This window comes from Sminthopsis crassicaudata, chromosome 2, assembly GCF_048593235.1.
Source record: "Sminthopsis crassicaudata isolate SCR6 chromosome 2, ASM4859323v1, whole genome shotgun sequence".
Lineage (NCBI taxonomy): Eukaryota > Metazoa > Chordata > Mammalia > Dasyuromorphia > Dasyuridae > Sminthopsis > Sminthopsis crassicaudata.
This window is the reverse complement of record NC_133618.1, coordinates 527,153,307-527,275,202: the sequence shown is the minus strand read 5'-3', so window position 1 is coordinate 527,275,202 and position 121,896 is coordinate 527,153,307. Positions and strand designations below refer to the sequence as shown.

At 35.1% G+C, this 121,896-nt stretch overlaps 2 protein-coding genes across 5 annotated transcripts; both read left to right on the top strand.

Annotated features, from left to right (window-relative positions):
- Positions 1–343: 343 nt before the first annotated feature.
- On the top strand, positions 344–73,285 carry RAB27A (RAB27A, member RAS oncogene family). Of its 4 annotated transcripts, none has more exons than XM_074294562.1 (7): positions 354–546; positions 42,664–42,714; positions 57,520–57,694; positions 59,942–60,027; positions 62,113–62,216; positions 66,375–66,498; positions 70,515–73,285. In XM_074294562.1, exons 3-7 carry the CDS (start codon positions 57,542–57,544, stop codon positions 70,711–70,713), a joined length of 666 nt encoding a protein of 221 aa, XP_074150663.1. In that variant the 5' UTR covers positions 354–546; positions 42,664–42,714; positions 57,520–57,541; the 3' UTR covers positions 70,714–73,285. The 4 variants fall into 4 exon arrangements, with proteins under 4 accessions (XP_074150667.1, XP_074150663.1, XP_074150665.1 ...); XM_074294564.1 differs by lacking the exon at positions 354–546 and adding an exon at positions 23,346–23,483; XM_074294566.1 differs by lacking the exon at positions 42,664–42,714 and having other exon boundaries at positions 344–546.
- Positions 73,286–80,178: 6,893 nt separating this feature from the next.
- On the top strand, positions 80,179–90,898 carry RSL24D1 (ribosomal L24 domain containing 1). Its single transcript, XM_074294554.1, has 6 exons — positions 80,179–80,329; positions 82,479–82,592; positions 86,384–86,456; positions 88,213–88,276; positions 89,425–89,510; positions 90,265–90,898. Exons 1-6 carry the CDS (start codon positions 80,249–80,251, stop codon positions 90,336–90,338), a joined length of 492 nt encoding a protein of 163 aa, XP_074150655.1. The 5' UTR covers positions 80,179–80,248; the 3' UTR covers positions 90,339–90,898.
- Positions 90,899–121,896: the final 30,998 nt, after the last annotated feature.

Here is a 121,896-nt window from a genome sequence, read left to right as displayed (position 1 = left end):
AAAAATCTCTTGTCCCAGCTGGTAGAAACCTCACACCATTTACTCTGGACAGCAAGACCAGGAAGATCTTCCTCTGTGGGCGACAGGAAATAGGCAGTAAAGCTGAGGAACACTCGGGGTTCCCCTCTTCCCACCGGTCCACCCACCTATCTCCAAGTGAGTTCTACCCAGTTGCGAAGGCTTTTCCCCGTGTGGCATTAGGCAGCAGGTGCAGGGCCCTTCCCAGCCCTAGTTCGGGGTTCATCCATCCCGCCTTCCTCAGTAGGGAGAGAGCAGAGGACGCCAAAGCCTCCTAACTTCCCACGTGGGCACAAGGGCCGAAGACCTGGGTGGGGAAGTATCCAGCGGGTGAGGAGGAGGAAGAGGGAGGTGTAGGAAAGAAAAAAGGACCCGCCCCCACCTCTCAGCTCCTTTACGGGAAGTGATGTGGGGCCGGACGGAACATACCCGCGAGGGACCCAAAAAAGGGCAGGCAGCAGCGTGGACGCTGAGCGTATTGAGCGTGGACCTGCGGCTGTTGCAGGGACGGCGGGACATTGTAGACAGGTAAGGGCAAGGCAGAGACCTCAGTCGGTCCTCTATGGATTAGATCCGCCCTGGGTGTGGGGGCTGGGGTGTAGTTGTCTGGGTGAGAGAAGCAATGATGAGCATCTTGCTCGTGTTTTTCTAGGGAGGCGAATCACCTTTTTCATGGGAAGTTCCGGACCTTGGGGGTTAACGGAACAGGACCCGCGAGTGTTTCGCCTTGAGTTGGGGAGATCAGACAAGGAGGGGAATGGAAGTGGGCACAGGTGCCCCACTTCACCCCTAGAGCACCTGCCCTGGAGCTTTCTTTGGCTGATCCTGGAGGAAAACTTGCTTTGGAGAGCTTTAAATCTTCGGGGCAGCTCCTCAGAGATGACATGACACTTAGTTAAGGGAGGCGATCTGGGGCTGACCAGAAGACAGAAGTCTAAGGGATGGATTCCAGATTGAGAAAACTGGTTGGTTTGAGTGGGGGACTTGTTTGATAAAGGAAAACTGTAGGACAGATTTTAAGATTCACCTTGGGTTTTGTATCCAGATGTTGGAGAGAGACTATCTCTTGGAGAAAGGGAACTTAGAAATATAGAAAGGAAGGAGAGAGGAAAGCCCTGAAGCTGTTTTTTTATATACATTTTGCTTTGCATTTTGTCCTTTACAACCTGTAGAGCCCTGTTGGTAGAGTTTGGCCCTAGCAAGCGCAGGGATGTCATTCTTTAAGCCAACTTCCCTACAACTGGGTTTATTTAGACGTTGACTTTCAGGTTGTGTAGATGTCTGGAGTCAATTATTAAGACTAAGCCCTTTCTCTGAGTGCGTGCCTGTGTATCTTTCAGAGTGTCACATTCCTCCTTTCTCTGTTTGACTTGGAGGAGGAAGTTGGTAGTGGGGTCTAAGCCCTTTGGTGTTTCATAACCTGCTCAATGGTCATTCTTCCCATTATAATTTTCTTCACATGCTGTTCTATTCTGAGCATCTAGGGTAAAAGGTGCTTTTCATGGTGAATGAAATAGTCTTTGTAAAGAAGAATTAGATAAGAAATATTAAGCTATTCTTACCAGGTAGCAAGGTACATGGGGAAAAATCATATTTGGAATCAGGTGACTTGAACTCCAGTCCCAACTTCCAAAACCATTTTGTGCTTTGGACCTTGAGTTTCTTCCTCTTAAAGGGTTACAAGATTTTTATTGATTAACTTACAAGGTTCTTTTGAGAAAAGCACCTTATAAATACTAAGGGGAAATGTTTTTTCTTACATTGCCCCTTTTTAAAAATCCCCTCAATAAATTTAAGTTACTTTAAGGCAATGTCTATTCAATCTAAATATTATCTTATCTTTCCCAGAAATATAATAGTGATTTGGCTTAACAAATCTTTATTTGCTGAGTTAAAGTGAGTTTTCTCCATTGATCTACCATTGTTTTTGTTCCTGGGCATACTGGGAAACTTTGGGTTCTACAACTTGTATCTTCCAAAACAAAATTCATCTCTGAAAATATACCACTAGAACCAAAAGGAATTCTGCCTGTGGTTAGAAATTAAGAACCATAGTCAATATTTAATAGTCAGAACATCAGCTTATAAACAATGAGATGACCTTAGTATAAAGATTAGGCTGTTACTCATATTTTACTATACATCAGCTTACAGGGCATTTCTTATTTTAATGAGAACAAACATCAGAATTTTGTGACTCAGAAAACTTATAATGGGTACAAGGGAGAATTATAAGATAGGGAAATACAGAGATAACTGAGTTGCTTAAAAAAAAAAATCCCAACTCTTTTGTGAACTGAGCAATCATCCACACAAGCATTTCTATAGACAAAGAAAAAAGTTTTGTCTATTTTTTTTAAAAGGATGACACATACAGTCACCAGTACTACCTACTTTCTTGATTTTCTACTAAGATCTCTACAGAAGGAAGGAGAAGATAGGGAAGGTGTTCATTTTCTGAAGGGGTGGAGTTTGCTCTGAGAGTGAATAAAGATGTGCTCTCTTCTAGAATGAACAAGTTGGGCAGGGCAGTGCAGGCCAGAGCAGAAGAGGGTTAAATAGCTCTGTTTACTTCTATGATGCATCCTTCTGTGTGTTCCTTGAACACTGTGGAAGGAAAGATTAAATCTACTCTTTATTGCCCATTTTCTCCATTTTCTACTCAACTGCCATGAATCTTCTTGAAACTTCAGTTTTTAGTTTCTACTCAGGTTTCTGAAATCAAGTTTCTTTTGTAGTGCATTAAACACATTCATTTCCTTTGAATCTATAGTACTTTCTGTTTTTGGGATTTGTGTTTTTTATTTAACTCCTCTTTGTGGTTTCACCTTATCAAGAAAGATAGATCATGTGTAGACTCACAGCAGGAATAGGAAGCCTTGCCCCCATCCTTAATATAATGTGTTCTTTTTATTTATAATTAAAGAGACATTTTCATAGATTTGGTACAATAATACAGAAGACTACAACTTAACACAATATTTTAAGATTTGGCACAGCTAGGTGGAGCAATGGATAGGTGCCCAACCTGAATTCAGGAAGACCAGAGTGGGTCTAAACTTGGCCTCAGGAACTGAACTGTTAGCCTCATGTTTCTCATCTGTAAAATGATCTGGAAAAGGAAGTGGCAAAAAGCACTCCAAGATCTTTTGCCAATAAAGCCCTAAATGGAGTCACAGACTGAAAAATGAATGAACAAATTTAAAATTGAGGCTCTAAGCAAAAATCTCTTTATGACTTTTTAAAGCAAATTTCTTACACAGGACTCTTTCTTTTCATGTTCTTTGCCCCATTATCCCAGGGCTGTATGGTCAGAACTGATGTCTTTGCTTTTTGGTTGAGGATGTTTGGGATTTATCTGTGGTCTGGAATCCTTTAAGCTTTACAATGCCTTGATTCAGTATCTCCATGAGTCCAGGCTTTCTCATCTTACATGACTCATGTCTATGTTCTCCTATAGATCTTCTGATCTTCCCAGTGTACTGAAGGCCTTATTTTGGGTCTGTCCAGTATGCAAATGTCAGTGTAGCTCAGGCTATCTGTCACTCTTGCTGCATGTCATATTCCTGTTATACTTTGCACATAGTAGGGAGTTTAATAAATATTTGATGCATTGAATTGCAGTTATTTTGGGTAAAGATGAGCAGAAAAACCCTGAAAAAAGGCATATATATGTAAACATAGATTTATAATAATAGAGGCAAATTTTGAAAGCATTAAGTGCTCTATTTTTTGTTTGTTTTTTGCTTCCTAGTCTCTCTGTGGTGACTAATATTGGTTGTAGAAGACTCAAAAGACCACATCAACTTCATTTTTCTTTCTGATGAAGGTTTTAGAAATTATGTTCTATAGAATGAGTTAAATGGATATATATACATGTATATATATGTATATATATATATATATATAAAACAGAGAAACATATATAGTATAATTGTCACTCATTTTGTGATAACAGTATTAATTAATAACTCATATTTGGTACTGTTGAACAAAAAGCTTTTCTTCACCATTACCCTAAGAGGTGGATAGTGTAAATATTATTATACCCATTTTCCAGTTAAGAAAACTGAAGCTTAAGAAAGATTGCTCAGGATCATACAACAGGGAAGTATTATTCTAATCTCTCCTGACTACAAGTCATTCTGGCATCCTAAAACAGCAGGCCCTTGAAATTGGCTCCAACTCTATTATACATGTATGAAAGTCATTGATCAGAGAGATGATCAAAGACTGACCATGGCACAGTCTATTTTGATAAATATATATATTCCTTGTTTAAGGAAGAAATGAAACTTCCTGTATGTCCCAACTAAGCCAGCCCAGATACTCTTCTCTGTTCCTAACATTTGATCTCATATATGCTTTTGCCCAGGCTGTTTCCTGGACCCGAAAGGCTCCCCTTTAGAAGACCTTCAAGAATTACTTCAGTTGCTGCCTACTTTTTGAGCTATTTTCAGATTTCCTTTCCTTCCTCCCCAACATGTTAGTGCTTTCTTCTCACCTCCCAAATGAATTTGCATTTAGATATCTAGTTTTGAAGCAGTAAGATGTGGGTTCAAGTACTGCTTCTGAACACATCCTGGCTATGTAACAGGACAAAACAATTGACCCCTTGGTACTCTAGGCTCTAGCTTCCTAAACTGTAGGTTGCAACTCCATATAGTGTCTTGTAATCGAATATATAGGTTGCAAAATTGTCAGTATATTATATTATACTATATATAATGTTATCAGTATTATCAGAAAAAATTTGATACCTATTTTGTAGATTGGGGTCATGTAAAAATTTATCTGTGTATATATTGTTCTTTCCTATCTTTTAGCACCTCTAAATGCAATTTTCTTGAAGTTAAGCACTATTCAGCTTTTGTTCTTATGTTCTTAGCATCTAACATTACTGGTCACATAGTAGATGTATAATAAATGCCTGTTGAAAGGACATGCATGTTACTATATTGCAGTGCTAACCTAATAGCACTTATAGTATTGTAAAATACATGCCAAGGATTCCAATAGAGGTTTTTAACCTTCTATGTGTCATGAATGCCTTTGGCAGCCTAGTGAATTTTATGAATCCTTTTTCAGAATTTTTATATGTGTAAAATAAAATACATTAGGAATACTAGTAAAGCAGATGACAAAGATGTAATTTTCTTCTTCCTATCCAAGTTCATAGATACCCTGAAATCTATCCTTAGATCCCTTCCATGAACTCCAGATTAATAATCCCTTCTCTATAGGCCCTCCTATCAAATAGCAATCAAAGGAGCACTCAGAAGGCATATGTGACTCTTCAGAGATTCAGGTTTTGGTAATACACCTTTTTATTATGGATACACTTGTTAGCCTAAGTATGAAGAAAAACATGGCACTTAAAACTTCTGCAGGTAGATGTGGTGTTGTCCTTCAGAGACTCATTCACATTTTTGTTAGCTGTGCTTATTGAGAAAGAGAACCTTGAAAACTAATGACATGTTCTCTTAGTTCCTTGTTAATCAGGCTGCGGTATTTCAGAGACTGTGATCTTGTTTTTCATAGCTTTGTTGATAAATTCATATACAACCTAACCAGCTGCTAGGTCAAAGCGTTATAATAAAAAGTGGTTGCTTAGAGACCAAAAAAAATCTCATTGGTCTGATTTACTGCAGTTTGTCTACCAGGTCCTGGAAACAACAGTTCTGTCATTTGGGTAGATGTCTCATTAGTTGTGACTGATTAGACATAGTTATACAGTCACCCCCTATATCTTTTAAGAAAAAAGAAATGAAACTGATTGGATTAAAAATTATCATAGGTTATATTTTGGGGGCTATCATTTTTAATAGCTCTTTTGACTTTATCGACTTTATCTGGAGAGTGGTGAACTAGATATATGGTAATAAATTATTCATTAAAATTTTGATATGGCCAGTTATTCATTTTCTAGGTTGAATTTATGATGATAGTTATAGAGTGTATATGTGTGTGCATGCAGGCAGTTGATTTGTATAATGTGGGTCAGTATCTCTTAGAAATGAATCTGGCAGCCCCCAGAGAACCAGGGAACAATTCTTTGGGGAATAATGCCTTTCTAAGCTGGTTTAAAAGCTAAATCAGGGTTTCTTTACCTTTTTTTGTGTTGTGCATCTTTTTCACAATTTAATGAAGCCTATGGAACCCCTTCTCAGAATGTTTTTAAATGCATAAAATCAAATACATAGAATTACAAAAGAAATAACCATATGTAAATACAATTATCAAAATATTAAAAAAAAAACCAACAACCAAGTTCATAAGGCTTTTATTCTCCTTCATGGACTTTGAGAAATAGTGACATTTTCCTCCCTGTTCCTCATTCATCTCTCTAGTTTGGATATTTTCTCTGCTCTTTTCCATGCTTCTCCTTTTCCATCCTCTGGGTTCCCTGGCTTCTTTCACTTCCTAACTAATATCCCATTTCACATGGGAGCCTTTCCTGAGCCCCTTTCATGCCAGTGCTTTTCTCCTGTTGATTATCTCCCATTTATCCTGTGTATATCTTTGTACATAGTTGTATTCCTTTTCTCTCCCCTATTAGAATATAAGCACATATAAGAATATATGAGGGGAAGGAACTGACTTTTTTCTTCCTTTTGTATTCCTGACACTTAACACAGTGCTTGGCACATAGTAGGGGCTTAATACGTGTTTTTTGACCTACAGAAACCTGGTTAAGAATATCTGTCCTAGCAGAGGTCCCAAACATGGCAGCCTTATGCCTGGCATGCAAAGGATCTCTGCCCACTGGAACACTGTTTCTGGTGCCCTCTTATCTCTATCTTCACCTTTTACTTATTAGACTTTAACCTTACTTCCAAACCCCAAAATAAACCTCTTTTATCAATCTAAGAATATCTGTCCTAAATGGTCATGCAAACAAGATGTCCAAGTCAGTAGCAGTGTAGTAGTGTACAAGATTCAGGTGGAGTAATATGCCATCACTTGATAAAATATAGTCCTTGATTTCTTTTTTTTTTTTTTTTTTTTGTTCTGGATGTTGTAGCCTTCATTCCTCACAAAGGAGTTAAATAAGTCAAATACTATTTAATTACATACAAAGCATATCATATATTAGAGTAGTTCCTAATACTAGTTTCTAGGCTAATAGCTTTGAGAAGGTATTCAAAGTTATAGGATCACAGACTCATTCATAGATGTAGGACTGAAAGGGAAGTAATAAATGGATTAGCATTTGAATATCTATCTATCTATCTATCTATCTAGGGACAGCTAGATGCAGTAGTGGATAGAGCACCAGCTCTGAAGTCAGGAGGACCTAAGTTCAAATCTGGCCTTAGACACTTAATACTTTTTAGCTGTGTGACTCTGGACAAGTCACTTGTCCAACTGCCTCAGCAAAAATAAAAATAAATAAATAAAATATATGTATATACACACACATATACATACATACATACAAACATATACATGTCTGGCATTGTGCCAAGGGTTTTGAAAATGCATTTTATAGATGAGGAAAAGGGAAGTTAAATGACTTGACCATGATCACATAGCTCATAAGTGCTTAAGATCACATTTGAATTCAGATTTTCCTGACTTTATCTACTCTGCTACCTATCAGCCTCAGAAGCCATGTAATTCAAAACCAACATTTTACAGGTAATGAATGATTTGACTACAGGTAGCAGTAAATATCAGACACAAGATTTGAATCTACTTCCTCTATTCCAGAGTCAGGTCTATTTCCACTGTACTGTACTTCTTTCGGGTCAGAAAGAAGTGGAAATGGGGTACTTAAGGTTTCTTGTTCAGGCTGTCACTGACCTTGGAGGTCCCTTAAAATGAGATTAAAGTATATTAATTATTGGCTGCAAGGACACAGAATTTTTATAATTATATATAATAAGGTTATATAATAACTTTTAATAGGGATTCTCCAACATGGATTCAAATGCCCATAATTATAAAGCAAAAGAGCTCACAGGAGAAAGTTTCAGGACAAAAGAACACCAGTAGACTTGTTTTTAGATGAAAAATTTTGTCAGGAAGCCCAAAATTAGGAAATGAAGAAAAAAGAAAAAAAATTGAGAGAAGACCTGGAAGCAAGAAATGGAGGACTATATAAAAACGAATGATGGGGAATAGATGGGGTTATGGGCATTTGTGAGTATCCTTGCATGGAGAAATGAACAGAATCAACTTGATTTGGGAGATACCTTTATACTGAATAGTATATATTTATATTGAAGTTATACCTAGTTTGGAAATCTATGAAATAGATTCTTGGGAGTTTGTATCTTGGAGCCTATGCAAATCTATTTCCAAGATATTATGGTAGATTTGTTTGTTGCTCACTGAAAACATATTGAAAAAAAGTGAGAAATTTCTCCCTGTGCATTGAAAGCTGAAATCCCTATCTTGGGATGAATTTTCCCTGGGAATTTTCTATCCAGTGTACCATTTAGGGGATGTAAGAGATGATATTGCTTTGTGAATGGTCACTCTACTTCTTAATTTCCTTTTATTTACTTTATGTCTTGATTAAATCTGTTTGCTATTAGTTTTTTTTCTTAAATTTCCTGATTAGCATGGTCTATAAATAGAGCATTACTTTTCTGATGGTTTAGCAGATGATTTGTGAAATTAATTTCCCCAAACAGCAAACCAGGGAACAGTTACAGCCAATGTTCCCAGTTTTTTTTGGTTCTTATGCTATTTGTGATATTAAACACTGATGACTTGAACTATAACAGTGTACAAGAAAGAAGTATTAGGCTGTATAACAGAATGTCTCATATTTCTCAAGTGAGGTTTCCAACCAAGATAAGTTTGATAAGGTAAACTGTGTTTTTCATGCCACAGACATCCCTGACACAAGTTAACTTAAGGAAATGGTAATACATTTGTTCATTTACCCTATAACTTCCTGTTAAACTGAAATCTCTCTTCGAAAAAAAACAAACCCCAACAACTTCTGAATCGTGAGCCTATTTTGACATCTGGATAAGGAAATTGTATATGGTGTAGTCCGAAATTTGCTGATCTACACTGCCAAACTGTTGGCAATCCAATTTGTTAAGAAGGGTATATTCTAAGATCTTTCTTTCAGATATTGTTTCACTAAGAAACAACCTTTCAGAAATATCTTGGAAAGTGAAACTATATAGAATGAATTATAATGCATCAAAGCAGCAGAAAAGAGAAAAAGTAAATATTTCATCTAACTCTTTTATTCTCAGTAATGCAAAACATAAATACAATTTATTTCATAACCAGTTGTTCATTTATAGATAAGTTGCTCATTTTTAAGATCATAATATTTAAAGCTATAATGAAGTTTATAATGGACCATCTAATCTAATTTTGTTTTCATAATAATATCTAGCATTTATTTACCTATGACTTTAAGGTTTTTAAAGGACATAGTTTATCTCATTTGAACTTCTCAACAAACTCTGTGAGATGAAAGCTTTTATTTTTATCCCTATTTTATAGATGAAGAAATTGAAGCTTTTGTTTTTTTGTTTGATTCAGTTGTGACCAATTCTTTGTGACTCCATTTGGGTTTTTCTTGGCAAAGATACTGGAGTGGTTTGCCATTTCCTTCTCCAGCTCATTTTACAGATAAGGAAACTGAGACAAATGTGATTAAGTAGGTTGCCCAGAGTCATACGTCTATTAAGTGTCTGAGGTCAGATTGGAACTCTGGAATATGGTCTTCCTGACTCTATGTCTGATTCTCTATGCACTATGACGCCATTTTGTAATGTATCTTGTATCATATCTGGGTATGGGTACAATACCACGCAATGTGGTGTACTGCATAAAGAGATAGGATGGGAATCAGGAGGCCTTGGATTCTGGTCCCACTTCTGATACATATTGTTTCTATAGAAATGTGGCCACCAAACTATACAGTGACTATAGTGACTTAAGTTTTAAAATACAATATTATCTTTGATTTATTGCATTTTTATTTTTTTTATTAAGTATTTTTCAATTACATTTTAATCTGGTTCCAGTGGCACTTGGGGAACATTGGGGGCTGGCAACTCTAGAGGATTGTAAATTGTAGAGAAGGTGCTGATCTGCATTAATATGACTCCTATTCTTACTAGTTTCCATTATGGTATAATGTCCATAAGGGCAAGAACTATGTTTTTTGCATGTGTGTGTGTGTGTGTGTGTGTGTGTGTGTGTGTGTGTGTTGATCTGTTTGTTTTTAATCCCCAGTCCCTAGTACAGTGCTTTGAACATTAATAGGAATTTAATAAATCTTTCCTCAGCTGTTTTGGGTTGATGAAAACACTGGAAAAAATGCTGAACTTGGGGTTATATACCTGGGGTTTAAATCCTGGTTACGCCATTAACTGGAGAGAAATCATTCAATTTTATAGGGCCTTTGTTTCCGCTATGAAATGAGAGGACTTGGACTAGGGTATCTTTTAAGTCTCTTCTAGCTCTGACATTCTGTGATTCTTTACATCCATCTGTAGTTACAGTTTTTAATAAAAAAATAAGGCTTAAAGTTGCTGCCCTAATTTATATGACTCATATGGCTAGAATAAACTCAGGCTAGCCACTGGTTTCCTTGGAAGCATTTATGCAAAAGATGACCTATTATTGACTATGGTCTTCACACAATGGGTATGTGCCTTTATAGAATTGTAGTTATCTGTTTCCTAGGCTCTTTCATCTACCTTATCTCTAGTTTAGATGCCAGTAGACTGAAGATATAAGCAGATTCTTGGGAGACTAAGGGTAAATCACAGAATAGCAGAGCTAAGTGTGAAATGTGTAGAGCAAGGTTTGTGAGGTAAGTCAGTCTTATTTTAATGATCAGGTTCTCAACTCAGAGGCACTTATTCCTTTTACCCTCTTAAGGGGCCCTCTACTGGGCTTTGGTTTTCTTAGTCTATATTTGCAATCACCTTCCATTATCTTGCTTAACTTACACAATTATCTCAAGCAACTTCCCTTGTAGGACACAAGTGCTAGCAACTTCCTTCGTGAAGCAATAGTAATTTTTCATCCAATTAGTAGAAAGATTAGTTGTTTTTTATTTTTTAAATTTTTTTTTGTTTTTCTGATGGGAAACATTACCAAATCTAATTAGAAGATATGACTCTTAAGTACTAAGCAAAGAAGAAACTATCATATTAAATGAATAATTTTCTAGTCTTTCATGGACACTGCATGTTTTTTGCTACAATGTAGGAAGAAAATTTAATGTTTCTAGGGATTGTTGTATTCTCTCTTACATTTACTCTCCATGTGGGAGGCCATGCCATGCTTGTGATTAGCTAATGATGATGACTTTTGTAGCAAAAGCAGTCTGGACTTGGACTAGAACTAGGCTTTAGCCTGTTATTTTCCCTCTACTACATATTTAGGTTTTCAATCAGGAGCCAATTCAATTCAAATCTTCTATTAAATATCTTTTCATAGGCAATGATGCAAACTGGGGAGGTAGGCAGAGTTCACAGCAGTGAAATTCTGTACTTCTTGATACAACCTGGTGTAGTGGATTAACAAACAGAATTTCATTGCTGTGAACTATGAATGATCTAAGAGTACAGAGAAATTAAATCATTTGTTTGGATCACAGAACACATATGTGAAATAATGTAAAATGTTAGGTTCTTACTAAGTGCTAATGAGATAATGAGATATTAGGTTTTTACTAAGTGCTAAGTCGGTACTTGACAATTTTCTAGTTCCGGCCATGACTGGGAGTTTGACTTGTGAATTCCTGGGGAAGAGCTTGCATGCTTGGGAGGAGCAAGTTCATTGGTTGAAGTGGTTCTTCCCAGAAGCCCTTGCATTATCCCACGCCCATTCTCTGGGAGGATAAAGAGGGCAGCACTCCAGAGATAGAGGGTCTCTGCTCTAGACCAGGCTTGACGCGGCTCTTTGCAGGAAGGGAAGTTACTTCTCTGGATGAGAGTTAACGGCAACTGTCTGGAGACAACGGTTCTCTACAGGAAGAAGAATCTGTCCAAGAGATTTGAGTTGACACAGCAGATCTCTTCCCAGAGAGTGATCGGCAGCTTCTGGAGACGACAGCATGTTACAGTCCACAGTATAAAGAAAGTTTAAAATCATACTTCAGTTTGTGTTCAGAAGTCATCATTTCTCTTTCTGGAGATGGATAACATTTTTTCAACATGAGTCATTTGGAATTGTCTTGATCATTGTATTGATTAGAATAGCTAAGTCTTTCACAATTGATCATCATTACAATATTGCTGTTACTGTGCACAATGACCTCTGACTTTGCACAATGACTTCACTTTGTAGCAGTTCTTAGGTCTTTCCATATTTTTCTGAAACCATTCCCATTGTGATTTCTTATAATACAATGGTACTTCAACAACCAATAATATGTTCTTGTTCAGTCCATTTCCCAATTGATGAGCAACTCCTCATTTTCCAATTCCTTACCATTACCAAAAAAAATATTTTTGTATATATGGGTCCTTTCCTTTTTTTTTTTTTTTTTTTTTTGATCTCTTTAGGATATAGATCTACTAGTGGTATTGTTGTGCCAAGGGCTATACATGATTTAATAGCTCTTTGAGCGTAGTTCTAAATTTTTTTTCACAATTTTTCCTCACTCCCTTCCAGCATTTGTCATTTCTTAAAGATGTGATATGGTACTCACAGTTGTTTTAATTTGCATTTCTCTAATCAGTAGTGATTTAGATCATTTTTATATGACTATACATAATTTTGATTTGTTCTGAAAACTGCCTGTTCATACCACTTGAACATTTATCAATTGGAACATGGCTCTTATTTTTATACATTTGTTTCATTATTATACTCATTATATATTTGAGAAGTGAGGACTGTATCAGATAAAATTGATGTAAAATAATGATATTACTTCATCGTCTAGAGTTCTTTTTTTTAGCAAAATAGTTTCTTTGATTTTCTATTAAAATAATTAGGACTCTTTTTGCTTTTACTTTGTCTGAGATCATGATTGCTGCTCTTGTCTTTTTAACATCAGCTGAAGCATGTTTGATTCTGCTCTAGCTCTTTATTTTTAACTCTGGGTGTCTTTTTCTTCTTCAAGTATGTTTCTGGTAAAGAACATATTGTTGGATTCTAGTTTCTAATCCATTCTGATAACATCTTACATTTTATGGGTGAACTCAACCCTTTCACTTTCATAGTTATGATTAGTAACTGTGAATTTCCTTCCATCCCATTTTATAACATTTATCCTTCTCTCTTTATTCTGTCTCTTCTTAAAAGACTGTTTTGCTTCTGATCATTGTCTCCCTTAATCTTTCCTATCATTACCCCCCACCTCTCTCCTACTCCCTTATTTTCTCCTTGGGTAAGATAAATTTCTGTACCCAACTGAATGTGTGTATACACACACATGTATATATACATGTACATACAATACACACATAAACATACATCTATGTATATACACCCACATATATTCTTTTAATGAACCATTTCCAATTAGAATGATGTTCAAGCACTGCCTGCCACTCTCCCTATTTCTCCTTCCATTACATAAACTCTTTTTTGTGTACCTCTTATGTGAGAAATTTTCCCTATTCTATATCTTCCTTCCCTCTTTCTCACTTCATTTTTTTCCTGGAGATCATCCCAACATAATCAACTCACATACTTGAGTCTGTGTGCTTTCTAATTACCTTAATAATGACAAGGATCTTAGGAATAATATGTATCATCTTCTCATTTAATAATGTAAACAAATTAACCTTATTCAGTCTCTTATGTTTATCCTCTTTTACGTTTTTTTTTTTTATGCTTCTCTTGAATCCTCTGTATGAATGTCAAATTTTCTATTCAACTCTGCTCTTAGGAATACTTGGAAGTCCACTCTTTAATTGGCTATTTTTCTCCTGAAGGATTATCCTCAGTTTTGCTGTGTAAGTTATTTTTGGTTGTAATCCTACCTCCTTTGTCTTCCAGAATATTATACTACAAGTTTTTTGCCCATTAAATGGTAAAACTGCTAAATCTTATGTGACAGTGAGTATGGCTCCATGATATTTTAATTGAGTCTGATAGCTTACAACATTTTCTCCTTAACCTTTTAGTTCTGAAATTGGTTATAATCCTGGGAGTTTTTATTTTGCAATCTCATTCAGAAGTGATTGGTGTATTCTTTCAGTTTCAATTTTACTCTTTCAATCTAAGATACTAGGGCAGTTTTCCATGATAATTTCCTGAAATGTCATATCTAGGCTCTTTCTTTGATGATGGCTCTCAGGTAGTTCAGTAAGTCTTTTAAAAATATTTGTTTTATTTTTTCATTGTTATATTCATATTAACTTTTCAAATATACATTTCTTTATAATCAGGATGGGAGAGAAAATCAAAACAAAAGGAAAAAACTATGAAAGAAAAAAAAAAGTGAGCATAGCACTTGTTAATTTACATTCAACCTCTATAGTTCTCTGCAGATCTCTGCAGATAGTGCTTTCTATCCAAAGTTTATTGGGATTGCCTTAGATCACTGAATGACTGAGAATAACCAAGTCTTTCACAGTTGATCATCACACAATCTTGTTGTTACTATATACAATGTATTTCTGGTCCTGTCTTGCTCAGCATTGGTTCTTGTAAAATTTTCCAGATCTTTCTAAAATCAGCTTGTTCATTATTTTTTGTAGAACAATAATATTCCATTACTTTCATATACCATAACTTATTCAGCCATCCCCCTTCTGATGGGCATCTACTCATTTTCCAATTCTTTGCACCACAAAAAGGCTGGCAGAAACATTTCTGCATATGTGGCTCCTTTGCCCTCTTTTATGATTTCTTTGGAATACAGACCCAGTAGTAGCACTGCTAGATCAAAATATGCCCATTGGACAAAGTTCCAAATTGTTCTCCAGAATGATTGGATCATTTCACAACTCCACTAGCAATGCATTAGTGTCCCAGTTTTCTCACATCCCCTCCAACTATATTTATCATTATCTTTTCCTGTCATCTTAGCCAATTTGAGAGATGTGAAGTGATGCATCAGAATTGGTTTAATTTGCATTTCTCTAATGAATAGTGATTTAGAGCATTTTTCATATGATTATAGATGGTTTTAATTTCATCATCTGAAAATTGTTCATATCCTTTTATCATTAATCAATTGGGGAATGATTTGTATTATTTTTTTCTTATAAATTTCTTTATATATTTTAGAAATGAGGCTTGTATCAGAAACACTGACTGTAAAAATTTTTCCCAGCTTTGTATTTTACTTTTAATCTTGTTTGTGTTGGTTTTGTTTGTGCAAACCCTTTTTAATTTAATGTAATTAAAGTTGCCCATTTTGCATTTCATAATGTTCTCTAGTTCTTCTTTGGTCATAAATTCCTCCCTTCTCCAAAGACCTGATAGTTAAACTATCCCTTACTTTCCTAATTTGCTTATGGTATCACCATTTATGCCCAAATCATGTACCCATTCTGACTTTATTTTGATATGGAGTATGAGATATGAGTCTATGCCAAGTTACTGATATATTATTTTCCTGTTTTCCTAGCAATTTTTGTGAAACAATAAGTTTTTATCCCAGGAGCTGAAGTTTTAAGGTTTATCAAATATTAAATTACTGTAATCATTGATTATTATGTCATATATATCTAACCTATTCCACTGATATACCACTTTATTTCATTACCAAATGATTATGATGACTTTTGCTTTATAATAGATGCTACTACTAGGCCACTATCCTGTGTATTTCCCCCCCATTAAATCCCTTGATATTCTTGCCTTTTTGTTCTTCTAGATGAATTTTGTTATTTTTTTTCTAATTCTATAAATTTTTTTGGTAGTTTGATTATTATGGCACTGAACAAGCAGACCAATTTAGGTAGAATTGTCATTTGTGTATATTATATTAGCTCAGTCTATCCATGAGCAATTGATATGTTTCCAATTGTTTAGATTTGACTTTATGTGAAAAGTGTTTTCATATAGTTTCTGGGTTTGTCTTGGCAAGTAGATAATCAAATATTTTATTTTGTCTATGTTATTTTAAATGGAATTTCTCTTTCTGTCTCTTGCTAGTTTGTCAGTAGTATATAGAATAATATATAGAAATTCTGATGACTTGTGTGTTTCTTTTATATCCTGCAACTTTGCTAAAGCTGTCAATTTTTCAAGTAGATTTTTGGAAGATTTTCTGGGATTGTCTAAGTATATCATGTCATCTGCAAAGAGTGATAATTTTATCTCCTCATTACTTGTTGTAATGCCTTTAATTTCTTTTTTTTCCCTTATTGCTAAAGCCAACATTTCTAGTATAATAGTATATAATAATAGTGAATGGGCATCTTTGTTTCACCCTGATCTTATTGGGAATATGTCCAGCTGCTCTCCTTTACAAATAATGCTTGCTGATAGTTTTAGATAGATGCTGCTTATTATTTTAAAGAAAACTGCATTTATCTAATTCTGAGAGGGGAAAGTTGAGGTCTCCTATTAATGTAGTTTTGCTGCCTATTTTTTTCTTGTAACTGGTATCTTCTCTAAGAATTTGGATGCTCTACCCCCTTGATGCATATACATTTAATAGGGATACTGCATCATTGCTTATGTTACCCTTTAACAATACTTCATTATCTCATTTAATTAATCTATTTTTACTTTTGCTTTGAGATCAGAATTGTTACTCCTGCTTTTTTTGATTCAGGTGAAGCATAATAAATTTTACTCAACTCTTTTACCTTTACTTTGTATCTCTGTTTCAAATTTGTTTCTTGTAAACAACATATTATAGGATTCTGTTTTTTAATTTACTCTGTTATTTGCTTCTGATTTATGGGAGAGTTCATCCCATTCACATCCACAGTTATGATTATCAGCTCTGTATTTCCCTCCACTCTATTTTCTCCCTTGTACATACTTTTTCTCTCTCCACCCTGCCCCTCCTTAGTGGTGTTTTGTTTTTAACCCATAGCATCATCTACTTGCCCTATCTTCTATCATGCCTACTCCCTTCTTTTACCCCTTTCTCCTCTTATAGGATAAAATAGATTTCTGTACTTGAGTGATTAAATTATTTTTCCTTTGAGCCCAAATTGATGAGACTAAGCTTCAGACAATGCTTATCCCCCTTTCCTTCTTTCCCTTGATTGTAATAGGCCTCTTCTTGTGATGTAATTTATTCCATTATATCTCCCTTTCCCTCTTCTCTAGGACAATCTTTTTTCTACCCCTTAATGTCTTTTTCTTTGATTTCATCACATCAGAGTCCATTAACAACCACATTCTCTGTTCCAATGTGTCCCCTCTAACTTCCACAATAACAGATACAGTTCTCAAGAGTTACAGATATCATTTTCCATGTAGAGATGTAAACAATTTAACCTTTAAATAAATATTTTTTCTCATTTACCTTTCAATGCTTCTCTTAATACCTGTGTTTGAAGACTAACTTTTCTGGTTCATTCTGTTTTTTTGTTTTGTTTTGTTTTTTGTTTTTGTTTTTTTTCCAATAGAAATGATTGAAAGTCTCTTACATCATTGAAGATCTTTTCTCCTCCCCTGAAAGATGATGCTCACTCTCTGTCACTAGGTAGTTAATTCTTGTGTGTAACCCCAGGTCCTTTGCCTGCCAGAATATGGATTCTTTCAATGACTGTTTCCCCCTCTGGTTGTAGTATATCAAGGCAGTTTCCCTTAATTTCTTGAAGAATGCTATCCAGGATTTTTTTTTGGTCATGGCCTTCAAGTAGACCAATAATTTTTAAATTGTCTCTTCTGGATCTATTTTCAATAAATCTTAACTTATTTCTCTTTGATCTATTTTTTCAGGTCAGTTGTTTTTCTGATGAGCTATTTCATATTTTCTTCTGTTTTTTCATTCTTTTGAATTTGTTTTATTGTATCTTGATGTCTCATGGATTCATTAGCTCCCATTTGCCCAATTTAAAATTTTTAAGGAATTTTATTCAGTGAGCTTTTGTACTTCTTTTATCTTATCTATTTATTTTTACCAATTTTGCTTTTTAAGGAATTCTTTTCTTTAGTGAATTTTTGTGTCCCTTTTACTATTTATTTTTAAGGTCTTATTTTTTTAGTATTTTTTTTGTGTCTCTTTTACCAAGCTGTTAATTCTCTTTTCATAATTTACTTGTACTGCTCTCGTTTCTTTCCCTATTTTTTCCCTCTACTACTTTCTTTAATGCTTCTAGGAATTCTTGTTGTTCATGTGCTCGATTAACATTTTTCTTTTAGGCTTTGACTGCATTGCTATTCTGAGTTCATGTCTTGGATTTCTTTGCTGCCATAGCAACTTTTTACAATCAAGTTTTGTTTTTTTTTTTTTTTTTCTTGTTGATTACTTGTTTTGAATTTTATGTTAAACTTAGGCTCTGCTCACCTGATGATAGAGAGGTACTATCCCAAACTTCAGGCTTTTTCATGCTGCTGTTATCAGAGCTAGTTCCAGGAGTCTATATATTTTCAGTGATTCCAAGTTTGTGTGATACAGAGTGCTTATTGCTCTCCTAGTCTGAGCTCTGGTATTTACCCAAGAAGGGCCTTTGCTCTTCTGCAACCAGAAGCACCAGTGCTCCTCTTGGTCCTGAGAATGTGACCAAAACCTCTCTGCCTTTGTGAAGAACCACAAGCACTTCTCTTTGTCCTGGAACTGAATATAAGCAGTAGATTTCTCAATCAGTGCCAGCTGTATCCAGTACCAGCAAAGGGTTCCCTGTAATGTCTTTTTGAGTAGTGGTTTGACATGCCTTCCCATTTCTCCTCTTCCTCCCCCCCCCCCAATCTCTTGGCTGAGAGCTCCTGAAGATATTGCTGTCACAACCACCTCCAAGACCTGCTGCTGGTGCAGCTGCTACATGGACTCTGGGCTAACCCTGCTGTCAAAGACCTCTCTTGCTGACCTCCCATATTATCTTAGGCTGGAAAAATGTCTCACCTTGTCCTTTGGTTGTCTTTGCCACTCCAAAATTTGAATTGAGGCATTATTTTTAAGGTTTTTTGCAGGTGAATGCTGGGAGAGTTCAGTTAGGTTGCTGCTGCTCTTCCTCTGTCTTATTAGTATAGTCTATAGTATTAGTGTAGTCTTAAGCAATTAAATAAAAAAAGAATAAATCATTAAAGCTTAGAGCTACACTAAGACTTTTGAGATACTTTGTATTATGTAATCAAGTAAAACAACAGCTTTTTTTAATTGAGCGAAAAGGTCAAGATGAAAATATATCTTTTGTAGACTCACTGAAAGCATTTCCAGGACAAATCCTGTAGCAGGCAGAATGATAGGTATAATAGGTACCAGATCCTGATCTCACATGACTTTGGTTTCTTCTACTAGTTCTTTTATTAGATTATGAATATTGGTAAAGCAAACGCTATTAAAACACTTCCTTAATTTTTTATAAATCTTTCAAAGTTGTTTTTTCTCATTATTGTCATGATATAAATTATTCTCCTGGATCTGCTTATCACAGTACCTGGCCCAAGCCTTAATAAAAATTGTTACTGTTGCTTCTTGCTTTGATTGGAGTTCTGAAATGATGTAAAATGAAGTGAGTAAAATAAATTATTTAAATTCTGAGCTGCCTTGTTGGGCACAAGCCAGTAGATTCAGGAGGTGAATGATGTGTTGACTAGCCAAGGATGACACTTTCCTTAGCAAACAGTGGAAGCAGGCAGTTAAGAGACCAAATGAACAGCAATGCCAAATGGGGCACCAGGTGAACAGTTGGATGTATACAGCAGCATTGCTACAGAGAATCGTTGAGCCGCAGCAATTTGGGAGGGAGAGAGTAATTACACTAGGCAGTTTAATTCAATGAATTCTAGTGGAGAAAGAATGAAGCAGCCTGGCAAGTGAACTAGATCAAGGAGCTGTGGGAGGCAGGATCAACAATGGCAGTAAGGAACTGTGGGCTGTCGAGAGAAAGGGATATGAGGGTCAGGTAGGAGAGGTTGCCAGGCAGATGGCACTGAAACTTGCTATTGGAGCAGGAATTTTCTGATGATTGGTTCCTTTCTGCACCAGCTTGTGCAATGTGGGACATTGTTCTTGTAGGGGTGTGTGGCTCAGGATAGAACTGAGTTTTAACCCTGCCTAAATCACTTATTTACTGTGTGAATCTGGACAAATCAGCTAACTTCTATGGACCTCTTTCTCCTTATTTGTAAAATAGAGATAATAATAGCACTTTCCTTTCAGGATTGTTATGAGGACCAAATTAGATATTTATAAAAAGTGTTTAATATGTGACATATTTCCTTCCCTGTGCTCTGAGAATAATGCTGCAGATTGAGCCCTTCCTCCTTCATTATTTACCTTTCTTTTCTATTCTAATTAAATGCAATATAATTTGAAACTAAAAACCAAAAGTTAAAGGAATAAGCCCTAGCAATGTCAGAGAATATCTCTGCTCCCCAGTGGTCTAATATTTTCATTCTGAACTATCTCCATTCTGCTTTGGACCAGATCAAATTACAGTGAGAGGAGATAAATTGCTTGTAAAGACATTGGTAGACATTACAAATTCATATGAGTTTAGAGGATTTTCATATCCCTGAAGTTGTTACCTCAAATCTTTATATAAAGCTGTCATTTATAGGATTGTATATTTAGAGCTGAAAGGGACATCAGAAGTCATCTAATTCAACCTCCTTCCTTTGCAGATGGGTAAACTGAGAACCAGAGAGTTTAAATAGAGTTTGCTATCACACTGGTACTGGTGGCAGAGGCAGGATATTAAATCATGTGCTTTGATTCCAGATCTGGCACGCTTTTTGCCTGCATCAATAATAAATATCTCAGAAGCTGAAAACTTATATGTCATGCAATTTTCCCAGTATTCAGGATGATTTTCTCTGATTAAAGTTATTTATTTATGCTAGTAGGTTCAAAATGGTATATCAGTCTGCCTTAACAATCCATTCATTCTCTATGCTTTCTGTTATAGTTCTACTTTGAGATAAAGAAGTTCCAATATGATTCACACATCTTCAGGATGTATAGCACTGTGTTAATAGTATATTTGTAACTGCAATCTTTTTTTAAAATTAGTAGATATTTAACGTAGGATTCCTAAAAGCATCAGTGCAGTTTTAAGCCTAGCTTAAGCTGTAGATTTCAGTGACCTTTTAGATTCCTTTCCCTCAATTTACATTATAAAGTCCAGGGTATTTGCATAAGACCCTCCTCATTGGTGGAGACTGTATAAGGGGCTGAGTCCTTGAGAGAATGGGAGAGAAGACATCCTTGGTGTTCTGTCTTCCATCTGAGAGAGGACTAACATACTTCTGGATACTTTTCAGGGAGAGGGACCTGAAGATAGAGAACAAATCTTTTCTTTTTTGTTTTTTTTTGAAGTGTTAAGCCAAGATTTTTCCAACTACATCTCTTGCTCAGGTACAGAACATTGAATAACTGATATCTACTATCAAGGAGAGTTTTATGAATTTGAGCTCTTATAAATACATATTTATATGTATACCTGTATCATCTTTATCTAAATCTCTATCTATTTGTAATCTAGAAAGGTTGGTGCAACTGATGGGCAATGTAGATAACAGAAGATTTGGAATCAGTTCTTGTCTTTGACACTAGCTTTCTGACCAAAGCCAAGCTAATGTTTGTTTCCTCATTTGTAAAATAAAGATCATTAAGGCTGTAGAAGCTACCTCGCAGAGTTGTTTTAACATTAGAATAAGATAATATATATTAAAATATTTTTCTAAGCTTACTTTATTTGTAAATGTAAATTATCACTTATGCAAATTATTTTATCTAATTTGTTTAATATTTATTAAGGGCAGATAGGAGTTCTGAAATGATGTAAAATGAAGTGAGTAAAATCAATTATTTATTTAAATTCTGAGCTGCCTTGTTGGGCACAAGCCAGGAGATCCAGGAGGCACAGTGGATAGAGAACTAGGCCTGGAGTCAGGAAGACCCAAATCAGATCCAGCCTCAAAAACTTACTAGCTGTGTCACTCTAGGCAACTCACTTCATCCTATTTGCCTCAGTTTCCTCATCTGTAAAAGAAGCTAGGAAAGGAAACAGCAAATCACTTTAGTATCTTTACTATCTCAAATGGGGTCAAGAAGGATTGAACATGACTGAACAACAACAATACTATTTAATAGATTATTTATTATGTAGGTTATCATTACTGTGAAACTGGTACAATGATTAAGGGTTGGGGGTAGGGCATGTTGATTGATATGCCTAAAAATCACCTTTATTATTTAGTAGTTCTATTCTGATAGGAGTCAGGTCCTCCTGAATGAACTAAATGGAATTCTCAATCATGTTCTTTCAAGCTCCTTTCTAACAACCCCTTCCTCTTAAAATCAGCTTTTCTATGTTATTGTATTAGTTACTCTGTAGTGGTTCTCTGATTTATCTTGGAAGTTGGGTGGTTGAACTTCCTACTAGTCTAAAGAAACACTAATTATTAAGAAATAATAATCATTGCCGAAATATTTTCTTGTCTTTTGAAATTTGTTTTGATGTACTTTATTTCCAAATGTATTTATTTACTTATTTTTTTTGTTGAGGCAATTGGAGTTAAGTGATTTTCTCAGGGTCACACAGCTAGGAAGTGTTAAGTGTCTGACACCAGATTTGAACTCAGATCCTCCTGACTTAAAGGCTAGTACTCTATCCACTGTGCCACCTAACTGCCCCTTTCAAATGTATTTCATATCCAAATATATTCCTCCCTATCCTCTCTTCAGGAAGTCATCCCTTGTAATAAAAAGTTAAAAAAAAAAAAAGTTCTGCAAAACTAACTTATGCATCAACTTGATGTGGGTTGTGCTCCCTTTAAGAAACTAATCCTTTCAGATTGATTTATTTCTTTCTGATTCCCAACCCCTCCTAGCTGATACCTTCACAAATCCTGGTCCTGCCACTAGACCTCAATTAAACCCTAATTTCATTTAGGTACCCCAATTCTACACCTCATCAAACTGAGTGTGAAGGTATATTCAGTGTTCACATCACTGGTGTAATCTTTAGCAAACTTTATGGATCTTTTTCATTGTTTCATGTTTTCCTTAAGAAAACAAGTAATAAACTTATGTTTTAAGTGGTAAGTTTTTAGTGCTTTATGTGAGGAGTTTTAAGTCTTCTCCTGTTCAAAAATAGACCAACTAATTGAATCCTGGTAAGCTTTTGAAAAGAGGGAGGGGAAATCACTTGACTTTTCAGCCCTAAGACCACATGACAAACAGCTGAGAGTAATTATGTAGAGTGAATTTTTACCAAGATGCAGTATTTTCTGTGTCCCTGTATCTAGAGCAAACCTCTTTGAAAAGCTTATCAGTCTCTAGTTTTGACTTTTTATATTTTTCTATCTGGGTAAGATGAAAAGTAACCTTCTCCATGTGGACATATGATTGGAAGTCATTCACTTACATAAGTGGTAGGAACTCTGATCTCTAAAGTATCTGGAAAAACAACCAAAATTTGGCTTTCGCTGTAAAGGTATGTTTTATTTGCTTAGAGGGGCATTGCTTTCTGTGGCCAATTTTCAGATAATTTAATCCTATTTGATTTAGAAAAACTTAATGTTGCATATATTAATATAAATCTTACCCCAGACTTTTGGAACCACAGCTAAATTTTCTGAATTTAGTTTGAAAGTGCAGTTTTGACTGTACGAGGGTGAGTGTGAATTACTGTCTGCATTAATTTGTTTCTCTCATTTAACAAAATCAAGTGGATTTTAAAAAACTAGTGGATAATCTGTTTTGTGAATCTTTCTATTGAATGAGTTAAATTACTAAAAGTGCTCTTATTAGCTTCTGATAGTTTATGCCAGTTTTAATCTATGAATGAAGGTACTAGCTTCCTCAATGGTAGAAAATTAGATGACAAAAAAGATTTTACAAAAATCTTTGTGTTTTTACAGTCTCATTTCTCATTTGAATTATCTGATTAATTAAAATTGCCTTAGAGAAAAGAATTGTTTCTTTTTTTTTTTTTTTTCTTAAGTTTTAATACTTTGGAAGCAGTGTGATGGGATAGATGAGCCAGGAGAGACCTAGATTTGAATGCCACCTTTGATATTTATTGTTTTGGACCATAATTTCCTCATCTGTAAAATGGGGAAAGGAATACCTATCATAACCTAGATCACCAGGCAAATGGTGTCTATGTCTATGAGTATGTCTATCTCTTGTTACTCATTCTTTTAAAGTTATATCTTCTAAATATTAAAATAACAGTTGTCAAATTCTATTTTGGAAAGATGCACATCTGAGTTATTTTTTTTAATCACATACTTAGATTAATTTTGAAGAGAAAAATCATTGGGATAATTATAATTTAATGCATTCATTGGGTGAAAAAGTATATATTGTGAAAAATCTAACACTTGCTGGGGTAGAAGCTTGATCTATCTATGGTTTGTTGTTGCTGGGTTTTCTTTAAACCACAGGAAGGGTTCTCAAAAGTGAGAGCCATAAATGGTTTATGGCATCATTTTTGTCATGGCATTTTACTCACCATTCAGACATCTGCCCCTTCTTTCTTGCTTGCTGTCAACCTGGCTAGCAGTAGCCACGGTGGGAGGGGAGTTCTGATGGTGACTAGGAGTGGGAGGAAAAGGAGACCACACTCTCAGCAAGATGGCATCTGTTGGCCCCTAATGTTTGCACTCCAAAGCCAAGGGCAAAAAATTCTCTTCCATCTCTCATTTTCTTAGGCCTTGAGAATATTGCTCCAGATTCGCATGCAGAGGAAATAGAGCTTGTGTGTTCTCTGTTTTTTGCTTTTCCTTTGGTTGATGTTAGTATTATAATACCAGTGGTGTTTCTGGCTCTTTCTGACTTAGTCACTTCCCTAACTTTATTTTATTCTTAGCTCAAAATGTCCATTGTGGCTATTAAAACTTTTAAAAAATAAACAACTATCTGCTTTTTAAAATGATAATCTTTTGTTTTCACATCAACTTAATTTCAGAAAATCTCTCTGATTAGTCTCTCCCACTCCCCCCCCAAAAATGAAAAAAGCAAACATATATACAACACTTTATAAATATTTTCTCATATTATCCTCATGACAACTCCCATCGTTATCTTTACTTTACAAATGAGGAAACTGAGGCAGACAAGTTAAGTGTCTTGTCTAGGATCACACAGTAGTGTCTGAGGTGAAACTTGTACTTAGGTCTTCTGACTCCAGATCTAGCCCTCTGCTCCACCTAATTGTTTATCCCCAAGTGACAAAGAATTAAAAAACATTAAGTAGGAAAAAAGGAGTTCAGTAGACCTTCCAACACAGCAACCCCCTCTGGCAACATATATAATGTCCCATTATATTCGTGTCTACAGTTTGTTTCAGCATTCCCAAATGTATTCCTTCTTTTGAACCTGTGTATGGAAGAGGAATTTGACTTTTTTCTCCATCAGCAATTACTGAAGTAGACAGGGCTATCCTTCATTTCAGAGACTCAAAGCTGTGGAGAACAGTACTCTTAAATAACCTGATGACAATCAGATAGCCTAAGTATTTGACTTGACTTTCCATCACGAGCATAGAGAACTAAGGACTGTCTTAAGTTGAAGATTTGTTGCAATCATTCTGCAAAGCTGAGAGCATCTCTTTCAATCACCTCAGACTTGTGACAGGCCTTCCTGTGTTATCTGAGTGGTGATCTAGCTGGGAAGGCTTGCTCTCACTGTCTTTATCCCTGTGAGAGACAAGACAAAGGGCCATGGAAAACTGCTTGCTCTTTCTAAATAGGGAGATGTGAGCCTGTGTTAATCTCATGTTTCTGTGCTTTGGTGAATCCCCCAAAGCCTGTGGATTTGAAGAATCTATTGTTTTGTTTACATACAGTTCCCCCCCCCCCCCTTTCTCAAGGTTGTTCAATTGGAGGATGTCTAAGCTGGCAATCAGCTCAGCTTGAAGTATTTTTGTGATATCCTTGGTATTTATTTATTATTTCATTGTATATATATATTATATATATATATATATATATATAATAGTATATATATAAATTTGAATTCACTTTTTGAGCATAAAACAGCCAATACCCGATCTTTTTAGGTGGATATTAATATCCAATTTAAATATCAGTTCTTCTCTTTATAGAGTTTCCTGGGTTTCATGTATAAGCATCCTTTTTTAAAATTGAGCTTGGAGAAGACAAGCTTTGTGGGGTAGGATTGAGAGGTTAGACTCAAATATTTGTCTTCAAGGACCATTGCTGGGGAAGGTGCCTCAGACTTGTTCTCTTTGATCCTCCAAGGCCAATCTAGAAATAATGGGTGAAAAAGTGAGGCATATTTTGGCTAGAAGTAAGGAAAAACTAACCAAAAATTCACACTGCCTAAAAGTAGAATGAGCTGTTTTGGGAAGTGATGAATTCTCCATCATCTGAGGTCTTCCAACAAGGACAATTTGCTAAGTGTGTGTTAAAAAGGATCCTTTCTATGGCACTGCTTGAACTAAATGGTTTCTAAGGTCCCTTTTAACTCTGCTATTTCTGTTTTTCTTTAAAGTCAAATGACCATATTTATGATCTGCTAATGTCTGAAGGGGGAATGAATAGGGAGCCAAGAGGAAGTGTCACAAAGAATTGGGTTTCAATTTTTTTACCCCTCTCCCAATCTTTATTTTATGCCATGTTTTTTTGTTTCTTGTTTTAGGAAGTGTATATTCCCAAGAAATCCTAGTGATGGATCAACTGTTCAGTACTTTGGATTACTCTGTATTTTTGCATCTTTTTCTATGCAGGTCCTCTATGGACATCTACCTGTCAAGATACAAGATCATCTTGTATAAAATTTAGCCACTGCATTTTAAAGAAAAGGAAATAACTAGCCTCCCATATAGTGCTGACATTATTCAACTACATCTTTTATTTGGTCATGTAAATGGAGATTTTTTTTTTTTTCTGAATAGCATTTTCCTGCTCTGATCCTTACAACTCACTTATGCCCAGAAGTGAGCATAATTCCATCCTTAATCTGAGTTCAGGGTATAGGCCAGGGATCCTTCTGGCTGTTAAGTTGCAAAATATTTTTGAACAAGTGTGCAGAAGCATGTCAGGTTTGCATGCTCTTTACAATGACGCGTGATAAGCCCCAGGAAACCTATTATCTCAACTTCCAGAAGCAAGAATAGGGACATACACCATCTGTATTCAGATCAAGGTCAAATGTGGTGTTGAAGTTAAACCCCAAACATAACTTAGAACCTTTCAGTGTAATTCTTTCTCTTTCTTAAAAATCCCATAATTTATTTTTGATTGGTTGGAAAATTTGTCGAATTTTGTTAAATCAGAACAGGGTAAAGTAGGTGGTAGAAGTTGTTTTGAGTCAGATGCTTAGGGAGATAGATGTTTTCAAGAGTATTGGAATATTAGTAGGCTTTGATAATAGGATGTGAACTCAAGTTATGCAGAAGTTATATAATTTTTCATCCTTCTTGACCATTCTTCAGCTTTTAGGAGTCTCCATCACTTTCTTTTCTAAGATACTTCCTTTTCCTGACTTCTGGGCATAAATGAATTATAAGGACTAGAGTGGGGGAAAAGCTATTAAAAAAAAATTCTCCATTTATGTGACCAAATTAAAAATGTAGCTGAAATCATTTATATACACAATTAATTTTATTTTTTATAATGTCAGCACTATATAGAGGCCTGATTATAGTCTCCTCAAAATACTGCTTTTATCATGTTACTTTCTGTCTATAAAATTTTCAATAATTCCCCACTGAAATCAAGTACAAACTCTTTCTCCTCACCTTTAGTGACCCCTAACCTTATCTGATCAACTGCTCCCCTCCTTTTTTTTTTTTTTTTTTTTTTTTGTTGTTGTTATTGTTGAACATAGTCAAGATTTAATGACTTGCCCAAAGTCACAACTACTACGTCTGAGGTCAGATTTGAACTTGGGAGTTCTTCTGACTCCAAGGCTTTTTCTATTGTGCCATCTAGCTGCCCCCCAATAATATTTTTCCATTCTTGCCTGTCCTATGCCCTATTTAGTCAAGTTGAGATTTTTGTTGTGCCTCTGTCAGGGACTGTTTTCTTTCCCTTGATTTCCCAACTCTGTCTCAGGATAACTTTCTGCCTTAGCTTGTGGTCTGAGGTCTTCCTAGACATTTCTGGCTCTGGGAGAGGAGTAAAGACAGCACATATCACCTCCATCTCAGGACCAAACTCTATTTTTTTGCAGCTGATGCCCCATGCCTATTATTTAGACCTTTTGCCTAGATTCTGGTCTTTAATTGCTCAGAATCTAGCTTGACTTCCCAACTAGGTTTGGCCCAGACCTTGCTTATCCCTCATTCTCATGTCTCCTAAGTTAATTAATTGTTGTTTCAGTTGTATCCCACTCCTCAGGACCTCATTTGATTTGCCATTTCCAGATAATTTTACAAATGAGGAAACTGAGTCAAACAGGATGAAGTAACTTGCCCAGTGTCACACAGCTATTAAGTATCTGAGGCCAGATTTGACCTCATGAAGATCAGTCTTCCTGATTCCAGGGCCCATTATCTTTCATTGTGTCACTTAGCTGCCCCAAATTAACCAATAAATAAGCATTTACTAAATATCAACTATTATGTTTCAGGCACTGTGTTAAGTATTAGGGATACCAGAAAACATTAATGAAACAATTCCTGTCTTCAAGGAGCTTACATTTTAGAAGGGACTCATTCACACATATAAAAATATAAATAATAAATATAAGATACTTTTTTGGGGAGGCACAAAGTGCTGGTCTTAGGTAGGAACTGGTGGTTAAGCTGAGCTTTGGAAGAAGGGGGAGCTTTTAAGAGGCAGAGGAGAAGAGAGGGTACATTGCAGGCACGGGAGAAATCTTGGCACACAGATGGGACATTCCTGTGAGGAATAGCAAGAAAGACAGTTTGGAGTGACCGATGAGTGAATAAAGGGAAGTAATATGTTCCAAGCCTGGAAAGGTAGTTTGGGGCCAAGGGTTTTAAACATCAAGCAGGAGTTTGCACTTGATCCTAGAGGTAGGGAACTGCTAGAGTTGTTCAACGGGGAAGTGACAAGATCCTTCCTGTACTTGGGATTACTATTTTAGAACTGGATAGAAAATAGTTTAGAGAGGGCACTCATCCACGAGAAACCAATTAGGAGGCAATTGCCATTGTGAAGTGAGAGGCTGAGCGAGGGCAGTGACCTTGTGTGTGATGAAAAAGAGAGATGCATGTTAGAAATACTGCTGAGGCAGAATTGACAAGATTTGGTGACTGATTATACAGGTATAAAATGACATGTATGTTTAAAGCACCAGATATTGTACACTTCCTGGCTGTGTGACTCTGGGCAAGTCACTTAACCCCAATTGCCTCAGCAAAAAAAAAAAAGACATATATATTACAGTATATACACATGCATGCACAATATAATAATACCCTAAAAGGTAACATAAGTGCCTCATGTATCACAATGTAACACACATGTGCATGCATGCCTATACCCATAATGTATAATGCTGGTCATATTGCAGTTCTACACAATGTATGTCATACACTACCCTCGTCGTGCATATATAGAACATACATACCATATAACACATGTGTGTGTTTGCATGTACATGTACATGTGTGTGTATATATATATTAATACACACACATGCATGCTCATATGTGTATGGCTAAATAGATCCATAGTGAGGGAGAGTGAAGGTGTTAGGATGATCTTCAGGTTGTGAATGTAGCTGACTTGGATTGTGGTATCCCTTATAAAAATAAGAAAATTCAGGAGAATTGGGGGAATGATAATGAATTTTGTTTTAGGGATGTTCAATTTGAGATGTCTGTGGCATTCAGTTTGAAATGTCTATTCAGTCTTGCCCAACTGCAACTTAAAAGGGAGAATGGGACGAGGATGGGATGATAATGGAAGCTATGGGAACTGATAAGGTCACCCTGAGAGTGTCGAAAGAGAGGATAAAACCCAGGGCAGAACCTTGAGATGAGCCCACAGTGAGGGGGAGGTAGGCTATGGTCAGTGAGCCAGCAAAAGAGATTGAGAAAGATCTCTCAGGCCTTTGGTGGTCAACCAAAAGAATGGCATCATGACAATAGGGGAAGAGAGAGTATCTGCAGCAGAGGGCCGAGTTGTTTTGTTCCTACGGTCTGATACTCTTTATCTTTTGCTAGTCCAAAGTTCTAGAGAAAGCTCTTACTTGAGCTGTTCTCTCTAGATTCTGGACCCTCTTTGCTAGTCTAGACCTGTTTTTCCCTGTTTCAGTTGATGTCTTTAAATTTGACTGCTTAGAGACATAGCTCCTTCCTACTTTTCTTTGTGTCCACTGTCCTGCCAGATCCTCTCCTGTCCAGTTCTGTTGTTGCTTAAGTCTTGGTGTGATATTCTTAAACATGAAATGATTCTAGTTAGAAGAAAAGCTGTTGGAAATAAAAATAAATTAACATATTTATTAATAAAATAAAACAGTAAAACAATTTTTTAAAAATTAGGTTGTCAGATAATTAAAACTTAGCTATATGGGGAAGAAGGAGAGTGAATAAATAAATGAATGGAAAGAGGGTATTAAGTACTAAGTATATGCTAAGCCTGTGGTAATTGCTATGAGTATAAATACAAAACTGGAACAAATTACTGCTCTCTTAGTTTATGTTCTAATGGGGGAGATATCAGTTATAGATGGGTAGGGAATAGAGAAGGATCTTTTGGTCTAGGAAGTCAGAGAAATGGTCAATACGATAATAGGGTACTCTTGTTGATGTGCACTGACTTGTGGTTGCTCAGCTCACTTCAATGAGAGTAATTAAAATATTTTTTCTTTGTTATCAAGGAACCTTGAGGAAGTAAAAGAATAAATGGGATGGACATAAGAAATGTAGTTGATAAAAAAACAAAAGATATCAATAAAAATAGGTTTTTAAAAAAAAAAGAATAAATAGGATATCCCAATTAGTGTTTCTTTCCATAGGCCAGTGATTCCTTTAGCTCAGGAATGCAGAAAAAGAGTACTAAATACAGGCCTTTATAATCTGGTGTTGAGTTTGTGAGTTTTAAATAGAGATTTTACACATGAGTAAGATATATAACCTCTTCTGTGTTACTTTTACTTGATCTAATGGATTTTGTCAATCCTTATCCTTCTTGCTTTCCTCAGCATGGTGATACAATTGATCACTTTCTCCTATTGGATATTCTCTTTGTGTTTTCTTTACTCTCTTTTGATTCTTCTTCAATCTGTATTAACACCCCTTTTTAGTTGTTGGATTTTTATCTAAATCAATCATTAACTTTGGAGGTTTCTCAAGGCTCTGTCTTGGGTCTTCTTCCCCCATCTTATACCATCTCACTTGGAGAGCTCACTCCCCAGCTCTCATGGGTTCAATCCCTATATAGATGATTCCCAGATCTTTATATTCAGCCCTCGCTTTTTCTTGAGTTCCATTCCCATACTGACAACTTTCTTTTGAACATCTCAAACTGGATGTCCCAGAGCCATTTCAAATATGATAGATCTAAAATAGAACTCCTTATCTTTCCCCACAAAGCCTCCCTACTTCCTATTACAGTCAAGGTTACCACCCTTCCTCCCAGTTTGTGGTTGTTCATTCATTTTCAGTTTGTCCAACTCTTTGTGATCCCATTTGGGTTGTTGTTTTTTTGTTTGTTTTGTGTTTTTTTTTTTTTTTTTTCCAGAGATACTGAAGTGGTTTGCCATTTCCTTCTCTAGTTCGTTTTACAGATGAGGAAACTGAGGTAGGATTAAGTGACTTTCCCAGGGTCATACCCCTACTAAGTGTCTGAGGCAGCATCTGAACTCAAGGAAGAGAATTTCTGACTCCCAAGTCCAGTGCTCTATTCACTATGCTGCCAGGCTACCCTCCTCTCAGTTGTCCAGATTGAAAACCTTGGTATCATCCTCAACTCCTTACTTGCACTTACTCTATGTAACTAATATGTGGAAAAAATCTTGTCATTTCAATCTTTATAAATATTTCTCATGTACACCCCCTTCTCTCTTCTCAGTCACAACCTTAGCTCAGGCTCTTGGCATCTTTTGTCAGGATTGGTGTAGTAGCCTTTTAATAGTTTACTCTTGCCTCAAGTCTCTCCCCACTCCAATTCAACCTATGGCTAACTTTCAAAAAAAGTCCTTAAAGTTCAGATTTCACCTTGTGTAGTCTAGTCTAGTGGTTTCCTGTTGGCCCCAGGAGCAAATAAAAAATTCTCAGTTTTGCATTTAAAGCTCTTCACAATGTGAAGAGCTTTTCTACTTTCAAGTGTTATACTTTGTATTCCTCCATAGACTCTCTGATCCTGCCACACCGGCCTATTTGCTGTCCCTTCACTTCACTTTTACCTCCATGCCTTTAGGTCAGTTATCCTCTCAAGTCTGGAATGTTCTATCTTTATCACTTATTCAGGCTACCTTTCATGTAGTCTGTATAGATTTTATATGTATAGAATTACATAGAAGTTTCAGAGTTAACATCATTTCTCTCATTAGAATGAATCTTCTTGAAGGCAGAGACTGGTTGGGTTTTTTTGTTTTGTTTTGTTTTGTTTTGTTTTTTGCCTTTCTTCTTTATATCACTGCTGTGTAACACCGTGGCTGGCACATAGTAAAAGCATAACAATTTTATTTATGATTATCAGCCTTTTGCTGAGAAAATAAGAGCAAGATACCAGAAACTTGAAATTTAGTCTTATGTCATCATTTTTTTCATCTAATTTACAGCAAATGAAATCTTTATAGAAGAAGTCAGTGTCTGTTTGAGCTTGCCCATTCTGCTTTTTGAACAGCTTGGTTGGGAAATTTTTCCTCCTTCCAACCCTAAATTTCCCTCTGCAATTTCTACTCATTGTTCCTTGTTCTGTCTTTTGAGGTCAAGTAGAACAGTTTCCCCTTTCATGTGGCAGCCCTTCATGTATTTGGGAGACTGCTATCATGTCCCTCCTAAGTCTAGGCCAAATATCCCCAGTTTCTCCATCCAGTACACTAGTGTCCTTAAAATGAGTTGCCTCCAGATGAATTCCATATTGCAAGAGACATCTGACCAGGTCAGATTACAGCGGGAGTTCTTTCTTCTGGACAGTTTGCCTCTTTATACAGCCTACTTTTACTAACTTTTGGGGGCTAATGTTACCCTGTTGATTCACAGGGAGCTTGCTTTGTACTAAAATCTCCCAACTTGTCTAATCACAATTCATCTATCTTAAGCTGATAGTTTATTTTTTTAACCTAAAGAGATTACATTTTTTCCTATCCAATTTCATCCTATAAAATTTTGTCTTATGTTCCAACAAATCAGGAATATTTTTTTTTTAGGCATTAGGGGTAAAGTGACTTGCCCAGGGTCATACAGATAGAAGTGTTAAATGTCTGAGGCTGGCTTTGAACTCAGGTCCTCCTAAATTCAGTGTCAATGCTGCTTGCCCCCAGGAAGATCTTTTTGAATCCTGAGTTTGTTGTCTAATGTATTTAGTAACCATTCCAGGTTCGTGTTGTCTGCAAATTTGATACATATCTCATGTATGCCTTTATTTAATTTACTTATGGAAGAAAATTCATTGTTCATTGTGTCCTTTGATGGAACTTTCCTCTTTAATCACAGTGATGAAGACTGGGCTTGGGATGGAGTTAGGGTGGGAGTAAATCCTTCAACTTCAGTTCTTCTTGAGTCCAGATTCTCAAGCATGGGTAAAGTGATAGTAAAGGTACCTAGCTGAAACCTTTTAGCGATGACCTAGCAGGATAGGACTGAACTTTCCTGGCTTTAAAAGACTTCTCCTGGCTCTTGTCAAAGTAAGATAAATGACGCCCAATGTCACACAATAAATTCCTTCCTTTCTAAAGTCAGTGCTTTTTTTCATTAGATTTATGCACCATGTCTTGCAAGAGCTGGAATCAGGAAGATCTGGGTCCAAATCCTATATCTGACACATCCTTGTTTTGAGATTAAGAGCAAGTTCTGAAACTTTTGATCCTTAGTTTTACTCATCTGTAAATAGGATATTTCTCTTTGGAGAATCTCTCTCTGGATGGCTGTGAGGCTTAATTGATATAATTGCAGTGGATGTTTGGAGCATATTCATTATACAGTGTAAATGCTTTACAAACTAATGACTGTTAGAGATGGGAAAGGGAGCTGGGATTTCATTGTTACGAGGATCTCAATTCATACCAGCACTTTCTTCAATCTGCATTTTAGTGCAGTAGGAGGTTAAGTGACTCATAGTACACATCAGAGGCAGAGCTTGAATCCATCTCTTGCTGGCTCTCTGAGGCCATATCAAAGAGAAATCTTTTTTTTCTTTTTTTTAAAAAATGAGTATATTCTTGCACATCATGGGAGACACTGGCACTGGACTGTGCAGTATGGCATGCCCTCATCAGAGAAGGTTCAGTGCTCTAAGAGCAAAGCAGAAATGAATTAGCTCAGAAGAAATGAGAATTGTGCAAAGTTAGAGAATCCACCCTGAGTGTCATTGGGATTATAGGTGTCCCACTTGTGGTATAGCATTCTCAGTTCATATTGGTCTGATCAGCCACAGATGGACCCTAGTGTGCTGTTATTTTAGGCCTCTTCAAGAACAAAGGACAACAATCAATATTCCAGGTTGTCAGAATATGTATTAAAAGTGTCTTATATCTTGTATCCCTAAAGATATTCTGAATATTTGGCTTCCTGCCTTCTGATCTGATCCCTCTTTCTTGAAAAATAATTTAAATCCCTTCCTGACACACCCTTTTTATTGGATGTGGGCAAGGTATCATATCCTTAAATAACTTTTTCCTCCCTCCTTTTATTTGAGGAGTGTGTGTGTGTGTGTGTGTGTGTGTGTGTGTGTGTGTGTGTGTGTGTGTATCCTTGAGAGTAGCCTTCCTCACAATTAGTGTTCATGATGATCCATCTTCCCACTCAGTTTCATATGGTATCTCTTGAACACTCTGCTCTGAGTTTAATTTAAGATTCCACTACTGGATGTCTCTCTTCCTCAGAATATTTTGGTCTAATACATTTCTCTCTTCATGTTCAGTTTTGTTTCAGGAATTATACCTAGTTTTTTATCTCTGTTTTTATGCTTATATAAAGTACATGTATTCAGAATCAGAACCGTGTGTGTGGCTCAAGGGATTTTAGAGACCATCTCATTGAAAACAAGGCTTAGGAAGCTTAAATCACTTCATGAGCCATAAGCATCAAAGCTGAGATTTGAAAGCAGATCCTGTCATTATAGAGGTAGTGTTCTTCCCAAAGTTCTACTTTGCCTTTCTAGGTTTCTGCATTTAAAATATTCTACTTTACTGGGGCCTTCTTTTACTTGTAGGATTTATTAACTTTAGTTCTTCAAAGTTGCTTTAGCATGCCCTCTTTTTTCTTCCCATGCTGATTCTCAATTTCTATCTTTTTCATTTGTCGCAAACACTGTTAACATTTTAAAATATAGGATGCAATAGGATATAGTACAATAGGACATACAATCTTTAGATTTTGCATTACTTGTTTTTTCCTGAATGATGTAGTGGAAAGGGTGTTGAACCTGTTCAAATTTCAGAGCTATACTCACTGCTTTTGTGACTTTGGGTAATTTAACTCTTTGGCTTCAATTTCTTCCCCTGTACAAAAGGCCTGAAGTTATCACTTGTAATAAAGAATTAAAAAGTGACAGAAGACAATTCCACAAAACCCACCAACATAGTTCTGCACAACCAATGGAATTTGACAGTCCTGCAATGTTTCACTGGCCATTTTTGCCTCTACACCTTCCTAGATAGGACTCAATGCTTTTTCTTCTGAGAACCACTGTTAAGTGGAAAGAGTCCTGATTCTAGAGTCAGAGGCCATGCTTTTGGATCCCACTTCTGATGTTTACTGTTGATGTGTCTTTGGGTGAATAACTTAACTACTTTATACTAAAGTTTTCTCATGTATAAGATGAATAGGCTGGATGAGTTGATTCTGAGTCAACTCTAGATTGATGATGCCATGACAATGTTGTTGTTTTTTTTTTTTTTTGCTTCAAATCTTGTTCATCCCTAATTTTTATTTTGTTTCTTTTCTCCTTCTTTCTTCCTTCATGCAGTCTACTTGACATCTATCATCTTCAACTTTTTGATGCCAACCAATTCATGTAATCAATAATTATTAATATTATTTACAACATAATATAATAATATTATTTATAACATATGTTATAGCAGAATATTTAAGGTTAATATCATTCATATGATCAAGTGCTATCAATAAGTGTCAAGGAACCCTGGTTTAGATTACAATTTAAAACGCATTTTTACCATTCTCATTTTTAATTCATCCCTCATAATGAAGACTCTGTAAAGTTTAATATTTTTTGTGAAAGCTGAGTGACACATATCGAATGTAAGAGAATTTTATTAGGTTCCCTTATGATGGTTAGCTTGTACCAGATATCGGCCAACAATCCTTGTACATAACATAATACACAGAACACACCTCCTTCTATAAACCTCAGCTGATGGAAATACAAACAGATGACTCATGGCTGATAATCTATATACTAAGCAAGTGGAACAAGGAAAAATTTCTTAGAGCAATAAAAAGGATGTCATTTTGGCCTGTTTTTTATTTGTAATCAGGATGGAAGTGATTTTCTTGATGCTTAAATTATTAAGAGATTGTTTAGAAAGCTGTTTACACGTACATACATATTGTATGCATATGTATATATATTCACAAAACATAAAATACAGAGATCTATGTGTGTGTGTATATATATATATATATATATATATATATATATATATATATATATATATATATATATATGTGTATTAATTAATTAATGTATTCCATAGGTCATGGTGAGCTAGATTAGAACCTTAAAATTTTGCCTTCCCCATCTCCCCTCAGTTAAGTTTCTTCTTACAAATTGCAGTTCCCAAATCCAGGTGCTACCTACAGCGTGGGTGGCATTAAAATTACTTCAGAAGAATTAATTTTGTGGCTCTGTTTCATGATTTTTCTGTGAAGTGATATGCTATTTATATTCTAATATACAATTTCCTGTGAAATTTCATACTGCTGCAACATTTATAACAACTTTTCTTTCAAACTTGTGGCTAGATGCTCTGGTTTAGGGTTTTTTTTTTTTTTTTTTTTTTTTAATGACTGTACTGTCTTTCTCATAAATTTGCATGCAAACCAGATGTCAACCTGCAATAGATTATTATCTATTATCATACTAAAAATTACCTTCTGGATCCCTTATTGTGGAAAAGAGGCCTTTTTGGTATTTAAACATAACTTCTATAGTTTCTAGGAAGTCAATCTTCCACAGATTTTATCTGAGCATTCTATTTGAACTTTATATTAACGAGACAGTCATTATCATCATTAGAACTCTCAGGGTCTTTTAAACTCTGATGTTCTCTAATTCTATGCTTTGGGATTTACTCAGGGCAAAGTAGTACCTGTGTACTATGGGTAGAGATGAAAATCTAGAATTTGAAACCCTGGGAGAAAATACCTACATACCTATTTATATGCAGAAAAATGAATTTTTGAAGGTTGAAATTTGTACAGTGCTTATCTTTTAATTGTCATTTTAACTGCAAATTTTTAGTTTAGGAACATAATTATGCTGATTTGTGCATTAATCATTATGTCAGTCTTTCTTTTTAGCTTTTCATGCCTTCTTTTATGCCAAGCTTTTCTTGACAGAGATATTAGAGTTGTTTGCCATTTTCTTCTCCAGCTAATTTTGCAGATGAAGAAGCTAAGACAAACAGGGTAAAGGGACTTGCCCAGGGTCAGAAAACTAATGAGTAGTATCTGAAGTTGAATTTGAACTGATTTGAAGCTCAGAGCTCTAATCCTTCCGCTATCTAGTTGTCCTTTACAACCTCAGTGACCTGTAAAAATCATTTAAATGTTTGTTATGAATGCAACTGCAAGGAACTTGAAGGAATCTAGCCTTACCAATTTTATCAGGTTATGAAAAAGAAATGCTTGGATTACAGTAGAACCAAAAAAGTACCTGGCTGCTCAGAACAGTAATCTTCAAGCTGCTAGAATTCTAGACTCCAAATTTGGAAATGAATAAAACCTTCAAAAGCTTCTTTAGTTATGAAGAAATAGTCTTTTAATGCACATAGCCAAGATATGCAAAGACTAAAAGTTCAAATTTGTTCTTTCGAGTTGTGATCAGATCAGTTCACAAAAGGAATATGCTTTGGCTGAGTGCCCCACTCAAATTTTAGCACCAAATCTGCGAAGTGAGTGTGAAAGAAGTGATGAGATGCTTGAGACAAAAAAGTAAAAAATAGAGAAGAAGAGGACAGTGTTGGAGATCAACAGGGACAGCTATACTGAGAAACTGGATTGGGGGCATGGGGAAAAATAGGAATAGCAAAGAATTGGACACCGTGGAATAACTGGCAACCAACTAAGCTTCAGGGTTGGGACTTGGAAGGCATAGTACATTGTTCTGTGTTTGCAAGTAGGTGGGGCTGCTGTTCCTTCATTTTTCAGTTATGTCTGACTCTTTATGACCCCATTTGGAGTTTTCTTGGCAAAGATACTGAAGCCATTCTCTTGTCCAGATAATTTTATAGATGCGGAAACTGAAGCAGAGTTTAAGTAACTTGGCCAGGGTCACAATCTGTGGTTGAATTTGAACTCGTGTCTTTCTGACATCAAGCCCAGCTCTCTATCTCTTCATCACTTAGCTGCCCTGGGTAGGGGTGAGTAGGGGACAAATAACCATTAGTTTTACAGTTCAATAGCCCATGAAGGCATCTGTGCCACATTAAAGGCAGGCCAAATAGTACATAGTTCATTAGTCTGATGGTAGTATTCATTGCATAGCATTTTTCTACCTTTTTGTATGTCATAGGAGCTTTAAATGAGACCTGGAAAGAACCGTAGAGGCTATCTCATCCATCTTCCTCCTTTTACAAACTAATAATTTATGTGAGGACCAGAGAGGTAAAGGATCAGATTTAGTGTAGTTAGTGTACTAAGTTAGCAGTACTAGTTAGTGTAGTTAGCAGTACTAAATAGTACTGCTGGGAATCAAACCCAGATTTTTTGACTCCCAAACATAACACTTTCTATCATACTACACTATCTTCATAATAAACAGTGTTGATGATGATACTGAATCTTCAAGAAAATATTGCCATATTTTTCTCTGGTTAGTCAAGAAGTGTCATTTTGCATTTGCTGCTCCGCCTGATTTCAACAAGAAATTCCCATGTCCTCCTAATCCCTTGTTGTACTGTTCCATATCTTTTCTGCTTCGTTGTGGGCTTTCTCCCCATTAGATTGTTCATTGAAGTTCATTGAAGGCAGGGACTGACTATCTTATCAATTCTAGCCCCAGCTCATAGAATTATGCTTAAAATGTTGTAGTACCTTTAAACTAAAAAGTAAAATAAAAATAAAAATAAATAAAATAAAATATAATTCAACATATCTCTTGTGTACAGACCCTCAGCACTTCACACCTGAATTACTGGAATAGGTTGCCAATTGATTTCTTGCCACCAGTGTCACCCCATTACTATCCTGTAATCAGCTGTCAAATCAGCCTTCCCAAAATGTATCTATATCAGTCCCCTCTGCCTTTAATTAACTCTACTACCTCTGTTTGGTATATATAAAAATCCTCTATTTGGCTTGTAAAGCCCTTTATAGCTTGGTTCCTTCCTGCCTTTCCAGTCTTCTTATAGCATGTTTTCCTGCAAATATATTTTACAATCTAGTGACGTTGATCTTGCTGTTCCTTGCACAAGACACTTTATCTCCCACTTTTAGGCATTTTCCCTGACTATCTACCCCCATGCCTGAAATTCTGTCTGCTAATGTTTGACTTCCCTGGATTCCTTCAAGTCTCTACTAAAAATCCTATCTTCTGCAGGATGCCTTCACTGATTCCTCACCTGCCCCATGCTGAGATTATCTCTAATTTATCCCCACATTTGATTCTGGAGATAAGTGGGAGTCATTGAAATTTCTTGTAGGATGATGATGCAGTCAGACTTATGCTTCAGAAGCATTACCTTGTCAGCTGAGAGTAGGATGGATTGAGAATTAGAGACATATAGTGGAGGGACCAGATCCACTTAGAGTTACTATTTAAATTATACAAAGTTTATTTAAAATTCCCCATCTCAGGAGAAGGTTTTATGACATTGACCTTAACTGGGGTGCACACAGGTTTGTCTGAATGGAAGTAAGCTTCTCCATTCACCGTGCATGTGTTTGGCCACGATTATTTTCGAACATAGAAAAATGCCTTTCACACTGAGTCCCTCACAGGGTTTGGGGACAGACCTTTGTCTGGGTAGGAAGGAATTCTCTATTACATCTCCCACAAAGCTCTGGAGCTAAGGAGCTGTATCCGTTGGGAGAGAGAAGTGACAGAGGCAGATCTGTTCTTTAAAAATAGCAATCTTAATGACAGTGAAGGATGGTTGGGGAGAGGAGAGGCTTTATACAGCTTAATTCATTCTGTGCCATTAATTTCTGACCAAGTCTTGCCTGCTTTGGAACTCCCATACTGGTACCAGTAGCATCATAAAGGGGGCTCAGGCCTTGTATATATATTGAATATATGAGGTAGTACAATGATTAAAGCAGTGGGCTTGGAGTTAGGAAGACCTAAGTTCAAGCTGACCTCAGACTCTTACTAGCCATGTATCTCTGGATAAGACATTTAACTTCTGTTTTAGTTTTCTCATATGTAAAATGAGAATGATAATAGCACCTGCTTCTCAGGGTTGTTGTGAGGATCAAATGAGATAATAATTAGAAAATAGCACAGTGTCTGGCATACACTAACTGCTCTATAAATGTTATTCTTATTTTGTTTATATTATTTATCTGTGTATATGATAGACTACTTCCTATATCCCCAACTGAATGTAAGCTCCTTAAGGATAGGAATGGTTTTATTTTTGTTTTATATACCCAGTACTGGCTCAGAGTAAGTACTTGTAATTCAAAGTCTAACAACCTCTAATGTGACATGTGTGTAATGAAATGCACAGTATATTCAGTTGCTTCTGAGGTAGAAATGGCAGAGATGGCAGTATTCTCTCACTCTGAGGATATGGGGAAGGCAGTGTGGTTCAGTGGATAGAGCAGTGGATTTTTTTTTTTTTTTTTTTTTTTCCCCAGAGAACCTAGGTCCTCTACTTAATGATCTGTAGGAAACTTTCCTAGGCCTCAGCTGTAAGATGAAGTTGTGCTTCTTGGCTTCTGACAATCTCAAATCTGAGTCTGTTAGAAAGGTACTTTCAGACTTTTTATAAAACCTTCAGGAATTTGGTCCAGTATCTCAACCTGGGATTCTGCCAAGCATATTCTTCCTGCACGATAGGATATTATTATGCCCTTATTCTAGCTACAAAGCCTTTAATTCTTTTTGTTTCTTGCTTACTTCCACATTTTATCATCTATATGAGATCTCATATAAGCTTTGGGACGTACAATATCAAATACCTTCTCTTCTACATATGGAAAAGTAATGATAAAATTGTGCAGCCCCACTCAGACTCCTCCCTCAAAAGACCTTTCCTGACTTATCCTAGAGGTTCGTGCCATCGGAATATCAGAAATTACTTTGTATTAATTTTTTTTATTCATTTTTCCAAATTATCCCCTCCCTCCCTCCACTCCCTCCCCCCGATGGCAGGCAATCCCATACATTTTACATGTGTTACAATATAACCTAGATACAATATATGTGTGTAAATACCATTTTCTTGTTGCACATTAATTATTAGCTTCCGAAGGTATAAGTAACCTGGGTAGATAGACAGTAGTGCTAACTTTGTATTAATTTTTAAAATATTTCTTTTGTACAAGTTGTATGTGAGTAGAATGTTCCTTGAGGGCATGCCTTGTAGTTCTACCACCTGGTGCAGTGCTTGCATATGGTATGTATTTGTTGAGCTGAATTGAAGTCTGATTGTTCCTTGCCTTTATCTACAGCTCTCTGACACTTGACTTGTTTCTAGAAGCAAGGATGGGATATTTGTTTTTGTTTCCTTTTGTTTTGATGCTGAAGTTATCTTTTCTAGAAAATGGGTCCACTGACTGATTGAATAGACTTAAAGACTCAACATAGAGTTTGTGAATCTATTTTTAAAAAATTAGGGTGGGTACGTGTTTTAACATAATTTGTTTCTTTTATTTTATACATTTAGTATCATTGATCTGAGAAGGGGTCCATTGGCTTCAATAAATTGACAAATGGATTCCTGAAGTGGACCCAGGGAAAAATGGCCACGTGGGGGTATTTGACATTACTAAGCTTCCTTGGGGGGACACAGAAAGACTTTTTTCATATCCTGGATGCAGGAGAAGTGGGCTAGATTCTATCTGTGTTCAGACAGGTTGCCATAGAGAAGTCACCCATTACCCTTGTTCTACCTGAGACAGTCATTTTGAAGAAATGGTAGAGAGTGAGTGACAATGCTTTGGCCATTCTTTGTCAGCAGGCAGCTCTTCTTGAAAGATTTAATTTTCACAAACAGTCAGTTGCTTAACTGTGTTTTATTGGCAAAATTCTACGTGCAACATTTGCTGGCTAGAGAGCATCTGGCAAAGAAAGCTTTGATCACAAAGAGCCATCTTGACTTTCTTAAATATAGGTTGTATTAAAATAAGCTTTTTTTTTTTTTTTTCTTGATAGGTTTACTAAACGGGTAGAAGGAACCATAACAAGCATTTTTTTTTATACTTGGTAAGTTTCACAATCTCCTGCCTCCTTTCCCTCCCCCACCCTTATTCTGGGTAAGCATTACAAAATGTGTCCTGAAACAACTTTGCATGAGCAGTCACAGTTAAGGGCAGCAAAAATCTATGTTCTAGAGAATCTGGATCAAAGAGAGACCCGTGGTGGTAGTGGAGGGAAGGGGGTTGATTCCATTACTGATATTGGTGGGGTAGAGAGGAAAGAGATTTAATTATTTTTAATAATTAATTTTTTAACTGTTGAAGATGTGTAAGTGCTCTAAAAATGCTTTTCTTGTGGAAAATACTGATCAAACTGATAGTACAATTATGTGGATTTGCAAGTAGTTGAATAGCTGGAACCAAAGAATAATCTGATGGCAGTCTCAAAGACGGTCTTTCATGAAGTATTCCAATGTTCTTTAGAGTTTAACATTTTAATCAGTGATTTGGATAAAGACAGAATTGATATTTACCAAATTTGCAAAAGACAAAGTTAGCTGGAATGGCGAACACTTCATGTCTTCATAGGCTAGAAATGGGGTCAAGCTTAATATACATTTTAATAGGGTTAACTGGAGTTAAGTCATACAGCTGAATTAAAAAATCATTATCTCAAGTAAAGATAGGGAAGGCATGGCTAAACAGCATTTCATTTGAAAAAAGATCTGGGTTTTACAACACTGGCTTATTGGATAGTGCTGGTCCTGGAGTCTGGAAGAACTGGGTTCAACTATGATCTCAGATACTTACTATCTGTGCATCCCAGGGCAAGTTCATGTAATTTGTATCAATTTGTAGCAATTTCTTCCACTTCAAATGGTGATACTAAGAATTTCTAAGCCCCAGAGTCATCATGGGGAGAAAATGAGATCATTTTTGTAAAGTTAAAAAAAAAATACAGTTCCTGGTATACAGTACATGCTATATAAATGCTATTGCTATTACTATTATCTAAGATATGTAAAGCACATCATTAATCTTAAAACACCATATAAGTGTTATTATTATTAGTTCAATATGAGTTAGCAATATGATGTGACCACTAAGAAAGATTAGGATGTATTAAAAAGGCATTGTGTTCAAGATCAGAAAGGTACGTTCTATTCAGAAGACATATGGATTATTTTATTTTGGCAATACAGGAGTGACATAGATTCTCTGTAAAATATTCAGAAAAGGACAAACAGGATGATTAAAGGGCCTTGGATACATGTTATGTGAAGATCAGATGAAGAGACTAGGGGTCTTAATTTAGAAAAAAATATATTTAAGGATTGGGGAGAGAGGGTCATGATAACGATTTACCTTCAAGTATTTGAAGGACTAGTTTTGAAAGATGGATTAGACACGTTCTTTTTGGTCATTTAGAACAGAACTAGGACAATTGGGTATCAAAGAAGCTATTTTAGGTTTGAAGTAAGGGGGAAAAATCTTTATCAACCCTCTTGAAAAGTAGAAAGAAGCAGTTAAGTAGATAGAGCACTAGTGCTGGAGTCAGGAGGACCCGAGTACAAATTTGACCTCAGGCATTTACAACTTTTTTTAATGCATCCTAAGAGCCCATAAGCTTTCTTGGTGGCCATATCACATTATTGAAATAATAATAATAATAATACCTATATGGTCCTTTAAAATGATGATTTATTGTACATGTGTTAGTTAGTAGTAGTAGTAGTAGCAGCATATACTAGTGGCCCTGGGAAAGGCACTCTAGCTCCAAAAAAGGGAAAAAAAGAAAAGGAAAAAAGTAGATTTCTTGGAAAACAGGGGGTTCTTCACTGATGAGCTTTGAGCACAGGCTGGTAGTCCACTAGTCCAGTATGTTGTTGAGAGAAAACTAATTGGAAATGGGTTAGACTAAGCACATGTATGAGATTCCTTCCAATTCTAAGATTCTGTGATTCTGTAAATCAATTTTAAGTAAGAAAACCAAGGCTTAGAGAAATTGCACATAACTAATTAGTGCCCAAACTGGGTGTTTATATATCATCATGGTTTTGATTCTCTTCGGTGCCTCTCTTGCATGCTCTTCCTCCTTGAGAGCTGATTTCACATTGCTTTGTAACATGAAAGGGCTGATATATTGAAGACTTGCTTTGTTCCCTGCTTGGCAATTATTGTTATCCTATATAACATTGACCCCATTCTTCCTGTTTCTTTATCTAGTCTTCACTTATCTTTTCCTTGTAATTATAAGTAGAGATACACTTAGTTTTTCAAAAATACTTGATTTTATCTGGGCCTTTGGATAAAAAATATCTGACCAAAGTTCGCTGATTAAGAAATGGTGATTGTTGAGAAAATGGATTTAGAGTCTTCAGGGAGTTTTGTAAAAGCTGACATCCTTTTCCAGTACAAAAACATCTTTATTTTTCTGGAAATTCTCAAAGGACATTGTCCTTTCCTTCATCTTACTTGGTTTCTTGGGATAGTTTATTATTGAATTCTTCTCAGAAAATAGTGACAGTTTTTACATGTCTTAGTTCTTTTATTTTTGATATTTTATTGATGTTTAAAACATAACATCAGATGCACTTCTTAATATCCTCCAAGAGATGGTTCTTGAGTAACAAAGTTACAAAGTAACAAATGTACAAAGTTACAAAGTAACAGATGCAGTTTGCTAATCAATAAATTGATATTTAATATCAATAATTTATTAAATAATGATTTAATATTAATAAACAGATTATATAAGACATATATATTAATATTAAATTTATGGTTCCTTATTAATAGACTTATTAGCTTTCCTACTAAAGAAAGGGAAGGGTGTGGATTTTGTTAGCAATATTATTATTTTGGTTCTTTGGAATCAATCAAGATTGGTCATTGCACTAATATGAAGTCTTAAACCTTTAAGTATTTTTAATATTTAATATCTATATATTATTGTGGCCATTGGGTATTTTGTTTTCTTAGCTCTGCTTATTTCATTTTACATAAGGTCATAATGCTACTTGATTTTTAAAAATGATTAATGTGATTCTTAATACATAGTGTTTCTTGACACAAGTTTTCCACCATATTAATGTATCTTTCCTCCAATCAATGGATATCCATTTTGCTTTTAGTTTTGTTACTACAAAAAGTTCTATAAATCTTTTGGCATATTTGGATTCTTTCCACAGTTTCTGATTTCCTTGGAGTATATGCCCAGTATTCTTTAGCCTTAAATTTTGAAAATAACTCAATGTTCTCTTATCAAAAATCAACTTGAGGCCATGAGATGCTAATCTCATCATAGAAATATATAACTTTTTATCTACTCTGATCTATCACCTGCTTTCACATCAGGAGTGCTACAAGGGACATTGGGATTTGGGGTGGGATTATAGGAGTGAGAGGGGGAAGGGTAGTCCTCCTATCCTCTGTAGAACTTTCTATATTTTCCATTGGATATACTCCTAGGATGCCAGACTGTTCTCTCCTGTTTCAATGCTTTGGCAAAATGCTAGTTGAATTTCTGGCATGGTGTAATTTCTCCAGCACATTTGTGCTTTCATGTGTTAGGACTGTCAAGATTGGTAATAGTGTTTTGGTGATTTTTTGCACATATTCTTACTTTAAAGGAGACTTGCTAAGGAACCATCTGGGTAAATGTTATAGTTTTAATAAGAAAAAAAGTCTTCTGAATATTATGTACTTTTAAGTATTGAGCTTTTAGAACTTGACCATTTCTCCCCTGATTTCCAGGGACTTGTCTACAAAATATCTGAAAGATTTTGTATGCAGACTCTTTTGTAGAGACAACTTTTGTTTTTGTATCAGATGAAATTTCCAAAAGTATTTTTCTCTCCTTCCTTATCCTAAGAGTCATCCCTCAGAATCCCCCAGATTTTAAAATGAAGAAAAAAATTCAACAAAACCAAACAGCACATCATTTATGTCTGAATGTATAATATGACAAATGTTTCATATCTATAGATTCATAGTTCTCTAGGGTCAATTTTGGTCATTATTACTATTCAACAAGCATCCAAGTGGTATAGAAGATAGAGCACTGGATCTGTCAGGAAGACCTGAAATCAAATTTAGCTCCAGATACTTAGTAACTGTGAGATCCTAGGTGAGTCATTTAACTTTTGTCTACCTGAGTTTTTTCATTTGAAAAATGAGATTAATTATAGCATCTACCTACCTTCTTCCTGGATTGTTGTGAGGATAAAGTAAGAGTGCTTTGTGAACCTTAAAATACTAGTTAATACTAGCTATTTTAAAATAACATTCCATTTTTATTTCCATATATATTATGTAAATTGTTTTCCTGGAATAACAGCTCATCTTAAACATTTTAATTCTCTCTGAAGAGGTGAATTCAATCCACCCCCCCCTTTTCCCCACTGGATTCCATCTAACATCCTTGGGAGGCTTCCCCTGGTTCTCTTGGAATTGGATGGTTATCAGTTGAGCACTTGAACTAGCTGTGAGTTATACTTAATTCTTACCCTTAGAGACTGATCCATTTTGTTATCTATCATGCAGCTTCCTGATGACATTTGGGATGCTAGATTGGCAATACATTGTTACCTTCTCAAACCATATTCCTCTCCATTGCCTTTTGGGTGATTACTTTCCTATATTATTAACCCTTAAAAAGCAAGAGATATAACTTGGCCCTTTGCCAGCAAATACTAGTTATACAAAAGATAATCAAAAATACCCGAGAGGGAATAACTATCAAGCAGAGAGCAGAAATAGAAAGCAGAACAGTTATACAAATTTGAATATTACAGATTGAATAAGGTCTCCTCTTGGGAATCTCCAAAGAATTGTCTAAAGTTTCTGGTGGAAGGGGAGGAAGCAGGACCTTATGGAGCCTTTTTATTATTTTTTTAATTTTTTAAATTTAATTTTTTTTTTTGGGTATTCTCAGTGTCTGGCACATGAAGTCCCTAAATGCTTGTTAGCTGACTAAAACTTGCATTAAAATCCCAGATTCTCCTATAAGCTGAATCTGCTCTTGGGAGGGTAAGTGTAAGGAGAAACTAAAAATTAAAAGGAGCCTAAATAAAATAACTAAGTAGAAACAATAGTGAGGAAAGATGGAAAGAGATCACATATAGATTTAATTTAAATTTCAAGCCTAGTTCATTTCATAAGGGCCTTCAAGGAGCTCCCATTCTACTGGGGGGAACAATATGTAAAACAACTATTACAGTATAAATGGGAAGAAGGGAGAAACCATCTGCAAAAAATGAGTGCTTATTGGGAAAAAAAAGAGTGGTGGGAGTGTTTTTGTTTTTTATTTCTAGTGCTTTCTTCAACTCCACATATAGTTAAATGTGGAGAGATATATCATCTGGTTTGTATCAAACCAGAGGGAATGAAGCCAGTGCTTAGTTTTCTTTGGGATAAATGGAGAAGTGGAGCTAACAAATGTCCTTCTCCCTTAGTCTTGTCAGGGACTGACTAGCCAAAGAAGGTTGTAGAAAAGACTTATTACTTTTATAAAGCAGAGAAGAACCAGTTAGGTTCCCTTTCCCCCCCCCCCATTTATTCCTTCTCAGTTTTAAATCTGCAGAGCCTTTTAAAAACTCTCTGCTGTTTCTTAGTGATTTCAAGAAGAGTTCCTGGTGCTGAAGGGAGATTATAACAAATCTGGATATAAAACAAAATTCAAGTTTGGAAAAGCCAAGTTATAGCTAAGATAAATAAAGTTAGCTCTTCCATCATAAGTAGTTAGGGATTCAGTTTTAATCTAATGGAAACCAATCATTGGACACTGGAGGAAACTTCAATTAAGATAGCTTCTTACTCTAGTAAGCAGCAAATCTTTTAAGAGAGATATATTAGAGACACTGGGTGGCCATCAGTTGAAACATAAGTGTAAAGAGAATTATAAAATTAACTATGAGAATGTTGGTTTTTACAGACTAAAACTCAGGAGAATTGGCTTGCTGGCTTTTTTTTCCTTTGTAATTTTGTTCTTGTAGCATTTGGGAGTTGGAAATTAGGCCTCAGAGGCCATGTAGTCCAACCTTTATCTAATGAAATTCCACCTCTAAAAACATTGCTCCCCCAAATAAAATTGCCAACAAATAGTCATCTGGTCTTTATTTAAAGTTCTATTTTTCACTTAGCTTCATTCTGTATAAAAATCTAATCTCTTTTCTATATGGGAGCCTTTTCCTTCAGATACATCAGATATGGAAGACTAACTCTTCCAGTCTTTTTTCTAACGGATCCTCCTGTGAGGATCTAAATTTGTCTCATCAAGAGTTTTTTTTTTTTTTCCATGGATTTCTTTGGTGGCCTAGTAAATTTTGTGAACTGCTTCTCAGAATAATGTTTTTAAACACTAAAAATGAAATACATAACATTATAAAAGAAACCCAGTTATATTGAAATAAAGATGTAATTTTTTTTCTTGTCTAAGTTCATGGACCATCTGAAATCTGTCTTAAGAACTCTTAGTCAAGAAGCTATCCAGCTTATTAATGACCTTTTAAAAATGTGGCATCTAGAACACAATACTCCATAGGTGGACTGACTATGCCACAAGATTACAGTATTTAAAGCTGGGGAAAAATCTTAGTCATTGTGTAAGAAAAATCTTAATTTACAGATAAAGAAACCAACGTGCAGAGAAATGAAATTACTTGCCCAAAGTCACACAGTAAATAAATAAAAATTATTGAGCAAGGATTTTAACCAATGTTTCCTGACTCCATTCCAGTCAGTTCTCTTTCCATGGTACCACACAGAGCACTCCCAATCAGATCATTGTTGATCCATATTGAGCTTCTAGTCCCCTTATACTTCCATATTAGTTTAGATTAGTTGTTTAGATTAATGACTCCCAATCTTGTATTTGTGAAGTTGATTTTTTAAATCCAAGTATGGGGCTTCACAGTGATCTCTATATAAAATTTCAACTTGTTCTAGCTGATATGTGGCCTTTTTGGATCCTAAGTCATTTAATTTTTTAAAGTTTCCCTTTTAGTGTTGAAGTTTAGTGACTACTGAAGTTTAATTATAAAGCTACTCATTTTGATTTGGTAAAAATTGAGACTTTTTTAGGCAAAAATACTTCGTTCTTTCTTTCCTCCATCCCCACCCTTCTCTCTCTCTCTTATATTTTTGAAAGGGCAACTGTTTACTAAAACCATGTTGCTGAATCTGCCATCTAGTATAACTAGATTTGTGATATCTGGGCCTTTAAAACTGTATAGAGATTAAATTCTAAGGGTGGAGATTCCACCATATTCTCCTGTATTTCTAGTGTTTTTTCCAGTGATTCATTGGGCAGGACAGCATGTCTGTCTCATGAATATTGCTAAAAAAAAAAAAAAAAAGTTGTCCTAGGACATGCGTTAAAAACCAGAACAAGGATATATGTGATAGCAATTCATGTTCTTCATCTTCAAAGGACATCCTGTCTATCAAATAATTGTCCACAGCATCTACAAATCTTTTTCTCACAATGGCGGCATCATGAAAATTGAATGTTGATGGCCTAGTGTTGTGGATTTTGAAGAAGCATCCAAGGAAAACAAACAGCATATTTGATAACAAGAACACAGTTTTCCATATACAGAGAATAAACTCCTGTGAAAAAACATCAGGAAGCCAGCCACTTGCCTGAATTCCACTCCTTTTCTAAAGTTGTGAAGAGGATAGGAGATATTGGCCTTCTTTTCTCTTGAAGTTTATGGGGAAAGGAATGGGCTTGTAATTTGATTAGCATGGGAAATTCTTGAAAGATGAAACTCTTCTACCCTTGTAATTAGGCATTATTTCCCTATATAACTTACAGGCTTGAAGAGTTTCCTTGATCACTGAAATGTTCAATGATTTTGTTCAGGGTCATACATCTAGAGTGTATCTATATCTTGCTGTGGATCCAAATCTTCCTGACTCCAGACCTAATGCTCTATCTACCATGCCTCCTAAACTACCATAAAAGGCAGAGAAGATGAAATTAATCTTGTCATCCATTATCATTGCATCTGTCTTTAGCAACTGTCCTTATCTCTTTTTTGATCTTTGATCTATTCTTCAGTGTACTAAAAAACATCACCAACAAACCTCTCTTCTTTCACCTCCAATTCCCCTGGAATTGTTTTTCTTTATATCTTTAGAATATCCTCCTTTCCTGGGCTCACTTTCCCTACAGATTAATACAGTGAATGTTATGTAGAATTGATTCTCCTCAGTTCTAAGGTCTGTGTCAGGTTTTCCTTTTTAACAAAAGATGGTCATTTCCCACTCAAGATTTTATTTTTTGCTTCAGCAACAAGTTACTTTTTATTTGACTGAGGTTCCAAATGGCAATTCCCTTTATGGCTTCCTCTATCTTTTGAAGGATTAAATTATATCTAGGGCAGATAAAAAAGTTGCTCTTCTTTTGACAAAGGGAGCTTTAGGAACTGTCTATCACCCCATACCATGCCTTCATGTCAGCCTTCTGATATGTCTTCTAAATTTTTTATCTTTTCTCTTTCTGTCTGTACACACACACACACACACACACACACACACACACACACACACACACATGTATTTATATTTCAGTGGCATTGTTATTTCTCATTCTGCCTCTCCTGATCATCCCATAGATATTCTCCAAGGTTGTTTGTTCCCTTTTGGTTGTGAGATCTTGCATTACTATATCTTCATGATATATAATGGTATTCTCTTCTCTCTCTCTTTTTTACTAATACTTTTTTTTTTTTTTTTTTTTTTTTTGAAAAGGGTATATGCTTTCCAGGGTTATATTCCAGTCACAAGTTGTACTTACTAAATCTCATTGATAATTATGAGGAAAAAATTTGTCTCCTTGCAATTGAATCTCTGATTCACCATTTAATTACTTATTCTTTGTGTATTTGTATGCAGACATCTGAAGCCCTGGTGTTTTAGCTTTTTGTTTGGATCTTATCTTTTATGCATTTTGAGTGTATTCATTGCCATTCTTCTTCCTAATATTGTACATTGTGGTGAGGTTTTAAAAATTGAAATCTGCAAATTTTCTTTTTTCTCATTTATTTTTTCCCATTACATTCAAAACAAAATTTTTATACACGTTTTTAAAAATTTGACTTACAGGTTCTTTCCCTTAACCTCACCCACCATTAAGAAACAAAATACAAAAATGCAAATTTTCTTTTTAAAAAAATTCTGGTAACTACTTCAGCATAAATAATTTCCTTTGTAGTCTTATGTATTTTGTTTTATGAACTTAAAAATAAGAATTTGTAAAGGGATCTGTGGGGTTTATAAGGTAGCCTTTTAAGTATAAATGGTTCTTTTTGGCAAAGAACCCCTGCTCCTTATTCTCTTCTATTTTCTTCTTCTCCCTTCCTTTGGAGGTCTTTGGATTATTTTTTCTGGACTCCAGGCAAATGAGTCTTACCTTACCATTCATGCCTTAGTCTGTGGATGGAGTACATTTAATAAAAGCCCATAAATCCTGTATTTTGACCATAGTCCAAAATCTGTTGCTCAAATAATATCTTCTTTACCAGCTATTCATCTACCTTTCTTTTCTGTAATGACAACACATGATGAAAATATCACATGAGCTTTAAGGTCTTTATGTGGTTGCCTTTTTTTTTTTTTTTTTTTTTTGGAACAAGACTCTACTTAGCAATGTTTTATAGAATCTTTCAGTTAATGTTGTTTGTACTCACATGATTCCTCACAAGAGGGTAGAAAAGGCTTGAGAATGATATATTCTATGTCCCGTGTCATTCCCGAGAATGATAACATTTTTATTATTAATGCTAAAATGATAAATATTTGTTTCTGGAGTCCTCAGAATGTATTCATTAGGTCCCTCTTATCTCTTCTTGCTCTGATCCTAATTGGATGTTTGGATCTGAGGAACCATAATCTTTTCTTGGAGAAAAAGCTGCTGCTTCATCCTCAGAAGATCTGTCTCTCTCCTTTTTGTGAAAAACTTCGCATATATTACTCACATATTTGGTCTTTCTTCCTTTATTTTTCTTGTTATTTCCAATCTTTGGCAGAAGTCAACATTCTTTTCTTTTCCATTTCCTGAGATTTTTTGTTTGTTTGTTTGTTTGTTCTTCATATTGACACTGAAGTCCTTTTCTGTTATTGTTTTGTTTTTTTTAAGGAAGACTTTATTCTCCCTGATAATCTAGAAAATAGACAGGGTTCCTACAAGCTTCTTATTTTGAATTTAGAGACTAGTAACTTGGAGATGGAAGAAAGATGAATATCACATATTGTATGTAGATCACTGCAAATTTCTCCCCACACTCCTTGTTGGAAGCAAGATTCTTGGGCTTTTTATATTTGTTGCTAGTAACTCTTGTGGCCAATTCCCCTAGAGAGCTGCTGTGACAAGCTGTTACAGTTTAGCTATGTGACAATTCTTGTCTATGGAAGATATGTGTGGGTGGCTATCTAATAAAGACATGGCTCAGATTACATGTGGCATGAATATATATCTGATCAGAATCTCCTTCTCCAAAGGAGAATGTGATTTTTGTCTTTGTGAGGAAGGAGGGTTATGCTTCGGTCTCATTCTCCAAGGAAGGTATTGGGTTACAATTATTACTGTAATTACTATAAATTAGACGCAATTATACACCACATCACAACATTTAGTCTAGGGTAGCAGTCCTTGGTCATCATTGTTTTTTTGTTTCATAAAGCCTTTTCATTAACAACAAAGTATTGTGAATCCAAAAAATAATTTATGAATCAATATTCTTTCTTTTTATTCATAAAATGCTTATAATAACTACAGTGGTAACTTCAAAATAACTAATTAGATTTTACTCTACATAATTATAATTAGTAAATATGAATATTTTATTCCATCTGTAGACAGAATTTTAAAATTAATTATAAAAAATTAATAAAGTTTTTAGGTAGGATGTTCTATAAAAATTAAAACACACCAAAACCATTGCACATATCATCATGAATCATTGCAGAAACAAATTTATAATACTTTAAACATGCACACACATTGTGATAAAGTACAAATATAATTTGCCAATTATTTATTGCTTAGGGTACCATTAAGGAATTTTTAGCATTAACCCCTTGGATCATTATCATGAAAATCATAGGTATTTACAAATTTCTAAGAAGAAATCACTTGTTTAGGGGTGGGTGTTTTTCATCTAGTGCTTTAAAAAAATCATTTTTCAACATAATTTGTTTCCTCCATAATTACATGAATATGTGGATATACACATGTAATTAAAAAAAAAACCACTAACATTAAAAAAACCAAAACATTATTTTGAGGAGTCCATAGGCTTTACAAGATTACTAGATGAGTGAGTCTATAAAAGAAAAAATAGTTAAAAATCTTGGTTTGGTGGACAATATATTGGGGTTCAGTTTAAATTCTACTTTCTCTGATTTGTTCAAGGAGAGGGTAATATTTGACTTCTAAATGTCTCCTAAGTCCTAAGTCTTCAGTCTCTAAATCCTTCAAATCAACCTACATAGTCAGATTAATCTTGCTAAATCTGTTGGTAATCACCAATGCTGTCAAGCTTTCAGTTGCTTACTGATTAAAGTCCAAATTCCTCAGCCTGGCATTAAGGCCCTTCATCACATGACTGCAGTTTTACCTTTCACTACTACCCTTCTCATACTCTAGCCAAACTGTATTATTCACTATTCCTCAAACACATCCCAAGTTTTTCTACCCCAAAGCCTTTGTTGCTGCATTTGCCTGGAATGTCCTCCAATTGTCTTTCATCTGTTAAACTTTCATATACTCTAAGGCTTGAACTCAAGATCTGCCTTCAAACTGCCCTTGAACTTGATTTTCTCCCCTTATATTACATATCCATCATACCTTGTACTATAGATTTCATATTGTATATCCCCCACTATTTCATTTGATCTTTACATTATAGAGTAGAAGAAAAAACATTGACTTGGGGGGTCAGGAGAACAGAGTATAAATCTTAGCTCTGAAAATTTTCTGCTATCTGTATGCCTATGCTATTACACCTCTTTGATCCTCTGTTTCCATTTTGTAAAATGGAATAATATTTGTCTTTTACTTCACAGGTTTGTGAGGAAGGTGCTTTGTAAATCACAAATGTTTGTTGAATTAGATTTGTTTTCCATCATATGATCCTTCTTTGTGGAAATATTGTTGCTTATTTTTTTTCCTAAATGTATAAAATGAGTTAAGGACAAAGGTGAGTTGAAGAAAACTAGTATTTGCTGTCTTGTCTATTTCTTTTGGGCATTTTTGAAGCAGAAGTAGATGCTTCACTGAAAAGAGAGGTAAATGTAAAAGGGAAGGGACATTGAGTTTTAAGATTTAAGGACCTAATTTTTGAATTTCAAATTTCAAAAAAATAAGAAACTTATTTTAGGCTTTTTAGGGGCAAATGTGATATTATAGTTGCAGAACATTAGCATATTGCTACTAAAGTGTTCTTTTATTTTATAATATAATACTTTCATGATTGTGATAAGAGATATGACATCTTTTGAGAGAAAGAACCAGTGGCTCTATCATGTATTACTGGCTTGCCACACCTGTGTATACAGAAGCCATACCAGTTAAATAGAAAACCATTACAGTCATAGTATCATAATTCATATTATGTAAATAGATTTACAAATGTTTGCAAAGGCTCTGCCCTTGTAGACTGTCCAGTGGTATGAGAAATAGGATGCAAGATAGCTGAACAGCCTGGAGCTGTTGGGTAGCAGGTATGTGTCCAGGAGCACATTGGAGTGGAGCAAAGATTCAGTATTCAGGTAGGGGAAGTTTTGGTTAAGTGTTTGTATCTGGACCTTTATGAAGGGGAGTGGAAAAAGAGGAGAAATTTGTAGTTTTTCTGTATATTGGAAGGAATAGCTGGAGCTGAGATAAGAGGGGAAAATAACAATCTAAATACCTAAATTTTAATGAGAATAGAAAACTGAAATAATTACAGAAGAGAAAAAGCTTATAATGATAAGTATTCTGGTGGAAAGGGGTGGGGAATATCCAACAGGGAAAAAAATTAACCTTTAAAGCATTTTCTTTGTAGAATCTCTAATGTATAGTTTATGTATTTATAGGTAAGAAGGTAGACATGTTGAAGATGGGATGGGATTGAGGTTATTCCCTGAGTTTTTAATGTGGGTTTTCTGTGTGGGAGACATCCTAAAGTAAGGTTCAGCTGAATTTCCAAATGGATTGATTTTTGTAATTTTGGAATTTCAATGTACTTTGGAGAACAAAATTATCTCATACAAATGAATAATTATACGAAGAAACAGCAGTTCTTTTTAAAAAGTATTTCCAAGTAAAGAAAATGAGATCCAGTCTTACATGATATGTAGTCAACAGCCTTCTTGGAAGAATAATAAAGTATAAGGGAGAAAATAAGTTTTTTTTCTTCTAATCACACAGTCACTAAAGTCTCTGTCTTTGTCTCACTCTCCCCATTTCTTCCCTCAGAATCAAACCTAGAACTAGAATCTCAGGCCTAATTTGTAGCAGTGATCTTCCAAGATGAGTTTTTCATACTATTTTCTGGAGTATGTGTAAAGGCTCACTGAGCTTTGATTTTATAGTGCACAATGAAGTGGGGGAAAAATATTCTGGGTGCATAAATTGGCTTGATTTAGATTTATCTCTCATGAGAATTTCTCATCCTTGTTTAAAAACCAACTGAATAGAATAATAGAAATTAGACTAGTATAGAGCTTTTCAGTTTGCCAACTCCTTTGTCATCCTAACTCATTTATCTAGGTGTTAATGGTGTAGACAAAGCATTTTGTAATCTCATTGGATCTTTTCACAAACTCTATGAGATTGGTAATTAAAATATTGTCCACACCTTAAAGATGGGAAAACTGAGGATAAATGTCTTGCCTAAAACCACACAGATTGCCATTGGTGAGCATAAAATATGTGCCTATGGCTTCTGATCTTATGTGCAATGCATATTGGACTATACCAATTGTTGTTCAGATGTGCATGCAAAGTTTCCCAAAAGTTAAAATACAGCTTTGGGAGATTCTCTTTGATGGGAGATAAAAAGGGGGAAAAGTTGGACCTACTTGCAGGTGATGATTTCAAGAGTTTTATTTTTTAGTCTCTTCATTACGCCCATCCCTTCTCTGGGAATTTTCTCTTTTCCTTATTTCTGTTTCCTTTTCCTGTTCATTGGTGCTTTCATTAGTAACACTCTATGGCTACTGTCCTCTTGTGGGTAAATCACTTAACCTCCCTGTGCTTTCCTTTTCCTCATCTGTGTAAAATGATGATAATAATCACTATTTCATGGGGTCATTTGCAAGCAAAGTTTTGTAATCCATATATGAATCCTCATGAGAACATGAGTTACAATTTTATATCTTTTAACTTTTTATTCTGATTGAATCAAAGTGTTTTTATTAAATTATTAAATAAAAAACTTCCTCTGCACAATTAAAATATTTCATATATGTATGAAATACACATACATACAGATATGCACACATATATATCCATACACACATATTCTAGATTAGGTAAGATCTCAAAAGGCAAAGTATTGTTTCTTTTCTATTCTTTTAGAGTAGAGGTAGGGAACCTTTTTTTTCTGCCAAGGGCCATTTGGATATTTACAACATCATCCAGGGCCATACAAAATTATCAACTTAAAGAACTCAAACATTGGGTATTGCTGTTGCTAGCTCTCAGCTCATCATCTGCAGTTGCCTTAGCAAGTTCTCCAGCTTTAGAGCCTTTAGCACAATTCTAAGCACATACTTGATTGTAAATTAGACGTCTTTGAATCTACTTAGCCTTATTTGGATATAGAGTGGTCTTATTTGGATATAGAGTGCTAACATTTTTATTGTACTTTGTATTTTGAAGGTAAACTACTGTGTTTTTCATTATGTCTGATGGAGACTATGATTATCTCATCAAGTTTTTAGCCTTGGGTGATTCTGGAGTTGGGAAGACCAGCTTACTTTACCAGTATACAGATGGCAAATTTAACTCCAAATTCATCACAACAGTAGGCATTGATTTCCGGGAAAAGAGAGTGGTAAGTTTCCAATCCTTGTCTGTGGTATTTAGAAAATGCAATCTCTGAGTAAACATTTAGGATTTACTTGTATTACTTTGTTGACTTCGAAGACATGGGGAGAGAGCAGAGGTTAGCATCTCAAAGTAAAAAAAAAAAAAAAAAAAGTAATAAATTTTTCTTATTTGAACTGAGCAGGATTATCAAAAAATCTATGAATATAGCTATATAGACAAAAGCTACTAATTGAAGAAGCATGGGAATGGGAGTTGAGAGTAAGATCCCACAAGCAATTTATTTTACGACCCTCAGCAAATCATTTTCTGAGCCTTCTTCCTCATATGTAAAAATTAAGGAAGGTAGTTTGACTAGATACTCTTTAACCAATGCCAACATTCTCTAAATTATTTGCTTTTATTATACACATTTTTTTGGCTTCTGTATCTGTTTATGGGTCTGACTTTACTAAAGAAGCATTTATTAACATTTATGTACTATAAATCATCACCAGGACAAAACACGATGTTGTTGATACTACCATCAATGATAATGATATTCATAAATAATTTTCAAATAGCATTTTTTTCTACTGACAAAATATTTAGTTGGTCACTCTATTAATTCTTGTCATTTGCTCCGAGAACTTTGTCTAATTGAACAAATACAATATGTACACAAATAACAGTATATGAAACATGATATTTGGAAGTCATTTGAAAGATCAGAAGAGGAAGAAATCCTTATGAATAGAAGTGATCTAGGGAAAGTGTAAAGCATCTATGCTGGAACTTGAAGTTTTAATATTATAATAAATATTTCCATTTGGGAAATATGAAGCTTTATATCTATATTTCAAGGAGTATTTTTAAAAAATTAGTCAGTGAACAGTCCCATCCTCAGAGTTCTCATAACTCTGGGGTCCTATTGTGTAGTTGCCCATTAACAGCAGCAATATGAGTTGTGCCATGGTGGTACAAGGCACCTTTCGTCCCAGCAATTGTTGATGCTTTTTAAAGAAGTTCTGAGATTCTACTTTACCAGAAGGAGAAACCATAACAGCTTGATCCTTGATTCCTTTCTTATCCCTAGGGTGAATAAGAATTTTTTTTAAAATTCAAATCATATAGTTTTATTGTACAAAAAAAAAAATAATAACCCCAACCCCAAAGCTACCAAACCTCACCTCCCAAACCACGGAGGTGGGAGGACGGGAAGAGGGGATTGTAAAGGGCTGAAACTCTGAATAGGCGGGCTGAAACTCTGAATAGGCGAACTGAAATCAGACAACCAAGCACTTAAGGCTAATTACCTATTGGCCAATGCTCTATTATGCTCTGAAAATATCCCTTCCCACTATTCTGTGCTGACTGGATCTTTTGGTGTAGACAGATAATTTTAGGAGGGATTAGGAGTAAGACAAGCCACTGTGGAGGAAGCCAACTAGAAGGGAAGTCAGTTGGTGGAGAGTGTGAGTGATTCCTTTCACTTCTCCCCCTAAAAACCAAGGACATTTGCTGATCCTGACTGGCTAATCCTGAGGTCAATAGGGAACTAATTCAGACTTCACAGGGGATAAAGAAGGGGTGGAACAAAAAACAATTCCAAACTCCTAACTCAACATCGCAGGAAGGGAATAGGGTGGGGGCCTTCTCTAAAATGGTGGATTTAGCTGCCCCTTTCCAGCAGGTTCATCAGCTTTAAGGGGATCTCCATAAACAGGGAGCTTCTGATAAGGCAGCAAGCTTGCAAGTGTCTGCTAGGTAGTACTTCCCTATTGTTTCTATCCCCCACCATGTTACTGCTCCACAAAGAAAAGAAGAATATGTCTTTTGAAGATTGGGGTTTTAAAGGGGACATGGGATCATAAGTCAGTTTTTGTCACCCTGATTATGTTAATTAGAAAGCTGAACTTTCAGTGGGGGTCCTCAGATGTGTCCTCAGGGAAAACATCTTAAATGTCATATCTAGTCCAGCCCTTTCATTTATGAGCAATGATGAGGCCTAAAGATGGTTTAGTGTTGCTCAGTCTTACCCATAGTAAGTATCAGAATAAGAGTCTCTAACTTATTATATGGTATTAAATGTTAATCTCACTGTCTTTTAGTTAAAAGGAGTTAACTCCTTTTAATTGGAGTTTTTAATTGTTCAGATTCCCAAGGGGAACTGGATTTCCTTTAGATTTTGCTCTTGTTCCTGGTATTTGTTTACTGTTCACCAAAGATGTGTTTTGTTTCCCTGTTTTTTTTTTTTTTTTTAATTTACTTCTAGGTATATAGGGCCAATGGGCCAGATGGAGCAATTGGCAGAGGCCAGAGAATCCACTTGCAGTTATGGGACACAGCAGGGCAAGAGAGGTGAGGCTTACACCAGTTATAGGAAGAACACAAAGCAAGCAATGATCGATAGACAATCACATGATCAGAGAACTGGCCAGTTACCTGATATACACCTGGGCAAAAAATATGCTGCCAACTAAAACAGGAAATTTATCAGACTGACATGAGAATGATGGTTTGGTTTTCCATAAGTCTGAAGGGAAAATAATCTTTTCAAAAATGTATTCCTTTTCTTACAGGCATTTTATTAACATATTTTCCCCTAACACTTACACTTTCCTCTAACACTAATAAACTTCCTTTATTTCTTCTTGCTAATGGGGCCCTTTATATATATTGTTGTATCATTAAGACTCACCTGCTGAAGTCGTAGATAGGTCTCCCTATCAGAATCTAGAGGCCAACAGGAATAGTCCACGTAGCCTTGGCAGGATGTTGCTTTCACTTTATATCTGGCTTCTGTTATCTCTCTGAGCCTACCTGCCTAGGGTTTTATTGGATATGAGAAACAGCTGTTTTCAATGTTTGAATGATAGCTATTTGAAATCAATATTTGAGGAAAAACCTAGCACACCTGGTTGGATGACTTAAATTCACTTTACTTGAATTCCTAGAAGTCTGGTGTTTGAGATGGGGGCGGGAAGGGTGTGTGGCAGGAGAGGGGATGTGAGAGTTTTATGTTGCTCCAAGTCTTGAGAGAGAGAATAGGTGAGGTTAGTGACTGAGTCATTGTTACTCTCCAGTCTTAGGGACAGTAGTCTTTGGGAGAAGCTTGAGGTTAGTGGCCAGAGGACCCATCATGGCAGTGAGAAATAGTGGAAAGAATGTTGTAATCAGGAGAGACATGGTTTAGAATTCTGCCTCAGTACTTAGCTACGTCACCATAATCAAGCCTCTCAATCCCTCTCTCTCCCCCTGAACCTCAATTTTCTTAACTGTAAGATTGGGATGATACCTGTGGAATCTATTTCACAAAGCTGTTGGAGACCTCGAGATTAAAAAATGTAGGGGGTTTTATAAAACTTAAAATAATACGCATTTTGTGGGTGTCAGTATTTTGTTATAAGGTTACCCTAAAGTTTTAAAAACAACTATATTTAGTATTTATATTTATTTACTATTTTAGTATTTATAAATAGTACTTTAAAAATTTGCAAAATATTTTAGATGTTATCTCACTTTATCCTCATAATCGATCTGGGAGGAAGGTGCTTTAATTATACTAATTTTACAGATGAGGAAATTGAGGCTGAGAGTAGTCAAGTGGCTATCCTAGTGTTACACAGCTAGTAAAGATCTAAGACAGAATTTGACTTTAGGTTTTTCCAAGTTCAGCTTTCTGACTTTAAATCTATGTGTCTTTAAGCCTATAATATACACACAAATACATTTTAAGGATATATAGTATAGTGTATAGGAAACTCACTTCAGAGTGAAAAGGAAAACTTGGGTTCATATCTTGCCTGTGATATTGGCTTTGCGATCCTGGGCAAGTCACTTAGTCTAAGGTAACTATTCAAGACTATCAACTTCAGAAGTGTGTTGATAGAGGAAATTACCCACCAGGAGCTTCTTCTAATGAAATCACAGATCCAGTAAAAACAAAGGGAAACAACAAAATATTAAATTTAAAAATTTACACAAGTATTTCTTTTATAACACGATTGACATGGAAACATGTATTACAGGTTATATATTGTATGATTATACATGTATTTATATAGGTTATACATTATATATGTATAACCTACATAAAATTGCTTGCCTTCTCAACAAGGGGGGGAGGTAAGGAAGGGAAGGAGAAAATTTGGAATTCAAATTTAAAAAAAAAGAATGCTAAAAATTGTTTTTGCATGTAATTGGGAGAAAATAAAATATTAGATAAAAAGAAAATATACAGGTGTACACAGTGCTCATTGCCTAATTATGCATGGTTCCATCATAAATTATTGGTTAATCAATCAATGGGGTCCGGAATTAGTTTTTGTTATTTCTGTTATGTGATTGACTGAGTTACCTCACTTTTGTGTAGGGACCATTAATTTAAAACAAGTAGCTGGTTCTCATGAGGGGACCACTAAAGTTTTGCTTTTGTGTTCCTAGATTTCGTAGCCTGACTACTGCATTTTTCAGAGATGCTATGGGTTTCCTTCTCCTTTTTGATCTGACTAATGAGCAAAGTTTTCTCAATGTCCGAAACTGGATAAGTAAGTACTTTTTTCATCTTTCTTTATAGTCTTTTTTAAAAAACCCAGTTGTATAGGATAAGGCATGATAAGATATACAGGGCTTAAACCTGTGATTTAACTATAGCAAAGTTATATAATGATTGTTACTAATATCTTTTTGAGAAAGTCATAAAGGTTATGGGGTTGACTTGAAATCAATTCTCTGGGGGTTCGATTCCTTCCTTACTCGATTATAGGATTTAATGAACACAGGTTACTCAAATGTATGATAAGAGGGAAGGCAACCATAGAGTCATTCAATATTAGTAGTGGTTAGTTCTACAGAGGAGACAGATAATAAAAATCATTAAGATAACGGCTCTTAGGGAAATAAAGGAACCAATGGAAGATAGAATATTTCATGCTGTATAAGCATCTGGGTAGCCTGAGTATCGTTGAGGTATGCCTGAAAGACCTAGGAAGTGTTGAGGGAAGAAGGTTATATTAATTCCAACAAACATAATAGAGAAATGAAGTTTTTGCTCATATATCATTAAGTATATAACCTGTAAAGAGTAGGAATCAATGAACGGAACCTCCTATAATTGCACAAATTCAGGATTTTTTTGAGTATCAGGTTAAAGGGATTAATATGAAAGTTGATATGAGGATTTTTAGCATTGTAGGAGATTAAGGTTTTGGATGTGGTCAGTGCCGTGGGTAGCAGAGATTTTGACCAGCAGTGCTAGGCCAATGGCTGCTTCACAAGCTGAAAAGACTAAAAGGATCAGTGGGGTTATGGATATTGAGAATATGTGGAAGTGGGTGATTAAGAGGGTTATAAGAATAAAAAGGGATAACATTATACCCTCTAAGCATAAGAGGGTTGATATTAGGTGGGATCGATAAATTAGGACTCCTGTAAGGGCTAACAGGAAAGCCATGGTTAGATTTAAGTTGACAGGAAGCATAAGGTATTCATGGGATAGAACTTAGAGAAATTTGCTTTTGAATTCAGTTTGTAACTTAAGGCAAATAAAAGAAAAAATGCTTTAATAAGTTACATTTTTTCCTTTGACTTTTAATAGTTGTTCTTTCCTTCCCTAGTTAGAAGAATCATAGAAATGTAAGAATAAGACTTTGAGATATCATGTAATCTGTGTTGTAGTTTTCAGTTGGAATTGAACCTAGACTATGATTAGAAAATAAGACTATGACTCATTTAAAAATATTATCCTGCAAAGATTCCACCTCTCTTATTGTTTAGGTTTCTTGGCCATGATGGCTATTAAATTAAATTGCTCTTGCAAGATGTAGTTGGAACATATGTCAGTTATTCGTTAACTGTAATGGATGGTTTTTTGGAGATGAGGAGAAGAGTAGTTGTTGATATAAATTAAAATGAACTTTTGGGACAACTGGCAAATTTTATTTTTCTGCCCTTCCTATTTTTTGTTATCATGATTAATTGAATGTTAGGTATATTTTTCTATCATTAGGATTGTTTTTTAAATAATTACTCAAGACTGTAGGATACGTTGGAATTTAAAAAAATCAATATTGCTATAATATATCACATAGCTAGCAAGACATGGATTCAAGTGAAGCCTTTGACATATTAGATGTGCAACCTTAAGTACAGTCATTTTTCCTCTTAATTTCTCAGAAGCCCAGTCAATTTTGAGATGATAAATTACAGAACAATGAATGTTTTGCATTGCTGGAGGGAGCTTTCTCACTGGGACTTCTCCACTTCACTTCACTTGAATGAACACTCCATCTACTTCAATGAAATTCTGAAGTTCTGAAACGAACAAATCTGTTTCATATTATGAGGAAAAAAGCATAAAACCTCAAACATATTTACTTTGTATGATTTTGTGAAATGGTAATAAGATTATTGGACACCTAGGTGGCAAAATGAATTGAGCATTGGACTTAGGATGAGGAAGACTCATCTTTCTGAATTCAAATTCAGCCTCAGATACTGAGTAGCTGTGTGACCCTGAACATGCCATTTAACCCCCATTTGCTTCAGTTTCCTCATCTGTAAAATGAGTTGGGGAAGAAAATGGCAAACTACTCTAGAATCTTTGTCAAGAAAACTCCCAAAAAGGTGACAAAGAGTCAGATGGGACTGAAAACAACTAAATAACAGCAGCAATGTGAGTGTATTAGTGTCAGACTATATGGATTGACTCCTAAGGTTTGACACTATCTTAGTGATTCTAGGCAAGTACCCAACCCTTTCCACATTCATTTTCTACTGGAGATAATTCTTAGGTGTGGGACATAAAGTGAAAGGGATCTTAGAGATCATTTAGAGGTGATACATTCATTCAATATTTACTCATTATTGATTATTCAGAGGTATTCTGTTCCTGGTATTGGAATGGGATGTGGGTACATAATTTCTCTATCTGGCTTAGCCCTTTGCAAATAATGCTGGTTCCTTTTGGAATCAATAGCTAAGAGGCAGAATGGGGCCATTTATGACATGATTGTAGTTAATTTGAACCAATTCTCTCATGATTATTCTGAGTTTTTTTAGTACAAAACAACAGAATGAGTTCTATTTCTGGGTTCTTCAGAACACATTTGAATATTATTAATTCTGTCCTATCCTAGATATATTGTATATCTATATACTACATATATGGAGTATTTTCAAAAGTCTTATGTTAGTGTATATAAATCTCAGCTAAACTGCTTCAAATTCCATTACTTTCTTTTCTTGGTAGGAGTCTGGACATAAAAAGTTTATGTTGCAAGTTCTTGTATGACACATGTCATTATTAAACTTTAGATTCCACAACAATATGTATTTGTATTCTTTGTCAATTAATAAGGGTTTAAATTCCTAGCTCAGGGTTCTTAACTGTTCTCGAAGAGGACCATGACATCAGGGAGGTGATGCTTTGGATTTAAGTGAAGGAAGGCTGTGTAAGGTCATGGTTCTTAGAGATGGCAAAGGCTTAGATAAGGTCCTTGCCTAGAAAGATAATCTAGTGAGAAGGACAAAATATGCACTCAAAACACTTAGTGATAAAAGACAGTTTTTAAATAACATTGTATTATGTTATACAATGGCAGCCTGGCAAAGCTGATAAGAATGCTAGCTTGGTGACCAGATGACCTTGTTTCAAATCCTTCCCTGGACAGTTATTGTGTGTCCCTTTATATCTCAAGAAATTACCTGGAATTTCACTAAGTAATGGATGGTCTCAATGTGCCTTGATAGAGGAAGTTCCTCCTGAATTTCCCACACTGACAAAGTTGTAGAACCTTTATGTATTCTTCTATGTTCAGAATATTACGTTAATGAGATTGGAGAAGAGTGATCATTAGAATGACACAAAAGAGGGAAGGGCATTTGAAAAGAGATTGAGCAATATAATAAAAGAATATAAAGATAGAGAAAAAAGAGAACAAAAATGGAGTAAAGAAGAGAGGAGGGAAGAGGGAACATTTTGCTTTGAAAGAAAATGTGGCAATGAAAGTATTAGGAAAGTGTCATTTTTTAAAAAAAAAAGCTTTGTTATTTGGGAGATTGTGTGCTTGGATAGTTGACCTTATTACATGGTTTAGTTGGTTTTCTCTTGTGTCTAGATGTAAGGCAGCAACCATGAAAAAGCCTATAAACCCAAGGGAAAAGAATTGTAGTTATTTTAGCCTTCTAGAATTCCAGAAGGTTCTTTTTGACTCCATCATTTATTTCATTGCTGTCTGTGCCTGTTACTTCTTTCCTTCCCAATGAAATCCTTTGTTTGTCCTAGAGTTACTCCAGTGGGAAAGATTTATAGTGAGAAACAAGAAAATACAATGGAGGAAAAATTCAGACAGAAATGGATTAGATAGAAAGTCATTTTTATTTGCTATAGTAAAAAACTTTGAGGAAGCCTATCAAAACAGTTTTAAGTTTGGAATTGTAGACATTGCTCTCAGCATCTTTTTTTTAAACCATTTAATAAGAGTATGAGTGAGCATAAATTTCTGTGTGTTGGGAAGAGAAGAGGAAGTTTGAAAAAATTTAACCCTTCATCCAATATTTGTAAGATATAGGATTTACTTAAGTAAAATTATTTTGTTCTAGTTTCCATCCCAGAATTTTACAATTTAATGATTATTTTAGACCTTAAGCTGTTTTCATTACTATGGACCTATAACCACTTCTTGCATTTATTTTTTTATCGACAGGCCAACTCCAAATGCATGCATATTGTGAAAGCCCAGATGTAGTGCTCTGTGGTAATAAAAGTGATCTGGTGGACCAGAGAGTAGTAAAAGAAGAGGAAGCTAGGGAACTTGCTGAAAAATATGGGTAAGTTTTTTTGTCACAAGATAAGGAAACTTGGGTTTTTAAAAGGTGACATCATATGGAGGCTCAGTAAAAATCTGCTATAATGTTGACTTTTGGAGACATCAGACTGCATGTTTTACCTTCAGGGATCACAGTTCCCATATTTTTAGACTGTCCGATGTTCAAAATGGGACTGTAGTTGCTCCTACTTTTCCCCTTGGGCACATACAAGTAGCTCTTATGGAACTGGGGTACTTTCTGTTCCTCAGATCAAAAGAATCCCATCTTTTACTAAAACAAGTCAAAATTGAAAGTGCAAGAGCAGAAGAGTTTCAATCAAGCCTCCTACCATGACCTTGGCTTTATAGTTCAGACTGTCTTCCTTCTTAAATTATCTCCATTTACATCATATAGATTTTGTTTGTCCATAGTTATTTACGTTACCATCATTAGAATGTGCACTTCTGGAGCACAGGGTCTTTTTGTCCTTCTTTGTATTCCCAGTGTTTGACATGGTACCTATCATTCAGTAAATACATAGAATTGATTGTATTACATGGGAGACACTGGCACAGACAGGGCTGTTTAGCATGGCATGCCCTCATCAGAGAAGGTGCTGTGTTCTATGAGCAAAGCAGATTTGAAGTAGTTCAGAAGAAATGAGAGATATGCAAAGTTACATCCCAAATGTTCACTGGGACTATCTGTGTCCAACTTGTGGTAGAGCATTCTGAGTTTGTGTTGGTCTGATCAGACTCAGTCTGGCACACTAACTTTAACATAGTGGTATCATTTTGTTCTTCTTGGAGGACAAAATACAACAACTTAAATGCTAATTGAATGACTGACTAGACTTGGTGAGGGAGAGGAGTTGGGCTAAGTGTGCAGGATGAATGCAAGAGAGGAGATGTTGAGAAAGGGAAAGTGGATAGGAAGAATCCTTTTTATTGCTTTTAGAGGAATCATCTGTTACTGTTTGTGAAAAGACTAACAAAAAAAAAGTTTACTTTTCATTGATAAAGTCTCAGATTTCTCTCAATTCAATAGAAAGATCCACCTGAGTGTGACAATGCAGAGGGGTGTGTGTGTGTGTGTGTGTGTGTGTGTGTAGAAATTTTAGTATAAAGTTAAAGGACTAAGATGGCAATTTTACTCTGTCAATACTTCATTCTTTTTTTATTAAAGCTTTTTATTTACAGAGCATATGCATGGGTAATTTTCCCAACACTGATCCTTGCAAAACCTTTTTGTTCCAAATTTTCCTCTCCTTTCCACCACCCTCTCCCCTAACTGGCAGGTAGTCTAATAAATATGTTGAAATACATGTTAAATCCAATATATGTATACATATTTATATAGTTATCTTGCTGCACAAGAAAAATGAGATCAATAAGGAAGAAATAGAGAAACTGAGAAACAAAATAAAATGCAAGCAAATAACGTAAGAATGCTATGTTGTGTTCCACACTCTGTTCCCACAGCTCTTTCTCTGGGTGTAGATGACTCTCTTCATCAATGAACCTAAGTAGACTGGTGATGTGAAGTAGACTAAGTAGACTGGTGGTGGTAGTCAACTTGCAAAGGGTTAAGGAGAAAATGGATGGCAAAAATAGAGGCAGTGAAGGAAGGAACAAAATAATCTACAAAGTCCTTCCAAAGTCAATGATTCATTATAATAGTTGGGTCAAGAAGATTGGTCAAGCAGGTTTTATTGTTGTATGGAAGAGCTGTGTATGTTTGGATAGAAAGAAAGAAACATCTAGGGAAGATGAAGATATTGGGTGGAATGGTATAGAAAGGTAAGAGATAAGCATGGCAGAAAGGACCATCATGAATCTAGAATGGAGGTTCTAAAGGGTAGCATGCTCCTCACACATTCTATTAGGTCCCTTGAACATCCTTGAGAGGATTGATGTAGAGAAGTATATCTTGGGGTAACACTGAGGATGGCTAGGATATCATCAATAGGGTTAATTAGTGAGGTTGGGAATAGTGCAGAAAGAGAGAAGATGGAATTGAATCTAGATTTAGAAGAGCCAACAGAGGTGGTACTCTAGGGAAATACATCATGAATAAAAGATTGGCAATAAGGAAAGACCAAGTAAAATTTTAATATTCTGAAAGTAAGCAGGTACCTTTTCTCAGAGAAACATTTTCAGGCAAGTAATTAATCAATGTAGTACTGCATTAGCACCATCTTGTGGAGAAAAGTGAATAATACAAAATGCCAGTATATACTTGAACACAATTAATTCTTTACAAATACAAAGTGTGATTCAAGGCTTGAGTTTTTAAGTTAAGGATTTTACCAAACTTGTGTAGAAACCACACAATAATGAGCCATTCAAGAAGAAAAAAAATACCTCTTGTAGAGGTAGTTTTGTGTGTTTTTTAAACATTTTGTACTTATAGGATTATGGAAAAATTTTATGGAATAAAATGTTATTATGTCCCCTAAATGATTTCTAGAAATTATGCACTAAGAAGATTGCATATGCTTAGTGTCAGTGATCATTGAAGTTTTTACAACGAGCGTTTCAAAATGCTGTTTGAACCATTAATAGTTAATATGTATATATAATTTTAAAAGTTTAAGACTTTTGGAATACCCTGTGTACTTGAGGACAAATAGCACAGTTCTTATTACCAAGAACAAGATTAATTTGTATTCAGGGTGGGTAGGAGAGGGGTATTTAGAATAAGGTTCCTCAATCTTTGTGTCATGACAGTGTATATCATGGCTGATTTTAGCAAGCTTTTAAAATCTATGGATTTTTTTTTTTCAAATAGTTAGAGGAAATATTAAATTTCATACAGAGATTAGTAGAAATAAAAATGTAATTATTTTCCAATCAAAGTTCATGGATCCCTGAAATTCATCCATGGACAACTTGGGATTCTTAGACTAGTTTAAGAACTTTAAATTCTTAGATTCTTAGACTAATTTTAAGAACTGATAGAGGGGTTGGTGGATGTATTTTTATCTACTCCATTTTGATGGTAGGATTGATGAGGGGGGACCCTGAAACTCTCTCTAAAACTCCTTCAAGGAGAAAGTCTCCTTGAATCCTGGCCTTTGTAAAAAAAAAAAAATAAAAAAATAAAAAAAATAAAAACAAAACCCACATGAAGGAAACAGGATAAATAGCTTCATTCTGTTTTCCTGAGAGAAGAGCACCCACACCCATTGATAATACTCACTACTGATTAAGCTTCCTATTGAATTAAAGATCAGCCTAGAGATACTCTTCAATTCTAAGACTTTCTATTCTAATTCCAGTTCAAGCTGCACCAGCCCCCAATCAAGAGCAACTCCCAGCTTGTAGCCAAGGTCTCAATTATAAAATGAGCCGACTTGGGGCTCAGTCCTTGCAGAGGACCTAATATGTCATCCCTAGCATAGCAGCAACCTCTGCCTGCTGAAATGATAATCTCTTTCAGCGTTACCCTCTCTTTATCTTTCTCACCTATTTCCTTAACAAGACTTTATACCTCTCTGTTGGGATTTCTCTGCTAGAAACTTTACTTCTCTGTCAGGACTTTGTTACTAAGGAATTCAGTCTTTCTATTCATGCATAGCAAAGACTGACTTCCAATGCCAATAATAAACTTTTTTTTTTTTTACCAGTCTAGCTTTACAGGTTCATAAAGGAATTTACAAAGGACCTCTGCACCAGCAGAAGAGGGTTCCCTCAACTCCCTGCCCTGTGCCAAATCCTAGGGGGGCTTAGGGGAGCCAAACCTCTTAATTTGGTTGTCTGAACTCCAAACCTGTCATAATCTCATCATTTAACTCCCTGACCCCAAGAAACCCTAAGCTCTTCAGGATCCATTTATTTCTGTAGAATTTAGAAACAAAAGAAGTTTTGATTCTGCTTTTGAATACCTGTTAGATGAAATATGTATTTCAAAATATCACAAATGTAGCTTTCTTTAGAAAAGGTATCTGAAGACATACTAATTTCCTGCTTTGGTATAAATAATGGAGATAGTCTGAGAACCACATGGCATTAATTCAAATGTTCTCTGTCTTCTAGAATCCCATACTTTGAAACCAGTGCTGCCAATGGCACTAACATAAGCAAGGCAATTGAAATGCTCCTGGATCTGATAATGAAACGAATGGAACGATGTGTGGACAAGTCCTGGATCCCCGAGGGAGTAGTGCGATCTAACGGCCACAATTCTACTGAGCACTTAAATGAAAACAAAGAAAGGGGTGGATGTGGTTGCTAAAAAAGTAAAGTGCCATAATATAATAAACTGCTAAAATTCAAGAAACCTGTGTATTTTAAAATTTTAAAAATCATTTCTATGTGGTACAGTTGCAGTTGAATGGATTTCTGTGAAGAATTAAGAAAGCAGAAAGTAGTATTTCCTAACTGATTTAACTGACCGTTGCTGGGTAATTTATAAAAAAATAAAAAATATATTCAGACTGGAATTTAATTAAAAAGCATATTTATAGTGCTTAATCCATATTAGTTATTCCTTCAGGGATTTAGCATTTTGAAGCAGTAATAGCCAATAAAATTGCATTCAATCATGGAATTTGTGGCTAAACGAGGATCTCAAAGATCTTCCAGTCCTGAAATTTTTTCACAGCTACTTATTGTGATACTTAGTGTAGGAGTACTGAGTATCTCCTGTATGGTGGCATTCTAAGCAACTGAAACAATTATTTAGAGAATTCTATTTATAATAAATTTCCTATAGGAATATTATTTATAAAACCAAAACCAAGTTTATATTACTGTGTGTAAGATGCCGTTGTGAATTCGATTTTTAAAAACCTCCAACTGTACCATATATGAAATTATAAAATAGCATTTATGCCACTTGAATGTTAAATCAGAAGGCAGGTACACACACACACACACACACACACACACACACACACACACACTCAGTTTGTTTCAAGTGTAAGGGGATGATGATTTGGAGATACTTATAGAAACAAAGGGGCAAAACTTGTTGTACTTTTGACCTCTCCAGTATTGTTCAGTGATGTTCTGGGGTAATTTGTGTAATCAACTCTACTGTGATGGGAGCTGAAAGTAAAATTGTTTATTCTCACCTTAAATAAATAGCAAGTGAGCCTGAACAAGTTTGCTGAGGGGGAAGCAAAGATAATTTTTTGGACTTTTACCCCAATTCCCAGAGTGAAACTGTGCTGTATACTTTACAAATGACTTCTCCAAGTTTTGGTAGGATTATGTGTGACTGGGGGTTAAATGGACCAAGGTTCTAAAGCCACTTATTTTAATATTTTGGGTATTGTTTCAATCTTATATGAGCAGTAAAACTGGTGCTTCTGACTCTTCATTGTGTTTTCACCATAGAGAAAAGTCAGCATAATTGTAAATTATGGGACTAATTCACTTTGTTTGGGAGTTATTTTTGGCCAACAAATTTTTTGTGTTATAGCTGGTGCTTTGCACTGAAATTATTTGTAAAAATTAAACATCTTGAACAAATTTTTTTTTTCAAATTTAGGTTAAATTCCTAATATTGGTCTGGTTATATTTTAAAATACGAAATTTTAAGCTTGTAATTACACCAAGTAATCTTTCACTTGACTCCTGGGTAACATGTAGCTGATGTTTTCAAATTTCTTTCTTTTTCTTTACTAGAAGAAATTGATTTTGTATTTTAGTGGAAGACATTTTTTTTTTTTTTTTACTGCTTTTAAATTCTAATTTAATTTCTAATGCAATGTAAAAATTATTACAGCAATTTTTTGTCAATAACACCGTGCACTGCACATCTGGACAATACCTTGCCAAAGTGTCTACATACTAAATTTAAAGTGGTTTGCAGGTTCTTTTTAGGTATTTTCATAGCATTTGTTTACAGAAATCAAAATTATTTCTTTCAGGGGAATAATATTTATTAAAAATTTCAACCAAGTAATGTAAACTTATTAGTCCAATGGCCAGCAAATCTTTGATAATATTTAATATAGTTTAAATTAAAAATAAAAATGTATTGCATAGATTATACAGTATTTGGTTAAAACTAAGGAAATGAAATTATGAAAAAATAATTACTTTTATAGAATAGCTTTCTGATGAATTTTAAAATGTAGTAGAATGTAGGGCTTTCCTCCTCTCTTGCTTTCTTAAAGTATGATATACTTTTCTTCCCTGCTATAAATAATATATACTAAATTTTTATTCTGATTTACACCCGAAATGCCTGAGAGAACTTTCAGAAGTAGACAGGAGTGAAGACTTGTGAATATACTGTTTTTTGTATTGTTATGTGCAATTCCAAGGAATGGATTCTGAAATCACTGGATTACGTTGTTTACTCAACAGTGCCTTCTGAAGGTGCTACAATAAAGTAAATGATGTTAGTATAAATCAGAATGCAAATTGTAAGATAAATTGTATATTTTAAAATAGATATATACATATACTATATTTGTATGTTGTGTATGTAACTATGTGTCTGGGATTAATACTCAAGGCAAGTTACATGTGGTCATACATTGATATTTAATTTTAAAGAACTACATGCATAATTAACTGCCCACTCCATTAACTTTAAGAAAGTTAAGGTGTAAATTTCATGCAATTCTTTTAAAAGTGTTATGTGCCCACACAAGCCAAGTTTAGCTACTGAAATAAATGATGTACATTTTGGAGGGAGTAATTTGTTTAGGTTTGATATTAAAATGCCATATTTTTGTCCTACAACTTATTTTTCTATTTATAGTCATATATAAAAAGTAAAATGTATCTTTAATGAAACAGCTTTAACCTTGTGTCACACATATTATGCATAATAAAAAAGGTCTATCAAATTCATGTGTGAATTTAATTTTATTTCTAATTGTACCTAAATTTAAATCGAGTTTAGAATATTCTTTGGAAAAGAACTTTCTTTTGTTTTATTAAAACATGCCAGTCTCAAGGTGACAATTCCTATGTTCATTGAATACCAAATTAGGTGACCAAGCAAGTAAATAAATGCATTTAGGTTTTATACATCTCCAAATCAAGAAAATCATCATAATATAAAATACTGACAAAAAGATCTACAAAACGCTAGGCATAATGAGGAGATATTGGAGAAAGCAAAGAAAATGGTACACCTGATTTGTTCCAAACTATATTTTGGATATACCTGGATTACTGTGTTTAGTTTTAGCTGCTGACCTTTAAGAAAAATAATGAAGATAAAGAGAGCTGAGAAAGAGATAATAAAAACTCAGGTTTTATAATTAATGAGTTGAGGTGATGAGAATGGAAAGCTGAATAAAAGTGCCCTTACCCTCAGGTAGCTTGTATTGCAGTAGGGAGGATTACAACATGTGCAGAAGGAAGCATGCCAGAATATAGAAGAATAGCAACAAAGCAGAGTTTCAGGCAGAATGATCTGAGAATCTAGAGAGTGATTATCTTCTGTAGGTAGGGGCAGGGAAAATTTCATGGAAGATATAGTACCTAAGCTTGGTCTTGAAGAGAGACAACTATGTCAGTCAATCAATCAACCAGTCAACCAACCAAATAAGAATTGTCTACTATATTCCATGAGATACAGTATGGGATGATGGATAAAGCTAGTGTCAGAACTAGTTAGATCTAGCTAGGTTTAAATGCCTCTGATATATACTATTTATGTGTCTGCCTCTGACATTATCTGTGTGATTCTGGGCAAGTTGTCTAGATGCTTCTCAGAAGTCTCAGCAACTTTCTTAAGACTATGTATCAGGGAAGATGCTTAGACCTATAGTAGAGTATAATAGAAGAAACTCATCTGGAGCTTCCTCTATCAGTGAAATGATGGATCTAGTCCCTATCCCTACTATATAGTAGGCATTGTGTTTAGCACTGGGTTGTACAATACCCAAAATGAAATAATTCCTGCTCTCAAGGAGTATACATCCTTTTAGGAGAGAACACACACACACACATTTCAATGTAATAATGTAACAATAAATACAATGTAATTGGGGCCAGTCAATGATGGAATGATGGAAAAGTCTCACATTGGAGGTACTACTTTGAGCTTTGAGGAAAGCTAAGATCTATTTGTTTTTTGACTCTATTCTAAATCCTAAAGAATCAGATTATTTAGTTTCCAATTAATTTTTGGACTATTTTTCCTTGGCTCTTTATTATACATATATCATCATGATCTGGAAAAGATGCATTTTATATTTCTGCCTTTCTTCATTTGATTAGAAGCTGAAAATTCTGAGAAGCAGGGGAGAAGAGAGAATGAATTTCAGACATCAATTGTAGTCTGTGCAAAGACATATACATAGAAAATACCGAGTCATATACATAAAAGATACCAAGTCATGTATGGGGAAAATCAAGTACATTTTGATTGGACTATGTATGAAGAAAGGTATTTATCTAACATTTCTGGAAAGGTAGGCTGGAGTTAGGTCGTGAAGAGCTTTAAACATCACAGGAAGTATGTATTTGATCTGAGAGGCAACAAGGAACTCCTAGAGCTTCCCGAGAAGATTGACATGTCCCAGCCTATTCCTTACACACAGCACTTTAGAGAAGAAAGGTTGAAAACTAAGATAGTGAATGCAATAACCTAGATGAAAGGTCACTGTTTATCATTTGTCCTCAAATGACAAAGCTGATATCATGTCTTGCAAGTGAATTGGGTTTAAGTGAGGGAGGGCTGAGCAAAGTCACCAGCTTCATATCTTCTTCCTCCCCCCACCCCCAAAGTCCTTTGGCTCCAGTGGCAAGATAGAGATGAGGATGACTGGAGGTGACCCCAGATGCCTTTTAAAGCTAATGTCTTTCCAAGACCTCAGTTTGACTGACTCTGCCCAATCAGTGATTAAGGGTAGGGGGTGGTTGTGTGAATAAAGAGAAGGGATATAAGATTTGACGACTGAATATGCAGGATGACCGGAGAGTCGATGATGATTCTAAGATTATGAACCTAAGTGACAAAAATTCTGCTGTTGACAGAAATAGGGAAGTTGAGAAGGGGAACAGGTTGGATGGGGAAACATCAAGTTCTGTTTTAGACATGTTGAGTTGAAGATAGCGATGGTATTCAGAGGGCAGTTGGTGCTGTGAGCCTAGAACTTGAGTGAAAGATTATGGCTTGATTTATATAGATCTTGGAATCAGCTGTATAAAGATGACAATTAAACCATTGGGAGCTGATAAGATCACCAATGAGAGTAGATGGAAGGAAGAGAAGCCCCAGTACAGAGTCAGGTTATACCCACAATTAGGAAATAGGAGGTTATAGATGATGATGCAGCAAAGGAGAAAAAGGAGTAGTCATATTGGTAGGACACTCAAGAGAGAGCAGTGTTGTGTAAACTCAGAAGGGAGAGAATATCCAAGAGGATTTTAGTTAACAATAATATATGCTTCAGAGAGGTTAAGCAAGATGAGGTTTGAGAAAAGACCACTAATGATAAAGGAAGGTGCTTTATGTGCATCTCTATGAGAAGTGGTCTTCTTGAACAAATATAATCAGGAGAAAATATGAGTCTGAGGAATAGCTAGCACTCTAGAATACCTGAAAAGCAGATTGTAATGAAAGGAAAATAAGCCCTTTTCTTTGAAAAAAGACTAAGAAACTTGAAATTTTTTTTCCCTAATGACAATTAGAGCCACAGCTCCATTTAGAATCAAATCTATTCTTCCTTTTGAGAGGAAGAATGACATGTTTATATCTTTGTATTAGTAATATTACTATTGTGGTGTAGTGTGAAGTATGGACTAGAAAAGGGATAGATACTGGATACTGGAGTGTGATCCAGATGAGAGGTGATGAGCACTTGAATAGGACAGTAGCTGTATGAATAGAGAGGAGGATCTATGCAAGATTTGTAAGATATTTTGGAGGTAGAATTAGAATAACTTGGTAACTGATTGGTGTTAATAAGGAAGAATAAAATTTATCTTGGAGGTTTTGAGACTGGCATGGTTCCAGAGAAATAAGAAAGTTCGGAAATAGAGGGGATGAATTCCATTTTGCATGTATTGAGTTGAGGTGGTGGTGCAATATCCAACTGGAGATGCCCACAAAAAGGTATTAGAATACATATGATTGGAGTTAACAAGAGAGATTTGGGCTAGATATGAATTAGGAAATCCTCAACATAGAAGTGACAATTGAAATCATGGGACTAGATCAGAATCAGAACTGTATATGCCAGTTCATGTTCTCTATGTCTTCTTCCTTCCTCTAAATCATAACCTGAGTCTATGCTGGGGCTTCTTTTTTCCTTCCATGGATATGCCTTTTATTTCCTTTTCTCTCATCTAAACTCATTACTCAACTAAAACTGCTTTCTCTGGTTACCAAATCTCTCTTAATTGCCAAATAGAAGGTTTTTTTTTTTTTTTACCTTAATCCTTATCCTTCTTGACTTCTCTGAAACATTTGACATTGCTGTTTCCCTCTCTTCCTGAACATTCTCTTGTCTCTAGGTTTTCATAACATTGCTCTCTTCTGGGAGAAGAAGACAATGTGAAAGTTTGAGGGGTTTGGCAAGATCAAGGAGAAACCCTTTTTTCTAGAATAGGAAAGACATAAAGGAGTCAGTAAACAGGAAGAAATGTTGATAAGAAAGGGAGAGGAAATGATTGATGATGTAGATTCCTTGAAGAGCCATAAAGAGATGGCTGGGATAAAGGACATAGGAAGAAGTCTGTATGTACCTCCTTACTTTCTGAGATTGGAGCAGAAGATAGAATAGGTGTAGAGAAATTTAGAATTTTGGAGAATGGGTGATTGTATATTTACAATTTCTGTAAAGTATGTGAGATTATTTACTGAGAAAAGGATTGAGATGGTTTCTGCATAATAAGGAATCAATCAGAGATGAATAAAAGGCTTTCTGTGTAATGGTGAAGGACCAATTAATCAATGCATGAGGCTGGTTGGATAAGGAAAGGCTTAACAGATTTATTCAGTCTGGAAAGAAGATTCCTTGATAATAATGCACTTCAAGCATGTTAAGGCTTTCCTCATAATAATCCTGTGAAACAGATGTTACAAGTATAACTATTCTAATTTTATATATAAGGAAACTGATGCTTGAAGATATTAGCATAGTGCAGTAGAAAAAGTGCTTACACTTGCGATCAGAAAACCTATGTTCAGAAACAGTGTTTGGCATGGTGGTGACCATAGGTACTCCAGTTAATTTCTGTGATCTCTTATTTATAAAATGCAGATGATAACATTTGTGCTGCTTTCTTCATAGGGCCATTGTAGACAAGCACTTTGTAAATTATAAATTATTATATGAGTTGTCAAGTTCATATAACTAGTAAAGGAATCTTGAATTCAGTCTAATTCTCTAAGTCTTATGCCCTTTATAGTTCACTAGCCTGGCTTTTGACAAAACCATGAAGAAAATGGATGGAGTAAACATGGACTGATTCACCAAATCCTTGTGTACTGCTTCAAATTTAATTCTACAGCATTTCTTAAATGTTTACTTAACACTATATGCTAATACTATATGCTATATATATATGTATAGATATCTATACATATATATATATATATATATATATATATATATATATACATATATACATATATATATATATATATATATATATATATATATATATATATTAAGGGACACCCTTTGGGAAAATTCATTTTGTAAATATCTTCACCTTATACAAGAAAGTTAAAAAATAATTTCACACATTGTACTACACTTTGAAGCCACATGTAATGAAATGTACACCAGGGTCAGATTCAGGAGATCTTTCTCTGTTTTTGACTGTGGTATGTTCTTTATTCTGGGCAGAGATGGCATGCTTATCCAATTTGCAGATGACACAAAAAGTTAGAAGAATAGTCAATATGTTGAATTACATAAGAGTTAAAAGGATTTTGAAGGAGTTTGCAACAGAGGCATTAAGGCAGATTTCAAATATATACAAGGAAAATTTCCTAATGATTTGGTGGGATCCAAATGTATAATGGGCTCTGGAGACATGTGATGGGTACCTTATTACTGAAGGCCTGGACAAGAAGGATGGATGACCAGTTGTAAATATTAAAGAGGAGATTACTATACATGTTCTCTGAGGCTTCCTCTTAACCAAGTTTTCTGCAATCTCAGGGCAATAATCAGAGAGGTATTTGGGAGCATTGTCTCTGGGATTCTAGGTATAAATACCTTAATTTCTTCCTCCCCTTCTTACAGTGTTATATCCTCAATCAGAAAGCATTTACTGACTGCCTACAATTGACCAGGCACTATGCTAGGCACTGGGGATCCAAAGACAAAAAATGAAATATTTTCTGCCCTCAAGCTTACATGCTACCAGAAAAAAAACAATATGGTCAGAAATAAGTACATACAAATTATATGCAAGGCAATTTATTTTTGGTGAGGCAAGTGTCAGCATCTCCTATGTGTGCAGCAGAGATAAAAGAAGACAAAGTAGAAGATGGTACTTAAGATCAGCTTTACATGAAACCAGGGAGTCTAAATGAAGAATTGAGAAAGGAATTTGTTTTAGGCACAGGGATATGCAAAGCTAGAAAAGGAAATGAGGTATCATGTGCGATCAGCAAAGCCATTTTGGTTGGAAGTAGAGTGCAAAAGAATAACATATAATAGGGCTAGAAGTGTGAATTAAAGCCAAAGTACTAAAGCCAGGCTTTGGATTGAAGACAAGAATTTTTAGTAGATCTTTCAGGTAATAAGGAGCTAGCTGTGTTTATTGAGCCAGGTAGGGATACTGTTAGACTTACATTTTAGGAATATGACTTTGACAGCATTGTAAGGGATAGAATGAAGAATAAGACCATGAAAGTAAAATGGCTAAAATATCCATACTCTTTAATTGCAGAGACCTCTACTAGGTTTATACCTCAAGGACTTGATAACAACAAAGTCCCCCATATACACTAACTGAGGCTATTTCAATAGCCAAGGTAAGAGTTAATGAGGGCCTGCAATGAGGTGGTGACAGAAATAGAGAGGAGGAGATGTGTAAGCTACCAAGAAAGACCTGTCAATAAATTGGGAAGTAAAGGATGACTCTGACTTTGCATATTATGAGTTATGTAATATAATTAATGCTAGAACTTTACTAGGACAAAATACCTGCTTCAGGCTTTGCCTTGGAAAGTGGCTCTTTCCCCATCAGTCCTTCATCTCTTTGTTCCTTTATGCTGCTTTCTAAGGCCTAAGGGTCATTCTCTAGGCTTCTTTATTAAAATCTTCTGACTGTACCAAGCAGTCTGTCGAACCAGACAACCACAGGGTTGCTGACTCTTCTGTGTGGATGTAGAGAAGGGAGTTTTCCACTAGGCTGACAAGTCAAGGATATGGTGCTAGGGCTTTGAACATGTAAGATCCCTTTTCTTTCTTTTTGGTCTTTCATTTCCAAAGTACCAAAGTATACTAGGGTGCCCATTATATAGCAGGTATCTTTGATATCTCTGTGCGTCAGTTTCCTCACTTCTAAAAGGCTGAGGATGTGCGTCAATTTCCTCACTTCTAAAAGGCTGAGGTTGACTTGATGAGCTCTGAGATTTCTTTCTGTTACATCTACACTATTTATGATCCCTACGATTGACGGATCTTCCCCGGGCCGTCAGGGGGCGCAGCGCAGGAGATTCCCATCAATGGTCGCCTTCAGAAATGCCCACACGATGGCGCCAGAGGGCCCAGCACCTCCTGCCGCGCCGTCCCAGGACCTGGAAGAAGAAATGTACTTCCGGAAAAGTCTCTATCGTCACTTCCTCTCAAGCGCCCTGGTCTTTAGGAAAGTGGCTGCTCTACTTCAAGATGCGCATCGAGAAGTGTTATTTCTGTTCCGGGCCCGTGTACCCGGGCCACGGCATGATGTTTGTCCGCAACGACTGTAAGGTGAGACCGCGAATGGCTCGCGACTACTGGGGGAGGTGCTGGTGCGGGCTCTTCGCGGTGAGCGCGTGTCGCGTTTGGCGTACGTTCCCCGGTACATCCGAGACTCGCTCCTCCAACCCCCAACATACGTGACGGCGTGCGCTTTAAAGGGCCTAGCTCGCTTGCCGTAGTGTTTTGGGCCGTTTCCGGTTCGCCCTCCTTCGGTCCCTCGCTCTGGTCCTGGGAACCCCAAACCTCAGCATGGCTTCACGTCTCGAGCTTGTCAGGTCTCGGGAGCCTCGCACCCTAGAGACTGACTTAGAGAAAGCCTTCTTTTGAACATGTTCTTTCCATTTGGGATTACAGGACAAGACAATTTAAACACCGAACAATTTTGTTCAATAAATATTAAGCTCCTTTTACATATTGTTAGCCTAAGGAATAGGAACTGACATGAAATAACACCCCAGCAATTAACATCCTCCTTGAGGGATGCAATTACATTCAATTTAGTTCAACGGGCAAGTTCCTGCTTCGTACGAGGTACTGCCTAGGAGAGATGAGATCGAAAAATGAACAAGAAAGGAGCCTGTGTTCCGCGGGAGCGTGAGCAAAAGCAGCATTCACTGTAACAAGCATACGTAATTTGTGTAGTTTTGGGAGGATACCAAAGAGAAAAAATCCCCCCTGACTTCATAGAATTTCGAGGTACCGAAGTAAAAAGTTTATACAAAAGAGCACAAAGTAATTCGTAGGGGGAGGAAGTGCTAATACCTGGAAGTGGGGCGGGGGGTGGGTGCAGGAAGGCTTCCCGGAGCAGCCCTAGGGACCGTGGAGTCATACTAACAAGTGGAAGTGAGAAGGAAATGCTTTGTAACACATCTTGTACAAAGTGGAGTGCCTACAAATCTGTGAAGGCTGGGGATGTGTAATGGAACTTAGTCCTGACTTGGAGTGGGAATGGTGACGCCGGAAAGAAGATGGTCACGTGGTACCATAATATTCTGTTTTATGATATAAACATTGATCGTAAGAAATCCATGGGTAGAATTTGGGGGTCCTTGAACCCAAATGGTAAAAATAATGACGTTTTAATTTTCACTATCTGGTAACTGAAATTTAGTATTCAGTTATTTAACAATATTTTCCCAAGAAGGGCTCTGTGAGAAAAAAAAGTTTTTTTAAAGCCATCTCTCCATCCTCCATTCACTCACTAAAGTGATTTTCTTAAGAGAAACTCCATTGGCTTTCTATTGCCTTAAATACATCAAATAAAAAAAATACATAATCTGGCCCTCTCCCACCTTTCCAGTCTTTTTATGTCTTAATCCTGAAAAATACTCTGGAATCCACTCGAAGTTCTGGTCCTGCCTGGACTGTTCTCCCTCCTCAGCTCCACTTGCTAACTTCTCTGGCAAATCCCAGCTAAAATCTAATGCTTTACTGGAAACTTCTACAACTTTTAATTCCAGAGCCATCTATTATTTATTTATTAATTGTTCTGTGCTTGTTGTGTATGTATTTGACTTCCCTGCACTTTGAAGGCAGGGACTGCCTTTTGTTTCTTTTTGTACTTCAGTACACAAGTTTAATCTTGGAGAATTGTTTGGAGCACTGAAAGATAAAGGGATTTACCAAGGATCAGACTGTGAGTTGATCCAAGACTTCCTGAATCTGATTCTAGCTCTCTTTGTGTTTTATGATGCTTCTCATTTATCATAAAAATAGCTACACTAACTTAATTTGTAAATTTATTTAGTTTTTATTGAATTGTTTTCAGGTATCACCTAGTCTGGCATTTAATTACTCTTTTTTCCCCCCCTTTGAAAGCATTTGAAGTACACAAAAATTCTTGAGAAATTAACTTTGCTTTTCTTAACATCTTTCTCATTCTGGGTGACTAGTTTGAGAAATTTATTATTTTTAAAATTTATAAAAATAAATAAGTACATCTTGAGGCCATATTTCTAGTGATTCTAGCTTGTCCTTGGAATTTTTTCCCCCTGAGTTTAATGTTAGTATGTAGTCCCTGATTGATTTTTAAAATGAAGTGGGTGACAGGAAATATAGCAGTTGTTATTTATTAGTTTTACTTTATTTGGCTCAGGACATTTTGTTAAAGGAGAAGTCTAATGCCAATTTGTTTGTTTTGCCTTTTTTTCTCCTTCAGGTTTTCAGATTTTGCAAATCTAAATGCCATAAAAACTTTAAAAAGAAGCGCAATCCTCGGAAGGTTAGATGGACGAAAGCCTTCAGAAAGGCATCTGGCAAAGAACTTACAGTGGTAAGTCTGATATTTTTCAGAACCTTGATGGTTATTTGAGTTTGATTATCAAATGGCTCCTAGTAAAATGATTGACTAGTTTTACCTTTCTATTGTTTTTCTAGATAATTTGTAATTTTCAGAAGTTGTTATATATTGTAATTCTGTAGATCTTATTGAGAAATAAATGCCAGCCAGTTAGAGCATGTAGGAGTACTCTGATATTTAGTTATTAAAAAAATTCAGAACTTTTTCATTATCAAAACAGAAGGTAAGTGTGGCATGGATAATTCCTTTCATAAATAATTTCTGCAATTCAAGATTTGATATTAAATAAATTACATTTTAAAAATATTTAATAAGGAAGAATCATAAGGTCTTTCATGATTTTTAAGGAGTGTTGAATCCATCCATGGTAACTTGCAATATTCTGACCAGCAAAAGCCAAAGAACTCTGCTGATATTTATTTTTTAATTAATCAGGGCTAAATTTTTAATTAGTAGGGCTGAATTTTTGTAAACACCTTAAACCTAAACAAATAAAAAAGAAAATCCTAGCCGATTCTTTTAGATAGAGATTCCAGGATTGCTATAATGTCTTTCTTTCCAATTCCTTGAAGTACTTAAGAATAAATCTCAATTTTTAACATTCTAAAATGGGAAGAAAAAAAAAAAAAGAACTAGCAAGAACACCTAAAAAACCGGAAAGTCTTAGATAGGACCTTAGATAGGAAGTCAAGTTAGAAGCTATCTTTGGTGTACAGGATAGTGTGTACAATTAGGCCCAGTCATTCACAGAGAAGGTAGATAGATGATGGATGATGGATCATGTTCCATCCAATCAGAGAAATTCTCAGACTTGTGGTTCTTAAGTTGTTGGGAGTAACTAAGGTAATATGTCTATAGAAACCTGGATATTGTAGGTCCTGATCTGTTCTTAAGTTGAGTTTGTGTCTCCAGTTTATTACATGATTTGTCATGCTCATGAAGTAAATGCATAGATGTTGGTTTCATGCCTTAGAACTTCCTCAAAAGGTTTTTTTTTTTTTTTTTTTTTTTTTTTTTTAAGGGAATTGATGAATTTGCCAGAACAGAACCCTGCTTTTGTTGTTCATTTGCTTTTTTAAATTTATGTAAAGTGGTACCTGTACAGTGTTTACCCACAAATAAGATAATGCTTTACAAACCTGAAAATTCCATATGAATACCCACTTTAAGTGGATAAATTGATTGTGGTGAGGTTTGACTTATTTAATGAACAGGCTCTTATTTAAAAATAACACTTAAAATGTCTTAAGGACATAATTACTAAGGTATGGTGTGATGTTTGAAGGTTTAAGAATAAAAATATTTAGGAAAAAAGTTGTTTTGAGCATCTAATATGAAAACAGGAACATAGGTCACAACTCAATTCAGTCTTTCTAACCATCACCATAATAAATGGCCTCTCTGAGGCACACTTTGCTTATCTTATGGACTACCCTCTATTGCTATCAACTTATGTATGATAGGGAGTCCTCTGTAATTGCTTCTTGTCCCTATCCAGCAGCTGGCTAATTAAAGGAGGATATTCAAATCTCTTCAGCCAGACCTCTAGTGTTGGCACAGTATTGTATTGATTTTTTAAAAGAAATAGTAATTTAGTATTTTAATTTTAAAACATCTTTTCCTGTCAAGGCTGCTCCTTATCAAGGAGTATTTGTATTCTTAATCCATTGGGAAAAAATATGTCTTCAAATAAACCTAGTGGAAAGTGAAGAAGTACTAGTGGGATATACAAAATGAGAGTGTTCCTTGGAGGGAAAGGATCATTTCTGGTGAATGTTAGTCTGCATAGCTGCAATAGTTATTTGTTCAAAAAATTATTTTTATGATCTTTCCCCCCAACTTAATATTTTCAATCATTAACATTTAATCACTTGCCTTTAAAATAACCCCCCCCCCAAAAAAAAAAAATCATTTGTGATGAAGTCAGTGTTTTGGGTACTTTCTAGATAATTTTTTTCTTAATGCTGAAAAAACTTCCAGTGAATTGATATTGTCAATACAATGGGTTTTTTTCCCCCTAACCTGTCAATATTTATCAGTGAACATTTTTTAATACTGTTAAATTCTATGTAAATGAATTAAATAGTGATAGTTGTCATTTTTGAAAAGTCATAAAGAGAAGCAAAGTGCTAGCCTTGTTGGATTTCCTTTGAATACATTTTTCAATATTAATATTTATATTAGTCTATTAGCATAATTAAGGAAGGTTTCATCATAATTTTCAACTCAAAAGATTTAAAAATATTTTGAGATTAGCTTGATTCTATTTGCAGCTCACTCCGCTCTAATCTCTAGATTATAGGAACGATATGTTCAGAACAATGTATTAGCTACATTTCTAAATATTGAAATATCTAAGATAAAATCTCTTGATTTCCTTAGTACTTTAGAATATTTGTCTTTTTTCATTTTTTTCTCTTTTCCTCTTTAAAGAAAGAAATGGTCCTCTTCCCTATCCCCTCTTACTTTCCCTCTTGCCTTTTTAGACATCTTGTTCGAATTCTTCCTCTCTTGTATCTTCAGTCTTTCTCCTTCTTGCTTCTTAAGTTTTTCATATCCATATTTCTGAATATTTCTAGTTTTTCGTACTGCTAATATTCTTGGAAGAATAGTCTTACTAGTTTGCATCTCCCCAATAACCCTGTGTAATATGGCTTCTGCTGAAACTTCTTCAGAGGTCATCAAGGAACTGCTAGTTAGTTTATCAAGTAGTTTTCTCTTAAACTCCATCCTACTTCTGAGTTTTGTATTATTAATAAATGACCTTTTTGAATTTTTTGTTTTTCCTTGATTCCTTAAATGTATTCTCCCGGTACTTTTTTTTTTGAAAGTCTTTATTGACCATCTCCTAGTTACTAAATATTGCTATTACCCTGATTTTGTTCTTGGCCCTCTTTCCCTACACTTGATCTTATGGAAACTTCATGATGATATTTTACTTGTATTTGTGTAAGATTTATAAAGTACTCTAAGTTGAGGTAGGTAGCATATGTACCACTGATTGCCATTTTACAGATGAGGAACTGAAGTTCAGAGAAATTAAGTGACTTGGCAGTGATCAAATAGTAAGTGTTAAGAGTTGAAGTTCATGCCTGGGTATCCTAGAGCTGGCTCTGGATTCTTGCCAGTTTGGTCTAAAAACATGTGTAGTATTTTATCTATTAATACTATCTTTTACTTCTCAACACTTAACTAACACTTCTTTGTAGATACCTTCTAGGTCTTGATTTTCAGAGCTAGCTGTCTACCTGTCTTTCTTTCTGAATATTTCTACCTTACTCTTCTGGTGGCATTTGCATCTTGGTATTTTCAAAACCAAGCTAATAATCCTTTACTCCAAACCTTCTTTCAAATCTTCTTTTGATTTCTTTCTTTCTGGTAATAGTACCACTTCTTTTGCTGTCACTCAGATTTAAATTTTAGCATAAATCATCTTTGACTTTACCCTTCCTTGCATCATATCAATAAAAACTGTTGATTTTGCCCCTTAAATGTTTTGCAAATATCCTTTTTTCTACTACTATCCTAGTTTAAGCTTTTGTTGATAATTATTAATGACTTAATCTTTTTATTTCTACAGTACCTAACTTAGCATCTCATATAATTTCAGTGAATGGATAAAAATGTATCTGCTGGAGTCATTATCTAATAAGAAATTAATGTCTCTGGTTTGATATTTGAACTGTTTGCAAAAGATGGTATTTGTTAAAGGTAAACTTTGTAATTTTTTAATACATGCATAGTTTTTTCTTTTTTCTATATAGGATAATTCATTCGAATTTGAAAAACGTAGAAATGAACCTGTCAAATACCAGAGAGAGCTATGGAATAAAACAGGTAATGCACAAGGGTTTTATAGAGCTTTGTTAATATAGGAACTCTCTGTCCAGTTGCAGCCCCTTTTATCTTAGTTACCACTTTGGTTCAAAGAAATTAATAAGTAATATCTAGATAATGTTTTTATTAAGATGTATTGAAGAGTTTGAGCACAGATTTTCTTTAAAATGAGAAATTTGATGTGGGAAAATAACCTTGATTTTGGCAGGGTTTGGGGACAGAGGAGGGAAGAAAACTGGAATATTTATATAATGAATATTCTTTAGTGACAGAATTACTTTGTCAATTTAGGATTTGTAAAAATGTATAGTTTGGTTTGTTCATTAGATTATTAAATTAGATACATTTCATTAAAATAAAATTTCAGATGAACTTAATGATTTAAAAAAAATTTGTAGTTTTTGTTAGATTTTTAGGCATTCTAATGAAAATCAGGTTTAACTTTGAACACTAGAAAGAATTGATATAAAATAGGAGTCCACTGCTCATAATCATAGATCTTTATGTAATAGGTCATAAAACTAAACAGTCCTTATTATATGGGCATTTCTGGTAGGAATTGGGAATTTGTCTGAAATTCTCACACTTTTCATTGGAAAGACTTCCTTATAAGAATCCTTTTCCAAAGTTTCAATTTTCTTTTTGATTATCAAGTAGATCTTCTCAAAAATATTGGACATGTTTTCAAAACAAAGGCAGTTATTTCTTTTGTACTGGGTGCTTTCACAATGGCAAGTGATTACTCATTTTCAAAAACTGAATGAGGGTGGGGGAGAAACTTTTGGTGGGGTGGGATTTCCAGATTCATTGACTTTAACTTTAACCCCAGGGAACTTGTTCTAATTGGTCTAATTAGTTCACTGGTGCTTGTAAATGGTGAATCACCTCTAATCTATATTCTCAAAGTAAGCTTTTCCACAAATATTATTTTAATTCTTTGAGTCTCACATTAATTCTTGGAGTTAGTCAGGTGGATAATATCTTCATTTTGCAGAAGAGGTAATTGTGGCTTATTGAGAGTTGGTGACTTGCTTGAATTCATGCAAGTTTGCAACAGCTGGTAAAGGAAAGGTTTTTTTTTTTTTTTTTTTTTTTTTTTTTTAAATTCTCTAGCCCGGCACTCTTTCCATTTTACCCTATAAAGTTTTACTGCAAGGTTTCAGTGTTAATGTATTAGTCCTTACAGTGCTTTCTTACTGCTTTTTGGGAACAGCAGTTTTAATTTTATTTTTATTTACTTTATAGCTTAGATCTTTAGAATAATAACATTAAATAGAATTTATGATGCCATTAAGAAGCGAGTTTAAACTAAGCAGGGCACATATGTAGATAAATATATTTATCCATTATAATTCCTTTCTCCTTTTGTTTTACTGATATCTTTAATTGGTAAAGCAAACTTTTTTTTTTAACTGTAGATCTTTGCATATTTTGCAACTATAATGTATCATCTCCTTGTCACAATACTTTAAGCTCAAAACTGAAGAGCCTTTGAGGTTCTTAAAAAATTAGAGAAGAGATATTTATAAAAGGATAAACTGATGAACATATGAAGAATAACATCAAGTCATTTCTATACTATTCTTTGTTTTTTGTGGTGATGTTATTTGAATTCACTTTCAATTTCAGTGCTTTCTAAATTAGGATACTAATAAAATAAATTATGTTAAAGGGTGGTTCATTTGAATTACAGGGATTGAAAGCATATACTTATGTTAGAGTTTTATAAATATATTTTTAACTTTTTTTGTTGCAGTTGATGTCATGAAGAGAGTAGAAGAGATCAAACAGAAACGTCAAGCTAAATTTATAATGAATAGGTAAGAATATTTGAATAAAGTAACTATAGGTATACCCTTTATCATAACATTGTCCTGGTGAATATTTCTAATACTTTGCATCCTATTTCTGTTTTTAGTGTCTTAAAATACTTTTTTTCTTAAAATACTTTTGTAACTTTTTTGGCCAATTACCCAAATTTAATGTTGTTCCTATGGTATTAACCATAACTTTTAAAATAATATTTTGTTTAAGTGGTGTATTTTCAAGGAATCATTTGATGTTTATTAAGCTGTAGTATTGGAAACAATAGCTGCAGAAACTCCCTGAGTTTTTGGTGGTGTTTAAAAATACTATTTCATGGCAGGGGGGAAAAAATAAACTTAACTTCACTTTTTAGCCTTTATTTGCAAGAATTAACAAAAAGGGACATCTGAAATTTGAGTGTCATTCATTCCATGAACTGGGGATTCATTAACTGTTTATGTTGAGCTGAGATGCTCTGGTAATTTCATAAGAAATAGAATAAGTTATATGTCTGTCATGTAATTAGAGAAGAGAGCAATAATTAATAAAGATCTAATTGTGTGATAAAATGATTTCTAAAGTCCTGACAATTGTATTTAAAGACAATTGTAATAAAAAACTATAGAAATCTATTAAGGCTAGAATTAAGGAATGTGCTTCCTCTATATGGGATAGTTTTAAACAGCTCACCAACATAGATTTATTTACTAAGTATTTAGTGAATACCTTGTAAACAATCTGGTTTAAAAATCTTAGTGCAGTGTTAAACTAATAAATGAAGTTAGATCTAAAAATGTATATAAAGTTCTAGCTAAAGCATAAAAATAAAAGGATAATTGCTATCAGGTAGTTTTACATTTTAGTTTGGGAGTTAAGGGCTAGCCACATGGAACAATTTAATGACATTCTGTGCCAAAACAAATGTTCAGGCAATATGGACTGGATTAATTGAGGAATCTTGGGGAGTTCTAGGTCCTGAATGCAGTAGCATTGCTGTTTATCCAAGTTAGAAATGTTAGAAATTAGTATTTAATGTGAATTAAATAGTCATTTTCAGTTGGTGTTGGAGTGATGATAAAATTTGGGCACTGTATAATGAGTATTGCGGGTTAATGAGATTGTTATTCCAAATTGTGATGCTCCTTTTTATTTCCCACCGTAGATTAAAGAAGAACAAAGAACTACAGAAAGTTCAGGCCATCAATGAAGTCAAACAAAATATTCATCTTATCCGAGCACCTCTTGCAGGTAATGCTTGTATGTTCTTTTTTAAGCAAAGGCAGTTTTTATTGGAAAACAAAATTAAGGGGGCAGGTTACGATATATCAAGTTCTTGTCGCATCTATAAAGGATTTGATACATAAAAATGTGATGTACTTGTGATACTGTCAGTTATACAAAATGTCTTATAAATAATGCTTATGTTATTCATACAAATATAATCTTATTATCTGCTTTTGATCAAAGAGTAATATTTTAAACTATAGTTTTCTCTTTGAGTCCATCTAACTACTCTTTAGTTATGTGAATTTGTTGTATGAATTATTTGGTCATTTGGGGTATGGTAAGTTAATATACATTTATATTCCAGATTGTAGAGGACAGACACAGGTGATAATTGCTTTCAAACTGGAATCCAGAATGTTTAAGTTCTGGTTATATGTCAGCTTCTGTCATGACAAATAGTGAGTAGTAACATCCGCATAGCAAAAGTATTTACCATTTCTAGGTCATGACCCACTTCTTGTAAAGAATATTCTTATGAAAATTACTAGCGTAATAAGCAATGTGAAGTTTTCTGAGTTAACAGTAAAAACTGCGAGGTAATACTGATTTATTATTGGTACACAATGGTATCTATTTGGTATGAGTTGACTTTATAGAAACAGAACTTTTTCAAATTGTTAAACACTTATTTCAAAATACACAATTCCTGTAGAAAATACTGTTTTGAATTTTGAGATCACAAGATGATATTTTTTCCCTGCCCTTTTTTTTTCAGGCAAAGGAAAACAATTGGAAGAAAAAATGGTGCTCAAATTACAACAGGATGTGGACATGGAAGAAGATTCTTAGAGATCTTAAAATGTTCTGCAATCTTCACTTTATATCTATCTCTAGAAAATATCTTGCAGAGCCTTGGAACTCTTGTCCATCATTGATTTCTTTTTCATATTAGTTCAGTAAAATGAGAGATCATTAAAAATACATCTCTCTCATATTGTTATCTGTAAAGTATCAAATTATGGAGATGTTAAACGTATGTATTTCAAGGTTAAAACAAAATTGAATGGGTGCTCTTTTGAAAGTCATGAAAATGCTATTTGTAATTACAGAAGTGCATAGAAACAAAATGGCTGTATCATTAGGATAATGACTTCCAGCATTTATCTAATATTATAATTACATTATACTTTAATGTCACTTATGTATAAAATAAAACATTTCTTTTTAATGTATTCCCTTTATTATCATGGGAGTGGAATATAACTATTTATTGAATTAGCAGTTTGTACAATAATTGGTTATAAATTATCTTCTCTACTATCAGTCAGAGTTTTACTGTTTTGTTTTGCTATTATTAGAACAGATGAATATAGAATACTTTTTAATAAACTGAGCACAGATATTCTGGTTCCTTTGGCTGTGGTTTAGCTGCTCTTTTTTATCCCGTTGTTGGATGGCTTAGGTGAAGATGGGGTTGTTCATTGTGGAAATGGCATTAGCCTTGTTCATTTGCATTATGTATTGTCTTTAAGTCCCATTTTGGGATGCTGGTTAGGAAAGTTTATTTATTTTTTTAGTAGAGGGGTAGTTTTAAAGTAAGAATTCTAATCTCTTTTCTAGAGATTTTTTTTCTAACCTTCAGAAAAAGTTAATCATGTGATTAGCATCTTATTATCATTTAGGAAACATTACTGTTTTATTTAGATTTAGGAGTCTATCTAATGGGCATCACCTTATATGCACAATTTTCATGGTGATTGAACCCAAATGAAGTAGCAGAGGAAAAGGAAAAGGAGGCCTGAGACAGGACAGGGGTTTCTCACACTTAATTGGTCAACCTCCAGTGTTACCTTTATGAAGATATATGAAGATTACCTTTATGAAGATACTTTATGAAGACCCACCTCTGTTTCTCCTTAGCCCTCCTGAATTTCAATTTTACATTTTTAAATTACCTTTTAGACATTTCTTAACTGGATTTCCCTTAGGTACCTCCAAGTACTCTATACTGCATTCCAGTGAGAGCAAGTTCCTCTGCTGTTCCTGGCCTATAACTGTATTTCCTGACAGCCAGCCTCTTTACTTGCTGTCCTTCACACCTGAAGTGCTTTTGCTCCTGAATTTCTCCTTGCTTACCTGGTTTCATTTAAGTCTCACTCCAAGTCTCTTCTAACAAGAAACCTTTCCTAGCCTTCCTATTTAATCTTGGGGGCTTTCCTCTGAAACGACCTCCAAATCATCCCGTGTACATATTATTTGTAACTAGTTGTTTGTTGTTGTTTCCCTTATTAGAACTTCTTGGGAACAGGGATTGATTTTTGCTTTGTATCCCCAATGCCTTGCACACATTTGGTGCTTAATAAAATGGAGGATGGCAAGACAGCTATAAAAACTGCATGGAGCTCAAAAAGCCAAAAAACTCAGCTGTAGTAGTAAGAGAATGGTATGGAAGGGCATTAGAATTTGAGGAATATTCCTAGCCTTTCTGTCTGTGGGAGTTTGAGGGAATAGTAGGGATGGTGTCCTCAAGGAAAATCCAGGTTTCAATTAAAAGTGAGGAGGTAAAATGCAAAAAGAAAAGTTGAGCTCATTGTGGGAGGAGGAGACAGGAAAACAAGCACTGAATTGTACTGTATCCCAGTCAGACAATGGCTGTTCAGGTGGAGTCATCAATAAAAAGTGGTTTCATTGTTTTAAGAATGGAGGGGACCCCTGAAAGTCATGGAAGATACACGTGGCTACCTCATGCAATCTTGACCTAAAATGGATTTTAGGCTCCACCACAGCGCAAGCTCAGGGTGAAAACCCCCACGGGCGAGCTGCACACCTGAAAGCTCTACCTCAGCATCCCTGTTGACCTGGGCAGCCAGTGCCAGAGCAGCTCACAGACCAAACTCCGCTGTTCTCTGAAGCTTGCTGTAATGTCAGGTCTTTTGGAATCGGGAGAAACGAGAAGATTGAGGTTCACTTCCCAGTCTGGAGGGCCCTAGCGAGAGATGCTGGAGAAGGGCTGAAGGTGTGAGAGTGTGAGTTAAGGAAAAGTGACTTCTCAGGTATTGGAGCTTTGGCTTTGGGAAACAAAAGCATATCCATCTGGGGAGTGACCCAGGCATCGGTTTCTTGGACTCTATGTGGTGCTGGGCAGGCCCAGGTCAGCACTGCATACAAGAAGCACTGGACAGGCTGTGCTGGGTCCAAACAAGTGGCAAAGAAGAAGCCACGGGCCGGTTTCAGCAGAAATACGACGGCATCATCCTTCCTGGCACATAAAGTCCTGTTTTCCATTAAAGAGGTCAATAAAATCACTGAAGTGTAAGTAAAAAAAAGGAAGTTAGAAAGCTCCTTGAAGAGAGATTGTTTCATTCTTTGTATCCACTGTGCCTGGCACATATAGCAAGTGATTAATAAATGCTTTGCTATCTATTGAAAATGAACCTTTCTATATGTCTAAAGTAGAGCTGGTTTAAGAGCTTCAGTGAAGGGGAAATTCATTACCTTCCTAGGGAGCCCCTTCTAATTAAACCTAAATTTGCCTCTTGTTCATATTTCACCCTTGTTCATATTTCTGTCTTTTGGAGCCAAACCGGACAGAAGCTTATCCCTCTTCCATCTGATATCAATCAACAAACACTTATATGTCACACACTGTTCTAGGTCCTGGGGAAACAAAGGCAAAAAATAGTCCCTGTCTTCAAGAAGTTTAACATTTTAATAGAGGAAGAAACAAAGTAGATAATTAAGTACATACAGAATACTGATATATGGAAAGGAAGAGAATCAGGATTGAAGGTGGGATTTAAGCAGTCTTGAAAGAAGCAAGAGGAGAGAGATGAGGAATGAGAACATGACTGGCTTGGCAAAGCGTACAGAGGTAGGAGATAGAGTTGTGTTTGAGGACCAGAAAGTGGACCCATATCAGAGAGTGCTGAGGGGAATAAAAGTACTAAGATTGGAAGGTAACAAGAAAGGGCCAGGTTGTAAGGGCTTTGAATGCCAAACAGAGTGTTATATAGTATCAGAGCTAAGAGTAAGCTACAGGTTTATTGAGGGAGATTGTGGAACATCACTGACAGCTGAGTGGAGAATGGCTTGGATTGAGAAATTTAGGGCAAGGAGAAAAGTTAGATGGCTACAGTAGTCCAAGCCAGAAGTGATGAGGACCTGTATTGGTGATTGTGAATGGAGACAAAGGGACATATAACTAGAGATGTGACGAAAGGCACAGACCATGAGTTTTGCTAGGAACTTAGCTATGTTAGGGTATTTGAGTATAAGTGGAAAGTTGTGGATGATGCGGCATTTTTGAACCTAAGTGATTGGGAGGATGATCATGTTCCCCCAAAATAATCGGAAAACTTAGAAGAGGGGTTTGAGAGGGGCAGGAAGGGGGTGAGAATAGGAAGAAATAGTTCTGTTTTGGACATAATTGAGTTTCTGTTTTGGCCAGAAACCAGAGGGTGTTCCCCTCTTAGATATGTGTATATGTGTATGTGTGTATATGTATGTATGTATACATTCATGTAAAAGAGGCCATTCTCTGCATCATTTCTTACCTAGCCTTGATTACTGATTTGATGTCAAACTGAGACCCGTTAAAGACCTTACTTTTAAACACCAAGGTCTCCCACTGCATCTGGGGCCATCTCCAGGTATCCTGATTTCTATCTGCTATTGGCCCAGATGGCTCTTCGAGAGAAAGTGAAGCAGGTGACCTTGCAGAGCCCTCCCTACTGAAATTCACTTTACTTGCATATCATAGCATCACCTCCCTGAGGTCATGCTCCTCTTTGAGGATAAAGGACAAAAACCAACAATTGAATTTGAGATTTTTGTGGGACATTCAGTTCAGAAAGTTTTAAGTGGGATTGGAGACAGATTAGGACTGTACTGGTAGATCTGGGAATCATCTGAATAGAGATAATTGAATCTGGGAGCCAAGCTTTTTTAAGAAAGCATAGAGAAAAAAGAGAGGGGGACTCAAGACAGAACCTTAGGGGATACCCAAGAAAAATAGATCTTTTTAAATACTTGGAGACAAGATAGCATGCCTACTCTGACCTTGACATTGGATCATTAACTTTTTGAGTCTAGGCACTCAACCAGTTCTCTTTGATAATATAGTTGCTTAGCCCCTATTTCTCAGTCTTTTTCATAAGACTTGTATAAGGCTTTTAAAAAATCAACTGCTTTGCAAAATCTAAATAATAATTTTGTAATTGATTATAAAGTAATCTATTTTATAAATATCAACTTTTATCTTCTGACCTAATAATTTAGTAGATTAGAAAGAAGCTTGATATAAGCCACTTTTGATAGAAGTTATGCTGTTTCTTTGTAACTACTGCTTTCTATTCTTGATTAACCATTTCTTTAATGATTGGATTGAAAAATTTCCCCAGAATTTCCTATTTACAGGGACATACTGTTCATCAGATACTTAGGCCGATGCTGTCTAGCAGATAGAGCCTGCTGGAACTTACTCCTTGCTGCTATAGCCTTTGAGAATAAAGATCATCTCTAATCCTTGCTGAGCCATGAGAACGTGAGTTTAGTGAAGGACATCCTCGTTAAGGAGTGCCATGTTTAGCATAAAGGAGACAAGATAAAAGGGAGATATGTCAGGAATATCATGAGTATTAAGTGAAAATGGTCTTTAATCTGCTATAAAGAAGTGAAATTGATTCAAATCATTACTTCTTAGAATCAAACCATGTTAAAAGGTATCTTGGATCTGTCATCAAATAGACTTTAAACTGAAATAATGACAGACGTGTTCAAAATGACACCATCTTTTCATATATGATGGTTTAACTGGCTATGGACATAATGAACAACATTTACATAATGTTGAGAACATTTATGCTTCTATTAATAATTTGGCTCTACCATTAACTGTGTGACTCTTATAAGTTGTTTACCATCTCTGGGCCTCAGTTTTTTATTTTGTAAAATAAATGAGTAAGTTTGGTTTGTACTGGGTGACTTTTCTTCCATCTGTAAAATGATCCTAAGAAATATTCTCTATTTTCTCCTAGGAATTCTTTCTACAATTTAGTGAGGAGAGTCAGAATGTGATATCATGTTATAAAGAAATGGAAAAAAATCATACTTTTTTAGTCTAGCCCCATTATTTCATCTTCATAGGGAACTTAATGTCTCTTTTCTTTCTTTCTTTTTTTTTTTTTTGTTGTTGTTGCAAAGGAAGGATTGTATTCGCAAGGTAAAAATAATCTGGGAAGAGAAGCAAAACAAAACAAAACAAAACAAAAACAATGCTCACAGTTTACACTCATTTCCCAGTGTTCCTTTTCTGGATATAGCTGATTCTGTCCATCATTGATCAATTGGAATTGGATTAGCTCTTCTCTATGTTGAAAATATCCACTTCCATCAGAATACATCCCCATACAGTATCATTGTTGAAGTGTATAATGATCTTCTGGTTCTGCTCGTTTCACTTAGCATCAGTTGATGTAAGTCTCTCCAAGCCTCTCTGTATTCCTCCTGTTCGTCATTTCTTACAGAACAATAATATTCCATAACATTCATATACCATAATTTACCCAACCATTCTCCAATTGATGGACATCCATTTATTTTCCAGTTTCTAGCCACCACAAAAAGGGCTGCCACAAACATTTTGGCACATACAGGTCCCTTTCCCTTCTTTAGTATTTCCTTGGGATATAAGCCCAGTAGTAGTATGGCTGAATCAAAGGGTATGCACAGTTTGATAACTTTTTGGGCATAATTCCAGACTGCTCTCCAGAATGGTTGGATTCTTTCACAACTCCACCAACAATGCATCAGTGTCCCAGTTTTCCCACAGCCCCTCCAACATTCATTGTTATTTGTTCCTGTCATCTTAGCCAATCTGACAGGTGTGTAATGATATCTCAGAGTTGTCTTAATTTGCATTTCTCTGATCAATAGTGATCTGGAACACTCTCTGAAAATTGTCTGTTCATATCCTTTGACCATTTATCAATTGGAGAATGGCTTGATTTCTTATAAATTAAAATCAGTTCTCTGTATATTTTGGAGATGAGGCCTTTATCAGAACCTTTAACTGTAAAAATGTTTTCCCAATTTGTTACTTCCCTTCTAATCTTGTTTGCATTAGTTTTGTTTGTGCAAAAACTTTTAATTTGGTGTAATCAAAATTTTCTATTTTGTGATCAATAATGGTCTCTAATTCTCCCTTGGACACAAACTCCTTCCTCCTCCACAAGTCTGAGAGGTAAACCATCCCATGTTCCTCCAATTTATTTATAATTTCGTTCTTTATAGCTAAATCTTGGACCCATTTTGATCTAATCTTAGTATGTGGTGTTAAATGTGGGTCCATGCCTAGTTTCTGCCATACTAATTTCCAGTTTTCCCAGCAGTTTTTGTCAAATAATGAATTCTTGTCCCAAAATTTGGGATCTTTGGGTTTGTCAAACACTAGATTGCTATTTTTATTCACTATTTTGCCCTGTGAACCTAACCTATGCCACTGATCAACTAGTCTATTTATTAGCCAATACCAAATGGTTTTGGTGACTGTTGCTTTATAATATAGTTCTAGATCAGGTACAGCTAGACCACCTTCATTTAATTTTTTTTTTCCATTACTTCCCTTGAAATTATCGACCTTTTGTTGTTCCATATGAATTCTGTTGTTATTTTTTCTAGGTCATTAAAATAGTTTCTTGGGAGTCTGATGGGTATAGCATTACATAAATAGATTAGTTTAGGGAGTATTGTCATCTTAATTATATTTGCTCGGCCTATCCAAGAGCACTGAATGTCTTTCCAATTATTTAAATCTGACTTTATTTTTTGTGACAAGTGTTTTGTAATTTTGCTCATATAATTCCTGACTTTCCTTTGGTAGATATATTCCCAAATATTTTATACTATCGACTGTTATTTTGAATGGAATTTCTCTTTGTATCTCTTGCTGTTGGATTGTGTTGGTAAAGTATAAACATGCTGAGGATTTATGTGGATTTATTTTGTATCCTGCAACTTTGCTAAATTCTGAATTATTTCTAATAGCTTTTTAGCAGAGTCTTTGGGGGAACTTAATGTCTCAATCCCCTCTGTTGACACAGAGCAGCAATTCTGCAGTTTATACTCAGAATCACTTGAGAATACTAAGAGGTTAACTGCTTTGCTCATAGCTACATAGCTGGCATGTTTTGGATAAAAATTGTTCCAACCTTCAACTTTCTTGTAGTTTTGACACTATGAAAGTTAATCAAAAAAGCCAATGATATGGTTAATTTACCTTCATTCTTTTTGTGCAGTAATGTGATTTGCTTAGTTCTTGTACAAGTAGAATTCACTGAAATCAAACCCATAAGCATTTGAGAGGTTATTTTTAATAGGTCATCCATAAATTGAAGTTAATTAATATCCATGATGGGTTCTGATTTCTTATTCATTTTAGAAATGATATTCCCATTGTCATGGGAACTATCAAATATAAATTCTAAGTTCTTCTTTAAGGGTTCTGAAGGTAACTTTGTGGCCTAATGAAAGCCTTCTGATTTTGGTATTAGATAGAATTAGTGAGTTTATTTTCTTTCCATTAATCTCTTCTATTATGTAAGCACTCCCAGTTTGGTCAACTTTGGTTGGCTCAGTTGGGTTTTCTTTTGTGGTACAAGGTAAAGCAAGAACAGATCAATATCCGATCTGGTTATGTATAGGAATCATTACAATGGCTTCAGAATAGTTCTTTGTGATCTGGATGGAAAAGTTGAAAATAATGTTAAATATTTATTAATAGCTTACTGTGTTTTAACAATTGCCCTTAAAGATCTTTTTATTGAAGAGACTAATAATATATATTTGTTAAATGCTTATGTGCCAGGCACTAGTGACACAAAAACAAAAAATGAAACAATTCCCATTTTTGCAAGGAGCTGACATTCTAGTAGGAGAAAAAAATAAGAAAAAAATGATATAATTTGATTCTTTTAAAAATCCTTTAAAAGTAATTCTAGAGATACCCTAGAGAAATTGACCTATAATTGAATGAAAAGGTATTGGGCTGATAGTGCTAAGGATCACATCATTCTTGTAGCATATAGTACTATCTATAGACTTTAATTTTTGGTATTATAAACATAATTTATTCAATAGCCAACAAGTGGCCTGACAGAACTGAATCATATCAATCAATATTCTAAAATGTGAAACCACAAAGTTGTTAAATGGAAGAATGCCTCCTAGCTTCATATTTGAGAAATAAATAAGATAGTTGGTCTTCTCATGCATCTAAATGTAATAAACATAATTTCATGAGATAGTTTGTCATTTTGTGTTAAAGTGTTTGCAATAAATATATGAAAAATATTTCTATGAAAATAATTGTGGCTTAAATAATGCAGAGAGTTCAAGAGAAATTATACAAAGAATTCAGAAGACCCTCTAAATTACATCAGCATATACTCTGATACTTATTAATGTGCCAAATATAGAGTTAATCAAGGGTTGGTATGTAATATTAGGGCTAATCATACAAAACAAATTTGGATTGGAGCCATTTAGCATATGACTTCCTCTGTGGGAGGTTAGTGATCAGTTAACTAGCATTTATTAAGCATCTGTTATGTGACAGACATTCCTTCTCTCAAAGATTCAGTCTAATGGGGAAGTCAACATGTATAAAACTAAATACAAATTGGAGTGGGTGAGTAAGTTCAGGGAAGGCATCAAGAAAAAGGTGAACTTGGAAAGGTAAATGAAAATGAAGATGGATGGTATTAGTAATACAGGGTTGGAGTTTGGGAAGGGATTTATAGATTTAGAATTGGACATCAGAGGTCCCCTACTTTCATCTCATCATTTTACAGTGTTGTTAAATGATTTGCGTAAGACTGCACAATTAAGTTAGCTAGTAAATATCTGAGGTGGGATGTGAATCCAGGTCTTCCTGAGTCCAAATCTAGCATTGTATTTACTACATTATGATGACTTTAAAAATATCCCAAGTGAGACTTGAATCTGCAGTCCTTGGTCTACATGACTTGTGCTTTTACCCTTGAATGATAATAGGACAAGGGTGCAAGGAACCCAAGGATAAAAGACATTTTAATTTGAATTGGCTAATTATAGTCAAAATTCTGAAGAAGGACAAGTGAGACTAGAGTAGGGATAGTGCCTTGGAAAAGAGGAAAATAGGTTCTCTGGATTGGGTGATATATCTGGAGGTACAGCCTAAAAGAATGAGAAGTTTCTGGATGATGGTGATGGAATGAAGCAGCAATGAAGAGCAAGAAGCTTGCCTACTGCTTCTCTTTGTATTTCACTGAGTGACTTCTTCTTCTCATTTATGGAACCTCTGTCCTAGAGCCCTTGATGTCCTGACTGATGAATGCTTTCTATATCCCATTCTATCTAGGGGTTTGTTAGTAGGCTTCATATTCTACCCAGCCATTTTCTTGCCATTTGTCTTGCATGTTGCTATAAGTTCTAGACCACTGGGACCTTCCCATATTCAAAGTGGAACTTCTGTTGTTCCTAGAAAGGGAGAGCCAATTAATTCTGCAGTGACTTCCTAAGCCACTTCTCCCTATTGACACATTCCTATATATCATCTCCCCATTTGAACAAGAGCTCTTTATCTATCATTTTCCTTGTTACTCCAGGATAAAATGCAAAGTCCTCTGTTTGGAATTTAAAGCCTTTTGCAATGTGACTTTTAAATTTTTCTTCCAGACTGATGTCACATTACACATTACTGAACATGATAGTGCATATCTTGCCTCTGCTCTCCTGCCTGGAGTATGTTACTTCACCAATTCTGCAAGTTCAAGGGTGTGGGCAAGTGTCTGGCTATGAATCAATCAACAATCTTCAAGATGGTATCAGTGTAGCACCAGGTCAAGGTGAGGAATTCACACCTTAAGGAAACATCTTTTATTTTTATTTTTTATTTAAAGCTTTTTATTTTCAAAAGATATGCATAGTTTTCAACATTCATCCTTGCATTCCAAATTTTTCTCCCTCCCTCCCCCTCACTTCCTCCCCTGGATAGCCAATTTTTGTTAAACATGTGCAATTCTTTTATACATATTCATATAATTTTCTTGCTGCACAAGAAAAATCAGATCAAAAAGGAAAAAATGAGAAAGAAAACAAAATGCAAGCAAATTACAATTAAAAAATGAAAATACTATGTTGTGATCCACACTCAGTCCCCACAGTCCTTTCTATGGGTGCAAATGGCTCTCTTCATCACAAGATCATTGGGACTGGCCTGAATCAGCTCTATGTGGAGAAGTGCCATGTCCATGAGAATTTATCAGCAGATAATCTTGTTGTTGCCATTTACAATGATCTCCTGGTTCTGCTCATTTCACTCAGCATCAGTTCATGTAAGTCTCTCCAGGCCCCTCTGAAATCATCCTGAGGATCATCTTTTACAGAGCATTAATATTCCATAATATTTATATGCCACAATTTATTCAGCCATTCCCCAACTGATGGGTATCCACTCAGTTTCCAGTTCCTTGCCACTACACAAAAAGGGCTACCACAAACTTTTGCACATGTGGGAAGGAGACATCTTTAACACCATCACAAAGTCCTCATGAGCTCCGATCTCTCTTTGTTCCTCTGTCTCTGTCTCTTTCTGTCTGTCTGTCTCTCTTGGTAAAGGGAGTAGCACGTTGAGGAAAAGTCCTCACTGCCAAAAATAATCCATATCAGTGAGAAAAACTAAGACCTAGAGCAATCTGGCTGGAAAAACCTACTGTGTACATATTTTTCTCAGTTATAAGTAGATGAGTTCTGGAACTTATGCTTGGCTCCTAAATGAGAAAAAAATAATCAATTTTTGTTTTCTTCAGATGTATCTGGTGTCTCTCTTGGCCTATTTATTATAAAAAATAAATTCTGAAGAATATTGGAGAGGCCATTAAAATAAGGGGGCGATGCCTCATTTGTAGGAAGCAGTACAAATTTGTAGGAAGCAGAAATACAAAATTCCAATTAAAATATTTTTATTAAGATATATTTTCTTAAAAATATATGCTTTTACCTCATGTTAGATCACAACCCCCATTAATCAGATACATCTGTAGGTTGCTAGGTAGTATATGCAAAGGGCTCTGAATTTTGAGTCAAAAAGACTTAGTTTTAATTTCTACCTCAGATACTCTGACCTTACACAAATCACTTCTCAGAGTCAGCTTTATCTCCTCTAAAATTACATAACTTATGCAAAGTTCTTTGCAAAACTTAAAGTGCTATAGAAAAAAAAACAAAAACTATTATCCTTATATGCCACAGGCAAAGACACAATAATAACATAGACTGATGACTCAGTCATCTTGGATGTAGACTTCATCAAATGCAAATATCTGTGGAAAATAGTATCCAATATTCCTCAGCTCCTGATTTATGCCTTCAATATTTTCGTTCCTGCATGGAAATTACATTGGAAGCCTGGAAGAAAATGAGAATAGTAAGTGCATAGCATTTGAGTTGGGATTTATGAGTAATTTGAATGAATCCTTTGCCCTTAATCTTTCCATCATAATTTAAAATCTGAAAGTTGGGTACAATCATGGCATAGTTTTTTTTAATCTTTCCATTCTTCTATTGGTTACAGCTATTTCTGAGAGAGAGACACCTGGAGGGGATTGGAATGGGGGAGGAATAGATAGAGCTTCCAAAAAAAAAAACATACATAGAAACACCTTCTAAACACATACAGCTGTTCAGAACAGGTGGCTTAGAGGCAAGTTGGCAATTTAAACTCCACAGGTCCATTTTATTTTGAGCTTCCAGGCAATTTTTCCAAAATGTGTATTTATTGAAGCTCCATCAGACTCTTGAGTTTTACATCCAAATCCTGCATTACTCATCCTTATTTCTTCTTTACTCAGGATTCATAGTACATTAATGGTACATATGTAACTTCTGGACTAGCTTCAAATGTGTTCTTGCAGAGTAAAAGCAGACTTACATAAACCCATCAAAACCTGAAAAATGTGTGAAATTCTAACATTTTCTAGGATCTGGTCAGACTTCACCTGGCCTCTCAGAAAATGGTGCCAGATTTTGGCAGTGTGATATGATGGAGAGAATATTGGATTTGAAATCTGAAAACATGGGTCCATACCACAGCTTTGCCATTTATTATTACTTAGGTGACTTTAGATTGCACCCAGGGCCATCTCCAGTCGTCCTGATTTCTATCTTGCCACCAGATGGCTCTGGAGGGAAAAGTGAGACAGGTGATTTTGCACAGCCCTCCCTCACTTAAATTAAATTCACTGCATGTAATGGCATTGTCTCCCTGATGCCATGGTTCTCTTCAAGAATGAAGGAGAAACAACAACAATGTAAAGTTGGGGAAACGAATTAACTTTTCTAAATCTCAGTTTCCCAATCCATAAAGTGAGGGAACTGGACTACATCTCCTATACAATCTTTTGTAACTAAAAAGTTGTGCTCTGAGGATTTCTTCAAAGTATTTCCCTTTGTGTCCCATCCCTTCAGAATGTTTTTAGAATGGGAATATTTGTTTTCAAAGACTGTGTTAATATGGCGAACCAACACTTCCAGCGGAAAGAAGTCTGGCTGACTTGAATTGATTTCAAGCTCTGTTGCTTATTGAATTGGTGAATTCTTAACTTTTTTTTGAGTTAGTTTTTTCTTTTGTAAAATGTGACTGATGCAAAATAGTACTCGGATTACTTGCTTTACGAAATTGTTTCTCTCGTTTTTGACCTTCATCAGGAAGGCCATGTAGGTACACTGTGGATTAGGAAGGCAGCAGCTGCTGTCAATTCCACTTTGGAGGTAGCTCCTAATTTAGGGAGAAGCCTCTGGACTAGTGAAGGACTAGTCCTTTATCTCTTAACTCTGATACTGGGGGTTTGGGATGGAGATAGAACAAGAGAATAAGAATCAGGTGAGACACATTGCGGTATAACGGTGTAGTTCTGGGGCAGGGTGCCTGAGCAATTTTCTGTGTGTTTTTGTGCTAGTCTTACTGGAGTTGTGTATGGTTCTGAGGGGAGTGTCATATGGTGGATTTTACTTTAAGATGCTGGCGGTTTTAGGCATAGACTATTCTGAGCACGGATGATGCTGTTACGGTCACTGGCAGCTGTGTCTGGGGCAATAACCTCAGTCCTTCCCTACGCTCTTAGGTATGTCTGTCCCAGAAAAGTTGCTGAACCCTTACAATCAGTTGTCGTGAGGACCTTCTAGCCTGAAATTCTTTTCAAAGGGCTTTTTAAGTGTGAAATTTATTATTGAATTTTTTTCCATTGTAATTTAGTTAGAAATGATCTGGATACAAGTCATTGTCCTATTTTTTATTATTTTATATTCTGTGGAATATTGCGTGGGTGGACAAAATGACTGCTTTGTGTAATTGAATAACAAATATTGGAAAGTGAACTCAATGTAGGCTCACTGAAAGCATTGTCAGGATAACTCTAGTAGCAATTAAGATAATAGGATTATGTGTACCTCATCTTTTTTCTATTTGGTTTTGATTTCATGCACCCTCACTGCTCCACCTCTTCCCCCATCACTAGTTCCTTTAAATACGCTGTTTATTAAAATGTAAGCTCCTTCAGGTCAGATTGTCATGTTTGTTTATGTTTGTAACCTCAATGTGTGCACAGGACTTTGCATGTAGTAAATGCTTAATAAATAGGTGTTTTAAAAAATAAAATTCACTTATTCCTTCTTTTTTGATTTCTGTTTTAAAAGCTTTTGAATCCACATAGTTTGAGGTGATTCATATTGATTAGAGGTACTAGCCATCTATAAAAATCTAAATCTATTTACATTATAAAAACTGTTCTTAAATTTTTATGAATATATATGCATACATATGTGTATAACATTTTTTTGATATACCAAAGAACTGAGGGGGGAAAAATACCAGGGAATCTAAAAAAAAAGTGGCATGACTTCAAAGGAATTATTCTGTGCTGCAAGATTATGATGGATTTTTAAAAAAAAATGTAAAAAGACTCATAGAAGAATTATCCTGATCTTGCTCCCATCCCACACAAATTAGTTTAATTTTTTCTTAAAATGTATTGAGATGTTCCTTGATGGTTGGCTCAGAGGACTACTTCCTTATCTCCTAAGTATAGAGCAGCTTGGCTGATGGATGACATGGAAGGTTTGCTCAGTTGAATCTACTCAAGGCTTCTCAGTGTCTCTTTTTATTGAATGCTCTTTTGCTATGGTTAAGTAAATCTCCCTTTGTCAACATTTGTATGACCTACCATTGTTTCATTTTATTCCATTATCTGACCTAAACTATAGAGGATTGAACTGAATAAGATCTAACCCACAACAATACTTTATTTGGCCAGTTTTGAAAGCCACAAGAATTTTAACTAAAAGTGGCATCCATTCCTGATTACAAAATACTGACAAAAAACAAGAGATGACAAACTAGAAGCATAAAATTAGGCGTGTATTCTCAAACATAACCAATATGTTGATTTGTTTTGCTTGGTTTATACACATATGTTATGAGGAAGGGTTTGCCTTAGTGGTGTTGTAGGAAAGAGGAGTTACTAGATAGTGACAGACATGGGGAAGAAAGAAATTAATAGCTTTTAAATGGAGAAAAGGAAAAAAAAGAAATGGATAAGAAAGTATAAATAGAGCAATTTTGTTATCTCTTTGTTAAACTAAACATGTATATTTATTTTAAAGAATGGCATGTAGCATATACAGTTTTTTATATAATCTGCTTTCCTATTCTTTCTATCTTGAAATATTTTAATTTTTACAAGTTTGACAAATTAAAAAAATTATAGATTAATGTTATGTATATGTATTTTTATTATTGTGTTTAGCCAATAGGCTCATGGGTTTTGTTCTTGTGACTCTCAGGACTGATAGATCCCCTTAACTTGGCATATGACCAAATAGCAAACATTAAGACTGTGGAGTCTGACACACTGTGTTATAGCCAGCAATAGTTCAGCTAATGTAAATTCTGCACAGTTTTGTCTGTTGATGCCAGATGGAATTCATGCTGGGGTTGATGGTCTGCAAAACCCTAGGTGGTTTTGTTACCTTAAACCAGTGGGTGAAGATAAATCAGGAAGTACAAGGCAATAGTTTATCAACCCCAATAGTTGGGAACAGAAATTAGCTTTGATGATGGAAAGCATATGGTGCAATGGAGACCCCCCCCAAAAAAAAACCCCAAAACAACAACAACATTGCATTGTATTTAGATTAGGTATTTATAAGAGTTGTGACTTTTCCAAGTCTCAATTTCTTCCTCTGTAAAGGGGATTGAATCTGATGATTTTTAAAGGTCTTTTCCCAGTTCTATGATTCCACAAGTACCTCCACACTTCTTCTTTGCTGATTTAGGAGGGCATGTATGATATAGATTGCCAAGTCATTATTTTTTATTGCTTTAAATGAGTATCTGTCATGGGTTTGGAAATTGATAGTCATAGTCTCTCTAGTTTAAGAGGCTATAACTTTACAATGCCCAGATGATAAGTTAAAGGAAGGATGATATGCCAGAATTCTTTCAGAAGATTTTTGTGTTATTTACCAGAATCATATTATTTTTTAATTACAATCTGCTTACCCCAGCATGGAAAGTCTTTAGGAAATTAATCCCATTTGCTACAGTTCCTCTAATGAGTCCATTTATTTATTGGGATATATAAACGTTCACTCCACTTGATTATATAAAATGCTTTGCTTCAAATAAAAATACTATTAATTCATTTGTTGGTGGTTTGTTTCAGCTGCAAAGTGCAACTGTAAAATTTTACCACCCGCTCTTATACTATATTAATTTATATCCGACTTAATCAGTGTTTAAATTGAACTGGGATCAAAAAGAACAAAACACTTGGTTTGGCATAATTATAATGGAGCCAATGAAGATAGGGCAGGATTTCAACATTAGAAACTCCCTTATATAAACACAGATGGGTAAAGAGATGATGTTGATAAAAATATTTTCAGTCTATAAAACTACTTAAAATTCTCTTCATAGTAAGTAACTTTGGATTAGTGATTTTGAATTTGTTTATGTTTGGTAGACCTTTGAGTAGAAATTCTATAGCCTGATAACCAGTATGGAGAACTTAGTCCTGATGGGTTTTAATTAGATCATTGGGTTCTAATTGATAGATTATTTGGCTCTTGAGAAGTGATAAGCCCAGGTGAAATATATGTACTCTCACAAGCAAATTCATTAATATCACAAATTTCTAACAAAAAGGGACCTTAGAAGTAGTCGAATTTTCTTATTTTACAAATGATGAAACTGAGATTTGAAGAGGAGCAGAAACTTCTTTGACATCATACATGGAGGAAGTTCTGGAGCCAGGATTTATACCTAAATTCTTTGACTTCAAAACCCAGTGCTCCTTTCACTGTGTACAGAGCCCCAGATGTTGGGTCGAGGTGGATTCTATTATTTAAGATCTCCCCTTCCCCCTCCTGGGTACTGATTGTTTTTACTCTTGCTGCTTTGTTATGAGAAAAGCTACTTTGATGGATATTTGCTTGCCTTGGCAAAACCTTCATTTTATTTTCATACATAGATCTTGCTTACTCTTGATTTAGAGTAAGAGGATCTGGGTTCAGATCCCAGCTTTGTTGCTTTCTAACTGAGTTTGTTTAAATCATTTAACTGTGGGATTAAAGTTTGCTAACCTATAAAATCAAAGAATTGGATTAGATCTCTAAATTATTTCTCTTTCAATAGTGACTTTTAGATCCTGTCAGCTTCTTTCTTATTCTTTTATATTGAGATTAGGAAAACAGATTTTAGCTACTTCTCTATCTGCAATCTCCCATAGCAATCATTACTGTGAATATTAAACAAACTAACAAACCCTGGAGATATCTTGAATCTTAATATTCCAGAATCTTGCATTCCATATTATTTTTCCCTTTACAAGCTCTCCTATGCCATTCACAGAGGAACCTTCTTGTCTCCCTTCCATTAAATAGCAAGTAAAAGAACTGCTGGAGTTGGTCATATTATGTGCCTCCAAACAATAATAGGTTGTTTTACCTTCTTACACTTCATTGCTCCTGATATGTGCTTATAAAAAGACCACCATGAAAATAACTGCAATTTATGCACAATCATCTTTTGGGGAGGATTAAAAGGGAGATAAATTCTAAAAAGAATTTTATAATTCTATAAATTAAATCAACATATACTTGGGTACTAAATTACTTCAGTGATTTTATAATCACTTTATAATTTTACAAAGGCTCACACTTATGCATCAATTATTTTGAGAAAAGTGCTAGTAAGTATGGGATTGGTTCTGATTAACATCACAAAAATGAAATTAATTATATTTTAAAGCTAGGAAATAGCTCGGTTTTGATGTGGGTGTCATTCCTAAATTAATATGTACAGTTACATTACAAACAAATTATACCAGCAAAAAAACTAAGATTTGTACAAAGTTAAACAGAAGAATAAAGAATCAGATATAGAATGTCTGCCCACTAATGGAAATAAATTATGAATTATTTATGTAAGTTATTGATAATGAAAAATGTGGAATAAACAGAGGAAAGGTCATAGACCATAATTACTCATTATTCAAATTTAATTGATGTAAATTGCCGTAATAAGAAACCAGAAGATTTTTTTAAAAAAGCAACTTAGTCAGCAAATACCTAACTTCATAAGTGGAGAAATGTGGCAGCCAAAGCAATACTGGTTTAGAATAGAAAGTTGTTTAAAATTGGCTTAAGGAAAATTAAGGACAATATTCTCTTTAACATAGAGAGAAGCATATAGTATATAATCAATTTAAAGGAAACTCAGTAGAGACCAGATTAAGCAAAGTCATCTCAAGGGCATTTAAAGTTGAAAATAGAAAGAGAATAAGAAATAGAAGAAAAAGGAAAATATATACAAAGATTTTTATAATGTAGAAAAAGCTCTGTGTATAATGAGTTCTATGTAGCAAGAGTGTGTTGTTTTCCACTCCCACCTGTAACCCAGAATGTTATCTTGTGGCTTGAAATGAAGTAGAATAGATGTCCCTAAGCTCTTGTCCCTTCGCTACTCTACTTCAAGGAAGACTTTCATTCTTCCTAGAAGGGGAAGCAAAAAGTTGGAGCTGAAGATCATTCTGCTCTCCTCAGAGAGAATGGATATTGGGCTAGGATTATATCTATTTACTTTCTTAAATGGTGTTAGTCTAGCACAGGGCTTAAATTTTTTCCATTTGCGATCCCCTTTTTCCTATGAAATTTTTATTTGACCTTGGGTATATAGGAATACAAATAGGTATACCTACTTGTCTAGGTATACAAATCAAACATTTACTGATAATAATTCACAATTTTGCAACTCCCACATTCAGTTGTGAAACTCCAAATAGAGCCTTGAACCACCTTTTAAAAAGCTGTGATTGAGGGCAAATGATCAGGTTCATTATTGGAGGTGGAGGGGAAAGGAACCCCATGATCTATATCTATAGGCTTGACTCTTTTTCTCTTAAATATCAGTTCCATAATGGACCCACATAGCAATAGTAAAGAAATCCATTCATCCAAATTGTAGCAAAACAGATCAGAAAGTATACAAAGAAGAATATACACCAGACAATACAAAGTGAAGCTCTTCCCTTGAGAGAGAGGAAGAGGGAGAGAGAGATCTTGTCCAAGGGGAATTTTTCTGAAGTTCCTGGAGTAAGTATAGGGACATGATGGAGACTACCAGCTCTGTCCATATTTTCCCAGAGTCTTCTTTAGTGACATGAAGCTTCTTCCACCATTCCTCAAAGCTGGAAGTCAGAAGTGACTTTATATTCCGAGTCCTCCAAGAGTCCTGAAATAACCTGAAGCATTGTGGAGCTCTCCTGCTCTCTCCAGCTTCATTCACCTCTCACCAGGGGCAGGGTTTTCACCTATAAGGAAATAAAACAAGAACTGCAATGACTCCCCTCCAGTCTGAGCAGAAATGTTGCCAAAGAGAGAGCGAGCAGCTATATTAGACTCATATATATATATATATATATATATATATATATATATATATATATATATATATATATATATATATATATATATATATATATATATATATATATATATGAGTCATGGATTTGGGCAGCAATACTGTTGTGAAGGAATTAAAGGATCTCTGAAAAAGATAACTGAAGGAGGGGAAAATATAACACAAGGAGAAAATCAGACTTCCTTAATATTGGAAAAAGTTATCAGAACATCAACTGCTACTAATGCCTACTTGACTTTTAATATAAAAGTTAGACAAAAATAATCTATACATGCGTTAAAGGCACTGGTAATTAGAATGGTGACCACGTGAGATTTTACCTTAATTTTTTATTTTATTTTATAAAAATTGCCTTTTGAGCTTGTCTTTTGACAGGACAGTCAAAAGTGTTTAGCTTCTGATTGTTAATACCAATTCACGCACTTAGTTTCCTTCTCTGCCTTTTTTTTTTTTTTTTTTTTTTTTTACTGTCCTCTTGTCCTCCCTTCCTATTCCCATTGTATTTTCTATTTTGTGCATTTGGTCCATTCTCTCTTTTGCTACTTCAGGTTATGCCAGCTGTGCCTGTATGTACAGCAAGAAACAGTATTCAATTCTTGTGAAATATTGCAGTTGATTATTGCTGGAAATAGAGTCTTTTCTAATGATATAAACTTAAATAATACACACTATAAATTCTATTTTATCTGTTTTAGTAGACTTTGTTCAATAAATAGTAAAACTATAAGGGTAACTAAATTGATTGCTCATCTTTGAGGAGACTTGTCACTGAATGCTGTATCTTGATGCATTCATGTTACTTCATATGTGCCAGATCAGGCTATGGGACTAAAGATACTAAACAACAAATCCCAAAGATATTGAAAATCTACCTCTTTTTATTAAAAAAAGTACTGTTTCATTGCAGAAACTAGGCATGGACCCACATTTAACACCACATACTAAGATAAGATCAAAATGGGTCCAAGATTTAGGCATAAAGAATGAAATCATAAATAAATTGGAGGAATATGGGATGGTTTACCTCTCGGACTTGTGGAGGAAGAAGGAGTTTGTGTCCAAGGGAGAACTAGAGACCATTATTGATCACAAAATAGAAAATTTTGATTACACCAAATTAAAAAGTTTCTGCACAAACAAAACTAATGCAAACAAGATTAGAAGGGAAGTAACAAATTGGGAAAACATTTTTACAGTTAAAGGTTCTGATAAAGGCCTCATTTCCAAAATATACAGAGAATTGACTTTAATTTATAAGAAATCAAGCCATTCTCCAATTGATAAATGGTCAAAGGATATGAACAGACAATTTTCAGATGATGAAATTAAAACTATTTTCACTCATATGAAAGTGTTCCAAATCACTATTGATCAGAGAAATGCAAATTAAAACAACTCTGAGATATCATTACACACCTGTCAGATTGGCTAAGATGACAGGAACAAATAATGATGAATGTTGGAGGGGATGTGGGAAAACTGGGACACTGATGCATTGTTGGTGGAGTTGTGAAAGAATCCAACCATTCTGGAGAGCAGTCTGGAATTATGCCCAAAAAGTTATCAAAATGTGCATACCCTTTGACCCAGCCGTACTACTACTGGGCTTATATCCCAAGGAAATACTAAAAAAGGGAAAGGGACCTGTATGTGCCAAAATGTTTGTGGCAGCCCTTTTTATGGTGGCTAGAAACTGGAAAATGAATGGATGTCCATCAATTGGAGAATGGTTGGGTAAATTACGGTATATGAATGTTATGGAATATTATTGTTCTGTAAGAAATGACCAACAGGAGAAATACAGAGAGGCTTGGAGAGACTTACATGAACTGATGCTGAGTGAAATGAACAGAACTAGGGGATCATTATACACTTCAACAATGATACTGTATGAGGATGTATTCTGATGGAAGTGGATATCTTCAACATAGAGAAGAGCTAATCCAATTCCAATTGATCAATGATGGACAGAATCAGCTACATCTAGAAAGGAACACTGGGAAATGAGTGTAAACTGTGAGCATTTTTTTTTGTTTTGTTTTGTTTTGCTTCTCTTCCCAGATTATTTTTACCTTGCGAATACAATCCTTCCTTTGCAACAACAACAACAAAATTTGGTTCTGCACATATATATTGTACCTAGGATATACTATAAGATATTTAATATGCATGGGAATGCCTGCCATCTAGGGGAGGGGGCGGAGGGAAGGAGAGGAAAAACTAGGAACAGAAGGGAGTACAAGGGATAATGTTGTAAAAAAAAAATTGCCTATGCATATGTACTGTCAAAGAAAATGTTATAATTATAAAAATTAATAAAAAATTTAAAAAAAGTACTGTTTCACAGTAAACCACATCTCTACTATCATAAAATAACTATAGAATGTAGAGAACTTGAGATCCTATGTTAGAAGACATTATGGATTAGATGGATTCCTTATGATGACCTGGCTGAGAAATATGAACAATAGTTGCCCAGCTTGTTTACATTAAATTGTTGGCGGGAACAATTAAAAAATGAGATCATAACTCCCTTTGAGAAAGTATAAGTAATTAATTGGGAGTTTGGACAAACTGAGTTGTTGCTAAATGGTTCAGAGTTGTTTTAAGAAGTTTAGAGCAGAGCTGTTAAATAACACATTTGAGTGGTCCTGAACTAGATTGAAATGTAATTCTTACCTGATTTGAATGTATTAATATATTAACAAAAATAACATTTGGTTTTAAAGTCAATATGTGGTCCTAGGAATCCTCACATATGGCTTAATGGTTCCTGTTTCTTTTGAATTTGACACTATTGGGTTAAAGATTTTTCTTTGAGTGTGAAGTTGCTTCATTTCTTTGAAGGAGTTTTGGGATCTATTTATTTATCTTAGATATAACATGCCCATTTGTGATATTCTTTTCTTTCTTCTACTTGATTTGAATTTGAATGGAGTTTACAAACTTGGGGAAAGATGGTATGTGAAGAAGAAAAATTAGTGGGGCTATCCTGGCTCATATTTGGAAGTTAAGGATTGGAGGAAAGTATCAGAATATATTTTTGGAAAGTTTGAGTCAGCTAGCAGGGGTGTTTTAAGGTCTGTTTTTCCTTTGCTGTTGGAGGAAAGGCATGTTGTTTATCATAGTAACCACTTTGAAGTCTAGAGTACCTTGGAGGCCCTCAACTAAAAGAGACATAGCTGCCAGCTGTTATGTGATCTTTTATACTCTCAGGGAGCTGGAGGAATGATAGCTAAGTTGATGGTGTGGGACAAGAAGAGCAAAGCACTAGAGTGAAAGAAACACCATATGTTTAGTAAAGATGAAACAAGTTTGTGGAAAGCTTGGCGCTTTTGTGGCTGTTTTTGTTAATTAAGAGGACAAAGATTATTCTGAATTAATTTGGTGTTTAGTTATGTGCTTATGTGGAGCTCATTACATAAAGGTGACATTTTACATGAATGGTGATATTTTGGAGAGATGATGGAAATGTGGAAGGGAAGCAGGGTGGAAGCATTGCAGAAGCCAGCTAAAGTTTCTTTCATACTCAAAAAATGGAACTTCTATCTCATCTATTTTGATATTATTTAGAAAGAGTTGATGGCTACCAATAGTCCTTGTTTATCCTTGGTGACTCGTGACCATGTACTCTAATAAAGTCATCATAATTCCTGTGACATGGTTCCAGCCTTCATCATTTGCGTTGGCATTGCAAGGATGCTGATGGAATGTTTAAATTTTTCAGTTGTTAACCTTTGCTTTTGTCATATGACTAGTACATCTTTTTGGTTCATGGCATCCTTTATGTTTATTGTTTCTTCTTTTAAGTTTCTCATTAGTAATTTGTTGCAGCCTAGTCATACCAATCATCAATCTCTCATTTATGCAGAGAAGGGGAGGTTTGATTCTACTTCCCTATCCCCACTTCCTCCAATATTAAGAAAACGATAAACTTTATTACCTGAGCTGATGAAGTTACAAATAACAAGGTAAGGAGAGGTTAATGTGATTTGTGATTGTTGGTTAGTAATTTTTCAGTCACGTCCAACTCTTTATGATCCCAGGTGAGGTTTTCTTGCAAAGATATTTGAGTGGGCCATATCCTTCTCTAGCTCATTTTACAGCTGAAAACTGAGGCAAACAAGGCTAAGTGATTTGTCCAGGGTCACAGAGATAGTAAGTACCTGAAGTTAGATTTGAACTTACAAAGATGAGTCTTCCTAACTTTGGGTCCAGCACTCTACTCACTTTGTCACCTAGTTGCCTCAGGTATGAGGTATAGAAAGGAGGGGATACAAAGAAAACCCATAACCCCTGTGACCCCAAATTCAATAAACTCTAACACTCTGGAACTGGGATCTTATCAAGGCTAGAAAGCACTCCTAAGTGTTCATGAAGTAGTAAACTAAGGTTAACCATTTTCTTCAATAGATCACCAAACCTCCAAACTAATTGTTAAAATGGCTTAAATAACTGGAGGCAGAAGTGGTTAGATGAGTGGGTAGAGAGGGCAGGAATGAAATGAAGTAGGCCAATCATATGGTATTACTTTTATTGAGCATCCTTTTGAAATGAGTGGAGGAAAACCATTAATCAATTTCCATTATAAAGGAAACGTCAGGCCAGATTTGAAAGCAGGAAGAAGAATCTTTCTGACTCTAGACCTGGTTCTCTGTTCATTGTACTAGATATTAACATTTGTAATTCTTTTATGAAATTTGAATGCCTATCTCTGAATTAGAAGGGTCAGTGAAATTTCTTGGGTTTAAAAATGACCACACTTGGAGACTTTAAATAGCTCAACTCTGCAGCAAGTCAGTAATTTGAGAGTTTAATGGTTTTTCAGTCAAGAAGTATGCCTGAAGTCAAGAAAGAACCCAAGTCTTTACCTTCAAGCCATAACTTAAGAAAGTGATGGAGAAAATATTAATAGTGTAGATTAAACTTAAAATTGTCTCATTCATTTTCAGAGAGCCGGTTGTTAAACATGTATCCATATACTCTTGCATAAAATATAAAAAAAAAAAAAGAAAAAGAAAAAGAAGGGATTCTATAAAATTCTTACCATAAAGTCTGATACATAAATCAAAGAGAATTCCAGGCAGAAAAACTATAGATCACTATCCCTAATGAACATTAATGTAAAAATTTTAAAATAAAGTATTAGCTAAAAGCCTATGGCATTATGTCGCAAAAATTAGGCACTATGACAAGATAGGATTTATAATAGGAATTCAGAATTGGTTTAATATTAGAAAAACTTTAAAACTATATCAACATGGTTACAGTAAAGCAATAAAAATTAAATGATTTTATCAATAAATGAGAAAAAAGCTTTTGGCAAAAGATAACACATTTTTCTATTAAAAATACTAGAAAATAGCAATAAATGAAACTTCTTAAAGTGACAAGTGGTGTGCATTTAAAATCAATTATCATTACCCACAAGGGGTTTAAATAAGAAAAATAGGGGCAAAACAGGCATATCTATTGTCATTATTCCTGTTTCTATGTGATATAGTAATAGAAATCCTGGCTATAAAAATAAGATGAGAAAAAGATAATGAAGGAATAAGTTAAAGAAGAAACAAAATGATTACTTCTTCCAGATGTGATGTTATACTTAAAGAACTCTAAGAAATTAACTAGAAAATAAATTGAAGTGATGAATTCAGCAGAATTGCAAGATTTAAAATAACTTTACCAAAATCATCAGTATTCCTGTATAATATCAGTAAAATCCAGCAGGAAAAGATACATTGTATTTAAAACACAGAATGTATGAAATTCTTGGGACATAGATATAACTTATCTATACACATAATATATATGCATATGTATATAATATATATAAAATACATTCTCCATATACACATATGTAGATATGTGTATATGGAGATTGTATTTATATATATTATGTATATATATGTATATATACATACACAATTATAAATGCTATTTACAAAACAAGCTTAATGAACAGACAATTCTCAGATGAAGAAATTGAAACTATATCCACTCATATGAAAGTGTTCCAAATCACTACTGATCAGAGAAATGCAAATCAAGACAACTCTGAGATACCACTACACACCTGTCAGATTGGCTAAGATGACAGGAACAAATAATGATGAATGTTGGAGGGGATGTGGGAAAACTGGGACACTAATACATTGCTGGTGGAGTTGTGAAAGAATCCAGCCATTCTGGAGAGCAATTTGGAACTATGCCCAAAAAGTTATCAAACTGTGCATACCCTTTGACCCAGCAGTATTACTACTGGGCTTATATCCCAAAGAAATACTAAAGAGCAGAAAGGGACCTGTATGTGCCAAAATGTTTGTGGCAGCTCTTTTTGTAGTGGCTAGAAACTGGAAGATGAATGGATGTCCATCAGTTGGAGAATGGTTGGGTAAATTATGGTATATGAAGGTTATGGAATATTATTGCTCTGTAAGAAATGACCAGCAGGAGGAATACAGAGAGGCTTGGAGAGACTTACATCAACTGATGCTGAGTGAAATGAGCAGAACCAGAAGATCACTGTACACTGAAACAACAATACTGTATGAGGATGTATTCTGATGGAAGTGGAAATCTTCAACATAAAGAAGAGCCAACTCACTCCCAGTTGATCAATGATGGACAGAGGTAGCTACACCCAGAGAAGAAACACTGGGAAGTGAATGGAAATTGTTAGCACTAATATCTGTCTGCTCAGGTTACATGTACCTTCGGAATCTAATGCTTATTGTGCAACAAGAAAATGGTATTTACACACATGTATTGTATCTAGGTTATATTGTAACACAAGTAAAATGTATGGGATTGCCTGTCATCGGGGGGAGGGAGTAGAGGGAGGGAGGGGATAATTTGGAAAAATGAATACAAGGGATAATATTATAAAAATATATAATAATAATAAAACAAAACAAAACAAGCTTAAATAATTAGAAAGATTAATTACTCATGGATAGCAGTTGCTAACATAATAAAAATGACCATTCTACCTAAGTTAATTTTCTCATTCAATGCCATACCAATCAGATTAACAAAGAATTATTTTGTAGACTACAGAAATTATATAATTCATATGGAGGCAAAACATAAAAAAATCTCAAGAAAATAATGGGGGGAAAGTGAAAAGGAAGGGGATATGGCAGTGTCAGATGTCAAACTATACAACAAAATAATAGTTTTTTAAGTAATTTAGTAAAATTGTTAAAAAATAGGGAGATCAATCAATGGAACAGATTAAGTATACAACATATAGAAGTAAATTAAGTTAGTAACTTAGTATTCAAAAAATACCAAGACCCCAACTAGTTGGATAAGTATTTGCTATTTGATTAAAAACTGATGGGAAAATGGGAATAGCATTACAGAAGAAATTAGATTTAGACCAACACCTCACATATTATATTAAGATAAGCTCCAAATAGACATATGATTTACATATAAATAAAAATTGCCTATCAGATTTGGGAAACATTAATTACCACACAAGGGCTAGAGAGAGTCACAGAAGGCAAAATGGATAATTTTGGTTACATAAAATTAAAACTATTTCCTACAAAAAATCCAGGAAATCTATGATTGAAAGGAAAAATTCACGGGGGAAAAGTATACATGACGTTTCTCTAATTTCCAAGATATATAACGAACTGATTGAAATATGTAAGAATAAGGGCCATTTATTTCACATTCTTTATATTAGCATAGATGATTAAAAAAAAAAGACAATGACAAATGTTGGAAAGTTTGTAGAAAAACAGACAATAATGCACTGCTGGTTGACCTGTGAAAGGTCCTCTGAAAGCTTCTCTGAAATTTGAATTTATGGTAGCATTTTGACTACACTAGGTCTGAAATTTTCACTTGAAAAGTGATAGTAGAGGTCATAAGTAGGAGTGATGATGGACACAGATAATTATTTTTTCTAACAATTTTTTTTATAAATCTGGGACAGTTTAGTTGAGTTCAAAGTGTCAGTAACAGAAATATAGAGGACTATTGGCAAAATATTTTTATTTGATTAGATTAGTCAGCCATTCAGTCATTTAGTGAATAGTTCATAGTAGAAGAGAGTTAAATATTTTTTGTGTTAGGTAAAGAACAAATTTTCTGAGAGTTGAAGATTACATATAATAGATTAGTTTAAAAATATATCATGACACAAGTTATTTTTAAAATTCTTTATGCCACATTCTTTTTTGCTATCAATTTAGCATCTGCTAATCTTTGTTCAGTAGTAAAAGGAAATTATTCCCAAGAGATGCTTTTTCAATTGACTTCCAGAACAAATCTGAATATTTATATACATGAGTTATGATGGCTTTAAGGACTCAACTCATGTGGATTGGGGTTTCATCTTGGAAGTTATTAGAGACATTATTTATCATATTTGATTCATTGTCTCTACCTGGAATTTCTCTAAGAAAATCTTGGTATATTCATGCTGAGTTTTCTTTAAAAGTGAATAAAGGAATTCCTAGTTACTATGTAATACAGTTATTTAGTATGGGATGACATTAATTTTATCCCACAAAGTACATAAGATATAAAGATTCACAAGAACTCATGAACAGATGCAGAAAGTAGAAACAAAGTATTCACTTAGCCCTCTGGTTCTTCCCTAAAAAGTATTAAACGTGGATTTATCAGAACAACCATTTTAACATCCCATTGAAATTCTCTTTCATAGAGTCTTAAACATTCTCCTCAAAGATATGTAATATTATTTTGTGGTTTAGAGTCTCCCTAAAATATGTATTTAGGAGGCTTCTAAACAAGCAATCATATTAGATATTCACTGCCCAAGTTACTGACTGTTTATACTCCAAGAGATGCTTTGTGGAAACTATACTGGGCTGGATTCTTGTTTCTCCAGGCAGAATACTGCACCAGGACATCCTCTTCTCTCTGACCTCTTGTAATTTGGTTGTTGAGGTATAATTATACTTGTTTCTTAAGAGAATCTTTACTTGATACTATCTCTTAATCTTTCACAGTTCTGGAAATCTTCCTGTTTTGTCCAGGAAACTAGATTCTGAAATCACATTGTGAAAATAATTGCAAATATTTATGCATCTACATAAAATATTGAGCTTTAGGTACTGTGAACTGTGAGCTTTTGGACATGAACATTTATATATCTACTGCTTTTGATGCTGTTACTATTCAGTTGTTTCAGTCATGTCTGACTTGTCGTGACCCCTTTTGGAATTTTCTTGGCAAAGACACCGGAGTGGTTTGCCATGTCCTTCCCACTCATTTTATAGATGAGGAACTGAGGCAAATGGGGGTAAGTGACTTGCCCAAGGTCATCCAGATAATAAGTGTCTGGGGTCACATTTGAACTCAGGAAGAGAAGTCTTCTTGATTCCAAGTCCAGTGATCTTATCTACTGTGCTATTTTATAATTAGGCATGTGCATGCTTATCAACTGCTACTGTGGAGTGGTGAATAATGCTAGTGGTGGGTGTAGAGGAAAGAAAAGAGAAACAACCCCTCTTCCTCACCTTTTTTTTTCCCATCCTGGAGAAATCATAAGGGGAAAAGGCATGGAGTCAGTAAACATTTATTAAGTACTTACTATATTCCAGACACTGGGCTAAATGCTAAGGAAACAAATATGAAAAAGAAAGGCAGTCCTTGTTCTCAAGGAGCTTATCATCTAATGGGGGGAAGAAAACAAAGGAAGATGAAAAAAGTGAGGTAGGGGAGAGAATAGAACAACTGTGCTACAAAGAGGAAAAGAAGGTTGAAGGTAGAGAAAAGGCCATGAAATTTGGAGACCAGTGGTAACTGGAGAATGTGGTTTTAGTTGAATGAAGAGGATGGAAGTCAGATTGCAGAGGAATTGTGTTATAAGATTAGGCTTGGTGCTTCTGAGGTCAGTTTCTCTAAGGAAGGCTTTAAATTTATGATACATACTCATGAGAAAAATAGAGTTAATATTTTTTGAAAACTTGTATAGCTGTGTCACCCAAATAATATTTTATCCATCATCAGATTGTTTTTTCCCCTAATATGCAATCATCCAAATAGTATTCTATTGATTTCAACTCGTTTTTCTCCCTGATAATGAATTCTCCAACATAATATTTTGCCCTGATCCCTAATACAAAATTTGGCCAGTTATAGGGAGACCATCCAAAATTAAAATATAAGAACCACACTCAGAAGAGTATTCTGGAGCTCACCCTCCCCTCCACCAGGAGCATCCCTCCTGCCAGAATGCTTTCTTTCTGCTGAAGAAACTGTGCTCCTCAGCACAGTGTAACTCTTACATGAGTTTTACTTTGTTAGTATGTATGCCTGAGTTGTGTTAAATTAATTATCTGAAATAGAAAAATCCTGAGGCACAACAGTTCCAAGTATAATGATTTAATTAGCAAAGCTAGCATTTTGCAAATCAAACTAGGCCATCTGACCTCCTTAGAAATCAGAGACCAAAGAGTGATTTATAGAGCTCGTTTTTATAACAGAAAAGAGGCACAAATCTTACAGGAGTAAGAATGTATAACAAGAACAAAGAAATAGGTTAATTTATAATATTTGGTTGCTGGCATGGGTGCATAATGGGAAGTTTCTAGGGTAGGATAACTATTCAACGTGATGTTCTGTTGGATTAGGGCTTATATCTGTTACCTTGTCTGTCAAAGTGAGATTGCCTTAGGAATCTCTGACTTGAAGATGTAGCCATCTTGCAATTAAAAAGATTACTTTAAAGGGCCTGTAGTTTGAATTTACTACTGGGAGTCTAGGAGATGGGAACTAAGACAGAAAAGAGGAACTTAATCTTGTCAACCCCTTTTCCCAAGCTGCCAGAAAGAGGAATTTAGCCTTTAAAAAGTCTTATAATTCTATGATTTTGCTCCTACAAAGATAGATGCCTCACTCTAAATTATTCACTACTATATGATAAAATTTTATCCATCTATTCCCCAAATTTGTAGGTATCATTCAGGCTTAAGAGAATATCTATATTGGCTTAGCTTAGGTTTAGGGTTAGCTTTTCCTAAAGAAGGGAATTGAATCCTTCAATCAAATTAAAAATAATTTGAAATAATTAATACTGATTGATTTAAAGGTTATTTCTTTTCATTGTATATTGGGTCTTTTCTTCTTCTTTTCCCTTCCCCTCTTCCCTATCGCTTGAAATAAGCTTTGCATTGAATGGACTCTTTCTGTTTCACATGTTGTTTTTAGCACCTGAACAAATTAAGGGCTTATTTTCCCCATGTCTCTGACTGACTTACTGTATTTCCTTAGACTTAAACTGATGGACGAGGACTTAACCTATTGACAGCCATACCTATACCTATGACACCATGAAGCCAGCTGTAGAAAGCAAGGATCAATAGGGAAATCCTGTGCCCTCCCAGGAGGGAAACCTTAATGCCTGAGTACTCTCACATAACAAATTAAAAGGAAGTGAATGAAACAAAACTCTAATTGTAGATGATTTTTTCAAGGTGAGCTGGGAAGATGTAGAATAATAATAAATGTGCAATTTAAGATGTGCTTTTTTTTTTTTTTTAATTATAGGGGAGATTGAATATATCCAGTGGGTGGGGAAAGATTGATAATCAGAGAAGGAACGAGAATAGGGCAAGAAAGTATATGGAAATCTGAAGGATAAGCAATCTTCTGCAAAACAGAGAAAATTTTGGAATCAAGGCTGCATGCAGAAGGTTGAACTTTGCAAGCAAAAGGATCACCTTATCAAAGACTGGAATGAAGGAGGTGATGTGAGTTAGGGTCAGATGAATGTAAGATAAGCAGAACAGAAGAGGAGGTGTAGAGAAGTTAGAAACTTCAGTAACTGGGAGGTTCCCCTCCTCCTAAGATTAATCAAGAGTACATTTAAGCTTGAAATCGTGAGAAAACAAGCTGTGGCAGAATTACTGGGGCATTGTGAACTTTAAATAAGATTGAGTCCCTAGAAACTAATAACATGCTTCAGAGAGTTAGATCATAGAAAACAAAAGCCAGGGTTGGTTACAGAACAATGTTCATAGTAACACATTGTTTTAAGATATATAAGCAACATGATTTCTCTCAATAATTGGCTTTGTTGAATTATCAGCAAACCAGTCTCCTTATTTTCAGCCACCACTAACCCATTTGTGTTGTGCTGGCCACAACAGAGGGAACTCTTTCTCTGCCCCCTCTGCCCACCTCCTCCCTCACCTCCACCATGAAATATTGAGTTATGTTCTCAGCAGGAAGGAAGGAAAGTGAATAGTGTGGGATTTATGCATGGATCATTCTTTTATTTTCTTCATTTTCTGTTTTTTTCATTCCATGGGCATTGCATGAGACAAAATTTCTCAGACTAACAACTTTTTATGTTGGTATCTTTTTTTAAAAATGTCACTTACATCTACCACTATATTTCCCTGT

Coding starts and splice junctions, on each gene's coding strand:
- RSL24D1 (XM_074294554.1), top strand. CDS start 80,249: ATGCGCATCGAGAAGTGTTATTTCTGTTCCGGGCCCGTGTACCCGGGC. Junction 82,593..86,383: donor CTGGCAAAGAACTTACAGTG/GTAAGTCTGATA, acceptor TTTTCTATATAG/GATAATTCATTCGAATTTGA. Junction 86,457..88,212: donor AGAGCTATGGAATAAAACAG/GTAATGCACAAG, acceptor TTTTTGTTGCAG/TTGATGTCATGAAGAGAGTA.
- RAB27A (XM_074294566.1), top strand. CDS start 57,542: ATGTCTGATGGAGACTATGATTATCTCATCAAGTTTTTAGCCTTGGGT. Junction 60,028..62,112: donor GACACAGCAGGGCAAGAGAG/GTGAGGCTTACA, acceptor TTGTGTTCCTAG/ATTTCGTAGCCTGACTACTG. Junction 62,217..66,374: donor CAATGTCCGAAACTGGATAA/GTAAGTACTTTT, acceptor TTTTATCGACAG/GCCAACTCCAAATGCATGCA.